Source organism: Carassius gibelio, chromosome A1 (genome assembly GCF_023724105.1).
Source record: "Carassius gibelio isolate Cgi1373 ecotype wild population from Czech Republic chromosome A1, carGib1.2-hapl.c, whole genome shotgun sequence".
NCBI lineage: Eukaryota > Metazoa > Chordata > Actinopteri > Cypriniformes > Cyprinidae > Carassius > Carassius gibelio.
This window is the reverse complement of record NC_068371.1, coordinates 28,416,380-28,538,275: the sequence shown is the minus strand read 5'-3', so window position 1 is coordinate 28,538,275 and position 121,896 is coordinate 28,416,380. Positions and strand designations below refer to the sequence as shown.

Below are 121,896 nucleotides of genomic sequence, written 5' to 3'. Positions count from 1 at the left end.
CAATGAAAATGGAGTTGAAACATAGACGCTTATTTCATAGGCCCTCTGACCAAAGTTGTGGGGAAACTGAAAATGAGACGAAACCCTGCTTATGACTCCTTGAGACCTGAAACTCAAGTGATGAGTTAGGATCATAAATCTTGCTTTCAGCAGTTTTAAGTGACAAACGCAGGTGACCTCCTCTCTCCTATCTGCAACAACAAAAACCTTTACCAGTGATTTCTTATTAGCATCATAAGACAAGTGACCTACAGTAAAACATATTTAAAATAATTGTTGTAGAATTTACTTTGAAATATATATATATATATATATATATATATATATATATATATATATATATATATAATTAATAATAGTAACTATTACTAATAGTAGTAATAATAACTATTACTAATATTAATTAACAATAGTAACTATTACTTTATTTATACACCAACTTACACAATACATATACATGCATTAAGTAGCCTACCTCAAGTATCACAAACGTCATTCATCCTCAATAATATATATTCATTAAATAACGTGATATAATCCAGTCATATTGACATTGGATGTCATTAAAAAACATTTGTTGAATGACTTATTTTGACTGTTTCTACTGGTAAATTTACGACAAACGGCACATTGAATTTAACATATTAATGTGTAGGCTACTTCATACCTATGTTTTCACACGAAGGCTATCTCAAGTCAAGTGTCACAGACGTCATCCATCAAAATAATATCTATTAATTCATGATAGTAAATTTAGAGTTAATATACAGTCACATTTGATGTTGCACATACACATATATATTTGTATTATTATTATTATATTGGAGTAATTGGGTATGTGGAGTAAGCGCTCCCGTCTCTCCTTATCGGACGAGAGAGAGAGAGAGAGAGAGAGAGAGAGGCGCGCGCAGACTTTGCGCCCCAGTCCACGGCTCTCCAGCGGAGGAGACAGACGAGCAGCAGTCTGTTCGACCCGCTTTGAATATTGACGGATCTAAACCTCACCATCATTCCCCTCCACACACAGGAGAGCAGCGGAGACGTTTGGATACACACCACCGCTCGAGCACGAGGATGTGGATCATAAAGTTCATGTTCATTTGGACCTGCTGCTTCGGAGTGAGCGCGGACTTCGATGGCAGGTGAGACCTCAGTTAAACGGGTAGACGACCGAAATCAATGTGTTTTGGTGGAGACACGTTTTAGTTTGTTTTTAATAAGAGTAATTTTATGGTTCATTCTTTTATTTTTTAAATGTGACTTTAAAGTAAACTGCTTTCTCTGTCAGACAAGGAATCTCTGTCAGTGTTAAGTTGCGTTGTATCATCTTAAGCTAAATACAAAATATCACTATGTTGGACTATTGCTGTGCCTTTAAGAGTAACAGGTTTTGACAGTTTTACAGTTAATTTATTAGAAGCCATTACTACACTTGTATTCAAGGTCAAAACACTAAATGTGTTTATTAGAAAGAAAATTTAATGCTGATATTTCTTGAAGCATTCAGTTTTGAATGAGCAGTTGGATGCTGTACAAAATCATCGTAACATGGTTGAGTGTTTAAGTTCATGCCTTAACAAGTTTCATAGATAATGTGATAAAAATCAAGGAGACACTTGTATTTGAAGAGTTCACATTCTTAAAGTAATTATGCTTTGACAGTTTTTTATGAGTAACAGGGTAAATGAATAACAAAACCTAAAATATCTATAGGCATCCTTACCGAGGAAAGTTTTTCCATTCTAAAGCTGATTGTGTACAGAAATGCTCAAGATTTATTTATAAAAAAAAAAAAAAGTCACACTTTGAATTAAAATGAACTGCAGCGCTTTCGAAAGCATTAAACCCCAGACGCCTCAAGTTTAGTCCTGGTGTGATCAGTTAAATTTAGGATGGGCTTAAAGTTTGTTGTTACTGTGTTGTCAATCAAACGGTAAACTTGTGAACTGCTCTTAAAGATCTTCATGCATGCAAAATGTAATCAGTATGTTTTGAATACATAAATAGATGTTTAAGAATCACTTAAGTCTTCCTCTTGGACTGTCAGCACATGCGTTCCCGGTTGTATCGTGCCCCAACATGTAATGTGAAATATGTAGAGAACAGAAACGTGCCAGAGATTCAGATCTGCTTAAAGCTTCATAGTGATTAAAGGAGATCATATGTCTATGCTCAAAATTAACTATGTACTTCAGTAGATGTACCTCACTATACCTTAAGGCAAGGTTTCTCAGTCCATTCCTGCAAGCCCACCTGCGCTGCACATTTTAGGTGTCTCACTAAACTGACACACAGTGTAGTTCATGAATCCCTCAGCTGGTGAGATGATAGTTGAATTAGATGTGCTAGATAAAAGAGACATTCAAAAGCTTAAAAGAATGGGTTGCTGTAGGGAGATTATTACAGGGCTTCATTGATCTCTCCTGTCATATTGTGTGTTACTGCTTTTAAAGTAAGTTCTAAAGTGCAAACTGTCACCTTATTGTGACTCATCCTTTATTTAACGTGCAATGCTGGATCGCATCATTTATTATGCAATGATTAATTATGTCATTAAAGTATGCATTATTTAAATATGTCTACTCATTAAATATGAACGGTAATACTTCATGTATTAATAAATTATATGTGTGCTGCATGTTAAAGTATATAAAAATTCACATAAAGTCAACACAGAATTGAAACTGGCCCTCTTTGCTTTTTGAATGCACATCTTTGGTCTTAATACAAATCTCTTCTTCTTCTTTTTCTCTTCATGTTGCTCAGCACTGATTTCTGCCCTACAATTTTACTCTTTATAAATGGACAGTAATACATCACCTTATGGAGAAAAAAAGTAGAATTTCAAAAAGCATTTCAACATCATTTATTTACATTGCAAAGCTTCATTAAGTATGCATAGCCTTATTAAGTTAAGTATGCATTGCCTAATTACGGCATGTTTTACAAATGCATAGCCTAATTACGTCATGTATTAAGAATGCATCGCCTAATTTTATCATGCATTAATATGCATCGCCTTATTACATCATTGTTGAAAAAGCATGGCTTCACACTGTTACAGTCAGCCAGTTCCCACATGGTGTTCCCCTGAGAAACCTGCCACCCAAGTTTGGACTTGTGAATGCAACCCCTTCAGTGATCTTTATGGCATCTTTTGTCTTCTGCTCTGCTGGGAAGCATTTTGTCCTTTTGGCAAGATCAGCAATAGCTGTCCTTCTAAATGTTCTGGAAATTTATTCACTGGCAGAAGTACTTTCTGTGGTAATATTCAAGCTTGGTTCTTTTCCTTCTTCATATTTCCCTTATTTATCATTGCCAGTTGCCCAGAGGCAGAGCACAGCTATGATGCGCTTTTACGAACACATCTGCACATAGTTAGGGGGACATTAATAATGGGCTTTTGCTACGACATTACCAGCACTCTTTTAGAGACATAATGAATAATTAATGCATATTTGTTTGTTCGTCTACATTTATCCAAATGACCTTAGCGTGCCCATTAAGTCAAGACTCTGCAATTCATTGTTTTCTAATACATTCAAACTTCTCTGTGTCATCCCATACATCATGTGCTTAATGTTTGTGTAACTCACAGACACAATATTGATGCTATTTCTGCAGGGCATGGCTTGCGCTGGCATTTCAGGAGCGGGAGCTGCCCACTGTAATGAACGTGCACATTAACCTGCTGGTGTACGTTATTAATTTCAGTCGTGATGGAGTTTGCTTGTCACCAGGGCCATTATTTGCCAATTTGCCCTGCTTATAAACCTGCTTTATTGTCCTGATCTAAATTCATAAAAGAATATAGTGCATGAGTGCACTGTGAGGGGCCCATTCATTATCTCCAGGCCCTTAACAGGGGCCGTTAAGCGCCTGTCTAATGGCTTATACTACACCTGAGGAACGACTCGCTGCTAAACCGCCAGCTTGTCATTTGCTGACGTGATAACAGGAGTAATTTATTACAGACAGACTCATTAAAGTGTCCAACTTTTAAAAAAATCTTCCAACACGGGATTTTGGACATTGAGCATTGGGTTTCTAGGACTCACTGGAGTAGGACGTAATATCCTGGCATCCCTAATTGTCCTAATATATTTTGTAACTCCCTCACTTAGGCCCCGTCCACACGGAGACGTGTTTCTGTGAATACGCACAAATATTTTATCGGATAGGCGTTTCGTCCACATGGATCCGGCGTGGATAAATTTGAAAACGCCGTCTTTGCGTTTTCATCTGGATGGCTAATCCATATATTTTATGAAACGATGACGTCATCAGCCCACATCTCCCCCCTAGTCAGACCCCTCTACGTCACGTAACAACAACAAAAACATGAACAAAAACTGAACGATTGTCTTTTATTAACTAACATTAACACTGATTAATAAATGTATTGTTCCATGTTCGTTTGTGTACCACGCGCAAGGTTTACGAGCATAGTCCAAGTCTTCTTCTCTGTTTTTAGTGCATCTCTGTGGCAGAATTACAGCGCCACATACTGGTCTGGCATGTATACTACATCATTATGCGGTTTCGTGTGGATGCGGATATTTCTTGAGATAAAGGAAAAAAAAGATCTGATTGGGGTAAGCTCCGTCTCATTGTGGACGGGGCCTTAGTCTTGGGGTGCTACGCGCCAGTTCAGGGGGCTTAACTTAAATCCACATGTCCGGTTGGCCCTCCTTGTGGTCTTTCAAATGATTTCATCATCTGAATTGTCTCAAAGAGCAGAATTTGACCCCAGTTCTTCTTTACTTGTCCTCCATCTCCTCTTCATGCAAAATCAAAGGTCAGAGTTGAAACTTTGGCACTTTGGCCTGCATTTCCTCTGCTGTGTTTCCATGCTTAATAATGGAAGAAAGTCTAATGTTATTGCATTTAATGTTACAATTCCTATTATTCTCGCTTATCAAAAGAATGCACTTTTCATTATTGTCAATATTTTTCAGAATCTAGTTATGGACTTCCGACCCTATCAGCCAGACTGCTGTCTAACTGAACTACTGACCATCATAAAACTCACATCCGTTGAGAACAGTTGTCTTCAAATGCTCACAAACATCTCAGAAGCAGTGGGAGATTCATAAATCCGTCTCTTCAGCCACAGGAGCATTTATTTTCGGCTGGTACCTGCTGTGTCTGATTGCCGCTTAGCTTGCACTTTGCTTGACTGGTGTGTCAGTCTGCAGAGGCACGTATTCTGTACTGAGGCCGGCGAATGAAGACAGCTCAACTGTCAAGTGCGTGTTTCAAAGGCGCGTGTCTAATTGTCTGGCAGCCTGTGGAGGTGGCGCAGGAATGTGAAGGGTTGTAATTATACCCCACTGAACTTGCACCGAAGCCCGGCTGCATGTCATCATTCATATACATGTGCAGACTCACTACTGAACCACATGAAGAGTGTCATACTGCCGCAGACGAGTAGAAATTTGAATTCTTCATGAATAAACATGTCAGTGCACTGAGATCTACCGGCATCTACCACTCATTTTCGTGACCCGGTTGCCTCGTTTGAGCTGCAGAACTGCATTATGTAGATATTTGTCGTTTGTTTGATCCGCTAATGCCAGACTGAGCTGGAAATTGAAACTGTGTTATAGCTGCATCTTTAACAAGGTGAGGAAAGACGCTTTCTCAGGTGGACGAGGGATTTGTTGTGACAGCCTTGTTACTTTAGTTAGCTCAGTGCCGTTTTATCGCTGGGCGACTCTCTCTCTCTCTCTCTTTCAGTTCTGTGTCTCTTTGGATCAGGCCCAGAGTTTGCAGATTGCTGACTGGCACGCAATCGCTTGTCTCATGTGAGCAAGTGGTGCACACACAGAGATTTGTCTTTCTCTCATTGTCCCGCTCTGGTACAACTTTTCCTTCTTTCTTGCTCGCTTGCTTTTCTGTGTTAAGAGCTGAAGGTTATTATTGTAACTCGGTGTCCTGAAAAGCTCTCCATCAAGCAATCTTTCTGTCCTCCCTGAAAGTCAAATAGTTAGTGGAAATTGAAATTGCAGCCAGTCGAACATATTTTGGTGTTCCAACCATCTGGAGACCAACCATGAATGATAGTATACATTATGAGCCCCCTCTGTCACACTCCGTATTTTACTAGACAGACATTATTTTTTTTAATCAGTAATTCCCTCCTAATGGCTGTTATAATAGGGTCACCGTCAACTAAATGCACATAAAATGCTTATAACGGTATTGTTAGAATAGCTTGCAACTTTTAGCTGAGAACAAGTCCAATATTTTTACATTACTGTCAGAGATCTATGCATCAAATCTAGCTCTGTATTTTGCCTCGGATCACTTAGCAGATTCTAAATGAAAATCATTGAAAGCTACACAAAATGTGACCACGAGTAAATACGACTTCACTTGCATTTAGAGACAGTTTTTAAGGAAACCTTAGGTCCAAAAGAACAGTATCTATTTTATATATATATATATATATTTATTTAAACATGTCATACTGTCACTTTTGATTAGTTTTATGCATTCTTGTTAAATAAAAGTATTAATTTCTTTCAGAATAACAGAGTTCTAAAGTTTATATCAATATCAGTACATTTGAATTTTGAAGTTTTTTTTTCCTCTTATATACGATAAACAATTGTAATACTATATTGCCTTGTCCAATGTAAAATCTGTTGCAGAAATAACTTGCTTTATAGTAATGTTTCCTATCTTTTGAACCTTTTTCTGACTCTTATGTTCCCATATATAGCCTCATCGGTAAGGTTCAAGTACACCAAAACAGTTCCTCATAAATATGTATGAAAAAAATAATCCTCATAAGCCCCTTTCACACTGCACGTCGGACCCGCAATATTCCCGTAACATTGCCTGGTCGCCTTCTGTGTGAAAGCAACCACGTCCCGGAATTGATTACCGAATCGAACCCGGGTCGGGGACATAGTAACATTGCGGTAATCGATCCGGAACGAGCGCTGTGTGAACAAAAGCCAGATCTAATTCGGTATCGAAGTGATGACGCGCGTTATCGCGCGACTCTTTTACCGGCTGTTTTGAAGGAAGATCAACATTCGCGACGAAAACACATGTGCAAACTGTAATGAAGCAGAGATCAGTTAGTTCCTCACTTTCCGCGCTGACGCAGAGATCGTTTGCTTGCTTCAGTGAAAGTATAACGTGCCAAGCGCTGTCGACTCGTACATTACACGTCACGCGCTGATGTCACGTGTCGTTACGGGATCTTCAGGGGTTGTGTGTGAAAGCACGCACATATACCGGGTCATCACTGGCTGTGTGAAAGTGCCAAATCTAGCGACCAGGGAACAATTACAGGAACACTTTACCGCTGTATTTGCCGGAATGGCAGTGTGAAAAGGGCTATAAATGTTTTTGCAATTCATATTTACACTGAATATCCTTTAACATTCTAATTACAAATAAAAAGGCCATTATTACAGAGCACCATGTTGGAAAACATTTAATGCTGTGGGTGAAAATAGACACTAATTAGCATCTCCTCAAACTGAAGCAGCCTCTGTGGTTTCTAACTGCATTTAGTTTGGTATTTGTTATGGAAAAAGAAAAGTGTAAAAAGCGTTGTATTGTGGAGAAATGCGAGTGAAATGACTGAAGATGAATGGTTGGGGGCTTTATGTACATATGTTCTGCTGTGTGTGCCATTCACACAGTTTGACGACAACCTACATATATTATTTGGTTTTCTTTCTTATGTGTATGAAAAAGATAAGTAAAATGCATGTGCACCCCTGGAAACTATAGCAGATGAGGTGTAGAGATCCAGTGTCTTGCATGTTTGCAGTCGGTTAGAAGTTATGCATTTTATACATACAGAGGAGATTTTGTGTTAAATGAATGTTTCAGGTTTATAATCCATTTATAATGGATCGACAGGCAGGAGCCCGGACTCACTGCTGTGTCCTTAAAGGCATTCTGAAATCTCTTTTTCCTCTGCAGGCTACACATGCAAACATTTTCCCTCCAGACTCTCACTCTCATTTAGTGCCACCATCACAATTTCTAATCTGTGCAACATGTGCGCAAAATTCCTAGTCATCTTGATATCTTTGATATTTATCCGTCCGTCTGTCCATTCCTCCATCCATCCATCCGATCTGTCTGTGTCCATTTGTCGAAGTCTGTGATTTTGCCCCATTCTAGCACAATTGTGAGTCATGAGCTAACATCTATTGTTCCCGTTGTCTTATCCATTGCATCAGTCTGCCAGGGAGGATTTATCTTCATGCACAAAGCTTCCGTTGTACTCGGTGACACAGGTTCTGCAGATAAGACCACTGCGAGTTATCATTGTGCTCTACCACACCAGAAGCAGAAGTTCTCTTATGCTGATGTTGGATTCACACACAGAGCACAGATAAGTTCAAGTCTGTCTGTTTTCCTGCTGCTTATAGCTAGAGGGAAGTTATGGAAAATAAAGACGAGGTTCTTAGAAGAAGATATGTTACATGACCCAGCAATGTGGGTGAACAAGAGAGATTTTTGGAAAACATCAGTCTTTGGAAACAACAGTGAAGTTTCAATTGATTTTCCATTAAAAATGAAGGTACAGCTGAAGTGCTTTTGAATCGGAGAGTTTCTTGGAAGCGCACACCAGGATTACTGATTTCTCTTTTTCCACCAGCAGCACTCCAAATGTTTTTGCGAAGAAGTAAAACCTTTTAAGGTCTGTGAAAATAAGCAAAAGAGAATGAACACCGGTCAAATGACGTAACGTAAATGGATCATGGGTAATAGATACAGGGAAAGCACGGCACAAAACCTAAAATTAAACCTCTGCTCAATGTACCTGGCTGCATTTAAACAGAGAAGAGAAAGCAGAAGAGACTTATTAATTATGGAGCAAAATTGGCCTAAAAAAATAATACATTTACAAAACAAAATTCATGAATACACAAGTAAAAGCTCTTTTTTTTTTGCATCTGTTTAATAATATAACAGATTGATCTGAATAAACAGTATGTGCAATTTATGTGTATAAGACAGCAGGCTAACCAGGTAGCTGTATCTGTGTGAAATATACAGTACACAAATACAAATGTGGTTTTGTAGAAATTTTAATCAGATGCTAAAGTAAAAAGAGTATCCATTCAAATGTCTTTACATCAAGGACCTGATCATGGAACAATGCACAGTACAAGCACAGCGTTGAGCTTCTTGAATCTGTTCAGGATGGACCTGATTGGTGGGTTAAAAGCTGAATGGAACATCCTCCAAAAAAGGAAGGTCTCAAAAATGCTGCACACAAATTCAAAGCAGTCAACCCACGTGTGACGATTTGCAAATGCAGATTCAACGATCTATACTTAATTATATGTAACATCATTCATAAATGTGTGGTAGAAATTAAGTCAAGAACTTGATATATGCATATTTGTGTAAACATTTTACCTTTATTATGGTAAGAAAAATGCATTTGGGGAAATATTTATGCTTTTTGTTGTGTATTTATGAATTGTGTTTTGAATTTACACATCGGGTTTTGTAAATGTAAATTGTGTTTCTGAATTTTGTTTCGTAAATGTATTGTTTTTGAGGCTGATATGGCTCCATATTTGTTTAACCCTTTACTAAAGCTTCTATGATTCTTCCTTGTCCCGTATATGAGCACGGATTTAAAGTTAATAATGCATGAGATTTATTTCAGTGAATCATCGATAAACTCTTAATTCAAACATTTCAATACAATATACTGCATCATCTTTTAAAAATGCAACAACAACAAAAAAATTGTCATAGCTTTTTAAGTAAGTATTTGAATTAATGGACGGATGGATTGATTGGTGGATGGATGCTTGGATGTGCAGACAGTAATTCTATGGCTAAGTATGCACAATGTTATTCTCTTGCAACTGATTTCTGTGCAGTGATTGGCCAAGGTCTGATCAAACTGTCTCCTGACAGGTGGCCCAGGCAGATGGCCTCGTCCAATGGGCTGTGTCGGTACGGCAACCGCATCGACTGCTGCTGGGGGTGGACACGTGTCTCCTGGGGCCAGTGCCAGCGTGAGTAACTGCTGCTATAGGGGTGAACAGTGCTATGGGGGGCCAGCTTAGGGTGCTTCTAGACTTCCATGATGCTGGTAACCTTCTTTTAGCCACTTTGCAACAGCACAGCAAGTCACCAGTTGCCATATTTGAAATACATTTGATTCGCTTAATAAACAAAATTGAACAAAACCTCTGTGGACAATACTCTGTCCTAAGTTTGGCATAATGTTTTATTTGCTGGATCCGTTTGATTCCACCACATACTATATAATGAATCGGTGACTTGTATGCCCTTACTGAAGTGGTTGCTGCAAGGTCAGGTCACATGGCTGAAAATAAGCAAGACTCCTGGGACATAATGTTTCTGAATTGCATGCTAACAAACTGGGTTAGCCGTATGAAAATAAATGCAAGCTTTCCGCATTGTCTTTGAGATTTTCCTAATGACACCTAATATTATGTGGTTCAGTCATTTGGAATAATTAATAGCTACAATTCCTGCAAGATTCTTTTGAAGTCTAAAAAACACATGGAAGTCCATTCATGTATTTTAAAAAGCAGACTTTTTACAGACTTAAAAAAAAAAAATTTCTGTTTTTTTTTTTTTTAAGTGCTGTTCAATAATAGAAAAGCTTAGAAAGTAAAAATAAATAAGATAAAGTAAGCAAGTATTAAAAACATAAAATAATGACATTATTATTATTATTATTATTAACCAAAATGCAGATAAAAATGTCAACATCAGTAATAAGAAGAATAATTGCTGTTGTCATTTTTTTAAATTCCATTATTATTATTATTTGAGCTTTCTTGTTGTTGTCATTTTAATTTTGATATTATTATTATTATTATATAAAAGTTTCATTTGGTTGTTTATGATTGCATTACCCATACAGTAATGGCCTTACTGTATGCTAGTGGTGTGGATTTGGCCAGATCTGTAATTTAAGATCACTGAAGAGAAGTGCATTCATCTCACACTAGAAGTGATGAGACCTCTCAGATCTTCCACCTCATTAATCACATAATGATGTTCAAGTACGGATTAGCTCATTTTATTGCGTTATCATGGAATCAGAGGATGTGCTTCCCTCGCTCATATTAATAGCATCTCATGCTTCATTTATCAGCTTCCATATGTTCGCTGCAAATCTAAAAATGATACAGCATGCTTCTGAACGAATGTTTGACTGTAGCACCAAATGGAAGCAGCCTAGTGATGATTCAGGGCTATTCCATGATGCATGATGATATTAGCGGGACAGTGTATTGGGCAGCCTGACAAATGTGGGATTCTCTGCATGGCTTGTGCACTTGATAGACCAGCTGTTGCCTTTGTTTATCTGGGGTTCACATGCTGAGGGGCTCCAAAAGCTAATGCTTCTATGCTTGTAGACTGCCAACATTTTGACCACATTTTGTAACATGAAGCAATGTGTTCTTTGTGTGACTGTGTGCGGATGTGTGCAGATGTCTCTCACACTTCACATGGCAGAGGTACGCCTTTGTACATTTTGTATTCTTTGCTCAACAAAGACTGTATTATATGAGTATGCTTGACACAGAGGGCTGAGAACTGTAATTGGAAGTAAATAAATATACACAACGGACGGCAAACCGACTGATTCTGTCCTCAATCACGGACGGCAAGGCTGTCAGCGGTTGAACTTGCAATTTCGTCAGAGAATAGAATGTGCGCGGGGGGGGGCGTTAAGGGCTCCATCATTACTGATTACGGGATCGCTGCATCTCACATCTTTGATGAAATTGCTGTGGTTTGTTTCGGCCGGTGATCATACGGGGTTAAGATACACATTGAGAATGAAGGCCATAATGAATGCATCCCCGAACACAGACTCCTCTGGGAAAGTGAAGTGCTTGGCTCTGAAATGCTTTTCAGATATTCATCCAGTCATATCTGGCTCCATTCACACCTCAATGACAGGAACATGAAGCTGCAATATTTGACTTTCTCAAAACAGCTGGTTTAGGGGGCGGCCCTCAGCTTTGTGGACTGAATTGATGATTAAGATTAAACCGCGCACAGCCGAAATTAGATTCCCCACTCATAAAACCCTAATCATCTAGAGTTAACAAGATCTCAAGCTGAGGATGAATTTTGATGAAGTTCCTTTACGAGGCAGCGCGACGGCTCAGTGCGAGAGTGGAATCCTGTGTGGTGAAATATCTCAAGGGAAGAGGTGTCAGGACATCTAGGACTGTAATCTCGCTCTCATTCTCTCTTGAAAAGCTAGATTTTAAAGGAACGTTCTGTGTTCAATACAAGTTAAGCTCTATCAATAGCTTTCGTGGAATAATGTGGATTACCACAGAGGATCGTTTCTACTCTTGCCTCAGTTAAAAAAAAAGACAAGGACAGTGAGTCTACATTCATATATGTACATTACCGGTTTAAAAGTTTGGGGTCAAAATTATCATTTTGTTTCAAGAAATGTATATTTTTATTCAGTAAGGATGCATTAAATTGATCAAAAGTGACAGTGAAGAGATTTCAGTTGCAGAAGTTTTCTTTTTCAAATTAATTATTATTGTTGTTTTTTAGAACATTTTATTTTTACTTCGCATGATATATTTGTAATAGAGTAATTTACTGCCATTGATTTTTGAAAGTTATATCAAGTCTTTCAACTTTGCTGTAAAGCCGTTAAAACTGATATTTTCGACATGAAACACACTGATAATTTAATTGATCCACCCACCCAGAAAAGTAATCCCAAATCAAAACGGGTTAATTTGTGTCAGTGCTCATACCTTTCTGAATGCTGACCAGTTTCACTTGCATTCAAAATGCATCACTGTAACTGAGATTTGAGAGGGAAGAATGTGGTTTATCTGAACACCCTTTATAACAGACAAGGCAAGGCAGGTTTATTTATATAGCACATTTCATACACAATGGTAATTCAAAGCGCTTTACATAAAAGCGAACAAGTAAAAAAAATCGCAGCAATAAAACAAGGAATTTAAAAACATTGAAAATTATTTAAAATTGATTTTAAAAGTTTCAAATTAATTTAAAACAGTTAAGAATAGAAAATGATTATACATAAAATATAGTGCAATCAGTTCGGACATTGCACAGTGCTCATTTAATAAATGCACAGCTAAACAGATGAGTTTTAAGTCTAGATTTAAATGTGACTTCACACATCTGATCTCTTCTTAAAGCTGATTACTGATTACTGATTAACTGCGGGAGGCATAATAACTAAAAGCAGACTCCCCTTGTTTTGTGTGAACCCTTGGCATTTTTAACTGACTTGATCCTAATGATCTGAGTGGTCTGTTAGGTTTATATTCAGTGAACATATCTTCTATATATTTTGGTCCTAGGCCATTGAGTGAAATGAGTAAAACTACTCAGATTTTCTGGTTCTAGTCAGAATCCTGGCAGCAGCGTTCTGGATGAGCTGCAGCTGTCTAATGGTCTTTTTGGGAAGGCCAGTGAGGAGCCCATTACAATAGTCCACCCTGCTGGTGATAAAGGCATGAAATTTCTCCAAGTCGACTGGAAACAAAACATCTAATTCTTGCAATGTTTTTTAGATGATAGTATGCTGATTTAGTTACTGCTTTTACACAACTACTGAAACCAAGGTCTGTCTCCAGAATCACACCAAGATTCCTGACTTGATTTTTAGTTGTTTGACCCCTAGAGTCAAGGTATGCATTCACTTTGAAAACTTCAACTTTGTTTCCAAATGCAATGACTTCGGTTTTTCCTTGTTTAACTGAAGAAAATTCAGGCACATCTAACTGTTAATTTCATCAAAGCACTGGCAGAGGTAGTCAGTGGGGCTGTAGTCATTTGGAGATAAGGCTAGGTAAATGTGTTTATCATCAGCATAGCTGTGATAGGCAGTTTGGTTCTTTCTCATTATTTGACTTAGTGGGAGCATATACAGGCTAAACAAAAGCGGTTCAAGGATTGAACCTTGTGGGACTCCGCATGCCATGGACATCCACCTAGACTTATGCTCTCCTATACTCACCCTTCTAAATATGACCTGATCAGGGGTTCTCCACTTTCCTGCAGAGTTTAGCTCCAACCTTGATCAAACTCACCTGTCTGTAACACTCTAGTGAGACCTGCCAGAATATGGTAATCATCCAGTAACTTGGTATATATCAAAGTACTAAAAGCATCAGTTAATTTGACGTAATTGGCCCTCATGAGGACCAGTGAGGTCAGGCAGGACAAGGTGTGTGATGGTATCAGAGAACAGGATTTAAGAATTGAACATCTGCAACACTACAGTATACTGTTCCTAAGCTGCTCCTAAAATACCAACTCAGCAAAGTATTACTCAAATGTTTGAGCATCAGTGGCTCTTAGGGGAATGTGTGTTAGGCTGACCTGACTGAGGAACTGTAAAGAAAGCTTTGTTACAGAGGCAGTCTGTCCTGGGCCAGAGAATAGAGGAACTAGAGGAGTGGAACTCAGTTTTTTGGACCAATGAATCCAGCTTTGCAGAACAAAAACTTTGGAAACAGTTTGAGCATTGTTGAACAGTGCTTTGATTTAGTGTTTTGTTCTTTGCAACACATTTAATGAATTATATGAAATATGTACTCTATATGTGTCTGAACATTAAGAACATAAGATTTTTGGGGTTGGTCATTTTCTTTTTTTTTTCTTTTTAAAGAAATCTCTAATGCTCACAAGCATTACAAAAACATAAAAAATAAATGTTATTACAATTTAAAATAACTGTATTCTATTTTAATCTCTTTCTAAATGTAATCTATTGCTGTTATGCAAAGCTGAATATTCAGTGTCACATGATCCTTCAGAAATCAGTCTTATATGCAGATGAAAATTATTACAATTATAATAATATATATATATATATATATATATATATATATATATATATATATATATATATATATATATATATTTTAGCATTCTTTGGTGAATGTAAATAATGTATATATAATAAAAATCAAATTAATCAGGAAAAATTTAATTGTAATGTATTTAATACTTACCATGAATATGAGAACATTTAATAATATAATTCTTATCACCATGTGAAATGTGAGAGACATTAGGCTGTGTGTATGTGTGTATTGTATGTGTGTTGCATTTTTAATGCTTGTCCATCATCAGCATGGCTCCCATGTAATGTTTTTATCTCACATTTAGACCAAGCTTCTTTTTTTTTCTTTTTTTTTGGCTGTTTGTTTTGCAGCTCCCTACGTCTTAACCCGCAGAGTATTCGCGATGAGGTGCCAACCCCAAGGTTAGCACCACATCATATTTCCTTTGCAATCATCTTGCCTGAGCGTCATTCAGAACATGCATCCACTGAATCCCTAGTTCCCGTTTATTTATAGTCCCCCACACGTGCTCCTCCTTTGAGAATATCCTGATATCCTGTGAACATTTCACACCTGCTCCTGCTACCATTTGAATATCTGGACCCTCTAGGATATTTGGATGTCACTGTTTACATTCACTTACTTGTTTGCTCCCCCACGTAAACCTCAAAGGATCTCAGATCAAGAGTGTTTTCGGCCAATATAACACTTTTATTTAGAGCAGAGTAGAGAGAGGAAAGGAAATGGAGAATGGAAGCAGGAATTTTTGCAAGCCAAATTTAAACTTGCATCACCCATACCACAGATAAATGTCATCCATCTATTTTTTGGGGGAAACTTAGATGGATAACACATGACCCAATTTTTTTTATATATAAATGCATATTTTGAAAAAAAATTATATTATATATATAAAAAAGTATGAGTGAATTATATATGTATTGCACACACGTTTACATACAATTGATTTATACATGTCTATACAACCTTTTTATTTTTATGTCTGTTTACATTTATTTATTTATTTATTTGCATTTTAGGATGGGAATTGTAATGATTTTCTATATAAAATCTATTAGTCGTTAAAATAAGTTATTTATTTATTAATTTATTCATTGATTATTAACTTTTATAGAATCATCTTTATGTGTCTAAACAAAGTCAACATTTAAAATCACTCAAATATCTTAAGGTGACACTACAGGTCTGGCACAAAACACTAAGCCAGGGCTTTGCAAAGTTTATTGAAAAAAATCATTATAAGCCTTTCACATTCTTAGTGCGACTTATTCATAATTGGATTTTCTTAACATTCACCAATTCCGCTTTCTGCCGTATCTCTTTGAAGCTGCCATCCGCTCTTGTGTCATCAGAGCGCATGGACTGATAGGTATGCCATGCCAAGTATGAAGGTCTCCAGGGATTGAGGAGCACATGTGCTGAGCGTTTTGAAGCCAGCGGGACCTCTTGATGTGGTTGGTCAATAACGGGTACTTCCTTTGGCCCATTTCGCCTGTGGTTTGTGTTCAAAGTGCCGGCATTACCTAAACTCGACCGCAGCAGATAGGTTTCTCTTTAAAGCCCCTTCCTTAAGCTCTTCATTCGTCAGCACTTAAAAATATAACCAATGCCTGTGATCACACAACGTCCCACCTGGATTAATCCAAGATTTCATCACATTTGATAACTGTCTGGCCGGCGAGATAAGGCAGCCGCCCGGATAAACTCTCAATGTCAGAGAACTCTGCCTCTTTCCTCATTTGTCTCCTGCCAGCTTAAGCTTTACCACCAAATTAGCGTCTGTTCGTCCTTTTGTGTTTTGACCTTAGGGTTTGATCATACTGTTCAACCTCTATATTGAATAACACATTTTAAAAGTGTGGTGAATATGTACCTTTGATTAGCTTACTCCAACTAATATGGTAGAATTAGACGGGGTGATTCTTATCACACCATTTTTCCAGAGTGGGCTAATGTCTTTCCGCTTTCATGCAGTTTGAACAGGCTGAAAGTAGATATCTGTGTCTCTTTAATCTACTGTACGCACCAGCAGGATCTAGTCTTGCTTTCACCATCTGGGGTCCGGTGGGTTTTGAGTTGAAAACCCTGCAAAAGTCTTTAACTGTCATATGTTTGTACTCACGTCAGTCTTAGTTTTTGTGTGTATTTGTGGTGTATTCTTAGCTCCTCTCTCATTGTGAGAATGGCACCAGTGAGGACAATTAACAGCTCTGATGAGCCTCTATAATTGGAGACTCAATGAAGCTTTGGATGAAAATTAGTCTCAGCCGACGGCAGATTTGGCTGTGAAGCATGGCTGTGTTCTGCTGTAAGCCTGGTCGAGTTTGGTCCAGTCTAATGTCACAGGGAGGGAGGTACATTACGGCGCACAGCAGCTGGTGTTTTGTCTTGCAGTGTACAGATCAAACTGTGCGCACACAGTCCCCATAGAAAGAGACTGCAGATAGAAAATATGTGCTGGACTGCAGGTGATAAAGTAGCTAGGCTGAATAAGGGACCTTTTTTCAGTTTTGAATAATTAGGAGGTTTTTTTTTTTTTTTTTTTTAAGTATGTTATTCTAAAAAATACAGTAAAAACAGTCAAATAGTGAAATTTTATTACAATTTAAGAGTAATTTGAATATGTTTTAAATATGATTCATTCCTGCAATATCAAAGCTGAATTTTCAGCATCATTACTCCAGTCTTCAGTGTCACATGATTCTTCTGAAATCATCATAATACGATGATGTCCTGCTCAGATATGATCAGTTATTATTGATGGCTCTTATTATTGACAATACTGAAAACCGTTTTTGTTGTTTAATACTTTTGTGGAATCTGTGATACGTTTTATACATTCAAATAAAAAAGTTATTTTAACAATATTTCACTACTGTTCTATTGTGTATTTGAGGAAATAAATTCAGACTTGGAGGGCATAAGAGGCTTCTTTCAACCTTTCACTGTATATATTTGATTCAAAATTTTCAACACAAATAAAAACTAAATAAACACAATTAAAAAAATAAAATAAGTATTTTTAGATTATGTAATGATAAAATGTTTAATGTCAAAACTAACCCTACTTTACAAAAAAATAAAAAATATATAATGCCAGTATTATACATATACTAAATACCCATACTGTGGCAAAAATAAAGCATACTTTAAGACTTTCACTAAAGAATATGCCATTTGGACATCTTTGAAATAGATATAATATGCTATGTTTTTTAAAAGATTAATACTAACCTGTTAACAGCAAGTTCCTTTACCATATAGGATGAATAAACTTATGTTACTTTTTAGGTAGTATTACAGTAAAATAATGTTAAATGTACAGTATCTTATAATTAACAGTGAAAAAACGTAAACTGACGTTCCCTGCATGACACTTTAAATTTGATGGTATCTCATTTAAGTAAATATGTTTTGTTAGTTTTTGATAGCAGTGGTGTATATTAAGGCTTTATGTTACATATAATGTTGTTAAATTATTGTTTATTGCATTTACTGTTGATTGTTACCATGATAGTTATTTGTACGGGTTTATTTTTTACAGTGTACTACTTGAATCATAATTTGATTTGCGTTGCTCTAATCCTTATCTGCCATACTATATAAAACAGATCAATTTCCTGTGTAGCAGCAGGGCTACAAACACAGACCCCTCATGAAACATTGGGAAGAGTGGGATTAATTTGCCTGTTTTTGTTTCTGGTTTGAAAATGGCAAATCCTTAATGCCTGCATATCAACTGAGGATGTTTTCCCCCAGTCTAGATCTTAAAGGTTTCTGATGTTGCACAGCTCTGGGCTGCTTCCCAATCCAAAAGTGAGATGTAATGAGTCATAAAGCAGAAGTGAGGTGGACCGTACACTCGCCATGTCCCAGGTTCATTAAAATGACCATGGCAAACAATGAATTATTTATGTAGGGGGCGAGCGTTCCAAAATAATGTTTTTATGGATCTCGCGCCACAATATCCTCAAGGTCTTATTATACAGACACTTATTTCCCACAGCAAGAATGGCACGAAAACTAAAGGCTGTTTTGTTACGTTTCCAAGTCTATTGCATAGACTCTGACATTTGTTGTAAAGTGATACTGATGATCTTTTCGCCTACAGCGGTATGTCAGCACGGATGCAAACACGGAGAATGCGTGGGACCCAGCAAATGCAAGTGCCATCCAGGTTATACAGGAAAAACATGCAACCAAGGTAAGTGCTAAAGTGTTTTTATTTTGCAGGTTTTTAAATGGATTGATTACAGTTCAACAAAAATCACACAAAAAAAGGTTAAACTGGTAAACCTTTAACATACATCTCATACATTACATCAGAAATAAACATAAAAACTTTTACAAATTTAGATTAAGATATATACTCACCGGCCTCTTTATTAGGTACACCTGTTCAATTGCTTGGTAACACAAGTTGCTAATCAGCCAATCACATGGCAGAAACTAGATTTAGGCATCTAGATGTGGTGAAGATGACTTTCTGAAATTCAAACTGAGCTTCAAAATGGGTAAGAAAAGGGGATTTAAGTGACTTTAAATGTGGAATGTTTTTTGTGCCAGACGGGGTGGTCTGAGTATTTCAGAAACTGCTGATCTACTGGGATTTTCATGCACAACCATCTCTAAGGTTTACAGAGAACGGTCCCAAAAAGAGAAAATATCCAGTGAGCGGCAGTTGTGTGGCTAAAAATGCCTCAGAGGAGAATGTCAGAGGAGAATGGCAAGACTGGTTAGAGATGATAGAAAGGCATCAGAAATTCAAATAAACACTCGTTACAACCAAGGTTTGCAGAATACCATTTTTGAACGCACAACACGTTGAACCCTGAAGCAGATGTGCTACAACAGCAGAAGACCACACCGGGTGCCGCTCCTGTCAGCTAAGAACAGGAAACAGAGGCTAAAATTTGCACAAGTTCACCAAAATTGGACAATAGAAATTTAGAAAAATGTTGCTTGGTCTGATGAGTCTCAATTTCTGCTGCGACATTCAGATGGTAGGGTCAGAAATTGGTGTAAAGAACATGAAACATAGATATAATAATAGATATATTAAATTACATTTATGCATTTACCAGACACTTTTATCCAAAGCGACTCACAGTGCATTCAGGCTATCAATTTTTACCTAACATGTGTTCCCAGGGAATCAAACCCCCAACGCTTGATATGGCAATGCTCTACAACTTGAGCTACAGGAACACACACACACACACACATATATATATATATATATATATATGACCTGCAACATACAGTAATATAAGGGTTAAATCACCCTCTATTACAAAGCACCAATTTTTCACATTATTTAAAAGCCTCTGGATGTAGATGTCACCTCTTGGCTCTACACAGAACAATGTATTGGCTCTAATGGGCTTTTGTATTGAGTCATATAGTGATTCAAGATGTGAGGTTTCCCTTAAGCAGATCATTTCTCAATTACTGCCCTAAGAACCCTCCTCCAAAAATAAAACAAAGCCGGGGGACTAAATTCTGTCTGCAGTTGTCTCATCAGAAGAACGCTGTCGTCTGACATAACCCCTGATTTAAAACAGCACATTTCCATTTGAGAGGAGAAGGCTGGGAGACTTAAAGAGAGGATTCTGTGCCCTTGGAAGGCAAAGGGAGGAGGTGTAATTAAAAGGGAGGGAAGGAAAGGGAAAACAATCCCTTTTGGAATGTGGAATAGAATCTTTTCGATTTCCCCTTGCGTCATGGTTTGATGTCAGGTCGATGAGATGACTTCTGCCTTGCTGCACGGGGCGGAAAAGTTGTCTCTCTTTCATGCGTTTCTATCAGCTTCGCTAGGCTCTTGTGGCAAGAGCGATTAAAAGAATCGGATGGTTTTTAGTGGTTTTGACAGATGATTATCATGCCCAGGGCTTATTTGTCTTGCATGTGACAGGTGCTGGTTAGCGAGGACACCTGGGTGGCATATTAAAACCATCAGTGCAAATAATCAAGCCTTTCATTTTCGTCTCACTCAGTGTTTTTTAAGACGCTAAGTGTTTTTATTGAAATGATCTGTAGCAAAACAATCAGCATGCTTATTAAATTATACCACACAAGATGTCCAATCACTTCTATTTCATAAGATATTGAAATAACTGCTAATATTGTTCATGATTTATTCCTGAGGGAAATCTAAGTTGATACTTTCACGTTTGATCCTAGCTATGCAATGATTACTGAAAGAAAGAAAATTGGTTTTACTTTACTTTACCATTACTTTGCTGATGTGTGGAATCTGAGCTATTGATTTTATAACATAGTCATATTCATAATTATAATTTTTGGGGGGCAGTTAATGCACAATTAGCATTGGCCTCCTTTGATCTGCTTCTTTTGTCTGCTGTTGCTCTTCACTGTAGCATCATTGTCATGGAGATGATATGAGGCAGATGGGCATCTTTGCCCAGAACAAATAAACTCATTAAAGCACTAATCCATTTAGGAGGGAAGTGACAGAGAGCTGCATTCGGCTCTCCGTGGATCAAATCAGTTTAATAAGATGCTAATTTTCAGCGGGGGTCTCTGTAAATGAGAATCTGCTTACCTGCTGTTGCCAAGGCCTGTCGGGAATCCATTATGGGGCATCAAGTATCGTAAAATACTTTCAGACAACAAGATAGATCTGCTTTTTGGTGAAAGCACGTCTAGCAACGTGTCCTTTGTGTCATTCTTTTTTTAGTCTACTTAAAACGCTTATTTCATTAAAGGAACTGTTCACTGAAAAATGTTATCATCATTTATTCACCTTTAAGTTGCTCCAAACCTGTATGAATTTATTTTAGCTGTTGAACACAAAAGAAGATATTTGATATTTCAAAGAATGCTGGCGACCAAACACTTGACTGGAAGTGAATAAATTATTATTTGGGTAAACTGTCCCTTTAAAGAGAGCTTCTGCTGTTTTAATATCACGCAATTGTCATGTCTACCTGACAGATATAACAAAAATAGATGTCCTAAGAGAGACTCTTGTCAAACTTTGCAAAACCATTTGGCAAAATAGGTAGATATCATGTGGGTTAGCTTATTTCAAATCGACAACTTTTAGTGTGATCGAACTGAACTCTGGGTGAATTTGGGCGTTTTTCAATTGGTTAGACTGAGAGAGCATATTGAAGTTTACATGAAACACATTCTGAACACCGGTTTATTCTGATCGCAGAAAATAAATATAGATACACTATAGTCTACAGCTCTGAGAAAGGATGAAAAATATCATGGAACGCTAAACTATGACTTTTCTGATGCAAGAAACCTTGACTAAAATTAAATGTAGTCTTCAGGGCAAACATAAATTAAAAACTGGAAAATGTAATGTTTTCCTTATTGTCTTCCTGTTGCAAAACCATAAAGCCCACATATGGATGCACAGTTTTGAAAAGCTAACAGTCTACATCATTAATGTTTGATTTTCAGCATGCCGGGGGCATAATAATGGTTGATGTGTTTTGAAAAACGCAGTTCATTTCTGTGTATTATTTAGCAGTCAGAAAGCCAAGCCTATCTGAGTGGATTATACAGGATTCTTTAACATGTCATCATATAATTAATTAGATTTATTAATATTTTTTTGTTTTTATCAAACTATAATGACTTTTTCCACATCAGACATGTCTCTCTACTGATATTACCAAGGCAATATGGGTGGGGAAATATGTTTTATAAATGTTTTTGTCCTGTGTGCTGTTATCTGTCTGTTTTCCTCACTCTTAAAGAAGAGCAGGGCTATGTTAGCCCCCCATTATGGCACAGTCACCCTCCCGTTTTTGTTCCCATGGATCACCAGCCGATCGCGGTGCCTTCGGAGGGTGAGCTAATCCTCTGTGTGTGATTTACCTGATGACCCCTCTGGCCCACGTGCATGGTGCAGTCTGCTTGCCCCAGCGAGACTGAATACTTTCCCTTTCGCAGATCCCCGAAGCCTCCACAGGCATGACACGGAGAAAGCCATGCATGCCATACACATAAAGCCTTTAAGAGGCTGTTCCCTTTCACCCTGCTCTCGTTCTCCTACACACATATCCTGTCTGTGTCTGTCAGTTCCTCTGAACTTCTAAAGCAGGGCATCTTTCATCTGCGAGCATTCAAGTGGCTGCCCGTCTGCTCCGGTCTCTTTCTCTCTAACCTTCTGCCTGTCTCCTCTATCTCAGGCCCTTCTCCAATTCCCAAACAAGTATCCTGTCACTCAAAAAGTGTCTGTCTGTCGTGTTGTTGTTGTCTGCTTCTGAGGTAATTCTGTTCATTATTTTTCATACAGATGTGTAGTTTTAAGTGAACTGACCATGGTAACAGTAGCAAAAAGTCAATGCAGTCAATTTTTTTTCGGGTGGTAAAATGATATGTGTATTTTTTTTTATTGATTCATATTATTATTATTCACAATTTTGATTCTTTCTGAACAATGTATACAGAATGGTGAAGGAGGAACAAAACTGCACACTATAATAATATAATATAATATAATATAATAATAAAAAAATATATAAGGAGACATTTAATACTACTACAATTATTATTTTTATTATCATGAATACCAAAGCAGCCATATCATGAATGAACACTACACTATAACACTACACATACTGATTAAGTCTTTAGTTTTCAGGATCTGGATAATACATAGGTATTTCTTAAAGAGATAGTTCACCCCAAATTTCCATCCAAGATGTAGATGCGTTTGTTTCTTCATCAAATTAAGCATCACATCACTTGCTCACCAGTGGATACTCTGCAGTGAATGGGTGCCGTCAGAATGAGTCATGTTAAAAGACTTATCTCAATTTTCTATTCATGCATAGATTTTCATTGCATTAAATTGGTTAAACTTTGAAATCAAGAGATGTATGGTGTCGTTGTTTAGAATATAGCAGTCGACCCTTGCTAAGATGATTTGGGAAGTGATTGTAGCTGTCCTCACCCACCTCTACTAATCATTCCAGCGGAGAGACCTCCCACCGGTGCCAATTACCGTTAATACACCGAGCCATTCATCTATTTAAATCTGTGCCATCTGTCAGATATAGACAGCAAGAGTTCACTAGAAAGCATTCCGTGCATAACCCTCCGCTAAAGATGGCACCATTCTCTCTGAACTGGGCCATGCCAAAGACACTCATGTACAGCCGCCAGGAGAAGCTATTTTCAGTCAGGGATCACGCTACGTCTCTGGCCTTTAAACTTGACTGTGTACCTTACAATATTGAGATCTAAGAGATATGTAGCCCAGCTGATGAGCCACGTGGCCTAGACTTTAGGATGGTCGAGCACGGAAAATAAACTATATCCAACCCTTTTGCTTATTATTTCAAATTAAACTGAAGTATTGCTTTGCCTTGGTAAAGAAAAACCTCTTGAATTAGTTCATTTTATTTCTAGCAATTCTCAAACCAGGGTTACTTATTTTGCTACTCAGTAATAGATTGAGAAGTGGCTAAACAATTAAACAACCACTTAATGTTGAGATGTTAATTGATAGAATAATTTATCAAGTAATTAAAATATACAAATTAATACAAAAGTGTGTGATTGAAAATAGAGTATTTTGACTTTAATTAAATGCTTTTTTCTACATGGCTTTATCAATGGCACAAAATTATTAAACATCTTTCTTTTTTTGTATTGATATTTATTAATTATCCTTGATTATAAAATTCCTACAATTTTAGATTCTTTGGAAACTTTTCAGTTCAGCACTGTATTGTTTTTGTATTAATATTATTAATATTAGATAATATTATTTATTGATTAAATTAGCTTTCATTGTTATAGTTTCTGCTTTCATTTAAATTTTAACTGAAATTTTAAATATTCGTTTTTTCCATTCATACATTTTTATTTATTTATATTAAATTCTTTTTAACTTTATTTTTAACTTTAATAATTGTAGTACTTATGCTTATTTTAAGTCAGTTAATTGCCAGTGATTTTTCATTTACATTTTTTTTTATTAAAATAATTTATAATAATTTTAGTTTAAATTGTATTGAACAGAAACGAAAATTTCCGCAATTGCTAAATAAATTATTACAGATTTGATGTCATAAAGTTATTGTTAATTGCTTTTTAACATTTTGTAATGGATTTATTTTATTTTTTTATTGATTTTACAAATTTATTGCCATCTTGGACTGGCACTGCTGTCCTAAAGTTATGTTTCAAAATAAAGTTGTCACAGTATGACAGTAAGGATAGTATTTAAAATCTAGAAATAGGTCAACAGCTTCCAATTAGAATTTGTTTAAATATTCAAAGTCTGGGAATGAGTTCTTAACTGACCTCTGCAGGGCTTCTGTGTGTCGGTATCAAAACCCAAACTCAGACTCCGAGTGTTGGAAGCTAAAGCGCAGGTTTGTGTCCCGTGGAGTGAGATGCTGAGGTGGGCCTGTCCAGACACGGTGGTCTACAGCTTCACCTTCTTCCCGCAGACACCACCTCACAGGCTTGAATGGATTGACCTTTCAGATTGGACCTCTGGTTTAAGCCTAATTCCTGTCCCGCTCGGCCTCCCCCTCTCACACGAGGATGCTCTAACCTCCCCCTCTCTCTTCTTCTGTCTGCAGACGTGAACGAGTGTGGCCTCAAGCCTCGGCCGTGTAAACACAGGTGCATGAACACGTACGGGAGCTACAAATGCTACTGTCTAAATGGCTACATGCTGTTACCTGATGGGAGCTGTGGAAGTGAGTCACATCTGGTTGTTTTGCACGTGGTGTCCAGTTGTGTCTAACGCTGCTTCCTTCAATAGCTCTTCAACGCTCTGCTTGGAAAGTATGATAGTGCTGCCCAGCAGGGTGAACCTCAATGTGTGTATACCGTTTCTACAAGCTAGATTTCCACAGGCTTTACAACAAATTATTTCAAAACAGCTTCACAAAGACAAACCAGTGGCAAATGCAACAATTAAATAATACATACAACATAATGTTTCATTCAGAGAAGAGAACAAAAAATAGTATTGTCTTCTGATTTTTATATAAAACTATATAATAAAAGTACACTACTTTTTAATTTTATTTTCAAATATGCAATTAAAAAAGTTTTTTTTTTCCCTAATAGAAAATATAACATTAGTCTTGTAAAAAAAATGCTTTATTTTTAATTTAATTTAATTTAATTTAATTTAATTTAATTTAATTTTTTTACAAATATGCATTTAAAGGGTTTTAATTTTCCTGCAGAAAAAAAAAAAACAATTATTTCTGTGTTTTTATAGTCTTTTCTCCCATACACAAATCATACGTAGAGCTCAGGGCATCCCTGAATCCTGCAGTGAGCTTTCAGATGACTCACAAAAAAAAAAAAAAAAAAATGATGAGAAAGCTGTGACCTTCAACCCTGCCAGTAAAGGCTAAGTCTTATTGCTGGCCTTAAGCTATTCTCTCTGCACCAAGTGGCCCGTGCCTGTGCTTGTCTGGTGCTAAATGTGCTTCCAAATGCCTGGAGATTGCACTCTCTGATAAATATTTTCTCACCTCAGCAAACACCACTGAATCACAGAGTTAATCAAAGTGTGGAGCGGCTCCTGTGACGTGGGTGGTACAGTGATCTTCAATGCTTGGATCGCACGTTATTGCATAGTTTGGAAAGGCTGGGTATTGGTCTGATACGAGTCTGCACGGGTCTATGCGTCTGGCTCCAGTTATTCAGAACTTCAAGTCATCAGATTGGAAAAAAAATGTCATATAAGTGTCAAATATTATGACTTGTAAATTCAACTACATTTTTACTATATAGATCAATATATACTGTGTCAGGATTAAATATCTAAAATAAAAATAATATTTAAATTCCATTATAATGGCTGCCTAAGTGAGTTTATTTATTGATCTATTACATCGTGCACAGGAATAAAGAGATTTTGCAACATCCATCTATCTATCCCCTTCTCATTTTATTTCCTTCAAGACTTTGGGGAATAACTGAGTTTTATTTTATTCACAGGAATGGTGAAGAGTGTTTTTCCCTGACTGTCTCATGGTAAATGGGTTGTACTGGGACGACCCCCTCGACTCTAGTTGAGAATGTGGAGTGGTGTTTCTCCGCAGGGCTAATAGATCACTGCACAATCTAATAACACAAGGTTATCTGCTTCACTGCCCATTTCCTTCAAGGCCATGAAGCTAAATGTGGAAAAGTGTGTTGCCTTTTCTGAACTGTGGCCTTGCACCCATTTAATGGCTATTCATCTTTTGTCTGTTCTCTTATGCCTGGCTGCTTATATATGGAACATCTGTCGGCGCATTTAGTTTTTCTTGTACGTCTTTTATACTTACAGTAAGCGGTTCTGTGTTGTGCGGAAAGTGGTAGAAATATGTGATTGTATGATAAGTGCTAAGTCTGGTGTGTGTATGTTTCTGTCAGATGCCCGGACATGCAGCATGGCGAACTGTCAGTACGGCTGTGAGGTGATGAAGGGAGAGGTTCGCTGCCAGTGCCCTTCTCCGGGTCTACAGCTGGCTCCAGATGGCAGGACCTGTGTGGGTATGTGTTCATGGGTAATGCTTTTCTGCAGGAGCTGATCACAGTTCACTGCTTTACTTACAGCTTTATAAGGGAGTCGAAGTTTCCTTGAGTTTTACAAATAAAGTTCATTGTTATTTTGTTGGAAAATCTTTCCCCCATTTCAGAATAACAATGTATTTAAACCTGTCATTAAAATAGCCAATAATTTGCTGTCAATATAAAGTGTCATTTTATGAATAGCATATACCTGTAGGCTTAATATATTTTATTGGTAAATGATATATAAATTTAATATATATTATATTATTTATAAATTAATAATTTATAAGTGTGTGTGTATGTATGTATTTGTTTGTATTTTGTTAAAATATTTATTTATTTATTATTATTAATATTTCATTTTCAGTCCCCCAACTGTTAACAGACACTAGCAATGGCATTCATTAAGAACAAAAAAAAGTAAATAAATATTATAAATAATAATACTAATATAAAATATTATATATTACATATTTATTTATTTATTTAAAGGTATATTTTTATTTCATTTATTTAAAGGTTTAGATTTAATATAATTATATATATATTACTATTTATATTATGTATTTTATATAATCATTATGTGTGACTATATAATGATATATAATACTTAATAAAACATTAATAATAATTAAATTCTTATATATTAAATTTTTTAATGCTTTTAATGACAGATTTAAATATATGCAGTATATAATGCTAGAGATTTCCAGGGAAGGAACAAACTGATAAAATGTAATGGTCTATGTTGAACTGCAATATCTTGAATTGTAATTTTTTTTTTTTTTATTTTTTTTTTTTGGTTGTCAGAGAAGATGACAAAATATTACAATTACCAAGTATAACAAAACATAGTCACTTTCATTTACGGCTGCGCATCTGCCACAGATCCTCCTTGACAACAGAGCTGTGCTTCTTTCTTTTTGATGCGGTAATTATGCTTTAAGTGCTTGGAAATTTCATTGTGGCATTCGTTAATGACTGCTTTAATGGCATGCCATAGTCTCAGAGACCACATCCTACATAAACATGTTTAAGAATCACATCTCAACCACACAGTTCACTAAATCACAAATGGAATGCAACAAACTGATTCCGTTAACCTGTGGCACACACATTTGTCAGGCCCCACTCTTTACATTTTTCCCACCTTTCTGCCTTTTATCTGGAGGCTATGAGGAAGGGACTGTAGAAAACAGTGTGAGTTTTCTGAAAGTGGACCATCAATCAGAGACTGACCATCTTAATGTTTCTCAGCACAGGTGTTCAAGTCTTCAGGTATTTCGGCAGAGGACTTTTATTGCTCCGAGGAGGGCAGCTTGTGTTAGATGGATGTCTGCACATGCACACTTAAGTGTCGAGTTTGCTGCACGCTGCTCTCAGATTCCTGCAGAGCATTCACTCTCCGCTTGATGCATATCGCAATTAAGCTAAACAGTAAATGCAGCATATGCCAACACAAAATATCAAAGTATGTAAGGAATAATAATGTGCAAAGAGCCAGTAAACATCTCAGAAATGAATCCTGACAGCATTATGCAACATATACGTTCATAGATCGTGAATAACAGTAGTATTGAATTTGACTGGAAAACGTCAAGAACCAGAGGAGCTTGTAATAGAGTGGAGAAATGTTTGTTTTGCAGATGTGGATGAATGCGCCACAGGCCAAGCGGTTTGTCCACGTTTCCGTAAGTGCATCAACACATTTGGGAGTTACATCTGCAAGTGCCATGATGGCTTTGACCTGCAGTACATCAACGGGAAATATCAGTGTACAGGTGAGCGGATTTGAGTCAATACAGAGGATGAGTGTGTCATTACATTCATTGACAGCCAGAAACCTTTCAAACTATGTGAATTACTAGACTTTTTTGATTTGAGGACTCTAAAATACTTTAGGATTCAGAAAACCTAACTCACATTTCTGCCAACCGCAGACATTTTGTGCCAAGTCCAGGTTTTAAATAATACAGGCCTACTGCCAGTTGTTTTTAACAACATTCAGTTTTATAAATGGGTAACAAGATCGATCTGTTCCAAAACTGAGGGAGTTGCCTGTACGAGGCATTTTCAGGTCTCATAGGTTTGCTTTCAAAAAGTGAGCAGTGTAAAAATGCATTGCATTGGCTAGCTGTAAGAAATTATTGCATGTATCCTTCACAAACAAAACATTCCCATAATGCACTGAGAAAAATGGAACATTATTGTAATATCTTGTTTTAGATCATCAAAAGAGCTTTTCTCAACCAATATATACACAAATAAAACAGTCATGTTTAATTATTCGCTTGTCCATTGGTGCATTTTGAGTGAGTCGGTGTCTATTTCATGCACACAATGTGGATAAACTACAACGGGGAAATATATCAGATGTGTGGATGCTAGTGGTGGTTTAGCAACATCGACTTCTTGATTTGAATCCATCGTCATTTTGATTAACGGTCACCGGTTAAATCCCACGATTGATGTTTTAGGCTACGCTGTTTTCAGTTGTTGCGTGAACTCAATTCTACTCATCCACAAATTCCAATAAGCTTCTTTTTTTTTGCAGTTCGTCTCATAAGTGTTCAAATTCTGAAAATGTTATTGTGAAATTCAGGCGGTAAATACCATTGGCATTCCTTTCACATAATAATTTCTCACAACATTACTTTTTGTTCCATTTTTGATCAGATAAATGCCACCTCGGTGAGAATAAGAGACTCCATTGAAAACAAAATAATCTTGCTAACCCCAAACTTTTGAATGCTATTGTAGGTTTTAGAAGAGAGACTATGACTTTTATTTTGAAATCTGTCTGATCTCAAAGAGCTGATCTTTTCTGTCTGAATGATTTTTTAGATGTGAATGAATGCTCTTCAAATCATCACCAGTGTGGTCCATACGCTACCTGCTATAACACACCTGGTTCATACAAATGCAAGTGTAAGGATGGATACAGAGGTGTGGGCTACGACTGCAAACGTAAGTATGCAAACCAAAGAATTACTGCGATTGCATCTTAAGAGCTCGCTACACTCTTAAAAGTAAAGGTTTTTTATTGCCTCTATGGTTCCGTGAAGAATCCTTAACATCCATGAAACAAAAGGTTATTTAAACTGGAAAATGGTTCTTTAGGTTATTCAAATGTTCTTCAGACTAAGAAAACAAAAAGTGTTTTAAGATCACTGAAAGATTCTTTGAGGAAATTTTTATTTATTTATGAACAATCTGCAATGCTACAGTGGATATACGGAAATCCAACCTGAGAATTAAAATGATATCACAACAATACAAATAATTTATTTGGATAAATGAACACACTCCATGCATAAACTAATCACATTACAGCTCAGGCAACAATTTAATTGGTCCCCATCTGTTCTCAGTTGCGGTGATTTTGATTAATTTAGATTAAAATCAGCTTGGTAAAGTAAAATAAGGCGGAACGGTGCTTTCAGAAGCACTTCAAGATAAAGGTTTGGAAAGGCTTAAGTCAGGAGTCATTAGTATTAAGCCTTTCAAGCACAAGGTTATCATTAGGAGGTGGAAGGCATACAGTCGTCGCTGGAAAGGAGATAACCAAGCAAAAGGCTGATCACAGACGCTGCCAGAAGATTGATGGACTCTGAAGGAGCCACAGGCCTTTTTGTTCAAAAGACTGATCTGACTTAAAAGGGAGGGTAGCAACAAAGTAATGACACAATCTAGTTGCAAACCACTGCTTCTTAAGGCAAAACACTACAGGCAAAACTGCTGCTTTTTCATGCATTGGGCAATTTTTAGATTTGCTTTCACAACTTCTTGCAGACTAGTGGAAAGAAGATATCCAAAATACATACTTAAATTAAGTTAATTACACTTTTGCACCTAAGATTTCAAATGTGTCAACAACAAATCAATCATTTTGAACCTGGCTTTGTCCAAGAAATGGATGCAAATGAGAGCGTATTTCATTAGATAATGCATTATTTGCTTATTTAAACATAACATTTCAGTAAACTTTTATTTGAAAATCAATTGTCTTAATGCACTTTGATAAATCAACTTGGGAAGTATGTTGATATCTATTAGTTAAAAAGTTTATCCTGGTCACCTGTGAGGTCTTGTTGGAGCACCATGCTAAATGTGTCCTCTTTGTAGAATGTTTCCCCTTTTCTTTGGATTGGTGCACTTGTCAGTACAGAAAACAAGATGGATGGTGCAAAATCTTGAGGAAAAGCCACTCAGCAAGGAAGTTGAACATAGGTGTTCAGCTTTCAGCTTGACAGCATCATACCAACAGAGCGAATAGTGGCTGAATGACAGGAAGGACAATATCCATGAGTGGTGGAGTCAGATTCCTGACTGAAATATATATTTATTTAATTATTTATTTATTGGTCTCATGTGCACCAAGGCAGTATTCATTTAATAAAAAAAATACAGCAATAAAAGTAATATTGTGTCATATTTTTTCTATTTAAAATGACTGTTTTCCATTAAATATATTTTACAATGTAATTAATTTCTGTGATGGCAAAGCTGAATTTCCCTAATGTCACATGATCATTTCAATATGATGATTTGCTGCTTAATTAATTAATTAATTAAAAATAAATGTGTGTGTGTGCGTGTGTGTGTGTGAAAATAATTTTTTTCTTTGATAAATAGAAAGTTCAAAGGAACAGCATCTATTTGAAATAGAAATTTATTGTAAATCAACGTTTTTACTGTCATTTTTCATCAGGTTAATGCACCCTTGCTGCATATTTCATAAATAATAATAATAACATTAGTGCTAATCTACATCAATATCTATTAGTTTTCTATTTCATTTATTTATATGCTCTACTGTCTGAAATGATCAACCATTCAAAACAGAGAAATGACATGTCTGGGTATGGTTTATAAAAAAAAAAAATAAATGAAATAAAAAAAATGGCTGGCAATAATTTGATTAATTCAAAGTTTATTAGTATATGGCTGAAGGAATTTGTTGTTGTTGTAATACTTCAGATCTAATGAAAGAAATTCTCTGTCTGGAATTCTTTTGTCTGCTGTGACTTTTGTCAGGAGTGACCTGAGGCTGATAGCTGCCATGTTTTTAATCTTCGAGAACAAAGAGAGGCTCACCGTGAGCATCACATAACATCACAACTGTGCACTCTCTGCTGCTTTTACACCACTGTAGTGTTATGCCTACCCCGCTGCAGTCTTTTTGATCTTGTTATTATTTGTTAATTGGACAAAAATACAGTTTTTGTGAGTCTGACATCTGATTTAATCAATGTTAGAACGATGAGGCTACACATCCCTCCTCAGCATCTGGTCTTGAAACTTTCATCCAGGTGTAACTCTGAAGTGAAAGGGTTGAATTACTGGCATTTTGGGAATCGTATATCAAAGCTCCTGTGCAACCTGAGATAGCATTGTCACATTCATTCTTTAGTGTTTCCTCCTTAAGGATGACACAAGCACGAGGGTTTACACTTCTGGTATTCATGTCAAATGTGATGGATGGCTTTCGTGCATTCATTGTACACATGAGCTGAAACCATCCTTTTTATTTTCCTCTAAAATGAATGGTGAATTTATTTTACGGGAACCTAACTTCTAACTTCATAATGTTAAAATGAATGGTCGTTTTCTGATTATAATTTATATTAGAGATAATAATGATGAATTGCATTGCTAGAGTAACTCAAATAAACAACACAAAAAAGGGGGAAAATTGAATTTCTGGTCTTTACAAATATGTGATTTTTTTATTTATGTGTTAAAAATACATTTTGGAAATCAACTTAATGAAAAAAAAATAAAGGCGAGTCCACAATAGTTCTAGGTCTTTAAGGGTTAAACCCTCTGAATGCCAGCTAGGCCAGGTTTAAATCTGTGCAACGAGAAAAAAGATTTGTTTTTGATTTCATGTTGACTTCATATTAAACCACGAATCCTGTTTGCTCTCCCTTCAGCTATCCCAAAGGTGGTAATTGACCCGCCGCGACCTGGAAAGACCACACCGAGCAACAATAATAAAGGGGGCAATAAAATTCCAGACTCAGACCAAAGGAGGACCACCACAACAATCGGACCACCAGTGACGGCCAAACGGATCGCACCTACAACAACCACCACCACCATACCTCTTCCAACCCAAAAAATCACCCCTCCAGCAAGAGTCCCAGTGACCACCACCCGAAGGCCTCTCATCCCGACACGTAAACCCCCTGTGGTGGTGACAACCAAAACTGTAGTCCCATCCCGCCAGCAACCTACCACAAAAGCACCGGTGGTTACAGCGCTGGTTCCCTTTATCCCAACACGCAGACCTTTCATCCCGTTTGTGACGCCGGTTGATAACAGTATCAAAGACATTACCCAGAAACAAAGAGGGGACGTTCACAGTAAGTTAATCTGCTTGAGTATTATTCAGATTCAGTTACAATGCCCCTGCCTTAAAGTGTCAAATTAATGGAATTTGGGTGTCTTACCCAGAAGTAACTTTCAAAACAAGAACGTGATGAACTTGAGCCTTTGTCAAATCTGCATGGGTAAATCTATGGGTCTCACACAACATTTCTTATCACTTTGATTCTTATAGAAATAAGTGGATAAACAGCAGTAAATGTGAGCGCAGCTCTATTGTTGAATGTGCATGTACTAATGTCCAGTCTCGCTCCTGGAGGGCCAGTGTCCTGCAGAGATTTGCTCTGAGCTTCTCTAAATAACTTGGATCTTTCTAGTAATTCTGGACATTACTAGATCCTGAGGAACATGATTAGCTGGTCCAGGACTTCATTAGACCAGAGGTGTCCAGTCCTAGTCCTGGAAGGCCAACAACTTGAAGAGTTTAGCTTCAGCGTATCCCAACATACAGTACCTGCCTGGGTCTGAAGACCTTGATTACCTTGATTCAAGTACAGCTAGGATTTGAGATAAACTCTACAGGACAGTGGACCTCTAGGAGCAAGAATGGTCACCCCTACATTTGTTGAAGCAACCTGAAAGTCTTTTGAGCCTGAACTGAGCCAGAGAAGCAAAACCATGCAATTTCTATCAGATATTACTGCTGATTTGCCTTGTTATTGAAAGAAAACTGAACAAACCTTTAATTTCAGGAGTTTTCCCTTAGGAAATAGCTGCCAACTCACTTGCTTTAAAGCCCTTTCGTTCACTTGATGTCTTATGATGTAATCTTACGACCTCTACACATGCTTCTCTGTGAAGTCTATAATATCATAGGCTGTCCCATATCAATTTATGATTCAGAAGCATACTCCCAAGTGCCTCTTTGCTGAGCTCGCACTATTCTATGCAACAGTCCATGTTCCATTTTGTAACCAATGTGTGAATTCAGATGAGAACCGCTGACTGCATAATTCGGGACTGGGCCATGAAGGCTATCCAAGAAAACAATTTCCAGGCCCACAGGACTATGTTGTTTCCTTCATATTCATACACTTTTTTTTTTTTTTGCGCATATCTTGGGTTTCCCACAAGGCAGATTTTTCAGGGAAGCAAATTGCACCCCAAAGCCTCCTATCCAGATGACAGCACCTAATGAAAACAGAAGACACCTAGACAGATTACATTACCAGTCGGCCCTACCTCAGGTCATAAATCAGTTATCCTGCACTGCCTTCCAGGGCTCAAATAGGCCTAATAAATAATGATGCCTCTGAAAATAACAGTGGGGAAATAAGTCAAATAGACTCATAGGGATGAAGCATAATTATATCTCCTTAATCAATTAAAAACAATAACAAGCATGTCAAAGTTGTATAGCCCCAACATGAACACCTGCATGAAGTTGGTTTTCTACATGTTCTTATTAGGTTCGAGAACAGGCTGCACAGTGCTTTCACAAGCAAAGGCATGAGGGATAATCAATTGACTAAATTAAAATTAAATTTATGCATTTAGCAGAGCTACTTAGTGCATTCAGGTTATCAATTTTTATCTATCATGTGTTCCCGGGAATCGAACCCACAACCTTGCGCTTGATAACGCAGTGCTCTACCAATTGAGCTACAGGAACACTAATCACAAGGCTTGACTTCATTCTGGTTATCCAACCATATATTTGATGTACACACTCTCACTTGTCACCAATCCTCCATAAAGTCCAAAAAGATGAATTGCCTACTCATGGCTGGGATTCATTATAGTCTAAACTATCGGTTTTCTTTTCTCCCTTCTAGTACCACGAAATCATGGGCAGAACAATGTGCTGGGTATCGATTTAGACGTTGAACTGGGCAACACAGAAGAGGAGCTGAAGGATGCCCCGGGTAAGAGACGGCTGCTTTTATTTTTGCTGAAAGTTTGGAGTGTTTGATAATTGCTGCAGTCTGTAGTTATGTAGAGACAGACATACTGTACTGTATGGGGACACAGTGAGACTGTATATTTGTAATGTTATTTACCTCACAGGCATCTTGTCATATGATGAATTGGCTCAGTGGTATGAGGTGAACAGTTTTCATTGGCCTTCATGAAAATAATCCACGCTTCGCTGATCCCTGTGGGAAATTCAGGAATAGCACACTTCTGAGTTACTTTTCATTTAGCAGTTTCACTTACGCGGCTTGCAATGGCAGTTCCCCTGGAGCAATCTGTTCAGTGTGTTGCTCAGGGCCATGATGATAAAAGAGTCAATGGGATTCTTGAATTAAACCCGTAATGTTGGGAATACCAGCTTAGAGCCTTAACCAGTATTTTGATTGTTTGCAAACAGGGTGTGAAATTAACACCCGCCACCAGCCACATGCTTTATTCTGTTAGCTACCAGTTTTGAGGGCAACCTGCATAGCATTGATACCAGGCCATTGATTGGAAACCAATGTGATTTTTTTATTTCTGATATCACAATAATTTTGACTGTGTATTTATTTCCTTTTATACTTTTTTTCTGCGAGTGTACATTGCTTTCAGAATGAATTAATAAATAAATGAACAAATAAGCAAACAAAAAAATCAATACATTTGTGGAAATTTTGAAAACTTTACGTTTTTTAACACTTTACAGAAAACTTCCGTACTTAACCTTGGTTAACTACATTAGTTACCATGATATAACATTGAAAAAATATTCTAAAGCATTATTTAATCATAGTAATTGTGAAGTGTTACAGAATATTCTTTATTCCATAAAAGTCAAATGAATTAAATTTAATGAAAGAAAAAATCTAAAAACTGTTGCATTTAATATTATCACTAGTATTATCATTGTTGTTATTATTATTATTTATTATAAATTATTCATATCATAATGTTTCTGTAAGTACCCCATATTTTGTGTAACCTACATTCTACAGTTTGAGTAATTTACACTGAACAAATAAATGCTTTATGTTTTATTGACAACCATTCTTGTCATTTTTAATGTTCATTTGAATCCCTCCTTAAAATAACAATTCATCAATTGTTTTCTGCCTCAGTTATTCTGAATGATAAGAAAGAAAAAATATTAATAATAATGTCCTAAACTAATTGTGAATGTTCATATTGAAAACCAGTTTCATGATAAAATAGTTTTTTCGTAGTTCAAAGTCATTCCTAAAATTGCATCTATTTCTTGTCAACTGAATGTTTGAGCAATTGTGTGATCTTCCACAGACACTGGACATCTGAGCTGCTCTTTTGACCACGGTCTCTGTGGATGGATCCAGCGCAGAGAGGGAGACCTTCACTGGGAGACCACCGCAGATCCTTTAGGTACCCAACAGTTTGCATTTTTATATTATTTTATTTACATTTTTTATACATTTTATCAGGTCAATGACAAGTAAGATAAAGTCTCTGATGATAAAAATAAAAAATAATGAAAAAGCTGCAGGTGCCATTCAGTCTTTATATTCATGTTTCATAATGTTTTCACTCATACCTTCCTTAAAAAAAAAACTTAATGTTTTCACGACATTTTCATTTGATGAATCTAGAAAGGTCAAGTGTGGTGAACATTTGATATGAAGTACAAAAATGTCAAATACACTTTTTAATTATTTGAAAACAAAATATTTTTAAACATCAAGGTACAATTTATATATTTAAGAGACTCATTGAGGGTCTACAGAGACCCTTTTTGTGATGTCATTTCCTGTTTACTGGATAAATTCATCCTTTATATTTGCCCTTGTCTGTGGCAGGTGGGCGGTACCTAACGATCTCAGAGGGCGGAGAGAAGAGAGGTGGGCGTGGCGCTCAGCTGATCCTCCCCCTGAAGATGCCCTGGAACGAGGGGAACCTGTGCCTGGCCTTCAGACACAACATGGCGGGGCACCACGTGGGCATGCTGCAGGTGTTCGTCCAGAAGGGACGGCAGCACAGTCCCGCCGTCTGGGGTCGAACGGGAGGAAACGGCTGGAGGACGACGCAAATCACCATTTGGGGCAATGGGCTAGAAAGTGTAAGTCTCAAAACTGAAAACTCTCACATTACCGTTTGAGAGCAGGTCGGCTGGAAACCAGCATTGGTGTTTTTGATTTATGCCATTACAGGTGCTTGTGAAGGGCGAGCGGCGGAGAGGCCGTAAGGGTGAAATAGCGCTGGACGACATAAGTCTCAAACGAGGTTCCTGTCAGGAAGAGCACAATCTGAGGAGACTTTAACACCAACAACCCCCCTAACAGAGACTTTTAATGCCAGCTTTACTCACGGGACTCTGGGAAGACGCACACCGTACAGAAAGGGACATGACTTCCTGTCAGTCCTGGTACAGTTACAGTATGGTGCACTTCCTCTGGCTACAAGTGCATGTTCCAGCTTAATAAAGTGCTGCAGGGATGACATATTTTTGTAGGCCAAATCTAAATGAGTATTTTAGCACTTCAGGTTCTTATTCCAAGGCATAAATTATATCATAAAACCCCCTTTTTATTATTATTATTACTATTTCTTTACTTAAAGCTTTTACTTGTCTTGAAAAAGGCCTATAGGTCTATAGATGTTGTCAGGGACATTAAACATCATAACGCTGAACAGTTGCTTTCACAGCCTCAGTGTGTTTATAATGCTGCTCTTACAAACTACTCCAACTCAGACTTTCAAAAACAATGTTTTTAATGACTAAAAGTGTTATCAGTGGTAACGCTGAAATCACATGACCTTTGTGTAGTTTCTTTACCTTTTTACTTCTGGTGACTGGACTGGACTGGAAGATTATGGTGATGAACAAAACATGTAAGAATCACAAACTTTAGTTGGTCACAGACCTTATTTTCTACAGTAATCCAAAAGGCAAGGGGTTTCAGTCGAGGGGACCAGGGTGATGCTAAGGGTTTTGTTAGGGCTGGCCCACAAAAATACATCATCACTGCAGCACTCTATTGGATATGTCTAAAATGACAGAAGTCTGAAAATATACTTTTTGTATATTTTCATTTTGTAGATGTAAGATTTGTCTCCCACTTCAAGGATTTGTGTTGAACTGTCGAGCAGACGTCGTCCAGCCATTGTAAACACATGTTGCCCAGTTTAACTGTTTATTTGCCACCTAAATGATGATGATGATGATGATGATGATGTCTTTTCATAATACCTATTTAAATTTGGCCTATGTGCTTTGTTAACCAGCTAATCTGAGTGACGAACTATTTTTGGTGTATTATTGTAAATGTATTCATACATGTGTATATATATATATATATATATATATAAATATATTTCAAATATGCTTTGTAGGTGCATATATATGTGATTTCTTCATCGTATAAGTGATGCAGGACAATGTTTACATCACACAACCAAGTTTTGATTATTTTATTGAAGTATATTGTTAAATACAAACCATCAACTGTTCTGAATTTGACTTATTAATGGCTGTATCAGCCATTCTGTACGATCACCACAACCATGGTTACCCTTTAAGACTGCGTGTTGAATATGAAAGAGCTTGGTTTAATTTTCAGGTGAAGCAAAGGTCTCCAGACATTAAAAGGTGTGAACGTAAAATATATGTCTTGTATTTATTTTATTTTTTTTCAGTAGCGTGACAACAGTTCAGAGCTTTTTCGATAGCTGTTTTTGTCATGTTGTTTTGCACACATAGCTTTACAATTTAGCAAGCAGAGGCAATAATTAATAAGCAGCTCTCCAGAACTACCCTGTCGCTTATTTGAAGAACTGGGGAGTTCTTCAAATTAAATTAGTAAATCAGTTCGGATGCTGCAGTTAAATGATTTGCCTATTCATTCGACTCCGTGTGATGACGGCTGCACAGCACTTTGTCTTTTTTGTAATGTATTTATAATATGCATTTATAATATTATTAAATTAGAAAATTATGATTTCTTGAATTATTAATCATTATATAAAGTAACAGTTTAGTTGAATGCTGTTCATCAGCATGTTTTTGAGTCAGTTATATTAATTATGCAAATTGATCTTTTCAGATGCTGTTTCATTGGGACACTGCTTTTGTGCTCGAACAATACTGTTCTGTCTAATAAAGTCTGGGGCATATTCATGAAACGTGCAGAACAGCTGTGCAAATCGTTCAAAAAGCGTTCTTGTGTAAAATCATCACGTTCAATTCAATAATGCTATGCACACAAATTTGCTCTTGCCTGCATTTTCCTTGCACAAACTAGGCCCATTTACTGCTTTTCTTACAGCCTTGATCTGAATCAATGAAACTCCCACAGAAACAATTCATCTCCCATTGCAAGATTTTTTTATTTTATTTTTTTCATCTGTAAAATGTTGCATTTTGAAGTTTTGCAGCTTTGAGTTTTTCTGAGAGTGTTCAGCTATAACCTTGGTACAATCAACTGTAATTTTTATAAAGAAACCCATTTTTCATCAGTCCCAAGAATTCAAGCCTCAATGCCTCATGTGACCTCCAGGTGATTCTTGCTCACGCATATATTTGAAATAAGAAATTTCTGATGTAAATCCATTATTGTGGCAGTAGTTTTATATAATATTAAAATTTAAATATTATGTTTATATAATTATATATATATATATATATATATATATATATATATATATATATATATATACACACACACACACACACACACACACACACACACATTCTCTCTCTTATGAGTATACTTTATTCATATATATTTACCTTTACTGTTAGAAAAGAAAAAACACCTTTGCAGCAGATTAGTCTTATAGAGTTGTTCCTCTGAAGGTGCAACATTTCAGCCAGCAGAAGTGAATGATGAGTGTATTTGTATATGTTCCTGTATGCTCTGGGCTGGTTAGCAATGAGGTTCAAAATGCTGCAGTTATCTAAAATATCAATTTTATTGATCCCGGAGGGGAAATTGTAAAAATAAGCACATTTGGCTCTAGAGACACAGCTGTGAGGTGAAGTATGTACTTGCAGTGGCAACTTTATTTGATGCTCTTACCTACTGTAGTCTTATTAATGCCATCTTTCGCCTCTAGCACAGCCTGAACTCTTGCAGCATGGAAACATCATGCCAGGATGTTCTGGTCTGAATTGTTTCTATCTCTTCATTACAACATTGTACTGGACTGAAAACTCCTAGTATCCGTGGAGGAAGATAAAGGTACTTTGTAACATGACATATAATGTGAAAGTCTGGCACCCTTAAAAGAACCCAAGCTTTCAGGAGCAATGCATATGCAAATAAATGATTTTAAAGAAATAGTCCACCTAAAAATGTAAAAATGCATCATTTGCGCTTATTTTAATTCCAAACCTGTGTGGTTTTCTTATATACACGAAACATAAAAGATGATATGCAGAATGTCCTGCCACTTTTATGCAATAAAGAAAAGATGCATTTTGAGGTAACAAATCTGAATATGAAAGAGAGGACTGAAGATACACATGTATGGTCAAGGGCCATATTTCTGCATTTGTTTGATCAAAACTACAGGAAAAAACATTAATCGTGAAATAACTGCCATAATATTTTCTATTTTAACATGGTTTAAAATGTCATTTATTCCTGTCATGCAAATCTGAATTTTCAGCATCATTACTTCAGTCTTCAGTGTCAAATGATCCTTCAGAAATCATTCTAATATGCTGATTTAAAATATTTCTTATTATTATCAATATTGAAAACACTTTGATTAATATTTTTGTGTAAACTGTGATATTCTTCAGGATTCTTGGATGAGTATTAAGCTCAAAAGAACAGCATTCATTACATTCATTTTTTAACATTACAAATGCCATTCCTTTTTATCAATTTAATGTGTACTTAATGTGTAAAAAATAGCAATGGAAAATACAAATGTGAACCCAGTTCATAGGGTTAAATCCAAAAACGTATGGCTGCAACAGAGAATTATTAACATATATAAGCATCCTTTAATCAAGACAAATGTACTTGAAAATTAAAATTATGGAAGATTTATCTCGAAGCCGGTTTATTATTCACTTTTCAAATTTTTCTTGTTTTAGGCATACATTTTTTCAAGCACAAAACCTTGTTCTTCAAAAATCATAGATTAATGCTTAAAATAAGGAAAAACTATAAAAACTCTGAAAAGAAAATGAACGACTAATCTTATTAGTTTATTTTATGTTTTTTTTTTTTTTTTCAATGTGGAAAAGCTTTCGATTGTCCCTGATTAAAAATGTGAAGGCGAAGTTCAGCTCTACTGTATGTATTATGGTGAATTAATTGCATACCCAGAGGTACAGTACTTAGGTGTACATATGTTCTGCTAAGACATCTAAGCAGCACGCAATCTCTTGTAAGCTTTTGAGCTGGCCGTTTGTAATTGTGTCAGGTGAAGTTCACAGGATTTACAGAACAAACTCCACATAGATCCAACAGCTTTGTAGAAATCATCCAACCCCATCCAAAAACCACTGTGGCACTGTGAAAGAAAAGAGACGGAGAACAAAGTGTGTAGGACAAGATAAAGAACGGAGCAGAAAGAATGGTCCCCTGGGACATCGACTGAATATGACCAGGATGAGTGCATGCAAGAGCAGCGTTTCCAAGAAAAGCGCTGAATGAAACGCGGCAGGTGAGCAAAGTGAAAGATGAGACGAGATGAGAAAAGAGAAAGAGTGCATAATGTAATTGAATAATAACTCTTCTTAACTGCCTTCCTCCATAGATAAAGTTACAATCATTCAACAAAAATGATCTGGAGCTGAACTTTTCTGAAACATTTAACAAAACTCAAGGGGATGAAAAAATGCTCACATTAATCATGTTCATGCTGATTTTATATATGCATTAAAACAGAAAGGTCTTTGTCTAGCATTCATATCAAACATTGAAATGTTCATAAATAGTGCAGAATACAGAACGAAATGACAATGAATATCTATGTCCATATATCAGCCCTGCAGCTTTTACATTATATTTACTATGCGGCAGCTTAATTCATCTGAAAGCCTTGTATACATTTATTATGACTGCTCTTATCCTGATTCTGTGCTCTCTTGTATCTACTTAAATGCCGACATGGTGAGCATGAGAGATATAAAAAATCTTACCAAAACACACAAATATATATGTGTGTGTGTGTGTGTGTGTGTGTACGTGTAAGTATTCTATGGACTCCGAATGTCCACTGCTAGAATCTTGGGTTTCCCAGGCCTGGCCCTCTTGACATGATTTATAATGTAAGCTGGTCCACTGAGTTCTTCCACAGAGATTCTCGGAGACACTTCTGCTTTCAGCTCGCTCAGCTTGACTGGTTCGCGGCTCTGAGGGGGCAAAAAATAAGTGGTAAAACAACAGCAAATTTTTGCACCACTGAGAGGTATTTGAAAAGAAAGAGTGCAAGAAAGTGATAAGTGGGTTGAAAGTACGTAATACAAGTAAACATTAGCCAGTAAGTGTTAAGCAAGAAAAACAGTGAAGAGTCATGGAGTACATTTATTAAAAACGCATGCATACAGTATGTTAAACTCCTGCAACCTGCACCCTGACAATACTGGTATCCCTCAAGGATCTGTCCTTGGTTCGATACGATTCTCCATTTATACCAGATCACTTTATTCTCTCATCCAAATGCATGGCTTTTCTATTTCACTGCCATGTCGACAAAAATCAGGGCTGCTTTTCAAGCCTCTATCTGCTTTCACCTCTGTGATCTCGTATCCCTCTGAGAGCTCAACCTGAATGAATAATCAACACCTCGAGCTCAAACTGTCAAGACTGAGCTGCTCTCAAGATGGCTTCTGACTCTCAAACACAGTGGTTACTTCAAGGTGAATAAAAGCCTGCAAAGATGACCAGCTCGCTTTTAGTGAACACATCACAACAATCTCACAGTCTTGCAGCATTATGACACACAACTCCAGAATAAAAAAAAAACATTTTCCTTGACCTCAACTTGTAATGAAACATTTTTCCCCAAACAATGGAGGCTGTGATTATTTACCCGACCCACATGTAGATTCAGAGCAAACATTGTTTAGATGTCAGTCAGATTCTGCAAAGTTCTGCAAAATTACTTGGTTTTTATTCAAGTGACAGCTCACGGCCTATGTGGATGTGCCACATGACCCGTCAAGGGTATTCAAAATACTGCTCCTTAATTCACAGTTACCCGCCAGAAGATCTGTCACAAGCTGCTATCAGAAATCCTTCCACTTGCATCTTTGCTTAAGTCTACATGGGGAGCACAAACTTGCCGAATCAAAATCAAGACACACTTTTTCTAGCCTGCCACTGCAGTCAATGTCCTAGGTCCCTGCTACCTTAAATCCATTATCGAACACTTTTCCCCCAATCCAGCTAGAGCAATTAGCTTCATCCAGTTTCCACATGCAAGGAGCCCACCTGTCTGGAAATGTCTCTATCTGTGCCACATCCCAATGATTAACAGAGCAGCGGTCCAGTTGAACTCAAAATTAAAACTACTCATTCTCACATAAATATCATTTCTCCCACTCGACTGAAAAGCAATACAGCAATATCATAGCTCTAATTGGCACTTCAGGTACAGGCACATTAGATCTTTATCCGAAAGGAACGATTTAATAGCCATAATAGGCGTGGATAACAATTACTGATTCTGTTCATCCTCTCTACACCTCAACACTGAAATTCTTCTACAGTAACCGCAGACAGCGAGTGGATTCCAAATAGGGGTGGACAGTATGACCAATCTAAGCGAGCCACACTGCATAAACAGTAAAAACACTAATAACAATGTGCATTATCAATTAATTCCACAGTTCTCAGTGTAGGACTCTGAAACAAAGGGGAACAGCACAGGAAAGGGCAGTGAGGTGGGGGGATATCTCATAAATGTCAATGTTCAGTAGCCCATGAAATCGGTCCAATCAGTCACGGAGTATCAGCCTCCCAAAGAGTACAGCCAATTACCAATGAGGTCACCTTAGCAATGGAGGTAAGTTTGAGGAATGGAGGGCAGCTGATGTCCAATGGATTCTCGTATTAAAGTGCATTAGATCCGTAGGGCCCTTGGCATTCTCATCATTGCCTAAAGGAGGCCCTTGTGCCCTAGCTTCAGACATTTTAAATGCAGGCAAGAGTCTTGACCTTTTATTATGAGTGCTGACATTTCAATAGGCCATAAACTTGCCTGTTTGGATGCTCTGTGGTTTCAGAAAATGGCAAGAGATTCAAAAGTCACTGAGCTGGTCTGATCAGTCGAAGCGGTAAATGTTTCTTCTCAAAGCTGAAAGGAGTTGGCTTTAAAAATGGAGAAATAATCGAATCCATGCAAACATTCCAGTGGGTATTTGCGGTCTGAAAAGGATTACCACTGCAAATCTGAAAACAAGCTTGTGTTTGAAAGGCTTAACATCTACATGACAGGCGCTGTCAAAAGATGTATGATATCTTCTATCACAAATGATGAAGGATAGAGATCTGGCATCAATTCAGTCGTCTGATGGTGCCCCGTGATGCGTGAGAGGCATTTTACCATCCAACATCTGCTTTGGAACAGGTGATGTGTTTAACTGCCGCAAATAAGAGAGTCTCAAAGAAAGTCTGGAATCAGAATAATATCACAGATCCAAAACTTAAGGAATGAAACCGACTTAGAGTCTGCTCAGTTCCCCCCTCTTGAAATATACTACTAATAAAAAATAAATAAAAAAACATGCATTTTGTTGCTTGCAAAACAGTCAAAGCTCACATGCACTGACATTAAATTTCTGTTGATATGCATCAAATACTTTTTAATGCCAAGTACCCACAAATATGATGATTATCTTATGACAATTATCCTAAAATATAATAGCAGCTATATATTTTCAAGTACAGTAAATGGGCTCCGTATATACTGTAATGTGTGATGGAAAGCATAACATTATAAAAGATAAAATTAAATGATTAACTTAAATTGAAAAAATTTAAATAAATGAATGTTATATTTAAAAACAAGTAATAAGCCAAAAATATACCAATACCCACAACAAAATGTCCAATACAACAATATTCGAGACTAAAACCCACGTCCACTTCAAGATTTTTGGTTTGGTTCACTGAAGTCATTTGCACTTTGTCATTCCAACCATCGATCATTAACAGGCTGACACAAAGGCCGTGTACACAGCCTAAAATAAATGTTTTAAAGAGGATTACCCAGAGGTTTTTGGCTCTTTATGTTAAGAGTGGCGTGTTATTGAGAACCTTGTTTTTTGGTTATTGAGTAAACTAGCTTGTTCACTTAACAAGCCATAAATGGCCTTTAAAAGCATCAAGTAAAGTCCAAATAACGGAGGTGGATTCTTTACAAAATGGACTGATATTACTGTTTAATGGCTCAGACTTTAATTAACAATTGTTAGAACTGTCAAATAATCCTGAAAAATCATGGTTTACACAAATAAACCATAAAAGGCAACTTATTCAAAATGACAGTAATTTCAGAGCGACACCATGTACAACTACTTAGTGTTGCTCAAAAACTCATCCAGTCATGTGCACATGATGTTTCTCAAAATCAGCTGAAGCCACTGGTGTCATCATCTCTATCGCACACACACACACACACACACACACACACACACACACACAGCTGCTGACAGAAGGTTTGACTGCAAGTTTCAGTTTGTTGGAGTCAGGCTTTAGTGAGGTGCCTGTCAGATGCCCGACAAAAAGAGAGAGAGAAAGCCGAAAACTTGTTCAGCAGACACACGGTGCTCTAATGACCAGGAGATGACAATTAACAGCAGGCCTAACCGCACCATTTACCAGCCGGAGCACAGCTAGAGAAAGAATGAGTGATTCTGCATGGAGAAAAATGCATGGCAACAGATGAATAAATAGTAGACCAAATAGAAAAGAAGTAAGAACTTAAATACTCTTATAAAATAGGAGAATGGGTCTAAAATCAACAACAAACATTTTCAAAACATGCACTAAAGACTAGTTAGTCGCTTTGATTAAATTCATAACTGTCACTGAGATGAATGACAATACAAACATTTTGGACAGACCTCCGTGTTTCAAAGATACTGTGTAACCAAACAAATCTTCAACCCTTAAAGGAATACTTCATCCAAACATGTTAATTTCCTAAAAAAAAAATGTATAATGTACTCACCCTCAGCCAATCCAAGATGTAGATGAGTTTGTTTCATATTTGGAGGAATTTTGCATTACATCACTTGCTCAGCCAATTTTCATTTTTGGGTGAACCATTTCTTTAGGTCACATCACACTTCAGACACTTTCTATCCAGTTATGTACCTTCTACACCTTGACTTATGGTCTGTAAGAATGCGTTTAAGAATGTTTATGCGAGTGCGAAGGCATGTGAGACCATGAGCATTTCTGAGATACGGACGTAGCTAGATATCACTGAAGCAGTGCCTTTATGGACATCACGCAGTGTTCAGTCAGAAATGAACGAGATAAGGTCAACATGAGTGTTTGTGAAGCTCAGCACTGCCTTGGGCCGATCGCTGATGAATCTCACACAGAGAGCCGAACACAAAGAGGTAAAGGGATAGATAGATGCTCTCAGTGTGTGACTCCAAATATATCTCACCTCCTCATGACACATAACCAGACATATCAATGCTAAGAAATGCATTTTCTAACAAATAAAACCTAAAGTGTTAATAACAGTTATTTAATGATAACAATACACCCTGTAAAAGAGATATATGGCAAAGCAAAGTAAGCGAACAGTTTTTAATTTACTGGCTGGATTATTAGATTTATCAAGTCGTGGTTGTCTGATCCTTATTATCCTAGTTGTGCCGCAGCACCAATTTGTTCTTTAGTATATGAAGCCCTTATGTTTAATTATAATTATTAATATTTCTCAATTCAGTGTTTCACTGTGAACATGCCTCCAAGTTTGAAATAAAACCTCTCATATTTCGACTAAAGGTTTTCCGATTTCCCTTGGCACTGGAGTGTTTGCTAGTGAGCTAAAGCATGTCATTAGGAAATGAACAGTGGGCGGCTGAAATCATCAGTGGCTCTTCTGACCGGAAACCTTCATGGATCGTTTGATTAGCGGTGGGGTAATTGGCTCCATCCTTCATACTCTCTGACTTTACCTTTCGGCACAAAGCAATCTTTAAAAATCCAAGAGGGCAAAAGGAACTCAGCAAGATGTCGAAAGCGATTACTGTAATAAAGGCCACTCTGTTGTTCAGTATTTCTATCTTTAAATATTTAATAGCAGCTACTCTCATAACAGTTATAGAAGAGAGAAGAAGAGTTTCTCATTTACTCTTACATGTCAGGTTATTAGTTGGCCCTTCTCCACAATAAGGCTCGGTCACATTAAATAATCTTCTGAAATGCTTTTACTGTAGCATCTTAATGTTATGAGGAAAACCTTCTTTCTGAGATGACTGAATCTGGAGCAGAGGCACTCAGAGGTCAAAGGGCGATTCAGGGCACTTAGCAGGTCTGTCTTGGTCAGGTCTTGATATTCTGAAGAGTAAAAGTCACTACAAAACCACCAGTTGTTTAGATTTTTAAAAATGTTTTTGAAAGGAGTCTTTTATGCTTACCAAGGCTTTTATATGATCACAAAACGCAGTAAAAACAGTAATATCGTGACACATTGCCTTTCTTGTTGGGCGGCGAAAGGCTTTACAGAGGGAAATTACATGAATATAATTCATTCATAATTTAATACATATATTTTTTCTCTGTAAAGCCTTTCACTGCCTTCCGCCATATATTCATGCAAAACAAAACCTACATTGCATGCTGCACCTGCGTGAGATTGCTGCCAACTTTGCTTAATGTTGGACAGAAATTATAGTGAGATTTTCAAATCACAGTAATCAAATACTGCTATAATGTTTACTAAAATATTAAACATAATATTAACCGTTGAACTGTATCGTGATTTGTATGTTAAACTGTTACCGATTCATCCCTAGTTGTAAGCCTCAAACTAGAATGAGCTTAGCGAAAACTATCCTACATAAAATAATTTGATTATGATAAGCAAATCTTAAGCTACTGAATCTAGAGCTTGCAAGAGTTATTAGCTATTTAAATCATCACAGACTGACTAAGTTCCTCCTAATTAACCTGGGAGGACCTTGGCAACTCTCTCCAGCTGATCCAAAGACACGGACTCCCTGCCAATGCTTCATTCAGTCAGAAACAAACTAGTGAAGACATCAACACTTCATTCACACTCTCCCAGCAGCAGATAAAGAGAAGAAGAGGAGACTCAACTGCTTCTTTCAAATACAAAAGCCAGCTCTCGAGCCCTGCGCCTTAAACCGGAGATTAAAGTAACAGGGATTCACATGGATATCAACAAATCAGGAATCCTTTCCTCGCTATCTCACTCGCTTTCAATCCTGTCAGTATCCCTAATGAAGTGGTTTGGCATGCTTGGCCTACTATTTAATGCTGAGTGTTACAGCTTCATTTTGTGAGAGAGGAAATGATCTGAAAACTGGATTGTAAACACTGGATTTACACTGAGAGGCTGTGATTACTGTCCTCTGAAATAATAAAGGCAAGAGAGAAAGAGAAGGACTGCTTAAAAAAATTAATAAGAAAAAAAAATCAAGTGTGCTGCTATCTATTTAGAAAGCATTTAACGTCACATATATGGTCCCATAAGTGTGTGTGTGTGTGTGTGCTCTTGTTTTTGTGACATATCACGACACAACTCTGTATAATGACATGACACAGGTATTTCAAGGAGAGGGTGACTTACAGTATGAGGACATAACCCATGTCCCTATTTTTCAAAACGCTTATAAATCATACAGAATGAGTTTTTTTTGAGAAAGTAAAAATGCACAAAGTTTCCTGTGAGGGTTAGGGTTAGGTGTAGGGTTGGTGTAGGGCCAAAGAATATACAGTTTGTACAGTATAAAAACCATTACGTCTATGGGATGTCCCCACTTTTCACAAACACAAACGTGTGTGTATGTGTGTAAATGTATATTTTTGTGTATATATATATATATATATATATATATATATATATATATATATATATATACACATACATACATTAATCTTTTGTAACATTATAGATGTTACATATACCATTTAATCTTAGTGTTCATGTTATGTCAGACACAATTTGTATATTCTCATAAAAAAAAAATATATATAAAATTGAATTGGAATTTTTACACCTAGAACTTGCATGCAATTGTAAGTCGAGTCTCATATGTTTTGTGTGAGAACTGCTATTTATGTTATGTTTGTCAATGTGATGTGTTTCAGATCAGTCACTTATATGAGGCTCTTTTCCAGTTAAGATGGCAAGCAAGGCTTTGGAACAGAGAGAGAGAGGAAGAGGAGAAGTAAAGCAAACAGCATGAGAGATGAGGCACCAATCAGTCAGTGCATTAGAGACTGTGACAGATGATCCACCTCTTCTCCAACAATCACCTCCCCGTCCCGCCTTCCGCTGACCCAAATCTACAGGCGGAGATGAGGAACGACAGATGGACCTGGAGGTACGAGACATGCACATATCATAATTACAGAGCCTCATCACCTCTGCCATAACTCTAATATAACATCCTCCCAATCAAACAGAGCAGTGCATGCACCAGGGGTCCTTGACATCCCACATGTGCGACCCACATTCAATCCATACTGTTCTCGAATCCCAACCCTACACAGTGGCACGGAAGGAATAAGTAAAGACACTCAGTCACATTGCATGAAACAACACCACCTTCCAGCACAGTATTCCCAGTGTAGCCAAGACAATCAACATGTGATAGAAAGACAGATTTGGCTATGCATTCCACATCCCATCTTTATAAACACGGCTTTCGTCACAGTATTAGTTGCAGACGTTATTCAGACTTTCAGATGGCGTGAAATGTACATGCATGAAGGAGTCATCTGGATTCAGTGAGAAAAGGGGATAAGAACTAAATGACAGACTACTAAATTCTCCTGAAGTCATTTGATATGGTTGGAGGAGTGAAATCAGCCCTATACGGGTATGAAAAAGACATTTATTATTATGCATGCAATCATAATAACTGTAGTAGCTATGATATTTTATTTTATTTGTTATTCATGGTACATTTTTTAGAAGGGTACTGTACGTGGTGAATAGCTGAAACATGTGGTTAGTCTTTCATCACAATGAACAAGCAGATGAAATTTATATTATGAAATTACATCTGCATTGAGCCATGACCAAGTCTGCTTGGTCGAGTAAAAAATGTGTTAAGTTTAAATTTTTAAATTGGTACAAGAAAAAAAAATGTTTAAAACATTGGGTTCAGTACACAATTTTTTTTTACACTTTTTTTTTTTTTATAGAAGCAACTATTAGCATATATACAGTACACACACACACACACACACACACACACACACACACATATATATATATATATAGAGAGAGAGAGAGAGAGAGAGAGAGAGAGAGAGAGCATATATTCAGCAATTTATTAAATAAAAATACAGTAAATTATTACAATTTAATTATGTAATTTAAAAAAATATATTTATTCCTGTGATGCAATTTTCAGCATCATTCAATGGATGGTATTTCTTATCATTATCAATGATTTTTTTTTTATTTGTCATATTTTTGTGGAAACTATACAAATTTTTTATTCTTTGATTAAAAAAAAGAATTATTTAATAGAAATATTCATCACTTTTGATCAATTTAATGCATTATTGTTGAATAAAAGCATTACTATATTTAAAAAATGTGCTCACTTTTGAATGGTCGAGGGAAAGAAAATATTAAATCTTTGTTCCATAATACACCAAATTTGATTAAAAAAAAAAATATATATATATCCTATAATTATCTATCATTTCCTACAGAGCAGCCACACTACTTTCTAGACAGTAACACCAGTAAAGCCCTTTAAAAGCGTATATTGGGCGAGTGCTTACACAACACCACCCAGAGCTTCATGGCTTCTCTTGACAGAACGGATTAATGTTGGCATGTCCATTCAGAGTCTACAAAATAACGACAAAGTGCAAAGAGAGTGAACCTGGGCCATTTAACACCTATCGGCTCAAGAATACATTTCAACACTGCCGTCGTTTTCCAGCCCACACTTTCCAAAAGACACGAGAGGGGAAAGAAAAGGTGACAGCGTTTAGCTGAAACCTCTTTATGGGGTAATAATAAGTCTGAGGAGGAAAATTCACCTCCACAATGAAATATAGCTTGCTTTTGCGAAACTGAATAGGATGTCTGCAGTGCATGTCTGCAAAAAATTGGTAATATGTTATTAACAAGTTGAGACGTTTGTGTACAGGAAGCAGGAATTACAGCACAAGGCACTGATTCAACAACTCTATATTTAGCGCTAACAGTGTGTAAAGTAAACAGAGTCTTGTAGCAACAAGTGGGTCAAACAAACACGCCAGGACACAGGAATGTGATGATGGCGCTTAAAGTCTCAACAGAAAAATGTCTTACTAAATGTTAATGGAATGGGAGTAGGGCTTGGGCATAAACGAATAATCCCCTTTAAAGTGTACAGAGTCAAATGAGATTTTGGGGAAGCAATATAATCATAAATGGGCTGTTCCTCCCTGGCAAGTACCTTTATACAACATTAATGAACTCATAATCATTGAAATAAAGAAATTCTGTCATCATTTATTCACCCCCATGTCTTTCCAAAGCTCTTTTTTTGGTGGGAGACAAAAGGAGAAATGTGGAAGTCTGTGCTGGCCAATTTTGCCAATCAATAACAATGAATGGTGACAGCATTAAAAACACCATTAAACTACACGAATACAGTGAAGAGTGTGGGAATTTGAGTCTGAAAGTGCTTGCCTGTAGGAAACCGAGAAGAAGCTGGTAAGCAGCAAGGAAAAATATTTTACCTATAAAAGGAGTTTTCTCTCTCAACTCCTCAGACTTTTCATGTGGCTTGCCAGCGAAAAGAACAGGGAAATGAAATCCCTAAATCTCAGCGGCATCCACCTGCACCCAGTTTGGATACACCAGTCTCCTTCCAATGGATTTTAGAAGTGTAATGCCACTCGCTCCTCTGTGCCAAGGAAATAGCCATTTAAAATGAGCGATTTGGAGACAAACGAAGCAAAACGATCTCCAGATAACGGCCCACATCATGGACTCCTGCCAGGGAGATCCAGCAACAGCAGAGGAAGGCACAGTTGCATGCGAGGCAAATCGAGGCATTTGAGGCATGCATTAGAGGCAGGAGCGCAACTCAAACAGCATGTGGTGAAAGAAATGACAGCCGTGACCTTCTCAAACATAAGAGTCTGCATGTTCATCTGTGTTCATCAGGCACCGTGTTAATTACACCACTGTCACAATTACAGACAGACAAGAGAAGAGACGCTAGTTCACCTCCGTTCAACTTACGAAAAAGCCCCATCATCCGCTTCAAAAGTGAAACTTTTAATTCTTGGAGAGCTTGTGTATTTGTGGGTTTTCTCGGCATAATGTTACTATTCAGTAAGCTGTCAAAAGTTTTGCTTTGAAACAAAATCCCTGTTTTGTGAATACTGATGCTGTGCATATGCAGAAATACCGCAGGTTACAGTTGCAGACTTCCCCGAGAGAAATAATGTGACATGTTTGTAAATAATTCTCACAAAGTCTTTCTCTGAAGCACAAAATCCCACCTTGACAACTAGCTGAGCCTTGCAAAAGTTCTGTGGCGGGACCATGGTAGAGTCATAGACGCTGTACCACGTATAGTGGCAGAGTGTATAATACAGATATATGCCATGATCTTAGCATGGCACTCCAAGAAACATTACAGAAAATTATGATAATGCCACATTACATCCCCCCAAAAAAGGTAATGCTATAATATATCCCAAAACATTGCTACACGGTAGCATGCTTAAACATCATGGTAAAACCAAAGTACTTAATAGCATAGAAAGTATTACAAACAGATCAATAATGATCCCTTTTTTCATCTATGAAGTTACGTTAAAAATGCAAACTGAAATTATTGGAAACCTCTTGATGCTTCTGATTTAAAATTAATTATGATTTTTTTTGTGGAGTTTAAATGAAAGAATATAATCAGGTGTTGAAACACAAACTCTGGAGAGCATATATATATATATATATATATATATATATATATATGCTAAAATAAATATTTGTGAAAATAATAAAGATATGCACAAAAAAGGAAAATATTTGACACTTTTTAAATGTTATTTTCATTCATTCATTCATTATATTTTTTCAAACTTTTTTTTTTGTATTTACAAATGAGTTTTAAATTAGCTTTGTAAAAGATTTTCCCCTTCTCGTATTTTTTGTACAGAAGAGCAGAATCAAAAAATTGAGACAGTGTTAGCCTGAGGAAGTAATAAAATGTCAGTACAAAAATAAAACAAATATTATAAAATATGTGATCTAACAGTATGTACAGCACTCCTTTTTCTAAAAAGAAAATATCCAACAGCAACAACTTATGATAGATGATGGATATCAGAGCTGATTTAGTCCATTTAAAATGGATTATAAAAAATAAAAAAATAAAAAAAACACCTTCCCAGTGTATTCCCCATAATTCATATAGATTTACATGATATAACACTGACTAACAGGATTTGACACAGTTAGACAATGTGAAAACAGCACTTCTAGTTAATCTGGCTTGAGGAACTGATCAAAGCTCATGAAGCATCCCTGGAGTTCCCTGCGTATGTCAAGTTTTCAGCAATATCTGACACAAGATCGTCCTGTAAAACCAGACTTGCCAGTGACAGATGCTTATTAGCCACTTGCAGTCAGATTTGTGATTGGTGCTTTGCTTCCAGCTGGATGTTTGTCTCCTGACAGGACGGAGTAATGGTGTGTCTCACGGGCTTCTGTTGAACATCGCTGCCACATCTATTACAGATTTCTCTGCGATTGCTGGTGCAATGGTTTTGCTGATGTTAAAGTTGATTTGTAAAGAATTTTGCTTTTCTTTTGCAATTTTTTGTTATCATCCCTACTGCCTTAAGCTACAATAAAAGAATTAGGACAGGACTGTCTTCTACAGTTATTAATTTTACAGCTTCATTTGGTGCCATTGGTGCTACACACTTCAGCTTTAAAGGTGCAGTAAGTAGTGTTTATGTTTCATATTCATCTTCCCAAACACTAGTATGACAGAATTAACCTCTTTGCGACCATTGCTGCAAACAAACAGGTGTTTCAGATCATTAAATTGGTTGAATGCAAGAATAAGCTGGTCATGTGATCTTGACATGCTGGCCACCTAAGTAGAATAAAAAGTGTATTTTAGAATAATTTTTATATATATACACACACCACTGATATGACTAGTATTATGTACTAATATAATATTTATTTTAAGTTTTGTCATGTGCTTTTGTTGCCTTTTTATAATATTTCTGTTTAGCTTCCATTTATATTTTCATTTCAGTTTTAATAATTTAGTACTTTAACTAATTTCAGTTAGTTGTGAAGGCATTATTGATTGATTTTTGTTTTTCATCATTCATGTGCTTTCATTTTATTTCAGCTTTATTTAAATTCCTGAAATAAATTTTTAATATTTTAATAATTGTAGTTTTAGTCACCAAGATGAATTGTCTTCTCATGTGTATATCATTGTAAAAATGTCAAATCTACTGTAATTTTTTTATGTTTAAAGCATGTACAAAGAAAATAATATTGCACCTGTAATGAAACTGTTGAACCAAAAACTGAAACAAAAGGAATCTCTGACACTACTTTAACTGAACACAAGCAACAACTTTTCATTTCATTTTTTCGAGCTATGACAATGATATTTCAACATATGACAAGTTGAATTCATAATTTATTATTCTTATCATTGCATTATCATAGCTGGTATGAAAAACAGGAAATATGACCAGCATGCATATCTAATACTAATCTAATTAGATATGAATAAGAACATTTAAATTTAAGAACATTTTCCTGCCTTCTTTTAAAGCCTTTTCACACACACACACACACACACACACACCCACACAAACACCCACACACACACACTCACACACACACACACACACACACACACACACACACACACACACACACACACACACACACACACACACACAAAACAAGCTTTTTTTAAAACCCTAACCCTTGTTTACACCAGTGTGTTTTGGCCTGAAAGATATGGTGACAAGTTTCAGAAATTGTCCTGCTTTCAACTGCAGTGGCGTGATATTTTCCACATTATTTTGGGAAGTAATCCCTGCATTGTGACTGAGTGTACACAGCATCAGCGTTCCAGCAGCCCTGAATGCTGCCAGCTAATTCCCTCACATTAGACTCAATCATCGTCCATCACTTCAGCAGCGCCGTGCGGCTCTCTGGGAACAGTGGCAAGCAGATGCCAGAGGAAACACGCAGAGCTGTCCTGACCAGAACGCCACTTGTCAGGCCACGGCGGTGCCTGCTGCCTCTCCCAACATACCACACCGAAAGAACGGCATAAGCCGCATAACTTATCCTGAGCTCATCGCAAACATGTCCCAACTGAGCCCCGGCGTCAGGGAGCTTACGGGAATAAAGCCCATTTTATGACAGAGGTGTGCCGAACCAAGTCTGGGTCCACAGCAACTGCAGCAGACTCACCAGTGTATTTATCAGCGTTTTGACAGTATGCAGCTGATTTACCCACAATGCACCTGGTAAACATAATTCTAGTACTTATTCTTTATAGAAATGTGCGGTCATATTATCGTTAATGTTAAATTTTGTGGGTGAAATCTAGTCATTTCAATAGGAATTCATGTGATTTGTAATGTGCTTTTTAATTTTTAATTTTATTAGGATTTTTTTTTTTGTGTGTGTGTATAATATTTATATTTGGCTTCTATGTATATTTTTATTTCAGTTTTAGTAATGCTAGTTTTTCAACTTATTTCATTTAGTTGGACAGAAAACATTTTTATTTTTGTTTTTCATTTTTATTAATGTTTACATTTTATTTCAGCTTTATTTATATCCTGAAAACCATGTTTAATATACAATAAGCTTTTATTTTACTTTTACGTTTCTCAACAAATAAATGAAGTTTAAGTGTTAAAGTATTTTTTCATAAATATTTGTATTACATTAATAAAAATATTATCACTTTACTCAGTGTTTCAATAGTGTACAGTGGATTTACCCACAATGCACCGGCTCTGCATAGTTCTATAATTCTTGCAAATACTTAAATTGCTCAAATTGTTGCTATGCACAAATTTTGTGAGTGAAATCCAGTTATTTCAGAACCCATGTGGTCCGTTTCGTTATGTGCTTTGTAATTTTTCATATTTTATTTCTATTTAGCCTCTCTCTCTCTCTCTCTCTCTCTCTCTATATATATATATATATATTATTTCAGTTTTAGATATTCTGTTACTTTAACTTATTTATTTCAGTTAGTTGCCAGGGCTGAGGACAACATAACTTTTCCATCTAATATTAACATTTTATTTCAGCTTTATTTAAACTCCCCAAAACAGTTTATAACACTTTTATCATTCACATATCATTCCTGTGAAACTGTGTAGGAATCCACGTGATTAGGAATTTTGTGAGAATGCAAAAAAACATTTCATGCAGATTTCAATCGTATTAAAGAAAAAAGGAAAAGGCTGCTTGTTCATTCATGTTTCATTCATAATCACTCTATTTACAACAGGCAATGGACCTTTAAAGGAATCAAAAATGGGATTTTCCAAATACAATAAGAGCACAATGTACTTTGCAGAAATGTTAATTCACAATGCAAATTTATGCTAATAATTAGTAAGTAATTCAGAAACTGTCATAAGCACACAACCACCCATGTTTAAATATCAATGCTTATTCAGTATTCAACAGCTTGGCCTGTTGAATAAGAGTCTGAATGATACTGGCGTGCAAAGGTTAGCTTACCATAACAGACATAATTTCCATATAGAAGTCTTAAAGATACAGCAGAAGCAGCTTGTTGGGTCAGAAATGGTCATGAGAAACTAAATCCCTGTATAACTCGAAACCGAGTAACATTACAGATGGACTTACTTGACTTGGAAAAAATTAAATGGTATAAAAGAATAAATGAATAAATGAAAACATGTTTTGTGTGTGTGTGTGTGTGTGTGTGTGTGTGTGCACTGGTGACTCTCACAGGGCAGGTCTGAGAAGAGCAGTATGCACTCGTTGAAGCCACTGGCCAGCAGACGGTCTCTCAGCTGCTGTAGAATAGCTACACCGATGCAGAAGGGGGAAGACGAGTTTCCCAAAAGCAGAGTGTCCCACAGGTGGAAGATCTTGTGCAGGGGGAACACACCTGCAGAGGAAATGGGACCAAAAAATATGACGTACTGTAAGTGTATTTTGCAGCCTCTGCACTGTAACAGCTGTGCATTAATATATCAACAGGCCGTCTGAATCATAACTGAAGCCATATTGACTAATGTCTGATTTCAGGTTGTGCATTTTCAGATTCCAGAACTGGAACCATCCATGTTTCCAAAAAAAATTATTATATATTGTTATTATTTATATATAAAAAAGTGATAATAAATGATAAGCAATTAATCTGTTCTGCATTTAAATAAATAAATAAATAAATAAATAAACATTGTTTATTGTTGTGTGACCACCAAAGTACAACATAGCTTCTTATAATATTACTTTTTTCAATTAAATTATACAAGTATAGTTTCACATTATTAATATTATGACTTATATGTATATTATTATATCAACATATTTTGATGTAAGATGTAATCAGAACAGTTGAATGACGAATGAATTGCCATAGATTACTACAGTCTGAATCACTATAATTTTTGCCAATTTTGTGTGTCCTTCTATAGTTTTACCAACTGGATCATCTTAACACTGTTTTTGCAACCTTAATTTGAAGAAGATTTATTCCACAAAGCTGAACAAAAGAAACGAGTCAACTTTAGGAGGAAGAGGGACGGTAACACTTCATAGTAAGATCCTTTTAATTAATGCATTTGTAGTGCATTAGGTATAATCCATCCATCTTTTTTTAATGAGTTGCTGATACTTACGTGTGAACATTGTAAGGAACCACGGGATCGCATACAGCTGAAAGGACCAGAAAAGAAAGAACATTCATTCTTGCACAAAAGCGATTTTTTACATGAGCAACAATGTGATTAATTTGACTTAACAGCACGGTCCCTTTTATAGTTCCCAATAAAACACCTCAGCGATTGTTAAATTCATCATAGGAAACTTGTATTTGTAATTCAGGCCTTTGCTCCACAGCCCTCTTGTGAAACGAGAGGACGTGTGTGGGAGTGTAATGAACAGCCACCTGTTCCAACACTGCCTCTTTCCCATGGTCCTGCTCGGATGGATGAAGAGGGGTTTAGGGAGAAATGAGAGGACGAGCGCGAGACAGGCTTCGGTCTAGCCAAAACAGAGCTCCATCTCTGACCGAGACAGACTGACCGCTGCTAAACATGACAGCACGGCCCCGGAGGAGTCGAATTAAAGAGGCAACAAGGAGCTGTGCACGATGGGACGAGGTCCAATGACATCCTGACCCCTAATATAGATGGTGCCAGAAACAATATAAACTAACGTTCAGCATGATTCTTCAGAAATCAGTCTAAGATGCTGATTTAGGGCTCAAGAAAACATTTTATTAGTAATCATCAGTGTTAAAAACAGTTCATATTTTTCTGGAACCGAATAGAAAGGTTTAAAAGAACAGCATTCATTTGAAATCTTTTGTACGATTTTAGATGTTTTATTGTCACTTTTATTCATTTTAATGCATCCTCGCTGATGAAAGCATTAATAAGAAGGTCGCCCTTGATTGCATCACAGGAAATAATTGCCGATTCAATGAATGCTTCGAAAGGAAGGAAATCTAAATAAAAGCATAATCCAACATGATCAGAATACTAACATGGAGCAGGACACAGAACTAGGTCACTTTCCTGTGAATTTCAGGCCTTGTGCTGCCAAATGTAATAGCGCTCATGCAGACTTTACTGAGCTGAGCCTAATCTTTGACTAACATCAGCCAAGATGTATTCATCATGCCTCAAAGACAGTTTGATAATATCAAGATAAGTCAAGTCAAGATCAAATATGATCCCAACTACAGCGAAAATTAAAATGACAACAACTGGGGGAGAAACGGCCATCAAGCAAACAGTGCAAAAGCATCTGGTGATGGACAAACACAATCTAGATTTCCTGAAGAAAATGTGAACGGAGATGATTGCTAGGGTATTCTGGGTAGCTGTTTTCTAGCCCATGTTGAAGAGAATAATGCTTCTAATGCAACCCCTTAAAAGAGTGACTTTGGGATTGTGCTGACAAGAAAACAGATCAAATGCATTGGGAATCATGGCAGGGTTAAACGTATATAACGGTCAGCTCAGAGACTCCAGTTCAGCAGTGGTTACATCCTCCCATGACGCTTCTTTTCTTGCGGTCGAACCATAACAGCAGCTGTGCAGCGTCTGAACGGAACACTGGCTCGCTCCTCTTGCATCAAAGAGCAATTCGGTGTTGATTCCCACAACTCATCATTTATTTGGACCCTCAATCACAGAGCTGTGGGTGGAATATTTTTTGTCTGACTGTGGAGGTCACCTATACATCAGTGAAGAGAGACATCATCTAAGCATTGAAAAGAATAAATAAAGAGGGAGCGTTTGTGAATCCCAGAATGTTCCGGTGTGTGTGTGTGTGTGTGCTTGAGGAAGACTTGGCCAGCGATCAAATCTCAGGGTCAGCCGCGCGGCGTGTGTGTGTGAGCACCTTATCAATGACACAAGCCCCAGCAGATCTGACGTGTGACAAGATGTGAATGCATAGATGGACAGATGAAAAAAAATCAAGTCAAACCAGAAAAAAACAGAAACAAATCGAATTATTAAATGTAATACATTTATTACTGATATAAATATTCATCATTACAGACAACATCTGATAATATTAAACTTTAAGAATTTTTTTAAGACCAATTACAGATAATTGAAATGTCATAAATTAAAAAGAGAACAGCAGGTCAATATGTTCTCTAAATATAAATGTCTCAGTAGAAAACACAATGAGTTGTATTGCAACTGATCTCCATTACTTTTTACTTCTCACTGCAAAAAAGTGATGTTTTTCTTTGGTATGTTTGCACTGTTTTCCAAAGATTCTTAAATTAAGATAAATGCAAAATGACATAAGAAGTGGATCAAAATTAATTGAACTCATAAGAAAAAAGGACAAATATCTGCTGTTGGGCTGAGATAATGCAACTTAATTCAAAGGGAAAACACGTTTTCATACCCCAGGTATTTGTTCTCGTTTTAAGCATAAACTCATTTAATTGTGTTCAGTTTCCCAAGACTTTATATCTTCATTTTGCATCTCATGTAAATATCTTGATATTGTATTAGAAAACAAGACAAAATACTGATATAGATATATATATAGTTCTCTTTTTTTTATTATTTAATGATTTTAAGACTTTTAAAGCCTTAATTTGTGGAAGGTCAAATTAAGACCTTTTAAGATAATTTTAAGACCCACAGAAATTATTGTATATTCAAATTTTATAAAACATACATATGTAAATAACAATTATTAATATTCTCTTCTATTACCTAAATAAAAAATGAATAACATCGCTCACATTATTGCGTAAACAAGAGTCACTGTTATCTTATCTCATATGTCGTATTGCGAATTTGAACAAATTTCGAACCTCTTCAATACAACAAGAAGTTAGCATACTGAGTAACACACTGCTCAATTACTTTTCAGACACAACATTTCCTGTTCCTGATTTGGAAAGACTTTAAGGAGTAAACTAACATATAAACAACTCTCAAAGCTAACAGGAATGGACTTAAAGCCACGGAAATAAAATATTGACGTAACAAAGTAAACAATGTCCATTTGATTTGATTTGGATGTTATTTCATGTGTTTTTGACATATTTACACTTACATCGGGTATGAAACCAATCTCCTTCAGGTGGTTGCTCAGCTCGGGGTCGTGGAATGCAATCATCTGAGAGAAGACGGTCAGATATTCTGGAGAAGTGAAGAATAAGGTGTTTGTACTCGGGCCAAAAACACTTTTAACACGTTATAGCCATGGCAGGACAATGACTTCGCTCAAAGCTCAGTCAGACAGAGAAACAAAGCAATTGTGCTCCTGGAGTGCTGACAGCAGAGCTACAGAAATCCTGGAAGTGTTTATGGCTGTAATCACTGTAGTGTAACAGCCATAAACACGTAAAGGATTTTAAAGAAACAGCTGCAACAACAGCAACCACATGCAAACTGCCACATGCAAATCACGCATGTTGTAAATTGATAAAATCTGGGTACTTTTTTGTTTTGTTTTTTACCTGCACTGAAAATTGCATATTCCCAATCCAGTACGGTAGTTATATTCTTTATGGTAGAACAAAAGGATCACCTTACCTTGTATGACATGCAAGTTGTCCTTTAAGAAGAAATTGTCCCATTTAGGGAGTGAATGCCGACATGCATGCATATGCAAGAGCTGAGAGGGAAAATAATAACAAGACTGAGTTAGAGCTAGAGGCACTAATATCAGGAAGAATGTCAATAAATAAATACATACAGAACAATTGTCCAGAAACATTACCTTCATTGTTGAAATTCAGAAAAGGTGTGCAAAGTGAATCCAAGCCTACAGCAAAAACATCAAATGAGCACATACACAGGACAATCACATAAAAGCTGTCAAGAACACAACTGTGTCATATTTCATCCTACATAAAAAATGCATTGTGCATTGTGACATTATTTGAATCACAAGAGAGAAAAAAACTGAAATAAAAGGAGAGAGAAAAAGAAACATAATTTAAATTATATTTTTACATCATGATAATATGTGTTGTATTTCATCTAATGATAGTTATGAAAATCAACACAGAGTTACATTAATGAAAATTATTAATCAGAATAAAGGGAATTGCAAAAAAAAGAATCGGAGAAAATGTACTTTATGTAAAGTAAGATGTGTTTTATTTAAACTGTAAAATATTTGGTAGCTGCATTTATTTAATAACCCATTTTATTATAATCTGTCGTGAAATAAGCATGAATGACTCTATTACAGTGATGGTAATATCAAAACTGAAAACAATTCTGGTAGAAAATATGCTTAATTGTAATTATAATAAATGCTATAATAAAAACACCTTAACGGTCCTGAAAAATAAAAAAATAAAAAAAGTTTTATTTATGAAAAACATGATTTCTTCATTTTTTAGGGTGAAAAATGACCCAGATGTATTGTTGACAGGTTTTGTGAGACTCACCCACACAGACATTAATAAATCACATCATCGAGCGCATTTGATTTGATCTGTTATCTTCATGAAATAGTGAGTGTACTACAGAAACACAAAGTCTCTGGTGCCATCTAGTGACAGAAAGAGAAACCGTGCACATAACCCCACCCAAGCATTGTGCTCCATCACCAAGGCTGAACGAACAGCTACAGCTTCTAATGAATAAAATCTGCTGACGTCAATGAACTCAGGATGACGAGTGTCGAAGTGTGCGAGGAGGTCTCCGTCAGCGCTGTTCGCTCTGGGATCATCTGAAATATTCATCAGTGGATAGTCAAATCTTAACAAGGCTTGAAGGAGAAGACAGGCACTTCACAAACAAAGTGAATAATTCAACAGGCTGGTGAATTATTTAGCTTTTCAATAACCTCAATCAGTGTGAAGGCTATTAACCACATGAAAAAGAGTCTCACCTGTCTATCAGTGGGGATGGGCGTGTCCTTATCAATGCCATCGTATTTTGATTGGACATCCCTCTGTGGGCGTATATTAAGTGATTTGAATCTGGGAAATAAAACTAGGAGTGTTGCACTAAAAGGTACATTTAATATAAGAATGAAATAACTGCACTGCTGAAGTGAAATGTGCATTGCATTGCATTTTGATTGACTGCAAACGTCACGCAAATACATGAATCAATAGTCCATTAATGACCAAAAACACCAGGCATGCTTTATAGCTGGCAAATGTGTCAACATTTAGATTTGACTCTATAGAAAATCAACCCACAGTTCCCTATTAAAAAGGTCATAAAACATCTTTTGCTGAACAAATACAATATATTCCTTAAATCCAGTAATTATGTATACCTCAACTCCTAATAAAGCTGCCCAGGCCCGACCCCTCAGAAGAAGAGGAATATCAACCCTCGCCTCCTTCCAGATCTGGTTCTTCTTGTAGGGGTACGCCTAGAAAAAAAATGAAAAACACATTGATTACTGTAACAGCAGTTTGAAAACTAATTTTATGAGCTGATGAAATTTGTTAATCTGACATACTATTAATACATCACTCAACATCAAATGTTCTCCAATCAACAACAACAAAAAAAGACAGATAAATCAATATTAATGACCTAAATCCTAAAACTAACCTCAAAAACAACTTTTGCCATTTTTAGTGAAAGTGAAAGTGAAAGTGAAGTGACATTCAGCCAAGTATGGTGACCCATACTCAGAATTTGTGCTCTGCATTTAACCCATCCGAAATGCACACACACAGAGCAGTGAACACACACACACACACTGTGAGCACACACCCGGAGCAGTGGGCAGCCATTTATGCTGCGGCGCCCGGGGAGCAGTTGGGGGTTTGATGCCTTGCTCAAGGGCACCTAAGTCGTGGTATTGAAGGTGGAGAGAGAACTGTTCATGCACTCCCCCCACCCACAATTCCGTCCGGCCCGAGACTAGAACCCACAACCCTTCGATTGGGAGTCCAACCCTCTAACCATTAGGCCACGACTTCCCCTTTTTTTTTTTTTTTTTTTTTTTTTTTTTTTTTTTTTTTGTGAAAAAAAAACAGTTTAGACAGAAATCAGCACATCATTTTGACTCTTTATGAACCTTTTTTTCTGTGGGTGGACATCCATCATGAGGTGATTTCATCAGCTATTAATATGTGGTCGTTTCCAGAAACTGTGTGTGTAAAGGACCTTGAGCAGTCTGTGGAAGAGGACAATGCGGGTGTCTCTCTCCCGGATAATGAGGGGCAGTGTGATGGTGGCAGACAGTTCATTACTGCTGTTAGACTGAGACAGGCTGGATTGCCTGCGGGACACAGAACATTTCCACAGCATCAGACACACACTGACTGCCGCCAAACACACCATAACACAAAGTGAGAGTTCATCAATAAGAGATGATTTCTTACTCATCTTCTAATAACGGATAATACGTCTCTCCTGCAACATCTTCCAGCCTCTAGAATGAGAGATCAGCAATGTTTCAGTATGTAACTCACATGCCCAATATTCTCCATTTAGCTGCAAAATGTTTCACAACTTCAAAAACTAAATTTGGAAATAGATGTTTTTTTCTTTCTTTTAAAGCATGTTTCAAATGTTTAATTTGTGTTCATTTCTTTTTACATAAATTATTATGTATGTATATATAGCATATTTAAACACAACTAGTATATACAAAAAATATCATTTTGTGATAAATATGTAGATCATTTTCATTTTTGTTAAATATAACATTTTTATGAATCTTTTTTATTTATTCATTATAAACTTAAATCTTAATTATACATCTAAATATTGAAGATAATTGTAAATGTACAATAAAAAAAAATCCAATATTATCTACAATATAACTGATCAAACAAAATGTTACTAAGATTCTGAAAAATCCTATATAATTAGATATATTATATTTTATTTGTTATATTTATTTTTTTTAATTAAATTTTTACTATTATACATGAATGGCCTATATAAGCAAACACTGTTACATTTTTATTGAAAAATGTAAAGAGAATAATTAAGAGAAAGAGTCACAGTTGAGTCATCAAGGGGGAACCTTCTGTCATGGCCTTGACCAAAAGACTCGCCATCCTCCAAAATGAACCTGAAGAGCAAACACATTTGACAGTGGCAATAAGCTACATGAATGCAAACAGCTATTTAAACCAGATGACTGATGCTGAAGACTGAAACGATCGTTAAAATGACTGTAAAGCTGGCGATCTGTGGGGATCAGGGATGTGTGTGAGTCATTAACAGGAGCTTTAGAATTAGCTTTTTTTTTATAGTCAATAAAGTCATTTTGGGACTTTTCAGTGTGAGATCTAGGCACGGGACCTTTCCAGAGTTCACTATTGTCCTCAGGAAGCTGTAGATGAGCACTGATCATTGTTATTAATCATTAAGTATGTTTGGACCTTTATGTTTACTTGCATGCTGTATGGATTCATAATTATTAAAAGTATTAATATGAATGAGTAAATAATTTCATTTAATGTGATTTTCAATGGCTTTCATTCTGAAAAAACAAAACAAAAAAAAACATCTAAAAGATCTGTGTGGAAGTGGCCATTTATAAAAATATTTAAGAAATAAATAAATTAATTATTACAGTTAACTAAAACTAACAAGAAAACATAAAAAGTTGTTATTTGTAATAAAATGTTAACTGAAAAAAAAATCACTGTACAAATTATTTATTAGTAGTATTAATATGAATAAGTAAACACATTTCAATAATATAATATAATCCAATTAGGTGAAAGCAAACTTATTTGAAATAAAATAAATGTTAGCTGAAATCAAATAAAACATACAAAACGTGGTTAAAAAGAAACAATTTTCATTTTAGTTTAGTTTAAATTGATTATTTTAGTTTGAATTGATTTTAAAGACTTATTCTTGTAATAAAATAAATACAAATTAAACAACTAAAATTAAAACTCAAATAAAAGCAAAAAAAAAAAAAAAACAATGTAAAAATGCAAAGAAATTAATTAAACGTGTGTGTGTGTGTGTGTGTGTGTGTTTGTACGTGCCTACATGTTTTTCTATACTGGCAGGGACTTAAACCTGAATACAACACCAACTCATATGGACATGTGTCTCCGTGGGGACCTAAATTTAGTTTTTTTTTTTTTTTTTTTTTTGAGATCGTAAAAATGCACAATGTTTTCTGAGGGCTAGGTTTAGGTGTAGGGTTGGTGTAGAGTGATAAAAAACACAGTTTGTACATTATAAACACCATTACGCCTGTGGAGAGTCCCTACAAATCATTTGTGTGTGTGTGTGTGTGAGAGAGAGAGAGAGAGAGATGCAATATATTGAATATCAATCAAAAATCATATTTATTTTATAACTCTATCACCCATTCCTACAAGGACTTTAAATATGAGGAGGCGTTTCATGGCATAATGACAATGACAAATTGTCCCTTTTGACCGCATGAAAAGCTTTGGAAGACGAGAGAGTTTCTTTTTTATGTGAAAAAAGGGCTAAATACTGTAGGTAACCTTTTTGAAGGGAGAAACGTCAGGCATTTCCTCAGTAAAGCCTGCACATTTTCAGGCAGCTCCTGGGAAAAAGATGGAGACAAGAATATTAGTAAAGCATCAAACCCAGCCAAACTCTGATAAAGCAGCACTATCTGTCATTCATGCTATTAACCCCACTGAAAAGTGAAGATTTATGAGGACATTTGGAAAACGTTAGTCGTAAGACCAGTGAAGAGTTCAGTGTCAAGCTAAGAGGAGTTTATCTGAGAGGTTTCAAAGTAAACCTTTTAAAGTCAAATTCCTTTGAGATGAATCAGCTGATAAAGCTCTTCCTACCATGACACTGATTGTGTATTCTTCTGTCTGACAGTAAAAGAAAACACAATCAAACATCTTTGCAAGGAACATAAAGTACATAGATGAAAGGCTATCCATTAAGAAGAGCAAACTTACCTTAATTGTATCTAAGCAGCCGTGTTTCTCGCCAAGAAGAGTGATTATGTCCTCCATGCATCCTGCAGAGACAATAACGTATTACAATGGCGAGAGGCATTACAACAGAAAACAGACATACTGTGATGTGCACATAAATACGAGCTTGCCTAAGGTGATGATGAACTTCAATCTCTCACTAATATCAATGTTCTGTAGAATCTGCCTTCCCTATTGGACAACACGAGTCACATGACACTAAATAGTAAATGTTAGAATCACTTTGGTCACATTTAAAAAGCATATTTTTGCAGTATGCAAAATTTCTACCTACTACATTTGCCAAAAGTGCAGTATACAACAGAGGATATTATATGCAATGCTGTATCCTGATTTGACCTTGAACTCCTTGTTATTAAAGAGAGACTATAGGCTTTCCCAAGCCAACATTAAAGTTTGTTTACTATCTAGTTAACATTTCTTCTGACCTAGGACAGATATCATCAGTTACCGAAAGTAAAACTAATAAAACAATTTTGTTAATTGAAATGAAGTTGAAATAAAAGTATTGATATATTGGATTAAAAATAAGAAATACACAAAAAAAAATAATATATATATATATATATATATATATATATATATATATATATATATATATATATATATATATATATATATATATAGGTTCATATTAGATCATTTCTACTGTTATAAGTGTTAATTAACTTTTTTTCAAATTCTTTACAAATCTTTGTTTAGTTTAAATAAAAGTGTTTCTAAAATATCTAAAACAACTTTAATCAGTAATCATTAATCAAATCTAAAAAATAAAAAAAATTGAAATTAAAAAATTCTCAATTAAATTTTTTATTCAAATTCAAAATGTTAATTAAAACCTGACCTTGAAAATTTGATTAAAAATGTATGGGGAAAAAAGCTATTGATATTTTATTATTTCTAATTATAATAACATGCATATGACATATACAAATCTTGAATCTTGAAAGTCATGTTATTTATTAAATGTTTTTAATTAGACTGAGTATAATATTTCTGGTATTATTTTTAGAGAATCATTCAGTATGCAGTGCTTTTCAGGCTACAAAAGGTTTCAGTGTACTTCAAGCAAATTAGTATTTTTTTTTTTAATCACCTTTCATGACATTTTGCAATCAACAACAATTACATCCACTGGATTATTTGTGGAGAAAGGGAATTTATAAACTTTACTTGGTCTTTGTTTGATAATTATGCATAAAATGTAACCTGTAAGTAAAGCCTAAGGTATATGTTTTTGTTAAAAGTAACATATACAATATACTTACAGTAACACCATAAATTATTCATACAGTATCTTGGAAAAACAAAAGCAAAGATTTGCATTGTAAAATTCAGCTTAGTCCTTGTTAAGCAGAATCTTGGAAAACTCTGAGAGCGTACCACACAGAGTTCAAACAGAAGCACCAAGAGACACCAAACGTCTGTTTTGGGCCCGGAAGGAAGTGGGGCCTCAATGATCGAGGGGTCACTGGTATAGAAACAGCCTTGAGCAATAACCTCTGGAGGCAGGTAAGATGGATACGGAAACACAGAGGAACAGAAGACACGGGTGTTTGAAAGGTCTTGCAGAGTACCGATGTGGTCCTTGTGATGACAGATTACAAAAGACATGTCCCACAAAACCCAAATCACAACCGGATATTATAAGACATGCCTTCTGAGAACATGAGGGCTCCTAGTTGTGCCACTCATTTATTTATAATACCACATAAGGAAGCCGCTTTGATATCCAGGATCTGCTTTTGATCAAAACAAAGATGGGCCACAATGATGCACATCTAATGTTAGCTCATCTTTCTTTATTACAAGAGCACAGCGCGACCCATTGATCTTTTTTTTCCATGAAAGGCTGACGCTTCGGTTCAGGGCCACGATGCATCTTAAAGAGACGGCGCACAAGATTTAAAGCTCACCCTGACTTTCTGCCCTTTTATAATGATGCCGAGATGTTATCTGTACCCTTATATAGACTCCAAAGCAAGTTAGTTTCATTCTGAGGAATATGTTAGATCAGGAAACAAATGGAAAACATTATAATTGAATGACATACCCGATAGGAAAGTCAACATCTGCTCCGTGGTCGGTCATGTGATACAGGCCGAATTCGGCCAGCTTCACTTTACCCTGTTGATTTGTTAAAGAACATTTTATTCCAACAGTGAGCTGAAAGCACATCACAGCTCCTAAATTAAAGCTATGAGTTTTAGTATTAAATGTTTGAGCAACAATAATTACAGGTTTAGACATATTTTATCAAATAAAATATAATAAAAAGTGATTTCTTAATAAACATCTATGTTTTCACATACCTCACAGTCCAGGAGAACATTGTTGGGAGACAAAGCCTGATGCACCATGCAATGTTTATTCATGAACTCCAAGCCTTCCAGCACTTCATAGGCAACCTGTAGCACCTTCTCTGGACTAAGAGGCAAGAACATCTTGATATCTTGAAAATATATATTAAATATTATAATAACTTAATTTAAGTGCTATTAATTTATATCTACTTTAGACAACAGATGGCAGAACAAAAGCAGTCTGAAGTGTTCAATCACTGCTAAAATGAATCAGTTATTGGGAATGCATCATTGGTTTAGCGGTCAATTCCACTGTGCTTAATAACATGATACAGGATGAAAAACAAAAGAGCTGACAGTAAAGGAGACTGCATTTGTCTGCTTCTGACTGAAGACACACAGGACTGTACAAACACAGGCAGCTGGGTTAGTCTGAACTCAAAAAGGGATTCCTTATGGGGATTAATGTTTATGTCATTTAATGAACAAAAGTGGGATGGTTTTTGGTGAATTAGTTATTTTTGTGTTTTGTGTAGGAAGAAGTTTTAGAATCAACCAATGTTTCATTCTGGAACAGAAAAACTGAATTTCAAAATACGGATGATTATTAATAAATGATTGTAACCTGGATGTTGACCAAAGGGAGCTTTACTGGAAACTGCTGTTTTCTTATCAGGCAAATATTTCAAAAACAGTACATTCTGACTTTTCTGACTAAAAATGTGTGTAGAAAGGTCTGGATGATGATAAAACACGTTTCTTTGGAAAAATCTGGATAGGTTATTATTGGGGTGGTGAAAATACTGCTAGACATGACTGGTCTGATTGGAAAATGTTATTCAGGGCTTTACACAGTGTCTAAAAAAGGGATGCTTTACCCGTTTCAATATGTTGTTTTTATCCTCCGTCTTGTTTTCAGGTAATTTTCAGTAACATTCATTCAGTCACATACAATCTATGACAACAGTCTTTGATAGTGAACTGCTATCACACAACTGCTACTAACAATCATCATTTTCTTACACTCTGATCCCAATTGTGTCAATATTCATACAACACATCGGCCTAATAGTATGGTCCAAAGATAACACAAACAAGGATCGAATGCTTTCAAAAAAGAAAAGCTTTCCAAAGAATGAGAAGATACAAGCCACTGATGAATCTCAGAACAACAACAAAAGCTCTGCTGCAAATATTAATCAATGACCTGATGATGCAGAACAGATTCAAAATGATAAAACCAATAAAACTCGTCACTGAGTGACTTCTGAAGAGTGTGAAATGTTTAAATACTGTACACCTTTCAGAAATATTGTAATATAAAATTTTAATACCATGGTAAATCACTATTGGAATCAATATTTTCATGTCATTTAAATAAACTGATGCTTTTATTTGTTTTGTTTATTTGTTTATTTGTTTTGGTGTTGCCTTAAATTTACCTTGAAACTGCAGTTGGACATTTATCCTGGCTAGTTCTATTTCAAATAAATACTGTTTTTCATTACAGACTCCCCTCACTTGCAGCAATGTCAGGTATACAGGCCATATGCAATCAGTTATATTCCATATGCATTGTGTTCAGTCCATCGTCAAGATCTTGCATGTGTTACCTGACTGCTTTCCCTTGCTTCAGAAGACCCTTCAAGCTTTTTTCATAGTGCTACAATAACCAGCCGTTCTGCAAAATGTCAAGATAATTTAGAGTTCATGGGAATCAAACCCTTTGTTTTTTCAAGCACAATTCTCTACTATTTGAGCTAAACCAACATTTTTGCATCCCAATTAAATGTACTTTGTGATTTATTTATTCTATATTTGAGAAACGTCCAGATCCCAGTATCTTCAAAAAACACTATTGTTCTACAATTGCAAACACTCCAAAATTCACAACATTCATCCTATTCCCATTTGAATCACATAGCGAAGAGCAAACTAATGAAGGGCATTATAAACACTGGCTTTAATAACCCAGTCATTATCCTCAGAAATGGATATTCCCTCCAGCGAGATGATGACCTGCATTCAAGGTCATTTCTCAAACATGAAAGAAAGTTATAACTCTAATTAAAGCTGCAAGCAGCGATGAACGGGCCCTCGCACCCGGGCTCACCGGCAGCGAGTGGCTTTAGTTAATAGGTGAACGGTGAGAAATATGCGTTTAAACTCATAAATATAAGTAGAATATATCAATGTTTATTCCATATATGTGCCAATCTTCCTGTTGCCAGCAGGTGGCGCTATCATTATAATGGAATATTGGCCTTCAGATGTGTTCAGGGCAGGACTTTTATCGAACATGTGAGGTTTGGGGAGGATTGGACATTTTATGCCTGAGTTACAACAACATCCTATTTCATGGCGAAACAATGAAATTTGTCAGGCCGCCATGGACACGCCCTTTAACGAAACCTCAAGATCTTCGCAATTTAAGATCGCAAAAGGCTTTAGATTACACTGACCAAGTTTGGTGTTGATCTGAATAAATATCTAGGAGGAGTTCGTTAAAGTACAACCCCTGAAAATGGCCAAAACAACACTAATTTTGCATAGAAAATTCCAAATAACTGACTTCCTGTTGGGATTCGGACTTCGTACCAAGATACTTTTTCGTAGATATTGGTGTGTTACATGTGTGTACCGATTTTTGTACATGTAGGTGAAACATAGCTCAAGGCGCACTCCGTTTAAAGTGTATACGCACTCCGTTGAAAGTGTATAGGTGGCGCTATTGAGCCATTTTGCCACACTCGATGGAATATTGGCCTTCAGATCTGTCCAGGCCAGGACCCTTATCACACAAGTGATGTTTGGGCAAGATCGGACATTTTATGCCTGAGTTATAACATCTTTTATTCCCATGGCGAGACATTGAACTTCATCACGGCGCCATGGACACACCTTTTAACAAAAACTCAAGATCTTCACAACTAAACATCACACAGGTCTTTAGATTAGACTGACCACAAAAAAGACATTGATGTCATAAAATTTCAAGGAGTAGTTTGTCGCAGTGTAAAATATGTAACTTCCTGTTGCCAATAGGTGGCGCTATGACTATAACTGAATATTGGCATGTAGATCTGTTCAGGTCAAGAGTCTTATCCAACATGTGAAGTTTGGGGCAGATTGGACATTGTATGTCTGAGTTACAGCAACTTCCTTTTTCATGGCGAAACATCGAAATTTGTCAGGCCGCCATGGACCCGCCCTTTAACGAAACCTCAAGTCCTTCGCAATTTATTATCGCAAAGGGCTTTAGATTACACTGACCAAGTTTGGTGTTGATCTGAATAAATGTCTAGGAGGAGTTCGTTAAAGTACAACCCCTGAAAATGGCAAAAACAACAGAAATTTTGAAGGGAAAATTCAAAATAACCGACTTCCTGTTGGGATCCGGATTTCGTACCAAGAGACTTTTTTGTAGGTATTGGAGTGTTACATGTGTGTACCAATTTTTGTACATGTACGTGAAACATAGCTCGAGGCGCACTCCGTTGAAAGTGTATAGGTGGCGCTATAGAGCCATTCTGCCACACCCGGTGGAATATTGGCCTGAAGATCTGTTCAGGCCCGGACTCTTATCACACATGTGAAGTTTGGGGAAGATCGGACATCTTATGCCTGAGTTATAACATCTTTTATTCGCATAGCGAGACATCGAACTTCGTCGCGGCGCCATGAACAAGCCTTTTAACGAAAACTCAAGATCTTCACAACTGAACATCGCACAGGCCTTTAGTTTAGACTGACCACAAAAAAGACATTGATGTCATAAAATTTCTAGGAGTAGTTCGTCGCAGCGTAAAATATGTCACTTCCTGTTGCCAATAGGTGGCGCTATGACTATAACTGAATATGGGCATGTCAATCTGTTCAGGTTCGGAGTCTCATCAAACATGTGAAGTTTGGGGCAGATTGGTCATTGTATGTGTGAGTTATAGCAACTTCATTTTTCATGGCGAATCATCGAAATTCGCCAGGCCGCCACGGACACGCCCTTCAACGAAAAGTCAGGATCTTCGCAATTTAACATCGCAAAGGCCTTTAGATTAGGCATACCAAATTTGGTGTTGATTTGAAGAACTCTCTAGGAGGAGTTCGTTAAAATACAACACATGGAAATGACCAAAATTACACAAAATATGCTCATAATATTAAAAATAACCGACTTCCTGTTGGGTTTAGAATTTCGCTCCAAGAGTCTTTTTTGTAGGTATTGGTGTGTTACATATGTGTGCCAATTTTCGTGCATGTACGTGAAACATAGCTGGAAGGCTGTTGATTTTCTTGGTATAGGTGGCGCTGTCGAGCCATTTTGCCACACCCTCTTCTGAATCCTATATCAGACGAAAATTTTCACCAGGTTTGACGAGTGTGCAAAGTTTCATGACTTTTTGAGCATGTTAAAGCCCTCAAAAATGCGATTCATTCGGGAGAAGAAGAAGAAGAAGAAGAATAATTAAAGCTGCAAGCAGCGATGATCGGGCCCTCGCACCCGGGCTCACCGCCAGCAAGCGGCTTTAGTAAAAAAAGCGAACGGCGAGAAATATGCATTTAAAGTCGTAAATATAAGTGGAATATGTCAAAGTCATTTATATGTGCCAATCTTCTTTTTGCCAGCAGGTGGCGCTATCATTATAATGGAATATTTTCCTTCAGATGTGTTCAGGCCAAGACTCTTATCAAACATTTGAAGTTTGGGGAAGATCGAATATTTTATGCCTGAGTTACAACAACTTCTCTTCCTATGGCGAGACATCAATTTTGTCATGGCGCCATGGACACGACCTTTAACAAAAACTCAAGATAGACTGACCACGAAAAAGACATTAATGTCAAAAAATTTCTAGGAGTAGTTTGTCGCAGTGTAAAATATGACACTTCCTGTTGCCAATAGGGGGCACTATATATCTTTGTTGTTCTGTCCTTTCATCTGCTCACTGCATTTGTTAACTGTGTCTTACAAGTGGTTTTTAAAAGTAAAAATTACTTCAATTTCAGTCTCTTTCAATATAAGTGTTTATATAAATGTTAATTAAAGCTTAATTAAAATATTTTAATACATTATTAATAATATTTTTTTTATTACATTTTTATTTTAAAATTAGTTTATGTACTGTGAAAAAACATAAATAATAATATTTTTAATGATAGGAATAACTAACATAAAAAAGATTAATAAATTACCTGAAAAATAGATTGTTCATTGTTAGTTCATGTTAATGCATTAACTAATGTAAACCAAAGAGAGCTTATTCGCACTTTTCATGATCTATAACCATTTTTAAAAATACTTTTATTGATCTATAAACATTTCTGAAATTATTATATAAAACTATATTACCAGTAAAATTCATTAACTTTTTAAAATACATATTGTTTTACTTTGAAAGATTTTTATAAATGATTTAAATGCTTTATAGACGTTTCTAAAACAATTATTTAAAAGTAATCCTATAGCTCCATCTGGTGGTGGCCATGATAGGTATTACACACTGCACGTTTGGTGTTGCTATCTGAACCAGTCCGAATGAAGCGTTCCTAAATGGAGCAGGAGAACAGGACAGACTGTGCATATGCCTATGCAAGGCCAGGTTCACAAGCTCTATCTGTAATGCATATTTTTTTCAGAGCCCATGTTAATGGATCAGAGCATTCACACTGCACATGGTAAAAGATGTGAACAGAAAAGGTTAGAAGTAGAAAGGTGTGAAAAGAATGAATATCTAGCGCATGAGCATAGAGAGAGTTGTGAGTGCACAGGACACAGTTTGAGCAGAGGAAACGAGTTTTAAGTGCGCGCACGCTCTCCGAGCAAAAACAGCATGTATCAGAGCGTTTTTTGTCAAAGTAAAGGAAATGTGCCCGCAAGCGGAGAGATTCATGCTCGCACATTATTTTAATGTGTTTTTGCGTAACAATAACATGCTCTCGCTACTGCGTCTGCACCACATACACATACTGTATACACTCTGCAAACAGTGAACCTGTATAATCTATAACAAATCTATTTCAACACCTGAAGCATCGCTACAATGAGCTCAATGACCAATGCATGACAAGAAGACATGCCTAAAAATTCAGCACTCCTGAATATGAGTATTTCACTTCCAGCCATCGAGGACAATTATATATATCACTCATAAATCATGAAATACCAGATCTATAGTATTTATTAAGATTGATGTGATTTGAAATTGGTAAAATGTACTTGGAAAAAAATGTCATCAGAATATCAACGTGCCTTATTATTATGTACTTTGTGAAAAAGCATTTTTAACAATTTTATTGATCTATAAGCATTTGTAAAATATGTTTGCCTGCATTACAGCTTAGTCTTTATCTGTGAGCTGAACTGTTTTACTGTTAAATCAGCAAGATTGTGTAAATTCAGGTCATGTCATGTCATGTCACAGAATGGCTGTCATAGGTCAGTATCAAATAAGTTTAAAATTATTATCAGAATAAAAAAATATATACAAGTCATCGTGTATGTATTTTTAAAATCTTTTTTTATTTTTCAATTTACATAATTCTTAACCTAATTATATAAAATCATTTTGTCTGAGCCCTACAAATTGTACTAGGTTTTTTTCGTCCCTAAAAATGATAGAAAATGATAGAGAGATTTCTTAAGCTGTAATGATGAAAAAAATCAACAACACACAATTACAGTTTTTTTTCTGGTGATTAAAGAGATGTTAACTCTCTCTCTCTCTCCCTATCTCTCTCTCTCTCTGTCAGGCAGGTCCTCAAGCACCCCCCCCCCCCCCCTTTCCCTCACACAGAGACAATGCCAGAGAGTGAGATCAGATGTCTGACAGTTTTATAATTTTATTTTAATCTTACAGTGTTGTAAAGTCGTGAAACTATGCATATTTCCTCAGAATCACATGTTCTCTAAATGAAAAATGGTTTTGAAATGTTTGGAAGCTGCAATTTAAAAATACCAGACAATTAATGTTTCCCTTTTTACTGTTATTTCAAAAAATCACCACGGCAAAACCGTTCAAGCTATCCAAAATCCATTCGCAATTTAAGTTCCTCAATGTTTTTTCAACATGTAGACAAAGTTTGGTGTGTATAGTGCACTTCCCCTGTGAGGAGTATGCATTAATTCGCAGCCGAATTTGCCAAAAATACATATTCAAATCAAAATAGCTGACTTCCTGTTGGTCGTAGCTTATGACTGTGAATTAGAAAATTGTCCGTCTTGATAAGAACAATTTATGTACCAAGTTTGGTGTCTGTAGCTAAAACTAACCCCCCCACTTTTGACAAAAGGTGGCGCTATAGAGTGCCTCCATCACATCCTTTTAAAAGCTTATGCCATTGTCTAGATATCATTAATATGGATATGTGTTCTGAGTTTAATGTAAATCTGAGCTTGTTGTCTGCTTCAAAATCACCATAACAGAATATTCAAGTTTGACACGTTGCCATGGCAACACTATATTAGATATCAGTATACCCACAACAGATTTACATCAGCTGTATTTTGTCATTATTCTGATGAAGTTTGAAGCAAATCGAGTAAAAATAAGACGCTGAATTAAAAGAATTTTGAAAATGACACACTTCCTGCTGCCAGTTGGTGGCGCTGTAACTTTGACACCTTATAGTTACATATATGCGAGTAACATATTACAATGAACAAACCGATGAAGTTTGATGAAACTCAGGAAATGTATGCGGATGTTATTAGGCACTTCCTGTTTCAAATTTTGTGCCCTAATTTCAACGCCTCACCACGGGCGAACCGTTCGAGATATCAAAAATCCCCTCGCAATTTTTCATCCTCAATGTCTTGAGATCATGTTCACCAAGTTTTGTGGCAAACGGGTGGAAAACCTCAGAGGAGTATTTCAAATTCCAGAGCATGCTTTTTTTAAACAGCCCTGAATAGCTGACTTCCTGTTGGGCGGAGCCTATGACATAGAGCGTGAAAGTTGTTCGGCTCAATGAGATCTATAAGTGTACTGAGTTTCATATAAATACATGCAAGTATGTGTGAGCTATGGTTCAGGATTTTCTGACGGTGTTCCAGGGGGCGCTGTAGAGCTCCTATGCCACGCCCGGGTTCCAGTCTCTGCGGCGACCTGATGGCCGCAGGTTCCAATGTGTATGCCAATTTTCAAGAGTTTTTGAGTATGTTAAGGCCCCCAAAAACCCCCGGAAGGTTAAAAAAAAAATAAAAATAATAAGAAATATAGCTGCAAGCAGCGATGGCGGGCTCAAGCCACCAGTGCCATCGCCACCCCCGGTGGCATCAGGTAAACTGTGCCCAGCGGGCACATGCATTCACAATATCCCTCTGGCAGTGAGGTTTTAAAGGATATGGCAGTTAAAGGGTTAATCCGAATCATCTAGACTTTAAAATCACATTCACAGAACAATATATATGTATAACTTTAGTAACACTTTACAATAAGATTCCATTCATAAACATTATGTTAACATGAACAATATTTATATAGCATTCATTCACGTCAGTTAATATTCCAAACTTAAACATTAAAACATTGTTTTATTGTGATTTTTTTCCAAGCACATTTTACCAATTCCTAACCATATAAATCTTAATAACTACCATTATTTTTTATTTAATCATTTATGAGTGCTATACAATAGTCCAGGAAAGCTGGAAGAGAAAAACTCCTTATATTCATGTGTGCAGAATTATTAGGCATGTTTTCTTTTACAGATGAAATGCGCTAAAATAGACTTTTAACTCAAACTGTAAGGTCGAAAATTATGAAATACCCATGAGAAATATCAAACACAAATGCAATACAGAAATGGATAAGTTAAGACTTGACCATTGTACAAAAAATACTGACTGGGTCATGAGGTCAGAAAAGAAGAAGAAAAAAGCAGGTCAAGAAGAACTGACAAAAAGAATTGCAAAATAATTAGGAATTAATGTGAAGATTAATTTTTTGTCAATTCTGCAAGACAGACTTTTCAAGAAAGGAGGTGGAATAAAAATGAGCTCCTAAATCTTAATCCCCGTTTCTGGAAGATATATTCCTCAAACCATCGAACAAGAAGAGGTGGTGCTGGTCCTTCACGAGTCACTCTAATCAGTTCATAAAGCCTATATATAAAGCCTTAATATATAGTATTTCACAATACTTCATGGTATTCTAATTAAATCATTTTTTGGAATCTTAGATCTCTCAGAACCTGACACCGAGTAATTCTGAGACTCCAGGAAAGTGGCAGTTCTGTAAAATGTTGGCGCTGGAGACTAAATGCTCCCTGATAGTTTCACACCTAATTCACTTAACACACACACAAACACACACACAAACACACACACACACACACTACCCACTGTGACAGAGGGACAGAGTGACATCAGATGTATGATAGTTTTTTAATTTTCTATCATCCATATAGTGTTGTATAGTCATGAAACTATGCATATTTCCTCAGAATGACTTGTCTTCTATGTGTACATTTTTTTGAAGTGTTTAGAAGCTGCACTTTAAAAAAATAAAAGACATTTACTGGTTACTTTTTTACTGTTATTTCAAAAAATCACCAAGACAAAACCATTCAAGCTATCCAAAATTAATTTGCATCTGTTCTGTAAGATAAATTCTTTAAACAGTGGTAAAAGAGGATGTGGTGCTGATTCTTCAAGAGTCACTCAAAACGTGTCTGTCCATAAAGCCTATAAAGAATTATTCTTAATATACAGTTCACAATATTTCAGCTTGTTATTCTAATTAAGTGAGGGTCATTTTATCAGTAAAATACATAAAATACATATTATTTTTCTTTGAAAGATTTCTATAAATGATTTAAATCATACTTGTTTCTACAATAATTATTTAAAAGTAATCCTATAGCTCCATCTGGTGGCCATTATTGGTACTAAGAATTGCAAGCTTCATTTATAAGTTATGATAGTTTTAATTTTATGCTGGCTCTTGAAAATGATAAAGCTATGAAACTTACTGTGCTTCCTTCAAATGATGACTTCTACGTATATAAAAAATTATGAAGAGTTTGGAATGAAAAATTTTAAAGATATAGTAAAATAACTATTGTATTTTTTTATGTTACTTTAATAAATCGCTATGACCACACCATTTAAGGTATCCTAAACCCATTCACAATTTAACATCTCAGTATATTGGCTTCATGTTAAAAAAAGTTTGGTGTGAACTACTTGTGTCTTCTTGGAGGAGTATGAAATCATTTACAGGCTGATTTTATCATAAATCCACAATAGAATTTCTGAGTTCTGTATCAATCTGTGTTGTTGTTTGTTTATTTTTATTTTTTTATTTTTCATAGGAAGATAACTGATCCTTTACTCTCCTTCTTTAATAAATGTGCTTATAAACCAAAAACAAGCTATTTATAGCTGTATTTATAAACTGCTTACTACTGACTGGGACAAGGCTTTATAAAGCATGAACTGACTATTTACTTTTTGAGTTTGAAATTATTATTTGCAGCACAAATGAGGTTTTTTAGGATTTTTAAAAATCCCTAAAACTGTCAGAAAAGGATAAGGCCTATTTCTATGTGAGTGGCTACATTTATTTGTTTTTATAACTATAATGCATAAACTATGAAATTATACAAAATGTATAAAAAAGTACAACAGTTATTGTTTTCCAATGTTTTTTTTTTTTTGTTTTTTTTTTTTTTGGATTTACATTTAAAAAAATTAGCCTACTGCAATCATTCTAAACAGCTTGAATAAAACCTGTTAATATGTATTATAGACCACTGTAACTGTGTATAATCTAACAAACAAGTTTATTATGAAAATAAAAGTGTGTACACCAGAAAAATTGGACGATAAAGAAATTGCTAACAATAGTATAGTAGATCATGTTTTATGTTTTTAGGCGTTTAGATGCAGAAATGGACAAATAAAATGTAAAATAAAATGTAATTGATTTAATTAAATATAGATTAATTCTTGTTAGAGCAAAATAAAAAATACATACGTACACACATTAAAAAAGCAGACAAGATGAATGAGTTTCATTTTTTTTATAGATTAAAATTGAAGACAGAAGCAGCTGGTATATGCGGTCACTTAATATTCAAATCCAGTAGATCCACTTCAGATTTATTTCTCAACAGTTTATGTTCACGTGGCTGTTTTCGTTTAAATTCGCCAAGCTATTTTGAAATAATCTTGTCCGTTATGTGTTTGTTCGTACGACGAAAGGCAGAATCCTGCAGCTCGAGAGATATGTTATTCTGCCAGTCGCGGTGTCAAATAGTCTTGCACACTTAAACGAGTCACAAACACCTGCATTTAGCTCGTGTAGTGTTACAATGGGTTTATTGTGTGCATTTGTGGTAATATTTTATTTAAAAAAGCTCTTAAACAAGAATAAATTCGTTTGTTTTGAGCTCGACACTGTACGCGCTGATCGGAGGCGGTGATTTCAGATAGGCAGCCACAAATATTCCATTTTCACACAAACAGTTCAAAAACATCTGAATTTAGCTCTTGGTGTGTTCTAATTGGTTGATTGTGTGATATCGCTGTAATAATTTATTTTTAAAAGCTTTAAAACAGGAATAAATTCGTTTTTTCTGAGCTCTTTACTCCAGACGCTCGTGATCACAGCGGTGATTCATCTCTCCTATTTCTCACGTATCTCTGGCCAGAAATTATTTATCCATGAGCCCTGAACCGGTAATAATCAGATATGTTGGTTTAGCTTGTCAGTGTGAATTAAATCTAAGTATTTATTTGTATTTTTAACCGATTTAAAAGTGAAAGTAAAAGTCCGGGAATTGAACCTGTAGGGGCGCTATTTCTCTCAGACAATGGAAGTCTGAAGCACATATACTCAAACAGAGGGACAGAGTGAGATGAGATGTCTGACAGTTTTTTAATTTTCTGTTATCCATACAGTGTTGTAAAGTCGTGAAACTATCCATATTTACTCAGAATGACTTTTTTTTCTGTATGAAAAAAGGTTTTGAAGTGTTTGGAATTTAAAAATGCAGGACAATTAAAAATTTCATTTTTACTGTCATTTAAAAAAATCACCACGGCAAAACCGTTCAAGCTATCCAAAATCCATTGGCAATTTAAGTTGTTTAAAATGTTTTGGCATCATGTAGACAAAGTTTTGTGTGTATAGTGTTACTCTCCTCTGAGCAGTATGCATTAATTCACAGCTAAATGTAAAAAAAAATCCACATTCAAATCAAAATAGCTGACTTCCTGTTGATCGTAGCTGATGACTGTGAATTAGAAAGTTGTCCGTCTTGATAAGAACAATTTTTGTACCGAGTTTGGTGTCTGTAGCTAAAACTAACCCCCCCACTTTTGACAAAAGGTGGCGCTATAGAGTGCCTCATTCACGCCCTTTTAAAAGCTTTTGCCATTGTCTAGCTATCACTAATACTGATATGTGTTTTGAGTTTCATGTAAATCTGAGCTTGTTGTCTGCCTCAAACTCACCATAACAGAACATTCAAGTTTGACACGTTGCCATGGCAACACTATATCAGATATCAATATCCCCACAACAGATTTACATCGGCCGTGTTTTGTCATTATTCTGATGAAGTTTTAAGTAAATCGAGTAAAAATAAGATGCTGAATTCAAAGCATTTGGAAAATGACACACTTCCTGCTGCCAGTTGGTGGCGCTATAACGTTGACTCTTAATAGTCACATATATACAATCAGTATCATACAACGAACAAACCCATGAAGTTTGATCAAATTCAGGAAATGTATGTGGATGTTATTAGACATTTCCTGTTTCTCATTTCTCGCCATAAGTTCCACGCCTCGCCACGGGCAAACCGTTCGAGATATCAAAAATCCCCTCGCAATTTTTCATCCACAATGTCTTGAGATCATGTTCACCGAGTTTCGTGGCGAACGGGTTGAAAACCTCAGAGGAGTATTTCAAATTCCAGAGCATGCTTTTTTTAAACAGCCCTGAATAGCTGACTTCCTGTTGGGCGGAGCCTATGACATAAAGCGCGAAAGTTGTTCAGCTCAATGAGATCTACAAGTGTACTGAGTTTCATATAAATATATGCAAGTGTGTGTGAGCTATGGTTCAAGATTTCTGACTGTGTTCCAGGGGGCGCTGTAGAGCCCCTGTGCCACGCCCGGGTCCCAGCCTCTGCGGCGTCCTGATGGCCGCAGATTCCAATGTGTGTGCCAATTTTCAAGAGTTTTTGAGCATGTTAAGGCCCCCAAAAACCCCCGGAAGGTTTAATAAAAAATAAAAAAAATAATAATAAGAATAATCCTTAGAAGAACAATAGGGCTCTTCGCCCCTTCGGGCTTGAGCCCTAATAATCCTTAAGGGAACAATAGGGCCCTGCGCCCATTGGCTCGGGCCCTAATAATAATAAAAAACAAAGCAGATACAAGAGGGTCCTCGCACCTCGGTGCTCGGGCCCTAATAAATCCGCATAATGTCATAAGGACTTCAAACACATGTGTTTGCATACACATGCATCGATCTCAAAGAGTTTTCTCATAGGGGACACGTGCATGATAAATACTGAGCTAATAGTCATAAAGCAACTGAAGATAAAAAGAAAGATTCTCATAGGCAGAATCCACACATGAATAATGTCATTAAACCACAAAGATAAAAATCACAAAGATAAAAGACGATAAAACTCTGAAGAGCACCAGAAAACAAAAGCAGACTTGGTGAGGTATTAAAAAGAAAAGGAAAAAGCACCCATTCCAACTTAATGACTGCGCCATCACAACTGTGACATCAATATAAAGGTGACTTGCATTTCTTTTGATTCTTTTCAAATCTCCGTTCCAAGGTGTCCAATAAACAGCTATAACTAGAGACATAAACTTATACATATCGTACATATTAACTCAAGCGCTTTTGATCTGGCAAGCTCTAAAATGATTGAATGACTTTATTCAAATAGCGCTTTAGATTGTTTCAAAGCAGCTTCACAGAAATAAACAAGAAAATATCTGTGTCAATATTGCAGATTCATCAATGAAACGACTTCAGTTTCAGATATAAATGTCATTATTCCTTTCATTATTGACCGAAATCAAATTCCTCATGAGGAAGAGGAGAGGCGAAGAAGGTGGAGGCCCCCAGCTCTGCATCTATGAGGGGCAGCATCACCTGATCCTCAACAAACACATGGGGAAATACACAGCATACAGATCATACACACACACGCACACACACACACACACAGATATATATCTGAAAAATCTTGGCTGAAATTACCAAGAATTGTTTTTATGTTTTTTAAAGTTACTGTAGTGTTACTACAATAAAACCTTAATAAATTCTCGTTAGTTCTGCCATTGCACATAAATTAGGACAACCTAGATTAATCATAAAACTTTTTTTTACTTACAGTCTAACACAATATTTTGTCTGAAATTATTACAACATAAACTAAACCAATGCTATCTTACAATATTTAATTTTGAGAGATCAGTTTATTTATTTATTTATTTTATTTTTTTGCTTTTTCTTATTTTTTTTTTTCTTTATTTTTTATTATTATTATTATTTATTTATTTTACTTATTTATTGTATTTATTTATTTGATGTTGTTATGATTTGTCATTTTGTCTAAAGGTGTGATATTTGTCTTGTGAAATATTGCAGTTGTATGTTGATTTGCTGGAATTAATGTTTGTAAGTCATTTATCTAAATAAAATAAATAAATAAATAAATAAAAAAAATTAAATCCAGAGAATTAGCTATTAGGAGAAGTAAGCAATTGAAAAAAGATAGAGATTGCTTAGAAACTGAGCTATTGATCAGTTTATTTTATTTATTTTATTTTTTTATTTTTTATTTTTATTAGCAAACAAATGTACATACAAAACAGGTACAGAATAAACAATATTAACAATTCTTCGAGGCAGACATAGTTGCAAATACAATATGTAATAGTGATGTTATACATTAAATGCACAATCACGAATAACAAAAAGGAATAAATAAAAATAAATAAATTACAAAAAAAATAAAAAAATAAAAAAAATAAATAATAATAATAATAATTAAATAAAAAACAAAAATAAATAAAATAAAAGAGCAATTATAGATAACTAATTTCTTACAAGGGGTAGCAAGTAGTTATTGAGCACTTAGTTCACTGAAGAAGCTGGCAACTGCAGTAGCTTTTTCATTTGAGAGAGCATCAAGAGAAGCAGCAAAAAGTTTGAGTTCATTAGAGAAGTGAGGAAAGGATGGAGGGGTTTTCAGAAATCTGCATTTATGAATGAAATATTTAGCAACATCAAAAAGGTTGTTAATCAAGTAATGTTGTGAGTAATCTTTCTTAAGTACACCAAACTTAATTTGTTTGTATTCAAGGGGATTTATCCATGTAATTACACATGACATTTTACTGCACAATTGAGCCCAAAACAACTTTGAGTAATTACAATAAAAAAAAATATGTTCAGTGGTTTCAATATCACCATCACAGAATTGACAAGAGTTTTCTCCAATATCAAATTTTGATTTGATAAACTCCTTAGACGGGTATATCATTTATTATTTTAAAATGAAGCTCTTTCACTTTAGGGAGACTTGGAAAGGTAAGATAATTCATTCTCATTTCCTTCACCTCTTTAGGGTTAAATTCTTTGAAAACATAATATCGTTTTATTCTATTTGGATGAAGTTTATTAATGAAGACATTTCTAATATATTTGTTATTACATTTATGATCTCTAATAAACAATTCACCCAGACAAGGAGATGGGAGAGAGAATGTTACAGAGTAATGTGAAAGAATCCCTTTTACTAATAATACCATGTTTTTGGGTATGGCATTTACAACACTGTAAAACTCTTTAGGATGACATGCAAATCCATGTTTTAAACAGAAATCCTTGTAATTGAGAACATTTCCATAACTGTCTGTCATGTCCAATAGGGAAAGAATATTGTATTGAAACCAGTTTTCATAAAATAAAGATTTGTTATGGTGCAAAATAAAACGATTGTTCCAAATACAAGTTTTGTGTGGACTAAAATTGTGAGAAAATGCTAATTTCCAACATAGGAGAACTTGTTGATGGAATGCAGATAATTTAAGAGGTAATTTGGATATATTAAAATCACATCTAATCAAAAACTCCAAGCCACCTACTTTCCCAAATACTGAAGAAGATACGATGAACCATAAGCAGTTTGAATTACAAAGAAATGATCTTAACCACTGAGTTTTCAAAACACTATTCATTATTTCTAAATCAATAACATTTAATCCCCCTTCTTCATAATTGTGAACTAAATCATTTTTGTTGATATAGTGATGCTTATTTTTCCAGATAAAGTTAAACAATGCAATGTTACATTCTTTCAGTAAATGAGGCGGGATAGCTAAGGAGGAGGCTGGATAAACGAACCTGGAGAGTAATTCCATTTTAGTCAATAAGACTCTTCCAAATATCGAGATATCTCTTTGTAGCCAGTTATTGAGAATTGCTTTTGCTTTTGAAAGATTTTTAACAAAATTTTCTTGGACACTTTGATTACTATCTCTAGTAATAGTTATCCCCAAATATTTTACACATGTTTTTATGGGTATGTTACATAAAGAGTCTAATTCGCTGCCATGAATTGCAAGTAACTCACACTTGTTCAAGTTTAAGTGTAGGCCTGATGCTTTGGAAAATAGATTAACTAGTTGAATGGCTTTATTAATCTGAAATTGGTCCTTTAAAAAGATCACTGTATCATCCGCTAATTGACTTATACCAATTTGTCTTCCAAATACACTGAGTCGATCAAAGTTGCTATTTTTATCTATCAAGATAGCAAGCATTTCTACTGCCAAGATAAATAGAAAAGGGGAAATGGGACATCCTTGTCTTATTCCTTGCGAAATATTGAATCTCTGGGATGTTCCAAATGAAAGGGATATAGAACTATTGATGTCTTTATATAACATTTTTATGAAAGAAATAAATCTCATGCCAAAACCAAATTTTTCGAGGGAGTTAAATATGAAATTATGTTCGATTGTGTCAAATGCCTTTTTAAAATCTAAAAAGAGAATATAGCCTTCATCTTCAATATATTCACGATAATCTAAAATATCTAAAACCAATCTGATGTTATTATGTATTGACCTACCTTTTATAAAACCAGACTGTGATTCACTAATTATTTGATCTATATTTTTCTTGAGCCTACTGGAAAATATATGCGCTAGAATTTTATAATCACAGTTGAGTAAAGTGATGGGGCGAAGATTATCTATATATCGTGCATCTTTACCCGGTTTGGGGATAAGAGTAATTAGACCTTGTTTCATGGTTGAAGATAGTGAATTATTTTGGATACATTCGAGAAAGGCTTGAAATAATAGTTCCCTCAAATCTTCCCTAAAAAATTTATAAAATTCGGAAGTAAGGCCATCAGGACCTGGAGATTTTCCTGAAGATAATTTATTTATTGCTTTATCTAATTCCTCTATCTTGATATCAGCCTCACACAAGTCTTTAAATTCCTGGTCTAACTGCGGGATGCTAGTGTGTATATTATCAAAGAGAATATTACAGTCTGATTCAGAAAAGAATGAGCTATATAAAGAACTATAGAATTGAAAAATCTCTGAGGAAATCATTTTAGGGCAGGTACTTATAACACCGTTCACATAAAGAGAATTTATGGCATTTTTTTCCTGTCGCCTTTTTTCAAGTCTGCAAAAATAATTATTACTTTTTTCCCCTTTCTCTATCCATCTTGCCCTAGATCTTACATATGCTCCTTTAGCTTTTTGAGTATATAAATCATCAATTTTGGATTGCAAGAATAAAATTTGTAATTTAGCTTCATTGTCCATTTCACTTTTATTACATAAATTGTTTAATTCTCTTGTTAATTCTAACTCCATTTGTGCTCTGGCCTTACTTAAATCTTTACTAAATTGTATAGAAAATTCCCGAATCTTGTGTTTTAAATATTCCCATTTACTTATGAATGTAATTAGGTCCTTATGCAATGCTATATCATTAATTATGGATTTAATTTGTGAGCAAAAGTTTTGGTGTTTTAATAAATCAGCATTGAATTTCCAATAACCCTTATTATGTGTTTCTCTTTTGCCCGAGTTGAATGATATAGAGATACAACAGTGATCAGTTAGAGGAGCAGCAGATATTGAAATATCTTTGATGAAGTCGGTTAGGTTATTTGAGGTTAACCAATAATCAATTCTCGATTTGGAAGTCCCATTATCTCTGAACCAGGAAAATTGTTTAAGATTTGGATTCACAGCTCTCCAAGCATCCACTACATTATTATTCAAACAAAAATTAAAAAGGGTAACATTAGGATAAGAGGTATTAAATTTGGGCGGAAAACGATCTAACGCTTCATCCATAACCATGTTGAAATCTCTATCAGTTTATTTTTCTTGCGACTGTAAACAGCGCGTTGACGCGTTAATCCCGCGACAGCGAACAGCTGGACGACGTGTGGCCGTGGCGTCATCATCTTACGACGACAGTGAAAGTGCGGTGTGTGGCTGTGCAGGAAAGAAACGTACGGTTGCAGTTTTATGTGAGTGAGTAGTAGAGCTCGAATTGACGTTTTAGTTAATGAGTATTGAATATGTAGTATTGTGTACCTAATGTGTTAGTACTGTAGTTAAAGTCGAGCTGTAAAAGGACCGATGTGCTATGAAGATTGGCACGTGAAGTGACAGTCAGCACTGTAAGCGTTAATAATGTCATGAGTCATGATGGTCCTTCTGCAAAATATCACTTCTAAAAAATAAAAAAAAACACCTTGTAATATGACACATTATGGCTACATTCCATCCATTCCGATTCCCGTCATCTGCTTTAAAGGTTTAAAAAGTGAATTTGTTTGATGATTTATCACAAAAATTACCTCAATTATTAATTTATTGTTATTTCTCTCGTAATGATTATCTTAAAATGTATATCCATTTACTCTGAACTGAATAATTGTTTAATAGAATGCTCTCTGTTTTTCTTTTACTTTCACTTACAGTTTGTGGTCTGTCAAACAGGTTTATTCACTTGTTCTGAACGAGTCATGATATAAAAATGCCACCATCCATGTCCTGAAGATTAAAATATACTACGGAAATTTATTAACAAATGTATGATTGATAAAATTAAATAAATGATATTAACATTAAAAAGAAAATCATATTACACACTTTTTGTGTGTGTAAAATATAGGACATGTCGTGGTTTTCTTTTGGGCCCTACAGGTATGTAGTTATTTCAAGGAAAATTACGAAGACATAAAGACATTCCTGTGGGATGCAAGTATTTAAGCTTATTTAGAATTTCGTGAATAGAAGAGAATGAAGTCTTTATTGTGATTTGACTGTGTCTGATTGCCAATGTCTGGCGGGTTTACGTGTGGCACAAACTGTGTGGTCAGTATCTCCTCACCATTCAGACTTTCATGAAAGTGACAGCTGCTCCTTCACTGGTGTCAGATGTAACACATGGCCTAACATTTTCCAGGTTTGTTTCACAGATGTTTTTTGGTTGCGTTTCAGATATTTGATAGCTGTGGCATGCCTAATAGTCATGTTTATTGGCTGTCAGTTGATGCCGATGACCACCGTTGCAGGGCATTATGGGAAAACGGTGACATCCGAGCTTGTGTTTTAAACTCCGGCTCAGCCCCGGGACTGGTTTATCAGGGGTTATGCAAATGAAAACAGTCCTGTCATGGTGCTCATAAATTCTTCCACCACAGGCCCATTTAAAGCAGTTCAAGAACTTCAAAAACAAGAGACTTTGATCCACGATATTATCAACTCCAGCTTTTTTGTGTTTCTAATTTCCTCATCTGAACTCTTTGTTTTCATCCCGCGCCAGCTGTTGTTTTCCAGCACCACCCTGCACTGTGTGTTATGATGTGTTCTTCTCTTTTCCTACGCCTTGTAAAAATTCCCTTAGTCCTTTTGCAGTGGATGAGCCCAAGCCTAATGTGTAACGTGTCCGTGTTCCTTCGCCAGCTGTCTTTCGACTGGAATTTAATTGTTGTTTGATCCATTGTGGAGCCAAAGAGGGTTCCTCAATCAAAACAGAGCCGAGATGACAGTGATGCAATTACGCAGTATTTGTATCATTGTGGACATGAGAGCACACACATTTAGATGCCATATGGTTTGATTCCATCCGCTTCCTTGTTGGGGAATATTCCTGTTGACCTGGATATTGGCGAGGCGATTCAAACAGTAATGAAGTGAGAACCCAAAGCAGGTTCACTGGGATTAGGGTGGAGAATATACGCTTTGATGAAGTTTTCGCATGTTGTCTGGCGTCTAGCCGATCTGTTGTTGAGCATCTGGCTGGTGTCAGATGTTTCATTTGAATTCTCCTTCATGGAAGGGGATTAGGACAGAGACTTGGCCACATATAGGTATACATTACAAATTAAAGCACCGTGTAAAGTGTGCCAAAACACCTCATGTTTACATGTGCCAAAGATCTGAAAAGATCTCATTGTAAAAAGGTCACGCTCTCAAGTGCCGCGTGTTCCCAAACACAGATAGGATGTCTCTCTGGATCCTCTTTTGTTTGTGAGTGACTAAGAGTTCCTACAGCGTTTGATCTTTTCCTTTGGCTTGTTTCTCAGGTTCCTGGTGCGATCCCTGTTCAAGATGTCAGGCCACACACCCTCACTCATGAGACTGGAACAGAAGGCGGCGGAGGCTGACCAGATCATCGAATACCTCAAGCAGCAGGTCCAGCTGCTGAAGGAGAAAGCCAGTAAGTGGATGCATGAGGCGTGCATGTGTGTTGTTGAACCCGGGTCAATGACCAATAAGGATGTCTGAGAGGATGAGAAGCAGAAAGAGGAATCTTTTCAAAACTAACTTCAGAATGTGCTTAGAAGGATGATATTTGCATTTATAGAGGATTCAAATGTTTAGATATATATAGCCTATCTAAGTTACACTGCAGAAGCAGCAGACGGTTGAGAAATTCTGAATGAATGTGCGTCTGTCTTGTTATAACGAGTGTGTTGTTTGATGTAGTTGTGCAGGCCACGGTGAAAGAGGAAAAGAAACTGATGGTGGAGAACGCCAAGCTCAAGAAGGACATTGAAGAGCTGAAGAAACAACTGCTTGAAATTGAAAAGAGGAGAGGAGGTATACTATTACACAATATATTGCATGCTTGCTGATGTTTAAACAAAAAAAAATGAAATACTGTACTTGAAAACATAGTGTAACTTTTAGATTTCAAAACTTCTGTAGTCTAAAATGAAATGCATTAATTCGGATTAATACAAGAAAATCTTAACATTGTGTTAAGTATTTAGGATTCACAAAAACATTGTTCTTCTAATGATAAAGTAGTGAAATAATTTGATTTGTTCTTTGCAGTGAAAGATGTGGCAATGCCTTCAGTGGAGCCCAGCATCCAGTGTGTCTCTAAACCCACAGCCTCACAGCCCCCTGTCCCAGCAGCCCCTTCTGCTCCTGCCCCAGCCACAAAAACCCCACCAGCCAAAAATAACGATGACACGAAAAAGATGAAAGCCGAGAAGAAGGGTGAGCATACTTCCAAGACTATTAATATGACATTTCCTTTATAACAGCTTCCAGTGCTGATGATTCATTTGCAACCCCATCCAAAACGTTTGAGATGTCAGAATCAAAATCAGATCTTTTAGAATTAATTGCTAAATCTACTCCCATTAAATGAAACCAAGTTGCATATAAAACTTATCTCTAATTTTAATTCAGAAAAAGCTGCTGTAAATTGCAATTAAAAGAAAGTATCAATAATATAGGGCCATAAAATGACTTAAGAGTAGACTGTGTCATGTCAAGGGGTTAATTGAATTTTTTACTAATGCACAATCCCACTTTCATAAACAATGTTGTGTAATGAACACATTTGAAAAGCTTGACAGAGTTTGAGAAGAGACTATGTGTGAATGCAAGCTTTGGATGTGGGTTGTAACCAGATCTGAAGGCAAACTAGATTTAAAGACTTCGCCGATGTCTTTAGGGGGTTACGTTAAGAACAGTTCTTTTCATGGTTTTTTATTATGAAAATGATGTTCATTATCAATCACTTAAATCCCTTAAACTTGGGAACGCTCTGTTCATATCGAAGTACAGATCACAGATAGTTTTTGTGCATTAATAGACTGAGGAAAAAGGGCCAGATGTTAAAAGGAGTTTCATTATTTTCAAATATGTCTCTTTTCCTTCAGCGTTGAATGCTGTGTTTCGGTGTAGATGTAGCACCTGCAGTTCATGTGTATCTATTTCTTGGCAGAACTAAATGATTTCTCGCATTCAGAAGACTTTGAGGACTCTTGGCCATTTTTCTAACTGCATTTTCTTAAATTAGGGCTGCATGATTAATGTAAATCATTAATCAATTCACAATAGCCTTGTGAGATTATTAATAGCCTTGCCTGTGATTGAATCAATTAGACACGTGTAGTCTGCACGCACTGCATGCTTCAAAGTGAAGGGTCGTGTACTACACAAATTTTTCCTTATTTTATTACTAAGTTTGGAATAAGAAGCATATTTAACAGCTATTGACAACTTTTCTGAGAAAATAAAGAAGGTTTAACCCAGCTACCTTGAAAGAGTACAATATGAAAGAAAATATTACTGGCACTTCCCACATAAGGTGCAGCTTTGGAGCCCTTTGAATTTTTTATTGTAGCGATAATTGGTGTTTGATGAAATAAATCAAATATAAAATTATTTAATCAGAAATCCGAAAATATTATATTGCTACAGTATTTTCAATACTGCACATTTACTGCACAGTACTGATTATTTTAATGCATCCTTGCTAAATAAAAGTAGGATTTCTTGCTGACTTTTGAACGGTAGTGCTTTGATTTCCTCTGCCTGGAAATCATTGTGTTCAGTGCTAATGCTTGTATAGACTACACAGAGGTTTTCATTTTCAAGACTTGTAGGGTGAAGTGGTGATCCAGTATGGTTTCCCTCCTCAACCCCTTAAGTCCGGAAACAGTGGTAAAGTTGTACTATTTTCAAATGGCTGGAGCGATTAGAAACAAACACCATACTGAAGCGATTGTTGGCACAATTGTTTTGGGAAGAGTTCCGAAACAGAACACAGATGAAAAGCCGTCATAGTTTCCAGTTGTAGACTTTTAAGAGTATCCCAGCAGCTTCCTAGAGAACAATATGCACAAGCTAAAACTAAAGGCAGATTTCCTCAGGGATAACATGTACCTTAATAAAACCCAAGAATGGCATGGTGTGCTGAGGTTGGTCCAATGTCTCTAACAGCTCTACATACACAGCTTGTGCTTTTTACTGATATTTACTTTGTGTTGGTTGAACGTTGTAATTGCTAAAGTTATGAATCATGTTTGTGTTGTGACTTAATCACAGAAATATGTGAAAGGCATCATCTGATGATCTGTAATGCACTTTTGGTCCAGGAGAGAAGAAGGAGAAGAAGGCAGCGGCACCTCCTCAGGAAGAGGCGAAAGTAGACGTGTCTCGATTGGATTTGCGCGTGGGCCGCATCATCAGCGCCGAAAAGCACCCGGACGCCGACACTCTCTATGTTGAGCAGGTGGATGTTGGTGAAGCATCTCCACGCACTGTTGTCAGTGGACTGGTCAAACACATCCCTCTGGAACAGGTACTGACCCATCTGACCCGTGTTTATCGCTGAGTCTGGTTTTGACGGTCGTTACAATTAAAGGAATCACAGAAATGCAACAAATCATTTAATGCGTTTATTTAGGAATTTGCAAACCAACTCAATCAATTAATGTTGTTATTGCTATTAATTATATATTGTTTTAATTTTCTGAAATGCACCAAATCATTTAATCATGATTATGCATTGATTTATTAAGTAAAAAGCACCTAAAGTCATTATTATAATTAAAAGAACATTTTTTCATTTGTTTTTAAAATATGACATTATTAACTAAATTAACATTAAATTACATTAAAACAATTACATTATTAAAATGCAATTGTTTTAATTACAAATTTATCACAGTATTAAATTCTACAATCAGTGCATTGAAATGAAACTCGCTACTGTACCTGAGAGCAATCGTTGTTGGTGACAAAATGAATGCAGCTCTTGTTGATTAGGTGTTATGTGTCCGAATATTGGGAAGGGGGGATATTTCAGCTTTACGGTTTCATATAAAACGTTTGCACTGCTACGATTCATAAACCTGTTCCATGCAGACAGCTCAGTCTCTTGTGCTTTATTTTCCAGAACCCAGAGTTTATGATTTGTTTAGGGGATTCCTAGCAGCTCGTCAGAAATTCTAATTACACCTATAAAACCCATCTGTTTCCTTCATTCAGTTTAATCATGTTGGGTTCCCCCCTCTGGTTATGACTGCACCACAGTTGCTTTAAGCATGTTTGTGCTTTTATAGAGTTGAAATAATAATGAATGTCTACAGTTCGTTTTATAAGAGATTTGGAAGTAGATGAGTTGAATGATTATTGCATTTAATCAGTTTATTCATTTTGTTGAGGGTGTATTTTTTTCTGCATCCCTGGTTCTTGGTTATAAAACACATTAAAATCAACAGGTTTAAAGTCGCCCAGCTGTTCCTCATAATACACGGTATGTTGTTGATGTTTTTGGATTGTTGCATAACTTCTCATTCTGACATGCAATAAATTACATTTACTTTATGGTATTCAAGAACATGGCATTTGATTCTTGTGCCGCCTGTTTAATGTTCATTTTTTTGTGTCTTTAGATGCAAAATCGCATGGCTGTCCTCCTATGCAACCTGAAGCATGCTAAGATGAGAGGCGTCTTGTCCCAGGCCATGGTCATGTGTGCCAGCTCTCCAGAAAAGGTTGAAATCCTGGATCCCCCGAGTGGAGCAGTGGCTGGAGACAGAATTACCTTCCAGGGCTTCCCAGGTAATGTTACATATTTATACACAAACGTACCGCAATGAAATATGACATTACTGTCCATCAGTCCAATAGCACATACAGTCAACTTCATGGAGCCCATCCGAGTGCATCATGCTGCTTTATTAAAGGAAAGTGAGAACCCAAATCATTCAGAAGATCTCTTTCTGTTTAAGTGGGTGATTTTTGGCCATAATAAGCTGTAATGTAGAGCAGACTTCAACGTCTTGCAGTGTGACTCTGGAGGGCACAGATTCTCGAGAATATGACAAGGGTCAAATTCTGCAGGTCCTTAAAAAGTCTTAAATTTAGTATCATATTAAGGCCATTAAAAGAAAAAAAATGCTATATTTCTCCAGACCCAAAAGCACCACCTGCTGGCAGATAATGAATGTGCATTTTCAATCAGCCTGTCTGCTGTTTTTGTGAAAATCAAGAAGTTTATACAGCAAACACGCAGAGTTTTCGAAACAATTAAGACCACAAAATCATTTAATGTTAATATAATAATTGTTTACATGGATAAAATAATTGATACTTTTGACTCATTCATTTTCTAATATATTTCTTTATCTGAACTGTAAATCAAGTTTCATATGGTATTAATTTTATTTGTGCAGGTCTTAAAAATCCTGCAGATACATTGTTGTCATTTAACCACGGCTGTTCATTTGAATTCTTAAGATCTCTCAATAAAAAACATTGTTTGTGTTCTGCTATATGAGCTAATAAAGAGCGAATTCCTCAGTGCCTAAGGGAACCTCACAAACAATCCAAAGTTTATTCTAGTGCTGTGGAATAATATGGCGGATCTGGCCTGGAAGCTATTTGGAGGAGTGCATTATTTGCGGTCAGATGAACACAATAACTAACAGTTGTGTGAATGTGGAATGCAGAGGAGGAACATCTGCACAAGTGTCTCTTTCACCTTTCAATGTCAAGCTCTTTCTCATTTTTCCCATTAAGCCAAAAAACATCAAATGTTGTCTAATTCATTTTTTTCCCAAGTACAAAAACAAAGCACGTTGTAGCAGGAATGAAGCAGTTCTCCAACTTCCTCCAGTTATTGGGAGTAATAAATTATCAGTTTATTGTTAAATAATTTTTTCTACTCTTTCCTATTTTGTTTTGTTGTTTTTCATGGTTTGCCATGCAATAGTTTAGTATGATCTCATGTAAAAGTCTTTGCGATTCATATGACTTTATTTGTATGTTTTTTTGCATTTTCATTTATTTTTCTGTTTTTATTTTGTATTTAGTGCAATCATCTGTAACTCATCATTAAAAGTAATGGGGACAGACTGTGACCTTTCAAAGGCTTTTCTTTGGCTTTCACAATTTCTCGTCTCATTTGGATTGTTGCACTTGTGATGGTTGTGAAAGTCAAAAGCAGAACAGATGCAAATAACACAATCCCTTCAGAATTCAAATCAAGCTTTTGAATTCATTTTGGTTTGATTTATGTCCACTGTTTGCAGGTAGTAGCAAAAACACCTATCTTCATCTGGTTTCCATGAGCTCTTGAGTTTTGGAGCATCTCCTTTTGGCTCGACTTGAACTAATTATTCAAACATGTGGAAGTGAATGTTAATGATACTGAGAGGATTTCAAAAACTGCGTCCGCGTCTCTGTTTTGTTGTTCCAGGTGAGCCAGACAAGGAGCTGAACCCGAAGAAGAAAGTGTGGGAGCAGGTCCAGCCAGACTTGCGCACCGATGACCAATGTGTGGCCACTTACAAGGGAGCTGCCTTTGAGGTCGCTGGCAAAGGAGTGTGCAAAGCTCAGACAATGAGTAACAGCGGAATCAAATAGAAACTTCGGGGAGAATTTCCTTCTGTGGGAAGACTTGTTCTCTAACCTCTCTGTTTGAGCTGAATGAAGGGACACGTTTGAGATTAATAAAGTCTTTGAATGTGTCAACTCTTTGAATGTGACATCAGTATAATTCTTTTGCAGGTATAAAAGGTGGTGATGATTTTAGGATTTAAAAACAAAATGGCATTCTTAACCCGTTTTACTCTGTAATAAAAATGATTACCTTTTGAGGGTATTAAATGGGAACAAAAATGTAGGGGCGGAATTTAATCTGGCCCTTTTGTGAAGTTAATTGTAAATTTAAATTTTAACTCACATATACATTTTTAAGATTTTAGGACTGTATACACTGAATAAACCTGAATTAGCTGTGAACTACAGTATGATAATAAATATTACCCTACATTCATAAAATGCAATTAAAATGTTTTTGTTTGTGCAATTAGAAGTACATTAAGATAAGATTTAGATTTCATGTTGACTTGTGTCATGCTTAATTTAATTTAATTTATGCATTTAGCAGACACTTTTATCCAAAGCGACTTACAGTGCATCCAGGTTATCAATTTTTACCTATCATCTGTTCCCGGGGAATCAAACCCCCAACCCTGCGCTTAATATGGCAATGCTCTACCACTTGAGCTACAGGAACACTAATTTAAAAGGTGAAACTATTTTAAACAGGAGAACCACATAGCTTGTGCAGCAGAGAAACGTCAGATATCAACAGCCCAGAAAGGTCTGTTCTTGTAGTCTGTTTCCTCTCTGTTCTCAAATAAGGCATTTGGTTGTTAAGATCCAGAATGAAATGATTATTTTTAATAGGTTAGTGAATTGTGTTCATTTCCTCTGAATTAATCTTATCTGAGCTTGTTTCTTAACACCATTTTGATTTGCTTTGTTTTATTGATCCCTCGGGAGGAACATCATAGATGGTTTTTCTAGAGGAAGACAGATTCTGCTCTGTTCTGTTAAACTGATGGATTTATGGGTCCGTTTCAACCCCATTCTGTCAAAAATAATCAACTCCACGAGTGGAGCGCAACATCATTGTGATCTAAAGAAAAAAAATAACTTTGCTGTTCAGCTTTGCATTATGGATCTCTATTGATTAGTTGCATTTTCATTTAGTTTAACTTGGTGTACTAAAATGAACTAAAGTTAGAAATGGAAAACTATATAACTATACTATAACATTAAAAGCCCCATAAAATTTGAATACAAAAAAATAAAATTACTAAATTACACTGAGACTTAAATTAAATCAAAATACTATTGATAAAAACTATTTTTATATCTATACTAAAACTAATAATGGAAAGATTTGGTTGCAAACAATGCAAACTTTAAATTTAAAATAAAACTTAATACAATCTAAATATTACGGTTTCATTAAAATAATTGTATTTTTAAAGCAATTTAGGTCTGACTTTGTTCCCTTTTTAAGGAATTGGTTCTTTTAAATTAATAATGTGTTGCCCATTATCTGTTATTTGAACCAGTAGATATATACTTATAGAAGATCTTATGTTGTAAGGGGGATGCATTGTCTTTCTTCAAATGGCTTTCAGACATTCAAGATGCATGTCAAGGATTCTGAAGCTCTTACTCAACATGAAGCGCTCTCTGATCACAGATTTGTTGCACATTTGTGTCCCTTTTTGGGACAACACCCAGTCAGAATAAGGCTATATCCTAGAATTACGTCGAAGTTTCCAAATCACTTTTTAAAACCCAATACAAACAACAGCAAACGAATCCATTGTTTGGAATTCCTCTCCCAAAATGACATTGAATTAATTAGCTGCAAAACTGAAGACGTTGAGGGCGACTGACACCATCTGTCCATCAAAGCTGGGAAATACATATGGATTGACGAACGTGTATATGTGAGAACGCAAAGATGTTTTAGGCAGGGCTTCAAATTTAATGAATAGCTCAAGACCAACAAAAGTTGAATGGCCTACATGTGCACATAGTCATGAAAATCTACACACTTGACTTGAAATGTACTATATGGTCACATTAAAACGCTGTGCAGGGAATTATCTTTATGAGTAATAATCTGTATCGAGAGACCAGGCGAGCGGTCTCTGGGTGTTTGGCTGCTGTTAACAGTGAAGTTTGAAGCCTGGTGTTGTGTGTGTGGTTTCATAGATCACCAGCACACAATAGGAAATCTATTAGCCATGTGAAAAACCAACAGAGACATTTTAATACGCTTTTGCTCACAAACAGCAGCACAGTCCTCCTTACTTACATTTACATTTACATTTAATCATTTAGCAGACGCTTTTATCCAAAGCGACTTACAAATGAGAACAATAGAAGCAGTCAGGTCAACAAGAGAACAACAACAGAATACAAGTGCCATGACAAGTCTCAGTTAGTCTAGTATAGAACGCATAGCCAGGTGTATATAATTTGTTTTGTTTTTTTTGTTTTTTTGTTTTTTTAATTAAATGAAAAAGACAAGAAAAGGAAAAGTACTGGTGTTAGTAGGTTAAGTGCAGGCGAAAAAGATGAGTCTTTAGATGTTTCTTGAAAATGAGTAAAGACTCTGCTGTACGAATTGAGATTGGGAGGTCATTCCACCAGCTGGGCACAGTCCAGGAAAAGGTCCGTGAGAGTGATTTTGAATTTCTTTGGGATGGCACCACAAGGCGTTGTTCACTTGCAGAGCGCAAGCTTCTGGAGGGCACATAGGATTTAACCAGTGAGTTTAGGTAAGTTGGTGCCGTGCCAGTGGTTGTCTTGTAGGCAAGCATCAGTACCTTGAAATTGATCCGCGCGGCTACTGGTAACCAGTGTAACATGATGAGGAGGGGAGTAACATGAGCTTTTTTTGGCTCATTGAAGACAACCCTCGCTGCTGCATTCTGGATCATTTGCAGAGGCTTGACAGTGCATGCAGGAAGGCCCGCCAGGAGAGCATTACAATAGTCCAGTCTGGAGAGAACAAGAGCTTGGACAAGAAGTTGGGTTGCTTGCTCTGACAGGAAGGGTCTAATCTTCCTAATGTTGTATAAGGCAAACCTGCAGGACCGGGTCGTTGTAGCAATGTGGTCAGTGAAGCTTAATTGATGATCCATCACAACTCCTAGGTTTCTGGCTGTCCTCGAAGGAGTTATGGTTGACGAGCCCAGCTGTATAGAGAAGTTGTGATGAATCAATGGGTTAGCTGGAATCACCAGTAGTTCAGTCTTTGTAAGGTTAAGCTGAAGGTGATGGTCATTCATCCAGCTAGAAATGTCACTCAGACAGGCTGAAATGCGAGCAGCTACCGTCGGGTCATCAGGCTGGAATGAGAAGTAGAGTTGGGTGTCATCGGCATAGCAGTGATAAGAAAAGCCATGCTTCTGAATGACAGATCCTAAAGATGTCATGTAGATGGAGAAGAGAAGTGGTCCAAGTACTGATCCCTGAGGAACCCCAGTAGCAAGGTGGTGTGACTTAGAAACCTCACCCCTCCAAGACACACTGAAGGATCTGTCAGAGAGGTAGGACTTAACCCACAGGAGAGCAGTTCCAGAGATCCCCATCTTTCTGAGGGTGGACAGGAGAATCTGGTGATTAACAGTGTCAAAAGCAGCAGACAGGTCCAGTAAGATGAGTACCGAGGATTTTGAAGCTGCTCTTGCTAGTCGCAGGGCTTCAGTAACTGAGAGCAGAGCAGTCTCAGTTGAGTTAAAAGACAACTTAAAAGACAACATCCATTCTAGTGAGATGCTTTTCCTTAATGCACAAATTCAACTAATGTCTTATTTGTTTGTAAAGCAGGGATTCGTGTGTGTGTGTGCATGAGAGAGAGAGAGAGAGAGAGCCTAACTTCTTTCACCTAATATATTTTCTTGAAGAGTCCCCCGAGATTTTAATGTAATAGTAAGTTAATAACACATGTTACATGTTGGTTATTGGTCACGTGACACTGAAGTAAACAAATAAAATATTTATATTATAATTTTAGTAGCTGCTTTATTTTAATCACTGCTATTTGAAAATGATTTATTTTAATTTCACATTTTTCGGGATTTATTTATTAGCTTTTCATTAAACTCGCGAAACCCAGTTTGGGAAAATCTTGACGTAATGTTTAATGCACTTGATGATCTCTTTTTATTTGTTTCATGCTACAATATTATTTAAATTGATGTGGTAAACGAGTTAAGTCACAAGTAATTTAAAAGTAGTACGATCATATTACCTGAAATTTGTAATGTAATGGATTATGTTAATAACTGCAATTTTTGCCAAGTCATTTGGAATCAGTAACAGACTACAGATTGTAAGTAATCTAACCAGCACAGCGTGAGGGTGAGTACATTAAGCACATTTCAATTTTGGGGTGAACTATTGAACAAACTGAAAGATTGTGCAAGAAGAAGACAGATGAGGGAGACCGGGAACAGCTCTGGAGCCACCCAGAAAACAAGTCAAACCCTGGCAAATGACTTATTTACCCACATTTTAAAGAGTGCTGTCAGGCACAGCTGAAGAAGTAGAGAGTTGCTTGATTCCAGATCTATGTTCTGAGCGGGACATGGCCATGAGAGCTTATATGTTCCTGTCTAACTATGACAAGTTAATCAGAGGCTTTGAATCATCTCTGATTGAGATCTGTAACAACAGACTCAACAAACAAGAGAACAGAGGGATTCCTTGAAACAAAAGACTTGACATTGCTGCGGTCCACTAATCCAAACACTAAATAACTCTTCTGAATTCATCTCTGTTTAGAAGAACGCATATCAAAGAATCACTGGCCGGCCCTATAGCACAGCATGTGCTGCAGTGACCCGTTTTAAAGGAGTTGGGCTCTCTTCTGTAAAAAAAATGATGTGCAGCTGGAAAGTAGAGGGGTGTGACCAATTGTGCAATTGAATTCAGTTCGGTTGTCCTGCACACAGACACAAATCAGCCAGTGTTTATCAATTAGATGACACTCATCACTGTTCTTATGCACATGACAGAAGACGAGAGGTTTTATGGGGTTTCGTGCTCATTGCATGACTGTGCAAAGCAGTGATCTTTCTGGCGTCACACCACTGAAGCTCACCTTCCCTGTGAAAGTGACAGAAGAGTTGCCATGACGACCACAGGAGGGCAGAGCCTAACCATTAAAACTGGCTACAGCTCAGACTTCAGCGTGCTTCTTAATAAGCACTGATTAAAACAACTTTAACTAGGTCAATAGTTGCATCACAAGATGTGAACTATTTTCAGAAAATATATCTTTAATGAAGTTTATTTTTCTTGCATGGTCCTAAAAATATAAAAAGTACATTTAATTCTATAATCTTAATTAATTTTGCTTTTCCAAGTAAATCGATCTTCTTTAAAATGTGTTTTTTCTGAAAAAAAAAAAAAATACTGATTAATAATGGATTAAGCATAAATCTTACACAATTTTGCCTTTCAAGTAAATTAAAATATTGTTTAAAGGTGCTTAAATTAAACAATGTTGTAAATACAATAAAATATTGAAATACTCATTGATAATTCTGCAGTGTGAAATTCTGTCCTGATTAAACAAAAATGATAAGCCTTTATGTACAATGCATTATGACGGTATTCATGTAAATAATCCATTATATCTTTTCATAAATAATTGTAAGCAAAGTTCAAATGCATCATCATATTTGAAGATTTTTGTCATGTGTTTTAATACATTATACTTTCTAAAGGTGTAACAGTGACTAGATAACTATTATAAATTATTTAAATCTAATGTGCATTATAAAGTGCATTACAAGGCATAATTAATGCAATTCTTTTATAATGCATTATATACAAAGGCTTCAGTGTGACCAGATATTTTTTAAATACATATATGTATGTGTGTGTGTGTATTTATGTATATATGTATGTATTATACATATTTAAACCTTTTAGTAATCTCCAAACAGATAATAAAAGCTGAAACTCAGTCCAACTTGTCTTGAAGGTTAATCAACCTATATAGCATTTGATTTAGTTATTGGGTTATTGAATTCACAACAATAAAATTACATGTTTAAAACAGGGTTGGAAATTGGCACATTTATCTCACATGAAACCACAATATTTCAAATCTTCTGATATTTTATGAAATTGGAGGTGTATTTAATGTTAAGATGTCCTGTTTTTACACTGTACTTACTCACCGTGTGAGTTCAGTGTTTCTGAATTGTTGTCACAAGCATCGTAATAATAGATTGCAGTGTGCATGAGAACTACAGCAGAAGGGTTTCCAGAGAATAACATCTTAAATTTCAGTCTGCTGCTTACAAGGAGCTACTGAATTGCTTCAGAAGACTTCGAATATGGGAAATCCCAGCGGGGAAAACATTTGAGGTGAGAACCATAATTAGTCCAAGACACGGACTCCACTGTCCCGCAGATGAAATCAAGCAAATTTCAGGCTGATGGCCTCATATTAGCCACCTCTGGACAAATGTTGTTTCAGCACCCTGTACAGATCTGTAGTTTTAGGTTCCAGATGTCTAAGGAGCCTTTTTGTGTCAACACTTAGTGCGGTTGCCAATTACCACACTGTTGGTTAGCCTGATATATTCTTTGGTTTGCTGAATAATACCCACACAACCTCAGTACATAACTCAAAGCATTCTGAGACGCATTTGAGCACACTAATGGCCTGAAGTCTTATGTTCTAACAGGACCATTTGAAGCCTCTCACGGGATTTTCCAAAGATACACTTCACATATGAAATACATTTTCCAAATGCGCTTGCGGCCAATTATCATAATGCGGGCAAGCGTAAATGATATTAGTACAGTTTGTCTTGTAAATCCAGCTTTGTGTTACATTACACTTGCTATGCCCATCTGGTTTGACTATAAGCAAAGACAGAGTTATAGATGCCCACAATATTGCCCTGCTGAATCATAAGTGATGGCTTTGTTTGGCTCAATCTCTCTGTTATGATTTGGGGAAACCCCTAAGCAAGTCAAATACATATATATCAGAGCTGACTTTGAGGATTTTTCTTGTTTTAAGCATAAACCTCACTTTTTATGTTTTATATGAGATTTTTTTTTTAAATGAAGATATGTTATCTGAACAAAAGTCAGTAATTTCTTGGAATCTTGTAATGAGCTTTAGATTGCAGCTGACATTTGATTGCACCTCTTGATAAAGGGGGTGATGAATCTGGAATACAGACTGTGGAAAGTCACGATCAAAGCAATAGAAAACAGTCATCCTCACTGTTTAAGGCTGTGTCCTTTTACTGATCTTTCTGTGTCAGTGAGTGACGATAGTTTGAAAGGAAGCAGACATTCATAGATGTCGTGACCCGTTATGGTTTCTGTGGCTGTAGTACGTTAAGTTCTGATGATTAAAAGAAAATTGGAAAATCTACGGCACTGTTTTCTATGATCCTCCCTGATGAAAAGGACAAAACGTGGGTGAATTTAACATGTACTTTTCAGCATTCTCACAATATCATGGCTAGTGTTGCCAATGGTGTGTCTGAAACTGTTTGATATAGAAAGGATGATGTTGTATGACTATAGCTCTGTTGTATCTAAACTAGTGAGCTGTTTTAAGGCACTGTAAGATACTTCAGTTTGGCCTAATTCCTGAGTAGAAGACAAACATATAGTCCTCAATCTCTTAGAGAAAAAAAAGCATCCAAGATGGTAGGAAAAATGGGAAAAATGGAGAATAAATGACTATGTTTACATGTGCACCACTAATGCGATTACTTCCAGTAATCAGAGGAAGGACTTAATCGCAGTAAGGTAAGTAACCTCTTCAACTCCAGTTTACATGTCATTTTCATTATTCTAATTATTCCTTAAGAAGCATGGTTACTTTTTTCATCATTATTTACATTTATGAACTCATACAGGTGTGTTACTGTTATTTCTGTTAGTATGCTTCATTTTTTTGAGGGGTCACTGAGTACTTTTCCAGTACTCATCCATCTCTGGAGCTATAATTGTAATTACGCAATGTAATAATAATAATAATAATAATAATAATAATAATAATAATAATAATAATTAATTAATTAATCAAGCTCAGAACATCTGACACTGTCCAGATCCCATTCCAGTATGCTTTTAGCAGTTTATCTTCCTCAAACACTAGAGGCAAATGAAGACCACATGCTGATGGCAGATGTATTGGTAAATCAAAGAAGAGACCTACTGGTCTCACAGCCAAACACTATACAAATCAACTACAGCTTGTGTATTTCAAGGTTCTTTGCTTTTTAACTCTCGAAAGGTGACCCCAACCCAAGCAGATCTGGGAGCAACGAGAGCGAGGAGCAAGGAGCTCTAATACCTGGAGAAACCCATTGCTCTTCATCTCAGCATTTAGTGAAGGACTAAAGACTTTTGTTTATTTATTGTTTTTATTTATTTATTTTACTTTTAGCCAATCACCTGAGCCATGTATGCCATATGACCATTTCTCTGGAGTTGCCAGAAAATCATGTCAAGATAACAGTGATTGGCTGATAGCATCACAAGAACATGCTTAGTCTCAAACCCTACACCAGAGACTATACATGTGATGTAAAGAGCCTGCAGACATGGACAATTTCAATTTCACAGAAAATAACTGGAAATTATGTAGCCCCTCTGGTCCCACTTTGTCAAAAAAAAAATTATAACTATCTCGTGGCTTCAAGATACTATCTCGTGACCTCAAGATAAGTAACTCGTGGCCTCAAGATACTAACTCGTGGCCTTAAGATAAGTAACTCGTGGCCTTAAGATAAGTAACTCATGGCCTTAAGATAAGTAACTCGTGGCCTCAAGATACTAACTTGTGGCCTTAAGATAAGTAACTCGTGGCCTTAAGATAAGTAACTCGTGGCCTTAAGATAAGTAACTCGTGGCCTCAAGATACTAACTTGTGGCCTTAAGATAAGTAACTCGTGGCCTTAAGATAAGTAACTCGTGGCCTCAAGATACTAACTTGTGGCCTCAAGATAAGTAACTCGTGGCCTTAAGATAAGTAACTCGTGGCCTCAAGATAAGTAACTCGTGGCCTTAAGATAAGTAACTCGTGGCCTCAAGATAAGTAACTCGTGGCCTCAAGATACTAACTCATGGCCTCAAGATAAGTAACTCGTGGCCTTAAGATAAGTAACTCGTGGCCTTAAGATAAGTAACTCGTGGCCTTAAGATAAGTAACTCGTGGCCTTAAGATAAGTAACTCGTGGCCTTAAGATAAGTAACTCGTGGCCTTAAGATAAGTAACTTGTGGCCTTAAGATAAGTAACTCGTGGCCTTAAGATAAGTAACTTGTGGCCTTAAGATAAGTAACTTGTGGCCTCAAGATACTATCTCGTGGCCTCCAGATACTAACTCGTGGCCTCAAGATCTTGTCTCGTGGCCTCAAGATACTAACTCATGGCCTTAAGGTACTAACTTGTGGCATTAAGATAAGTAACTCGTGGCCTCAAGATACTATCTCGTGGCCTCAAGATACTAACTCATGGCCTTAAGATAAGTTACTCGTGGCCTCAAGATAATGAAGTGTCTGACACATGGACCCTTTGTTTTTAAACTGGACCCTGTACTGTAGTGCAATGTAATACTTCACATTTTGTGCAATATTCTCTGTTTTAATATTCAGTGTAATATAGTTTGCTGCAGTTCTGCTTCTATTTATTTACTAGTACTGTTCATCACAATCAATTAAATTCTGTTAATACAGTAATGTAAATCTTGTAGGCTGAATATCCATAGTCCTTTATAATTCTTCTTCATATCTTATTGAAGATAAACGAGTTAGTATCTTGAGGCCGTGAGATAGTTATAATTATTATTTTTATTTTTTTTGACAAAGTGGGACCAGAGGGGCTCCGTAGGAAATGGATTTAAAAATAAATAAATAAATAAATAAAAAGGTTTTGTTTGAATAAAAAGACTATTTCTGAAATGAGAAAGATGCTTTGAAAGAAAAGATGATGTAATTACAGAATCTCCAAGCAGGGGAACATTGATCACTAGAGTGGGAGCCAGTAACGTAATAATCATCATTACTTATTATTATTATTAAGAGTAATGCAATAATATAACATTTAATAGTCCCCAGCACTGCATCCCTTATTCATATTCTTTCTTTTATTTTGAAATAAATTTGTCTAGTTCATCTAGTCAAATTGTGTGGTGTTTTTTTTTTTTTTTTATCAAAGCCTGTGATGACAGACGTGACCACATGATGAGGTTTAGGGGTCTACCATCAGCCTCAAGGGGCTGCTAATGCTTCTGACATAGACTTCAATGCTGAAACTGTTCAAATCTAAAAAATGATCTGTTCCACAAGACCAGTGCAACTCACCACAGACTACAGACTATTTTTCATAATAAAGCTTTTTACCAGCAGAAAACATCTGTGGAGATCTGTAGCCATGTCACGCACAATATTATGCTTCGGCATTGTTGCATTCTTCTCACATATTTTTAGTGTTATACAGTATTTTCTGTACTTTTATAGCTTTGCTTTTATTTAGCTTTTTTGTCCATTTTCTACAATATTTGATATTTGCATTAATGACATCAGCACATCAGCTAACATTACTTGAGAAAGCGCATATATATATATATATATATATATATATATATATATATATGGGTGTGTGTACGTGTGTACTTCTCACCATCCATACTGACATTTGAGTAGTCAGGATTTTGATTGCAGTTTGATTGTCTTCCTCCCAAAATTTGTCACATGATATGCCACAACACAATAGCCAGCTCAGTGCATCAGTACAGAAATTAAGCTTCTTTGGATTTGGGTGTCAGTACATTGCATTCGTACTGACAGAGGAAGAGAGATGGGAAATAACCTTTGACCCTTGCATTACATCTGGCCTCTATTAGCCCTTCATGAACCTCAGCTGCCATTTAGAGACCTTCTATTTCAAGCACATCCATCACTCCTCACACGGTCCTCATGGCATATGGATACTTTGCCCAATGTAAGAACCAACCATAGGGGAAATGCTATCTGCTTTGCCTGCAGTCAAAGATCAGGTTACAGCATCAAACATCTAGCCTGATAAGGAACTGATAGATTTTCCAAGGCCAACGAGATTCCAAAGACTTTTTATGTGAGCAGCATGTAACAACAAAGTTGGGTCCATAGTTTAAGAAAAAAGTATGTATTTGGACATGGCATTCAACAAGTCCAGTGTTTTTTAAAGGAGAGATGGTGTCAATAAGGGTGGGAAAATAGTCTAACATGTCATGGCTGTCTGTTTCTGTCTCACTTTAGCTCTATCATTCAGAATGGAGGATGGATCACATGGGAGAGGTGCACTTCTTCTGTGACCAGTGAAAAGAGTCCCATTAAGTAACCACACTTAACTGTCCCTTAGAGACATTTAGATAAACACAGCATAACAGTGGTCCAGGTGTCCTGTTACCACAAGGGACAGGGGCAAAGAAAAGACATCAGAGCTTTGGGAAAAGCATTGTAGTTTCTATTTTTTGTTATCTCTTTCTCTGTCTGTCTTTTTAAATTTTGTTCCAGGAGATTTTTATAGATCGGACGCAACGTCATTTCTCATGCTAACACAAAAAAAACAGAAACAAACAAAAGTTTGTGGGTTTCATTTAACAATGACCTACACAGAGAGGAGTTTTTATCCCAGGGTTCAACAGCGGCCTGAGGACATGCAAAGGAAAAGCAGAAGGAAGTGTAGCGCCTGCTCCCTATCTACATAAACAGATAGGGCAAGATTCTTCGACATGAAAGAGGAACAGGAATTGGAAAGAACGTAAAGTTGAAAGGTCAGTTACGAGCAATGTCATCACCTAAACCCTCAAGAGGAATGGCAAATCCTTTGACAGAGAAAATCTACTAGTAGTCTGAAATCTGAACAGTGTGTGGCCTGCGTGAGCCACAGCCGTGGCATTAGACGAGCTATTTGATGTTACATTCCCAACATGTATTCTTGTCTTTTTTTCAGAACAGATGAGGACAATTGGCTTTGAAAGGAACTTTCTCAGCGACCTTGAGTATATTAGTGAAGATGAAACATTAAAACACTACAGATTTCAAGTGTGCTGCTTTCAGAGCCACCCACCGAGATCTGGAAAGCATATTAAAAGTGCCAGTCAATGTGCTGCACTGTTGAACAGGATGGAAATGTAGACGAAGCCTTCACAAGTGCCATCAGGGCATGTTTTGTACATTAAATGTGAGTCTTCTTAACCAAGAGCTTTTTATTCTCATCCACAGTGTGAAAGAAAGGGAAATTTAGATCATCTTTTTTATTTTGTTGTTGATTTTATTCACATTTTTTTATCCCCAACTCTATCCTTCACCCTAATGAAATGATGCTTTGTTATGATTAAAATTGTTCTGAGAAAAAAAGTTCTCAGGCTTGACCACAGAAAAGGAAGTAAATACATGTTGATGCTATTTTGTTACAGTAACTGACTCTCTGGCTGTCATTTTTCGGTCAGTTTTAAGTTTGAGTTTCTGAGAAAAAAATCTGAATCAGGAAGAGATTTATTGCCAAGTATGTTTACACATACGAGAAACTTGTTTTGGGTGACAGAAGCTTCCACAGCACAAACAGAATGACAGCGACAGGACAACACACAGATAATAAAAAGAATAAAAATTGTTTAAGTGAATAGGTAATTATATATATATATATATATATATATATATATATATATATATATACAGAATGATTTTGCCAGCTATTTTACTCACTCTGGACACACATCTTTTTTTACATCTGAAGTGCCGCGGGAGTTAATAGATCCATTGAGAGAAGATCAGAATGGGTGTGGGGTGTGAGACAGGGTTTCTCAAACCTGCAATAAAACTCATTCAAATCGTCACAAGTTGATGATTCTTCACAGTGCTGGGAGATGGTGTCTTGTAGTTGTTGATGTTGTTCAGTCCTTTCCACAACGATCCAATGTCATTGGCAGAAAACTGGTTGGTCAGTTTGTTTTTGGCCTGTTTATATAAGACACTGTCCCCATTCTTGAAGGCATGTTCTATGGCCTGATGGAGATGTCTGAGTTTTAGTGAACCACAGTTTGTCATTGTTGTAACTTAAAAGACTCCTGGTTAGGAATGCACATATCCTCACAGAAACTAATGTAAAGGATAAGCTCAGAAAAGTAATCCATGAGCTCGTTCAGATGGGTGGCAGCAGCTTCAAAAATACTCCAATCAGGGCAGTCGCTAGTCTATCTTTTTACAATCCTTATTACAGGTTTAGCTGATTTCAGTTTCTGCCTGTAGGTCGGTATATAAGCTTCCTGTGGCACAGAGGAATATGCATCCTTTGTGGTGTAACAGCGGTCCAGTATATTACTGTCCCTGGTAAGACATGGCTTTTGGCAGTTCACTTGTGAGGTTTTCTAGATTAAAGTTCCCAAGAATGATTTATAAGGAAGTCCAGGTGTTGTTTTTGTGTGTCTGTGATCTGATCAGCTAGCAATTGTAACGCTGCATTCACACATGCATGAGGTGGAATGTAAGCACTTACAAGGAAAATTTAACAGCCCCACTGCCCTGCCAACTACAATGTTCAGAAAACGACAATGGTCAGAGTAATCAAGAATCGGAAGACGATTATGTGATGTGTACTACTGAATATTCAGCAGTTCATCCCTGGTTAAACGTTTGTTAAAAAAAAAAAAAAACATCCAGAGTGCTTTTTCTACTAAATGACAGAATTGAACAAAGAAATGAAACATTTTTCTACTAAACAAATCTTTCATATTAGTTACATCAAACCATATTTTGATTTTTCTGATTCATTTTATTATTTAGGCTTAGCCATAGCCAATTATGTGCATTATTTAAAAAATTTTACTTATTTAATTTCAAAGATGTTATACACTTTTTACAATGTATTTATTTCTATTCAAAGTTTTAATGTCTTTATATATATATATATATATATATATATATATATATATATATATATATATATATGTCATATCATAATATTTTGTTATTTTATAATTAACTTTTCAATGTGCATTAATTAAATTAACATGTTTTTATACATGGATTTGGATATATGTTTTGACTACTATAGACTACAAGAAGTGTAATCCAAGAAGTCTGGTAGTGTAGTGTTAAGAAGTGCTTATGGTATTTTCTTAGCACAGGTTTTAAGCTTACCCTCCTTTATATAAGCACACACACACACACACACACACACACACACACACACAGCCACCTCTCCTCCAGACACTACCCCTGAAATGTCCTTAGTGTGCAGTTTATTTTTAAAGCTGTTGTTCCGATTTCTATGGATACTTAACATAGTGAGGCACCATTAGTTATATAGAAACAAGTGTTTTGCCATATCCCCACAGTCTCTCAGGGGATCACTACCATTAGTGTCTAATGACAGTACGGAGTTTGTTTTTTTGATAGAAAAGTATCGATTTACTTGCCAAAGAATACATCATTCCTCCTATGATGGGACCCAATTCTATGTCTTGGCTGATGGCAATAAACAAATCATTATATTTCCAAAGCTGCTGTAATGCTAGGAAGGTGACAACACATTGAAAACTGCGATCCCTGGAAAAAGCCTGTCGCACAGTTAATGAACCATGAAAATGTGGAGAAAAAGCATAGCTCTGTAGCTCTACGTCCATAATCGCATACTTCCCAACTATGGAACAGGTGAAAACAGTAAGTGACAAGATTACCACGTCCGAATTCACAGTATTCATAAAAGAGAATGCCAAAAGTACTCGGATGACCTCTCCCGGTGAGATTACGAAGTGTGCATACAATGGACACTTTACTATCAGATGGCCACGGGAGAGGATTTGTCAATGGCAGTGAAGCAACATAACTGACGCTGGTAGGTCACACTATAATGACAACATGGCAAAAGAAGTACTTCCAAATTACATTCATACTACACACATTCATACTATAAAGAACATACTTTTTTAGTGGTCACAAAGTTAGTACCTTTTCAAAATAAGATCCTACTCAAAGGAGTATACAATTTTAGATGGTTGCTAAGTTGTTAATTGCAGGTCATTGTTTGTTAAGTCAAGTTCATAGATCATGCTGATGTTTTGTTTCACGGCTAGGATTAAGTTCAGATTATGTTTTTGGGTCATTACCGCTGTAAATAAACGTAATAGGCTTTTTTTGCAATGGCTTAAATGAGTAACTGAATTACCTAATGCCTGGGAGTGATGTTTCAGGGACACTAACAGAGTATATCGACTATGCCCTGTTGCTTGGCAGTTCTGTACTTACTGTGGGAATTGTGGAGTTGGACTCAACTGCTCGTGGCAGCTCAAGATTCCCCTAAACATTGTTATGGGGGTTAGGGGAGTTATATATCCCAAGCACTGACAGCCACAGGGCTTGGTCCATCACAGACCTTACCGACCACGGCCATCCTGGTACCCGTGTTCCCAAGTCTGGTGTTCTCAGCTCCAGTGCTCCTAGAAGTCCTCCCATTGTCTAAAAGCAAGTGCCTTCTTATCTGTTTGGGCTGCACACACTTCCCCTGAGAAGGCAGCATCTGCTACAGCCCCGACTGAGACATCTGCTTGCAATGTCACATGCACAGAGGGTAATCTAGGAGCTTCCCGTGCTCCATATCATGGCCACAGAGTCCATCAATGTCTGTCCTACCATGACCATGATGCCATCATTTAACCCTCTAGGCTCCTTGCTTCATGCTCTCCATCCTGGTTGCATGTTCTGCTGGCTCCACATTGGCTTCTTGTTCCATCAACCCTGCCCCAGTCCCTGGGGCTGTTCATTGGTCTTGTTATCTTGTTTAGCAGTTCATTGTTCATAGAATTGTAGCAGTTCACAGCTGTCCATTGTTCCAGGTTCCAGGTCATTGTTTATTGCCTAGTCAAGCTCATAGTTCATATTAAAGTTTTGTTTTACTTCAAGGATTAAGTTCATGGTTTATGTTTTTGGGTCATTGGTCATTGTAAATAAAAGTGAACTTGGATTCTCTACACCATTATTCTGCCAGCAATGTTACACATAGCATCAAGCTCAGTGGGGAAAAAAATGGGTGGCAAACTGAGGAGAATGTTTATTACAATACTTAATAAAATCGAATAAAAAAACATGCAACTGTACAAATACTAATGGCAAACTGCCAAATCAATTGTAAGTGGTGTAGAGCATTCTGGATCAGTCCCTAGTTAGACAAAAAGTTCTATCATTTGGAATACGATCGTCAAGATTGTGACGTACTGGCTTGGCATAAGCATAGTTCTCACAATACACACTCAATATTTAGAATTTCCCTTTGTGTGGGCTGAGTGATTGGTAACAGAAGCACAAGTGACCTACACTAAGCTGAATCAGGGTTAACAAAAGAGCGGAGCTCTGTAAGGACTTTTATGTTATGATGAATAGAACTGACGAGCCAAAACTGAATGCTATACAAGCTATGATCTGCTCGGCCACACACTCCACTCGTGAAGAAAGAGTATACAGCTGTGTTTTCAGTCAGCACAAATTCTCTTTCTTCTGATGTAGGAAAACAACCTGCTTCAAGTTTTTTCCAGGATTTTCCTTCCATGTTCAAGACCCCATAATGAGTTATCCTTAAAACAAGATAAAGTTACTTGAGAAGAAACAATGAAAAAAATAATATTAAATAATACACAAATATGGGGTCGGTAAGATTGTTTTGCAAGAAGTCTTCTATGCTCACCAAAGCTGCATCTATTTGATGGAAAACACAGTAAAAACATTGTAAAAACAGTTTTCTATTCAAAATTTTTTTTTTTCAAATGTAATTTATTCCTATTGTCAAATCTGAATTTTCAGCATCATTTCTCTAGTCTTCAAGTGCCACACGACCCTTTAGAAATCTTGTAATATGTCCATTTGGTGCTTAATAATATTTTTTGTTACTTTCAGCGTTGAAAACTGTTTTGTTGCAAAAAATTTTCCTCTTACACCATGATAGTCTATATAACCCAAAAAAAGCATCTCTGATAGAGTCAAACAAAGGGTGTTTTCATTCACTGAGCTCATCTCTGCGATATCAATCTGTACGCTATCACAGGTACAGCTCGTTTAAGCATCAAAAGATCTTTCCCAACTTTTCATGAATGATGGGATTGTGGAGGGAGGGAGGGGGTTGTAGCGGTGCGGGAGAGGAAAGACCAGGTAAAGTTATCCGGTGGGAGCCGCCCAATTTGTGTGATCTGCCCATTCATACTGTGGGGTGTGGGGAGGTGGGGAGGCTGCTCTTTTTAACCACCAGAGGAAAGATGTCTCCTGCCTTGATGAAACTCTGGCGTCCCTTTTGTTGGTTGTAAAAACAAAACAAAAAAGGGCAGTGTGTGAAAAAGAAACGAGGGGGAAAAAACTGACTGATAGGAAAGAGAAAGGTTTGAGCCAGTCAGTGATAACAAAGCAGTCTGCTCACTTGAAGAGACGTGACGTCACCAGGGCACCGGAATCCCTAGTGTGGAGCAAACAGGGTGAGGTACGTTCCTCCCTCACTACAATTTGCCCCTGCCCATTTCTCTCACTCTTTTTCCCTTCATCGTCTGTCTCTCTCTCTGTGTGTGTATGGACGTGGGAGCTGTTGAGCACATAATAGGACTCCTCACGGCTCTACTTCCGAAGAGTGGTCATATGAAACGTCCATTTCCAGGTCATTCATTCACAGCAGTCCCAGATGAGCGCGACCAAGCCTGCTGAAGACTGTCAGAGGATCGCTCCCATGAGGTGGCCGTGTGCCACATGAGAGGAAAATACAGATTAGCATTGTAACTGTGATCTACTCAACAACTTAAAACTATTAAAACACAGCATAGCACTTCAAGATATATATGTTACGTTTGAAATTGATTTTTTCGTAACAATGTAAAAGTATCTTACCTTAAATTTTTCTTTTTTTTTTTAAGAGTAGTATACATTATATAATAATTTTTGTTGTTGTGTAATCAAGTCTCCCTCGGCAATGCAATCATATTTGTGATAGAAGCAAACTTACATATAAAGGTCGCAACGCAGCAGATTATAACTCCCATAATTAAGAGCTCACACAAGACTTTTTTTCCCATTATTTTGGAATGCTTTGTGAATAATTCGGCAGACATTATCCGTTCAATTAGCCACATGTTCTTAAAGGTGGTCATCGCCGGGGTGGTCAGAAATTGATTTGTGAGAGGGCTTTGGAAAATAGCAGTGTGCTAAACACCTCTACATGTAATGTATAAAGCACAACCCGGTAATATGCTGTAGATGTGACTTTTCCATGTAATCGCCGTCATTGAACAAGACTGCTGACAGCAAAAGAAGTGCCTGCCACCCTCGCAGCCGCCCATTCTCTGCTTTCAGCAATACACGGTGTGCCAAATGAAGTCATGGCCCATGGTGCTCGCCTATAAACCGGCTCTGTAGATGCCACTGCAGGACTCCAGCACTTTTTTCATCGTGACCCTCAGCAAAATGGCAACAGGCTAATGTGTAAAACAGTGATTGCATCTAAATTACGGCTACATGTGCTGAATTGGCCCCTGGCAAATGTGCCTCAACCTGGCCCATAAATGAAGCCCAAATATGAGCTTGCATGTCTCCTAACCCGAACGCAGCATGTGGTTCTGCCTTCGAGTTGATTACAAGCAGATACAGCTGGCTCAGACTTTGTACCGAATGCTGTCCGTGACATTCCACCTCCAGTCAGTTTCTGGCTCCATTGTCTCCTGGAAGCGTTGGGAGAACGTTGAGACAACCAATGGATGTCCTGATTCACCAAGGCCCCTGGTAATTGTTTGGCCTGTTTCTGTACTCGGACAGGGGGAGAAATTGTAGCCTTTGCCACCCACAAGCACTCAATGAGGCCCTATCCAGTTAAACTGCCAAAGTGAGCCATCTGGACAAAGAGCTCTTTTTGGAGATGTGGAATAACACTAGATGTGGACGGGATGAGGCGATTGGAGCTGTCCTCATGGGAGTAGGAGTGGTAGTGTCGTCGCTCGAAGCCGTTGAAAGGTGCACAATACAACAGGATATCATATTGTCCTGTTTGACAAATGGATTCTCAGTGGTGACTGGAGCAACATCGGTGTCAAGGAAGTTCAACTCAAAAACCACTACAGGTTCTTATAATTACTTCCCACCTAGACAGGTAATCAGATCACTTTATGGAAACAATCTTTTAGACCCCTACAAACCTCAAAAAGACAAATGTGACATGCAATATTATTTCAGTACTGCCTGAATACAATAACACAACTACTGTAAATGAAAACTCAGTACAATGCAGTACAACTCATTGCAACATATTTGTGTACTGAATGGCCACAATAATGCCATGCTATGTGTTTCTCAGTATACGAGAAGATGGCTTTGCTCTTTTTCAGCTGCAGTTAAATTATTTTTCTTCTGTAAAGATTTCTTGGACAGAATGTGTTTTAGGAATATTATAGCATCTTATACAATTTATTTTATGTAATTTATTCTCATTTTTATCATCGTCCAGCTACAGAGTTGAGACACAGGTGCAGACAATCGCGAGCAATGCAATATAACCTAAACAAATAACAAAAACTTTTTATACTATACAGCCTAACAACGGTAACATATACACAAAACATGCAAAATTAATCCTTTATTTTAATGTGTCCATGTTACACGTTACATGTACTTACTATTATAATAACAGTTAATAATGCATAATTACATGCAAGTAACCCAAATCCTAACCATATAAGTACATGAGGTTAATTAATATTACTCAGTACTTATAAATACACTGTAACAAGGACACCTTAAAATAAAGTGTAACCCAATATTACAGTGCAATGTAAACTTACAATCAACTATGAATAACCCCTTAAACCCAAATCACACACATTAATAGTCCTAGTGAGTAATCAGATCAAACACAGTCTGATTTTGAACCCAGCCGCAAAGTGTGCTGGGTAACCAACTGTGCCACAATATATAACTAATCATGTGTTTCACTTTATGCTGTCAATGTAAACTTGCTGGATACAGTGACAACAGACTTTTTTGTAGTGGCTATGGTCTTTCAAGAGATGCATCACAGAAATGACTTCTTTAACAAAACCCTTGACATGAAATTTGATTGGATATAGCTGTATAAAGAGCTAAACAATAGCTGGCAGTGGTTTTTATTGGGCCATTGCTCACAGATCGTACACTCTCACAGCATGATCTGTGAGATCCTGGTGTATATAAACACCCCTCAACTGTTGCTTCGCCTGGGCTGTTGATCAAGGCTTTCAACAACTGCAACCACGAGGAGGAAAGAACAAGACGGATGCCCACTCCTGAGGACCTCAAATGTTTTGCAAACAAACACTGCCAGAGTTTGTTTGTAGACAGACACACTTGACCCCAAATGTGCCACAGAAAAAAACAAACAGGAAAAGAGTCTCATCTCATCCCAGAACAGCTCCAGCTCATGAGTTATATAGTGGTCTCATATGATGAGATGTGGGAATTTGTTTGGTGCAAAGCTAATGGTGAATGTATGTATATGTATATATGTGTGTATATATATATATATATATATATATATATATATATATATATATATATATACATTCACATATACAGTACATATGTGTGTGTGTCTGTTTGTGTGTGTGTGTGTGTGCATTTAAAGGGTTAGTTCGCCCAAAAATGAAAATTATGTCATTAATAACTCACCCTTATGCTGTTCCAAACATGTAAGACCTCCTTTTATCTTCGGAACACAGTTTAAGATATTTTAGATTTAGTCCGAGAGCTCTCAGTCCCTCCATTAAAGCTGTGTGTACGGTATACTGTCCATGTCCAGAAAGGTAAGAGAAACATCATCAAAGTAGTCCATGTGACATCAGAGGGTCAGTTAGAATTTTTTGGAGCATCGAAAATACGTTTTGGTCCAAAAATAGCAAAAACAACGACTTTATTCAGCATTGTCTTCACTTCCGTGTCTGTGTGAGAGATAGTTCAAATCAAAGCAGTCTGGATATCCGGTTCGCGAACGATTCATTCAGTTCACCAAATCGAACTGAATCGTTTTAAACGGTTCGCTTCTCTAATGCGCATTAATCCACAAATGAATTAAGCTGTTAACTTTTTTAATGTGGCTTACACTCCCTCTAAGTTCAAACAAACCAATATCATGTACTCAAACGGTACACTGACTGAACTGCTGTGAAGAGAGAACTGAAGATGAACACCGAGCCGAGCCAGATTGACTCGTTCACGAGTCAAGAACCGTTTCTGTCAGACGCGTCCGATTCGTGAACCGAGGAGCTGATGACACTGGGCATGTGTGATTCAGCGTAAAGCAGACCGACTCACAGAGCGTCTGAACTGAACTGATTCTTTTGGTGATTGATTCTGAACTGATTCTGTGCTAGTGTTATGGGCGCGGGTAAACCGAAGGCTTGAATCAAGGGCAATCATCGCAAATGACGGCATTACGTCGAGCGCAAAAGAACCGGCGAACCGTTTTCTTCAACCAGTTTATTGAATCGAACTGTCCAAAAGAACTACTGGTGATCCGAACACCGATGCAACCGGTTCTTCCCTCGTGAACGAGTCAGTCTATTGTTCGTTATCTGGCTCGGCTCGGTGTTCATCACAGCAGTTCAGTCAGATACTGTTTGAGTGCATGCATTACTCCGGGATATTGGTTTGTTTGAACTCAGAGGGAGTGTAAGCCACATTAAAAAAAGTGAACAGCTTAAGTCATTTGTGGATTAATGCGTATTAGAGACGCAAATCGTTTAAAACGATTCTGTTCGATTTGGTGAACAGAATGATTCGTTCGCGAACCGGATATCCTGTTTTGATTTGAACTCTCTCTCACACAGACACGGAAGAGAATACAATGCTGAATAAAGTCGTCGTTTTTGCTATTTTTGGACCAAAATGTATTTTCGATGCTGCAAAAAATTCTAACTGACCCTCTGATGTCACATGGACTACTTTGATGATGTTTCTCTTACCTTTCTGAACATGGGCAGTATACCGTACACACAGCTTCAATGGAGGGACTGAGAGCTCTCGGACTAAATCTAAAATATCTTAAACTGTGTTCCGAAGATAAAAGGAGGTCTTACATGTTTGGAACAGCATAAGGGTGAGTTATTAATGACATAATTTTCATTTTTGGGCGAACTAACCCTTTAATATCTTGCCATTTTTAAACATTAATGATTTGTCACAAGCATTTTATAAGTTTCATTTTTTTTATCCAGGAAAATATTCCAGATACATTTATAAAAAAACAGGCTATCATACAATATTGATATTTATCATGATATTTACTGGTAACGGGGAAGGAAATGTTTTCCACATGTTTGTTAGACCTTGAGAATGAAGGTAAACATAACTTTCCTTATAATTCAATTCCACAGAGGAGCTTATTTAATTTAGTGCCCCTTGAAATGCATTTTATTTCTTCCTAAATTCTGTGCTTTCCGTTTGATTTCTTATGCAGGCTATTCTATGTTTTATGATTCAGTACAAGTTTATCAAGTGTAGTTAAATGATTTAATAAAATGTTGACTATTGGATTAATCCTTTAAAATGTAATCAAATGAAAATCAGTTGCAAAACATTGCATTTTTATTTTTATATACGACAAAGAACTCCCCGCTCGAGCTCGCCATCTCTGCAAGATTAACGATGGCAGTTTGCACGCACAGCTACTAGAAGATTTACATCTGTCAGACAGGTTGCTGACGTCGTCAAGCTTCGTTTGAGTCTGCGCGTCAGAAACGGAAGTGCTAAAAAACGCTAAAACTGGGCTTCACTTGTCTCAGTTGAGTTCCAATGGGGTCGCTGTGTCCATTTATTTTACTGTCTATGTGTGTGAGACTTGCGGTTCACTGAACGAGGAGAATAACGGTAAAACCATTTGTGTTACAAACCAGTATGCTCATAATTAAGATAACACATTAAAATATTATGATAAGACACACCAACTTTCAATATCAAGCAGCAAAACTAAATTATCCCCCTGACTGAAAAAAGCATCCCCTTGGTAAAACCACCATCCCCCTTGCGATTAATAATGTGTATTATGTAAATCTATCAGGGCAAATGATTTGTGTTTTTCATAGTAGATAGCCTAATTGACATGTGGTGGTAAAAGGGAGTTGCAATGAGCAAATGTAAATGTTTCACTTATTATCACTATTATTACTATCATTAATATATATATATATATATATATATATATTTTTTTTTTTTTTTTTTTTTTTTTTGCCTGTAATGAATCCCAAAATCAGCTTACACGCATTCCGACTCATTTTGCCAGCACGGGTCACATATTTCTGCTCTTTTGACTTTTGTATTATGATGTGGTTTTGTTGAACTACTTTTGTTCAGTTTTGCGTTCACTTTGCTTCATGCTAGGCTATTCAAACTGTCAAAAGAAGTTGACTCCTTTTCTGATTTATACAATCCCATATTAGAGCTGACAGATCCGAAATTAGTCTTTACTTTCCACACAAGCAAAGTGTTTCTGAACTACAGTATATCAGGGTGGAAAATCCAAACCTGGAAAATTCAGTTTTTAAGTGAATTTGAAGTGCGAGTGATGGACCAAGAATATTCTGAGTTATTTTCAGTGTAATGTCTATGGACAGCATCTGTGGCAATGTCTAAAAGCTTTGGGCACACCTAGCAATTTACTGATTGTGCTTGTGTAATCTATAAAAAATTTTGGCCTATTAGAATAGGCCTACATTGTGAAATTCATCAAAGTAAGGTCCTAAGAACAAATAATGTTCATCCTAAAGTACATAAGTCAGTTGTTCAAAATTAAGGAAAGAAAAAAAGCAAGTGCACTGCAAACTGATGGAGCCACATTCAATAAATAAAGAGATATTGAATAAATAAATAATGGACAATGGAAATCTGAGCTTGGAGTGCATTCTGAGCTGCTGAGCAAACCTGGAATGTTAAAAGCAAATGAAACAAATCAACCAATTTCTGTGATGCACATGACGTTATTCTGCTGTTTATGATCTGTCAGATTCAGCCAGCTGTGTTTAGACATGTCAGAGACACATATGTTGTGATGTCTTTTCAGCTTGATGCCCCATAAACATAAACAGAGATACTATCAGTCGGATCGCATGTAACTTTCTTCCTGTGGTCTATCTGAGGATGACAGATCTCCCAGTTGTAACATTTTGTCTTGTAATTAATAAAATACACAAAAAAATTAAAGGTGCACAACATTTTGTAAGGCACTAATATTGATTAACTTCTAAAATCTATAAACAAACAATAGTATACTGAACTGTTCATTTAAGTGTTTTAAATAAAAAACTTTATTACTATATCAATATTTTCAGCCCTAATAACTCAACAGCAATTCAAGTGTTCGGTATAAATAAAATTCAATAAAATCCAAGGGAGATCACAAAATGTCTTTCTTGAATACATTATGAATAAATGTGTCTGCAATGCATAAATGCAAAAAAAAAAAAAGAGTGATTCGAGTGGCCTTTTGCTGTGAGAATGTAGGAATAAACTGGAACAGACAATGCAAGACTGAGCAAGCATGAATGCAGTGACCCAGCGACTAAACTTGAAGCATCCAGTTCAAAGTAAATATATTTCTGTGATGCACGTGATTATACTCTTTAGCTGTTTACAACAGGATCTGTCAGAATGAATCAGTTGTGTTTAGACATCTCAAAGCAACATATGCAATGTTTCCGTTTCATTGTGATCTTGCGCAAACGTAAATTGAGATAGCATCGCTGACATCAAATCATAGTAAGATAATATCGCTCACATTCAATCTGGTTTGTCGTGATTCCTTTAAAAGCATGCAGTCAGAGCTTTGAATATTCACTTTGCTTGTGAGAAATGTGCTGGTTTGTTGATTTGGTTTATCCAATAATGACAGATTGTCTCAAATTCCTCCAAATTTTTGTCTTCTAATTAAAAAAATACACAGCTGGCCCCTGCTATGACAGGTACATGAAATATTGGAATTCCTCCTTCAGTGTGGAGTATTGAGGAGCGAGCCAGACTATTGTTTAAACCAGGAAGAGCTCCAGAACAAGGGACTGGCAGATTGCAGCCAGTGTGTTTGAATAAACTCTTAAACAATATGACCCTTTTCTTGGCCTCTGTGTATGTGGTAGGTTTGGCCTGATTCAAATTATTAAAAAATCTTAAGAAAAATGGCTTATGCAAAAAGTAAAAAGAGAAGGCTTAGAATAAATCTCTCTCTCTGTCTCTCTCTCTCTCTCTCTCTCTCTCTCTCTCTATATATATATATATATATATACACACACACACTCACACAATATATATAACAACGGCCATAAACGCATATTGCTTAGATGTTAAAATATAGTTTGTCTTTACCATTTTTTTTAAACATTCAAAGATTGGAAATATTGGAAATTAATTTTTTCTTACTGCGCCCAATGCAATACATTTAGTTA

The 121,896-nt window shown here is 36.4% G+C and overlaps 2 protein-coding genes and 1 pseudogene across 5 annotated transcripts; 2 read left to right on the top strand and 1 right to left on the bottom strand.

Moving 5' to 3' along the window:
• Positions 1-929: 929 nt before the first annotated feature.
• On the top strand, positions 930-39,309 carry LOC128017650 (nephronectin). 4 transcript variants are annotated; one of them, XM_052603117.1, is made up of 14 exons: positions 931-1,142; positions 9,916-10,016; positions 15,218-15,268; positions 18,979-19,071; positions 22,604-22,696; positions 25,448-25,567; positions 27,249-27,368; positions 29,036-29,170; positions 30,234-30,356; positions 33,326-33,757; positions 35,555-35,644; positions 36,972-37,070; positions 37,502-37,761; positions 37,853-39,309. In XM_052603117.1, the coding sequence occupies exons 1-14, from the start codon at positions 1,075-1,077 to the stop codon at positions 37,961-37,963; spliced, it is 1,896 nt and encodes a 631-aa protein (XP_052459077.1). In that variant the 5' UTR covers positions 931-1,074; the 3' UTR covers positions 37,964-39,309. The 4 variants fall into 4 exon arrangements, with proteins under 4 accessions (XP_052459073.1, XP_052459077.1, XP_052459058.1 ...); XM_052603098.1 differs by lacking the exon at positions 15,218-15,268 and having other exon boundaries at positions 936-1,142; XM_052603105.1 differs by lacking the exon at positions 22,604-22,696 and having other exon boundaries at positions 936-1,142.
• A 17,836-nt stretch (positions 39,310-57,145) lies between these two features.
• On the bottom strand, positions 57,146-71,807 carry LOC128018795 (TBC domain-containing protein kinase-like protein; annotated as a pseudogene).
• Positions 71,808-88,193: 16,386 nt separating this feature from the next.
• LOC128017627 (aminoacyl tRNA synthase complex-interacting multifunctional protein 1-like) lies at positions 88,194-96,599 on the top strand. Its single transcript, XM_052603076.1, has 7 exons — positions 88,194-88,328; positions 90,396-90,529; positions 90,799-90,912; positions 91,150-91,317; positions 93,210-93,415; positions 94,512-94,680; positions 96,320-96,599. Coding segments are annotated over exons 1-7 (960 nt in total). The 5' UTR covers positions 88,194-88,326; the 3' UTR covers positions 96,487-96,599.
• Positions 96,600-121,896: the final 25,297 nt, after the last annotated feature.

Coding starts and splice junctions, on each gene's coding strand:
- LOC128017627 (XM_052603076.1), top strand. Junction 90,530..90,798: donor GCTGCTGAAGGAGAAAGCCA/GTAAGTGGATGC, acceptor TGTTTGATGTAG/TTGTGCAGGCCACGGTGAAA. Junction 90,913..91,149: donor AATTGAAAAGAGGAGAGGAG/GTATACTATTAC, acceptor TGTTCTTTGCAG/TGAAAGATGTGGCAATGCCT.
- LOC128017650 (XM_052603117.1), top strand. CDS start 1,075: ATGTGGATCATAAAGTTCATGTTCATTTGGACCTGCTGCTTCGGAGTG. Junction 10,017..15,217: donor CTCCTGGGGCCAGTGCCAGC/GTGAGTAACTGC, acceptor TTTGTTTTGCAG/CTCCCTACGTCTTAACCCGC. Junction 29,171..30,233: donor CGGGAAATATCAGTGTACAG/GTGAGCGGATTT, acceptor ATGATTTTTTAG/ATGTGAATGAATGCTCTTCA.